The 144,179-nt window shown below is 39.9% G+C and overlaps 1 protein-coding gene across 1 annotated transcript; it reads left to right on the top strand.

The window, feature by feature from the left end:
* The first annotated feature begins 319 nt into the window (after positions 1–319).
* On the top strand, positions 320–83,139 carry LOC131834572 (fatty acid synthase-like). The gene is made up of 4 exons (XM_059179274.1): positions 320–583; positions 2,345–2,524; positions 4,578–5,078; positions 81,545–83,139. The coding sequence occupies exons 1-4, from the start codon at positions 320–322 to the stop codon at positions 82,802–82,804; spliced, it is 2,205 nt and encodes a 734-aa protein (XP_059035257.1). The 3' UTR covers positions 82,805–83,139.
* The last annotated feature ends 61,040 nt before the right edge of the window (positions 83,140–144,179 follow it).

The following is a 144,179-nucleotide window of genomic DNA, read 5'->3' on the forward strand; positions in this document are numbered from 1 at the left end:
CTCCACCCGCACTAGGGCTCGAAAACCCTCCCCTGAGTTAGTCTGCCCCCTAAGGGAGGTTGCTGGAGCTGAGGGAGTTGTTCGAGTTCATGCGCCCTTCTCTCTACAGGACCTTTCCCAAATTGAGAAGCGTTTGGGCTCCTTTTCGGCCAGTCCTGATAACTATATTAAAGAATTCCAATATCTGGCCCAAGCCTATGACCTCACCTGGCATGATTTACATGTGGTCCAGACCACCACCCTCACCACAGAGGAGAGGGAACGCATCCAGGCTGCTGCCCGGGAGCACGCAGACCAGGTCCATCTCACTGATGCTGCCATGCCAGTTGGGGCCCAGGCAGTCCCAGCCGTAGAACCAGGTTGGGATTATCAGGATGGCCAAGATGGCCGCAGGCGCCACGACCGCATGGTCCAATGTCTCATAGCTGGCATGCGGGCAGCTTCTAATAAGGCCGTTAATTATGACAAGATCAGGGAGATTGTCCAGGCCCCTGACGAAAACCCCGCTATGTTTCTTAACCGATTGACTGAGGCCTTAACCCAGTACACTCGCTTGGATCCTGCCTCCCCTGCGGGGGCCACGGTACTGGCTACTCATTTTATTTCTCAATCGGCGCCGGATATACGGAAAAAGTTAAAGAAGGCTGAGGAGGGCCCTCAGACCCCCATTTCTGACTTGGTGAAAATGGCATTTAAGGTTTTTAATTCCCGTGAGGAGGCGGCTGAGCTTAAACGACAAGCCAGACTCCAGCAAAAGGTTCAGTTGCAGACCCAAGCCTTGGTAGCAGCCCTGCGGCCGGCCGGCTCTGGGAGCCAGCAGAGAGGGGCAACCAACCGCACCCCCCCGGGGGCCTGTTTCAAATGCGGGGCTGAGGGACACTGGGCTCGCCAGTGCCCCAATCCAAAGCCGCCAACTCGGCCTTGCCCTCAATGCCATTTGATGGGCCTGGAAATCCGACTGCCCTAACCTCGGGGTATCTTCGGCGTCTCAACGTGGGGGACCCCCCGAGACAGTAAGTCCGGCCTTTCAACCGCTTGGATTGGAGGATGACTGACGAAGCCCAGACTCGGCCACCCCTCTCACCCAGGCCGAGCCCAGGGTTACGCTCCAGGTAGCGGGTAAGTCCATCTCTTTTTTGCTGGACACGGGGGCTACCTACTCTGTTCTGCCTTCCTACTCGGGACTTACTCGAACCTCACCAATTACTGTTATGGGGATCGATGGGACCTCCTCCAACCCTAGGGTGACCCTTCCCCTTACCTGTAGCCTGGATGGGTTCCCTTTCTCCCACTCGTTCCTAGTCATTCCTTCCTGCCCGGTCCCTCTACTGGGTAGGGACATTCTCCGGAAACTGAGGGCAACTATCTGTCTCTCACCTTCTTCTCCTCCCTCCACCTCAACCCGTCTCATCTTACACCTCTCCACTCCCTCGACCCCCGCTCCAGATGACCTACCTACTGTAGACCCTCAGGTGTGGGACATCTCTGAGCCCATCATCGCTTCCCACCTTACCCCGGTTAAAGTACAGCTTAAGGATAACTCTAAGTTTCCCTCTAGAGCTCAGTTTCCTATTTCCTTAGCCCACCGCCGGGGCCTGAAACCTATCATAGAACGGCTTAAACGTCAGGGACTCCTGATCCCCATCATTTCCCCCTGTAACACCCCATCCTCCCAGTACGCAAGCCCTCAGGGGCTTATCGACTGGTGCAAGACCTTAGGCTTATTAATGAGGCCGTGGTCCCCCTCCACCCAGTTGTTCCTAACCCCTACACCCTATTGTCTCGCGTTCCTCCAAACACCTCTCACTTCACTGTACTGGACCTAAAAGATGCCTTTTTCACTATCCCCCTGCACCCTGATTCTTACTTTCTCTTTGCCTTCACCTGGGAGGATCCCGACACACACGTTTCTGGACAACTAACTTGGACTGTCCTACCCCAGGGGTTCAGGGATAGCCCCCACATTTTCGGCCAGGCCTTGACTACAGATTTACAGCAGTGCGCCCTTAAGGCCAGCACTCTACTACAGTATGTGGATGACCTCCTCCTCTGTAGCCCCTCCCTCTCGGTCTCCCAAGACGACACTTCCACCCTACTTAATTTCCTGGGGGCCAAGGGATATCGAGTCACCCCCTCTAAAGCCCAATTGTGTGCCCCTTCGGTTACCTATCTGGGCATACTCCTGACTCCCACTTCTAAGTCCCTTACTGGGGACCGCATAAGACTCCTCCAAGAACTCCAACCTCCCCAAACGGCGGATGAGATACTATCTTTTCTTGGGTTGGTCAGGTTCTTTAGACATTGGATTCCAAATTTCTCTATCCTGGCCCGTCCTCTGTACCAGGCAGCTAAAGAGACCCCCCAGGGTCCCCTGACTGATCCCACTTCAATCCGTCAGTCATTCCTTAAGCTGAGAGACCGCCTTACCACCAGGCCAGTTTTAGCCCTACCTGATATCTCTAAACCGTTCCATCTCTACACCGATGAGCGCTCCGGCTCTGCCACCGGCCTCCTAACACAACAGGTGGGACCTACGCATAGGGCTATAGCCTACCTATCCAAGCAACTGGATGCCACCGCCCGGGGATGGCAACCTTGCCTCAGAGCCCTAGCGGCAGCCGCTTCTCTTACAAAGGAGGCCCTTAAACTTACCTTAGGGCAGCCTATCACGGTCTACTCTCCCCACCGACTCACAGACCTCCTTAGCCACCGATCTCTGGCCCATCTGACTCCTTCCCGTCTTCAACTATTCCATCTGCTATTTCTAGAAAACTCTTATATCTCTCTCTCTACCTCCCCCCGCTTAAACCCCGCGACTTTACTACCTATACCCTCACCCACCCCGGAACCTGTTCACTCCTGCCTACAACTTATAGAAGACCTCACTCCTCCCCATCCCGGTCTCTCTGATCAACCACTATCCAACCCTGACCGCGTGCTCTTCGTAGATGGCAGCTCCCTCCTGGCCTCAGATGGCCAGAGGCACGCTGCTTATGCTGTAGTCACTATGGATGCGGTATTAGAGACAGCTCCCCTCCCAATCGGAACCACTTCCCAGAAGGCTGAACTCGTAGCTCTCACCAGGGCATTACACCTGTCGAAGGGACAACGAGTCACCATTTACACTGACTCTAAATATGCCTACCTCATAACTCACACACACTCTGCTCTTTGGCAAGAACGGGGGTTCCTAACTACCAAGGGCACCCCTATAGCTAATGGACCCCTCATTGCCAAGTTGCTTGAGGCCCTTAGTCTGCCCACTGAGGTAGCAATTGTCCACTGCCGAGGCCACCAAACAACCAGGGATCTGGTCTCCCTAGGCAACAACAGGGCAGACTCAGTGGCCAGACAAACGGCCCTAAGTACCCCTGTGTCTCCTATCCTCTTTCTTAACACCCCTCACCAGCCTTCCTACTCTACAGAGGAAACACAAGCCCTCCAGGCACGGGGAGGAAAAATTGGAGATAAAGGGTGGATCTACATTCAGGACAGGATTGCCCTGCCAGGCAATCTGGCGCACACCCTAATTACTGACATCCACCGATCCCTCCATATTGGCCCAAAGGCTCTCCACCAATTTCTTCAGCCATTGTTCTATCATCCTTCCTTATCTAAAGTAATTGAAGTTGTCCACAGGGCTTGCAAAACCTGTTCCGCTGTGAATTCACAAGGAGGAATCCGCAGACCCGGGCCTAACCATCAGCTCCGAGGGCATCAGCCCGGGGAAGACTGGCAACTGGACTTCACTCATATGCCTCGCCATAAAACCTTTCGCTACCTATTAACCTTGGTTGATACGTTCACAGGTTGGATCGAAGCATACCCTACGGCTCGAGAAACAGCAGACGTAGTGGCTACAATACTCATCGAGCACATCATCCCGAGGTTTGGATTGCCTCGGACCCTCCAGTCAGACAACGGACCTGCCTTCATCTCCAGTGTAACCCAGCAGGTAGCTGAGAGCCTCAACATAACCTGGAAACTTCACATCCCATACCACCCACAGTCATCGGGTAAGGTAGAAAAGGCCAACGGGCTGCTGAAAGCCCAACTCACCAAACTTACCCTAGAGACCCGTCTTTCCTGGCCCACACTTCTGCCCCTGGCTCTTACCAGACTCCGAGCTACGCCCCGCGGGCCTTCGGGCTTAAGCCCATTCGAATTACTATACGGCCGGCCCTTTCTTATAAATCATAGCCTTCCGGCCATCTCCCCACCTCTTTTATCCTATTTACCTTATCTTACTCTCCTCCAAGCTCTCTTAAGGGCTCACGCTGACACTGTCATTCCAGCCCCTAGCGACCATGCTTCTGAAGGGGGTATACGAGATCTATCCCCTGGGGACCAGGTCCTCCTCAAAAGCTTGCGGCCAGACTCCTTACAAACTCCGTGGACTGGGCCTTATACAGTTGTCCTTACCACCCCAACTGCTGCAAAACTGTTGGGGCACTCTGCATGGGTACATATCAACAATCTCAAGCGGGCACCCACAGAGACTAATTGGACCTCCCAGATGGCAGGCCCCACCAAACTCCGCTTGGTTAGGGCCCCTTCTCATATTCCTTCTAATCCAGACAAGCCAGGCGGAATCATGTGAGTCCAGCTGCATGAGGGGTTCAGGTACTTCTCGCCATTTTTCAGCCTTTACTTATATGCCTGCAACCTGCTACCGGGGAAAGGAACCGACAACCTGTACGTATGACCAGAAAACCTATTGGGTCTCCGACCTTGTGACAGCCAAACGAGGTATTGCCCCCTGCAACATCTACCCCAGGTCTGGAAAAGTGTGCTGGACCTATCTGGGTCAGGTCGGCCTCTCCGATGGGGGCGGGGTCCAGGACCAGGCTAGCCGTGAGCACATTAAAACAGCAGTCAGGGACATGACTAAACGACTCCAACCCCCCAACGACCTGGTCTATAAGGGCATTAATCTCGGTAGCATCCAAAAATCCCCTACCACTGAACAACTGACAGTGGCCCTCCTGAACTCTAGTTACAGCCTATGGCGAAATGTGTCGAAAAACGGTGACAGTGACTGCTGGATCTGTTTCCCTTTTTCAACACGTTCTAACATTGTAGGGATACCCCTCCCTATGGATTGGCCACTCCCCAACTCCACGACCACAAATAGCACGGTTCATATTGGCCCCATTGGGGAAAACATACCTATTATTAATGTGTCCTCCCCCCTCACCACTGCAGCTGCCAACATCACTAACTCCTCCCTCCCGTATTGTACTCCCTCGGGAATATTTCTCTCGTGCCCTCAGGGAATCTATCGCTGTCTGACCACTAACGACTCCCTGGGCTGTATATTCATCCTATTATCTCCTTCTACCACCATTTACTCTGAATCCCAGCTGCTATCCATCCTATTCCCCCAACACCGTGAAGAAAGGGCCGTCTTCCTCCCATTCATAATAGGGGCAGGGGTAGCCATAGGGGTGACAACTGGGACAGCAGGGATAGGAACCTCCATAGACTTTTATTACAAACTCTCCCAAGCTCTGAATGATGATATGGAACGGGTTGCTGACTCCCTCACAGCCCTACAGATCCAGGTCACCAGCCTGGCAGCCTTAGCTCTACAGAACCGACGGGCCTTAGACCTTCTGACCGCCGAAAAAGGGGGGACCTGCCTATTCTTAAATGAAGAATGTTGTTACTTTGTTAACCAATCAGGTATAGTTACTTCCAAGATCAAAGAACTCAGGGATCGGATCCAAGCACGGCGGCGAGACACGTCCTCTTGGGGCCTGGACCCCTACAACTGGGTAACCTGGCTGCTCCCTCTGGCGGGACCTGTATGCATAATCCTCCTTCTAATCTCAGTTGCTCCCTGTCTTTTCCGGTACTTGCAGGGTCACCTACAAGAACTTGCCCCAGTATCCGTCAATCAACTCCTCCTCCAGCCCTACTCTCGCCTGCCCACTTCCGACTACCCTTATGACGACGCCCCCTGTCAGCAGGAAGTAGCCAGAACCGAGTCGACGCCCCTGACACCATTATATTAAGCAAAAGGTCGGAATGTTGGGCTGGCAGGAAGGGCTACCAAAGATGGCGAAAATTCCCGCCACAAGACCTGAACTCGGACAGGAGAACAAAGGACCAAGATGGCGAAAGTTCCCGCCACACCACCTGAGCTTGGACAGGAGAACAAAGGCCCAAGTAGGAACCTGAGACCCCCGCCCTGGGCTCCTGTGGACCAATGGGATCCCGATGAGCAGGAGGGATATCCAAATAAGGGAAACTTGCCAAAAGACCCCTGAGCTTTCCCCAAGACCCCTTAAAAGCCCCCTCCTCCCTGCCTTGGGCGCGACTTCCCCCACTCTGCTTTCCAGAGTTGCGGAACCTCGCCCGAGGGTGCCCACCTCCTCCCGGTGCAACTTTCTCGGCTCCCCTTCACCTGGGCCCTGAAACTTCACCGGAGAGAACCTTTAATAAACCTTGCCTTACACTCACTTTGCCTGGTGTTGTGTTTATCTCGTCGGAAAAACCTTACAGTTACCAGGCCACTTGCTGGGTACAGCTCTGAACCTTATGGAATATTTCTGAACTGCCATTCAAGGTGGAAGAAATCTACAGTCAGAGCAGGATGATTCTAAGTACATGTTCCCAGTGTAAATTCCCTTTTCAAATTTAACCTGGAGTCATCTTTCAGCTCAAAGGGATTTCAGCACTCCCCTCTCTTCTCTGTTCCTCCACATGAAAGATGGGGGTATATGAACCCTGATACTACATAGTTTTTATAGTGCTCTGAAATTCTTGTATGAAAGCATTTAGGCAAAGTATGAGCACATTTATATGTGAGTGCTATAAGCTTTTATCTCCAAGCCTTCACAGTTTGGAGTTTCAGTTGGGAAATAAAAATCACCTCAGGAATGGAGAACTGTCAGCTCCCAGCACAGTTAAGAATAAGGCAAGTTTGACTTTCAGTGTCCCTCACCTTCTTCTGGTACTGAGCCTTACTCCAGGGGCCTAGAGGCTCAGGGAGCCCAGCACTTGCCTTTCTCATCGATACCATGGGCACCAGGGTCCCTGCAGGCTGATGGTTGGTGAAGTTTACCCGAGGAAATGTTGCAGCTGTGTGCACAGAAAGAATCCTCCGGGTACACTGGGCAAATTCTTGGGAGACATTATCATTCAGCTGTTTGTTTTCTTAAAATGATTCAATATTTTTATAGTATGTTTTCCCCCCTCTTTTTAAATATCATGGTTTCTCTCACCTTCACTTGAGAATGTCAAACAGCACAGACAAGAGTGAATGGCAGAGTCATGGAGAGTTCATGTCCAAGGATTGGAAGCTTTTGTTTCCAGTTGGGTCTGTATACTTCATTAAGTTTATGGGAATCTCCCTCCCCATTTCTTCCTGAGATGAATCACTCAGCAATAAAGTTACCTCTGGGAGAAAAGCTGACTATGTTTCTGAGACAGGCCAATGAGCTGGGTAAATCTGAATGACCATCACATGTGCACAGTCTTCTCTCCTGCTGCCCTGGCTAGGCAGGATGCTCTCTCTCAGCAATGTCTCCTGCCCAGTTGGTATTCCACATAGAGTTTCCTGACTCTCTCATGAGCTGCTGCTGCTTCAGCATGAGATGTACTATCTCATGGTTCTAGCCAAGCCCAGTATCTTGTGATCTCTTTCACCTAATGAAAACTTGTTCACAGCTAACTGTGGCATTACAAATTAATGTATGGATTTGTGATAATTTTAGTCAGAATTCCAACAGAAATATATATATTAAATATACAAATATAGAATAAATATAAATATATATGAAATGTACAAACATATAAAAATTATATTTTTGGCAGGAGGAGTGAATATAGTGCTTTTTAAGAGTTTATGTCACAGAATAAACATGGGGAAATTATCAAGCAAATTTTGAAAATGAAGAACAAGGTGAACTTGTCCTAACAAATATTAAACAAATTATATAGTGATTGAAATAAAACCAGAATTGTACTAGTATATAATTATAGACAAGTAGGTCACTGAAATAGAATAGAGAACAGAGAAACAGATCCAAGTGTACTTAAGAAATTTGATCGAAAGGAGGCATTTCATTTCATTGGGAAGATAATGGACTATTCCATAAGTGGACTGGAACTGGCTATGCATTTGAATAAAAGGATTTTATATTTATCCAGATGTTTACCACTTATGACATTCTTCATTCCTTTGTGTAGATCCAAATTTCCATCTGGCATCCTTTTTCTCCTGCCAGAGGAACTTCCTCTAACATGTTTGTTAAAGATCTGTTAGTGAGTGCTCTCAGCTTTTCTGCGTGACAAAGACTTTTTTATCTTCCTTTTTGCAGAGTAGGATGGTAATCCCTGACAGATGGGAACCAAACCAGGTGAAAGTTAAAATTGCAGCAGCTTATCGCCGAGAGCACAGGGAGAGGCTGGAAATGTCCCTGAGTCGAGGTCCATGGAGACCAAAGTGGCTGAGTGCAGGGAATAAAGCCCGAGATGGAGGAGAGCTGCAGAGAGAGAGAACTCTAGAGATAGATAACTGGAGGCCCCTTAGTCTTTAGCAGAGTACTGCTGGGCACAAACAGATGAGAAAATAATCAAAGACCTGAGATAAAGCACCCAGAAGGACCAGGGGAATGGTGGCCATCACTCCCACTGTGCCTGTTCCTTCAAACCATATTGGCAAACCTCATAATTCACGGGATAGAGGACTCAAAGGGGTCTTGCTGCAGCTGTGAGAATTGATTAGATCTAGATGGACCTCTGCTCTAGACCTGCTTAACAAGTCTGGAAAGAAAGAGTCAAAACAACCAGTTTCCCCTGGTATCACTTATATGAAACAAACAAAGCAAACCCAAAACACAAAAACCAAGAAACAAAAAGTTGAACTCATAGAAACGGTGCAAAGGTGACTGGGTGGGGATGGGAAGAGGTTGTTAAAGCACACAAATATTCAGTTTTTGACCCGTGAGGTGGATAAGGTCTGGGACCCAATGTAAAACATGGTAACTGTAGCTGATTATACCATATTGTATAATTGAAATTTGCTAAGAAAGGACAACTTCAATATTTTCACCAAGGAAACAAAGGAGGGGTTGTTAAATATGTGTAGTGAAGTATGTGTTAATTAAGTTGATGGGGGAATCCTTTCACAGTATATGTGTTTACGAAATTATCACATTGTAAGCTTTAAATATCTACATTTTTATTTGTTAATTACACCTCAAAAAAGCTGGGGGTGGGTGGGAAGGATCAGTTTCCAAGGGCATTTTAGAACAAAGCTACCCAAGAATATTTATAGGAATAAAAAAAAAATATCCAGCACCCAACAAGGTACAACTCATAATCTCTGGTGCCCAGTATAAGATTACTAGGCGTGCCAAAAAGATTCAGGAAAACACAACCCATAATTAAGAGAAAAAAAAAAAAAAACAGCCAAGCAAAACCAAGAACTGATGCAGATGTTAAATTTAGCACATGAGGAAATTAAAATACTTGTAACTGTAATCCAGATGTTCAAAACATCAAGTAGAGTCACGGGAGATATAAAAGAGACCCATGGAGATGAAAACTATAGTATTTGAGTTAAACTCATGGAGATGAAACTCATGGAGATGAAAACTATAGTATTTGAGATGAAAAATACTCTGGGTGGAATTAATGTTAGATCAGACATTGCAGAAGAAAATATTAGTGAACTTGCAAACATAGTAATAGAAACAGCTTGAAATGAACCACAGAGAAAAAAGGATTAAAAAACATTAGAAGATATTAAACAACCTAATACATATGGAATTAAAGCCCTGAAAGAGGGAGGAGAAAAGAAAAATAATTTGAATAGTAATGGCTGAAAAATTTCCAAATTTGTGAAGCCCATTGCTCTAAGAAGGTCAGAAAGCTCCAAGAAGAGAAACACAAGGAAAACGAATCTAACCAAGGCACACAGTATTCTAATTGCTCAAATCCAGTGATAGAAACATTTAAAAGCAGCCAGAAAAGAAGACATGCCGTAAACAAAGGAACAAAAAGTTGAGGATGACAGGAGTTTTCTTACACACACACACACACACACACACACACACACAAAAGACAAAAGAACAACATTTTTAAAGAACTGTAAGAACAAAATTCTATCAACGTAGAATTCTAAACTCATACAAATAACCCATAAACAAATGAAATGTATGCTTAATTTCAAGAACAGTTGGGAGAACATTTAAAACTACAACTAAATGCCATTTTTTGCCCTCTCACTCTCTTGGGAATCAGTTGAAAAATGAGACACAGGAGATAGAGGAAGATCAAGATTGAGATTTATCACTGAGAGATTGATCTGAAAATTAGAGAATGGCTTAGATTATTAATCAAATTGGGTTAAATATTGGGGCCCGTGGATGGCTGAGTTGTTATGTTTCTGCCTTTGGGTCAGGTCATGATCTGGGGTTCCTGGGATCCAGTCCCACATCAGGCTCCCTGTTCAGTTTGAAGCCTGCTTCTCCCTCTGCTATTCCCCCTGCTTGTGTTCCTTCTCTTGCTGTGTCTCTCTCTGTCAAATAAATAAAATCTTTAAAAAAAAAATAGGTTAAATACTAATTCTTAATCTAGGAATGAGGCACATGCTTATGCTGGCCTGGAAAGCGCCGCAGGGCTGGATAGACCAGAAGGCGCCCTCTCAGAGGGCAGGCAGATCCGGGCTGGGAAGGACCCACCATGCTCCATTCCTCTCCTTGAACTCACCAGCCAGATGACTTGCTCCTCCCATGTAGGGGTGTGAGCGGGTAGGTAGTAAGAATGTGGGGATGTTTTGACCATCCTTCCCCTTACGGGGGAATAAATGTTCTCCCCAACAATAATCTGGAAAAACATAAATTTTAAAAAGAATGTTGACGTATAAATTTGCAGTCATGACCTTGGGAGTCTTCATTTTGGGGCTGCGCAGAAGCAGACTGTGCACTAAGGATTTGAATGGAAGTGGTTTCCATCATGTTCTAATTCATTCGGATTGCTGTGACAAAAGCACCGTCAACTATGTAGCCTATAAACAGCAGACAGTTATTTCTCACAGGCTGGAAAGTCTAAGTCTTGCTGTGTCCCACATGGCAGAAAGAGCTAGGGAGCACTCTGGGGGCTTTTTCACAAGGGCAGTAATCCCACTCATGGGGCTCCTCCCTCATGATGTAATTATCTCCCAAAGACCCCACCTCCAAACACCATTACACTGGGGATTAGGTTTCTACATAAAAGTTTTTTGGGGGTGGATACAAACTTTAGCATATGACAGTAACATTAGCATATAGAGCATATAGGAAGTGACGTCAGGAAATACTAGTAAGTCACTGGGGAAATGAGACGGAGAAAGGAAGGAAGTCGTCATGAGGATTTTGTCAAGAAATTTACCACTGTGGGCAACTGACACCTAATTCCACTGGCAGGTAAACAGTATAAAACCATATAAATCACATGTCTTATCCCACCCTAGAGACAGGGGAGCTGGGGTCTTTATCCACCAGTCATAGCTTGAAGGTTGCTCTTGGGGTAGAGGTGGGGAGGCATTAATTTTCTGGAAGTTAAAGCCTGTGCCTCGTGTGGGCAGAGCTTACCGCAGCGGCATGGAGAGATCTTAGGCATAGTCTTGGAGATTTGGGCATTTGGAAACTGGACTAGGAAGCATGGGTGCTAAAGATACAATGGTGGAGACTTGGTAGCACTGATGGTATTCAAAGAATGTTACGCTATTTCATTTTCTTTAAATGAGATGTAACCCAATTCCAAACCCCCATCTAGCTAGCTGTCAGAACATACAAGGTTATCCATTAATGGAGTTCTTCCTGGCTCTTTTCAGGTTGGGCAGTTTCCAGAAAACTCATATAAAGCAAACTATGTGGGAAGCCCTGGTTTTCACTCTACCTTTGTTTAGATCAGAATGGTTTCTATATACGTCTGGAAGCTTTGTTGCTCCCTTGGGCTTGGAAAGCTTTGCTAAGATTAGGAGCTCCGGTACTGGGCTGGGGATTTGCCTCCTCCGGTACATTTTGTTTTTCCCTCGACCCCAAGTTCACCTGAGGACACTGCAAGGCAGTCAATTATGGATCTTCATTCTTTGTTGGAACCTGGAAGTTTCCAACGGCATCCTCTCCTCTGATGCTGCCATCCCTCAAAGGAATTCTAACAGCTCTCTGTCTACCCTTGGTTCTGAGCAGCAGCCTCTCACTAAGGTCAGGCCACAGCAAACCAATGTAAGGAAGGCTGGCGGACGGCAGGCCACTTCTGTGGTCTCCGTCTCCAACCTCCTCTGAGGCAGCAGCAAACAAAAGTCAGTCCATCTGCTCAGATTGGAGGCAAGAGAGAAAAATATGGAAAGAAGAAGACATAAGTAATAAATCACCATTATTCTGCTATAGTTCAATAGAATGAGCCAGAAAATTGCAGCTCTTTAATATGTCTTTTTATCATGATGTTGGTGGTTCTCTAGTGCATGAGTACGATGTTACCCTTCTGCCAAGGAATCTTTCTCTGACCAGTGCAGAATTCCATGATCCCTGGTGGCAAGGTGGGAGGGATGTTCTAGCATTTAACTAGAATCTTACCAGCAACCAAGGAAACCCTATGCTGTTACAACCTGAATCAAGTCATCCAACAATCAACGGCAGAATAAATGTCATTGCCTGGGCATGAGTTATAAAATTTCAGTGTCTCTTTGTCTCAATCTATTTTTCATTTCTTTTTTTGTCATTATATTAAAAATTAATATACAGCAGAATTAACTTTTTAGGGGGAAATGTTCTATAAGTTTAAACGTTCATACACTCTTGTGAAAGCAATAATGTATATACAAAACAGTTCCATCACCCCTAAACAATCCCTCATGCTGCCCCTTGATGGTGACACCCTCCCCTTGCCTATCCGCTCGCAAACATCTCCATCCCTGTAGCTTTGCCTTTTCCAGAGTTTTAATGTACATGGGATCATATGTCAGCTTTTGAGACCAAGTTCTTCATTCGGTATAGGGCCTTAGAGATTCATTCATGCTGTATTGGTAGTCCTTTCCTTTTCATTGCTGGGTAATCTTATTGCACACACGTAACATATTTTTTCAAGTTCATTTACCCACTGAAGGACATTTGAGTTGTTTCTTTGGTGATTGCGAATAGAGCTACCATACACAACTGTGTACAACATTTGTGTGAGTATCCCTTTTCATTTGTCTAAGGGAAATAGCAAAGGGTAGGGGGACGTATGATAAATGTGTATTTGTCTTCATAACCAACTGGAAAACTGCTTTTCAGAGTCACTGTGCCGTTTTATATTCCACCAGCAATACAAGTCCCAGTTTCCTCTCATCCTCACTGGCACTCAATATAGTCAGATTATTCTTTAGTCATTATAATAAGTGTTTATTATATGTCATAATAACCCATATCTCATGTGGTTTTCATTTGTTCCTTAGTCAGCAATGTGTTTTTTCCCTCTGGCTGCCTGTAAGATTTTTTTTGTCTTTGATTTCCAGATGTTTTGGTATGATAAGCATAGCTGAGTGTGAGTGGTGTGTGTCTGTGTGTGTGTTTAATCTGCTGTGTGCTTTCTGAGTTTTTTTGATCTGTGATTAGTATATGCCATTACTTTTAGAAAATTCTCCACCATTGTTTATTCAAGTATTTCTTCTGCCCTATTCTTTCTATTTTCTAACTTTGGGATTCCAATTTTACATGTAACAAACAATTTGATATAGCTTAGTTCCTGGATGCTCTATTGAAGGGACATTCTTTGTCTCTATTACTATGGTCTTTTTTTTTGTTGTTGTTGTTACTATGGTCTTGATCTGATCTTTTTATTCTTCTGCATGGTTTCTCTCTCTCTGCTGAAATTACCTATCTTGCACATTGTCTACGTTTTCCATTAGCACCTTTAACAGATGGGTCATTGTTGTTTTAAATTTCCTGGCTGATTTCCATTATCTGTATCATATATGAGTCTGTTTCTATTGATTATTTTATCTTTTCAGATTCAGTCTTCCTTACCTTTTAATACGCCTCTTCCTTCCTTCCCTCCTCCTTCCCTCTCTCTCTCTTTCTTTTCTTCTTCCTTTTTCTTTCTTTCTTCCTTTTTTTTTTTTTTAAAGATTTTATTTATTTATTTGACAGATCACAAGTAGGCAGAGAGGCAGGCAGAGAGAGAGAGAGAAGGGAGGAAGCAGGTTCCCTGCTGAGCAGAGAGCCCGATGTGGGACTCGATCCCAGGACCCTGAGATCATGACCTGAGCCGAAGGCAGCGGCTTAACCCACTGAGCCACCCAGGCGCCCCTCTTTTTTTCTTTCTTTCTCTTTCCCTCCCTCCCTCCCTCCCTTCCTCCCTTCCTTTTTTTTTTTTTTTTTTTTTAAGATTTTATTTATTTATTTGACAGAGAGAAATTACAAGTACAGTGAGAGGCAGGCAGAGAGAGAGAGAGAAGGAAGCAGGCTCCCTGCTGAGCAGAGAGCCCGATGTGGGACTCGATCCCAGGACCCTGAGATCATGACCTGAGCCGAAGGCAGCGGCTTAACCCACTGAGCCACCCAGGCGCCCCCCCTCCCTTCCTTTTTTTCGTGGAGAACTGTCCATGTTTTGTAGGATAGAAAATACCAGAAGATATACAAGTAAGTATTTATTATGCTTGGAGATGAACACATCTATTTTTCTTCAATGTCTTTACTGTGGAAGTTTGTGTTAATCCAGTCAGTATTCAGGCAGACTTTGAAGATTCTTTTTGTGTTGGGTTCCCCTTAGTATACCACAGGCTTCAAATTTCTGTAGCCACACCTTGTTTTTAGAGTGTGGGCCACTTTGCCAGAGGGGTTTTCTCAGTGTCTGCTAACCAGAGGGAATATGTTACTTAGACTTCTTTTAACTGTAACCTACAGTTACAGTTGGTAACTACTTTCTTGGTGTCTTTTACTGTGGTCAGGGGAAGGGGCTTGTACTCTGACGTTCTGACTCATCCTCAGTCTTCTGCAGGCACAGTGACCCAAGTCTCAGCAGGAGGCCCTCATGAGCGTCCCCGCCCTTCTAGCTGAGTGCTATCTTAGCACCTGATACTGTTATTCTCCAATGGGTAGAGCTTTAAAAAAAATCTGTTCCCTTCTACAGCTGCAGGAGGCTCTACTGACTACTGCTCCAAAGTGTTGGATTTTGTTGCTGTTGCCCTGTAGATTAAAGCTTTTGTTCCACAGGGAAGTTGGGAACTGTTGAGTCTGGGTGGAGTCTTAGCAGTGATTGCTATCTCCCCAGCGCTGTGGCCACAAGTTTTCCCTGAAAGTATCTCCGGGAGGATTGTGGAGAAAATCCTGCAAGAGATTATGAGCTCCCCTAGGTCTGTGGCTCCCAGGGACTACACCTGCTTACTCACCCACCCTTAGCCTTTAGTGATTCTGTAAAATTTCACTAAATCTTCTTATCAGCTTATTTGGAAGTTGGCAGTGTTTGCTCTAGGTAAACAAATACTTGGCTTGGTCTCTCCCTGCAGATGCCTATCTCTTCCCAGACTTGAGATTTGAGGTCGAATGTTGGTTCTGTGACCTCAATTCTTTCATGGGTTCAAGTAAAGTTGTCAGGTTTTTTTGTTGTTGTTGTTATTGTTGTTGTTTTGTTTTGGTGCCAGTATTTCTCATTTTAAGTGTGGCCTCAATGCTCTTTCCAGCTCTTTCTACTTCCAAGGTGAAACTGGAAGTGCCAACTGCTTTTTGAGAGTTGTTAGATTTCCGAAGCATGACTTTAGGACAAGAAATCAAGAAGAGGGAATTCTGTCCTCCCTTCTCCTTCTCTTTTCTCCTCCCCCTCAACACAAGGGCATCTTGAGGTCAGCTTCTTCTGTTTTCAGTCACTTTAGTAATTCCACTATCTCTTTCATTTTTTCCCCCTTTCTTTGTTTGGATGTATAGTTTCTGTTGGCTTGGTTGGTTGAATGTGTGTGTGCATGTCCCTACCAGTCATTTTCATTACATCTTTATTTTGTCTTGTTATGGATAGTTGTTAACTAGGCACTGTGCCCCCCCTTCTCCGGGAAGGTTCCTGGCATTCACCAAGAGGAGCCCCGCTTCTCCTTTGCTACATGGCTGTGATTTGGAGAGGAGGTGTTAACTGCTTCTTCTGCCCAAGCAGGGGAGTGGAGATGAAGCATTCACACTTCAGGGTCTTACAGATGGAAGGCGAAAGCGCTCATGGCTCTGATATCCCTGAGCTCTTCAAGTGCACGCATTGTGAGAAGGGTAAATGCACGCACACATGCCCAAACACCCCCGTCTCTTCACAAACTGAGATTCAGAATGATCCTCTCACTTTTCCTTGGCAAAGTAAGGAGCAAAACCAAGCTTATTCTTTTTTTTTTAAATTAGAAAATATCTTTATTGATTTGTTTTAACTCCAAAAGTAATATAGAATCCCTTTAGCATCACTGTTTACATTTTGGTGTACATTCTTTCTGGGTTTTCTTTTTTTTTTTTTTTTCTGTTTATAGGCAAAAGAATATGTATTTTAATTTGTAAAAGCTCAGGTGAAGGCTACCCTAATTAATGAGCAGTTTTGAAGAAATGGATTAGTGGGGCTAACTTTCTTTGGTCTTGGCTGCTCAAGGCTTTACTGCTGTGAGCAGGGAAGCAAGAAACAGGGAGCCACAAAGCAGCTAGGGCTGAGATGTTAGAGTAAGCGTGTGCAGGGAAGGCAAGAGATAAACAAATAAAATGGAAGTGAAAGGGATGCAGGGACATGGGCGCCCTTCCTCCATCTGATGGTGTGGGAGCTTCCACGGCCATCCCTCTCAGCAAAGGGATCCGGGGCCAGCCTGGAGTCAGCGGTGACAGGCACATTCACTGGAGAGTGCCCCTCATCTCCCCCCGTGGGCCCTGTCCTCATAGCCCTGTGTCCCCTGGACCTCTTCACAGCCTCGTCAGGCCTCCTCCAGGAGAACGGCGGCTCTTTTGTCAGTGCTTTCCCTTTGATCCCTAAACACGAGGCTCCTTGGGGACACTCGTGTCAGTAGCAAATATGTACTCGTGTTCTACCTGTCTGGACAAGGAGGGTGCAAGTAGGGTTATCAAATGTCAACTCTCTGAGTTCAGCATTCCTGCTCACAACTGGAGGTTACGGTGGGGGGTAGGGGGAGCCGGCTCCCCAGCACGCGCACGCGTGAAACCAGTCCTTCATAATTTATGGCCTTCCGATGCTTCAAAGATGTCGGGAATTCACACTAATACAAAATTTAAGACTCAATACAAGGAGAGATGTGTCTTAAATCCAGTCTGTGGTTTGAGTCTATCACAATGACATGGCCCTGGGAATGAGCTTGACCAGAAATGCCAATTTTGGACAATGCCTGAAGGGATCCAAGGTCTCTGAAGAAGTCAAGATATCGCTATACTGGATTATCTCTGATTCACCTAAGAAGAGAAAAATAGCTTTAATGCCAGGTAAGAGCTATGCATTCTTTCCCCCATTAGTTATCCTCACGCTGATTGCCATAGCAGGCCTCTCTACTCAATGACTTTGATTCTTTAATGTGACTAATAATTACAGTGTTGATTCTATGTTAGGCACTGCCTGGACCTCCAGCCTTCCGTCTGGTGAGATTCACTCTGGGAGCCCCTGCTGGCTCCACTGCAAAAGAAAGAAGTATCACCAATGGAGATTAATCCTCCCATCAGCCTGGAGAGAAAGGGCCCGCAGACCGCATGTGGATCTGCTCAGCACGCTACTGCCTTTATTAAACAGCCAACAGGACAAAGGGAAACAAGGCCTTTCCTCTTCCAAAGGAGCTCTGCCAAAAATGTATTATCCGGCCAAGGGCCACACGTTCAGGTCCTAATGCACTTTCTTCCCCAGATGTGCTCTTATAGCCTGTGGTAATAAGATTAGGCGTAGGCAGTTTGGAGTAGATAAGGCGTCTTTAGTCAGGCCTGGGGAAGGAAGGATAAGTCAGGCTTCTGGAAGGAGGTGGAACTCGTAGGACTCATTCCCTTTTCACAGCTTATTGACCATTTAACAAATATTGTGGAAGGCTAATTTCATCGTATGTGGGCTGAATGATGGCCCTTCATTCCATATGCTAATCCCTTCATGTCCATATGCTAATCCCTGGAACCTGTGAATATTACCTTCTAAGGCAAAAGATGTTGTTAAGTTAAGGATCGAGAGAGGAGTTTATCCTAGAATATCTCGGTGAGCCCTAAACACAATCATGTGTATCCTTAGGAGAAGAAGAGGTGACAAGGACGAGGAGGCAGGGACTGGAATAATGCATCCAGAAACCAGAGAATGCTGGAGGCTCAGCCTGGGGCATGGGGCAGGCTTGCCCCCAGAGGCCGGGAGGGGGCATAGCCCTGCTCACACTGTGTCTCCGCGGGATGTTGACCTTCCCTCCTGGAGTCTGTGATCTAGTGCAGGTCTAGGACCACAAATGTGTGGCTTATGATCAGAACGATGAGATTGCAGGCCCCCACAGAAGCCATGGGTGAGACTGGTGAGCCCAGAGATGGCTGAGGCAGAAGCTAGAAGCAAATTGTGCCTGTAGTGCAGAAGAACCGTTTTGTTTTGAATGCCCATATGCCCCGAGATGTTTTACTGATATCAATGCAACAAATTTAGTTTTTTAAATAATGTTAATATTATTTTCTGATTATAAAAGGAATACATATACGTTGAAGGAAGCTAGAAAAAATTCAGAATGATATAAAGAGCAGAAATTAAATTTGTCCATAATCCTACTGTCCAGAGATGATACTGTGAATATTTCCAGTTATTAATGCATGTACACACAATAAGCATTTTGCTCAGATGTTACTTCTGCATTGTTGTGACTGTCAGCACATTTATGGGTGGGTGGCTTAGACTTCTAGGTATAAGGAAGGTAACTCCTCCCTGTCTAGAGTAGGAAAAAGGGTTTGGGTTTTAGGATGCACTAGATGGGATGAGCTAGGTTATGCCGTGGTACCCAAATAATGTGAAATCCTGAAGGTTTATTGCTGTACACACAACAAATCCATTGTAAACTGAGGGTCAGGGTGGTCATCAGGGGACTCTGCTGGCAGTTGTCACTTGGAGTCTCTGGTTGAAGACATGCTGCCATCTGGAATGTTGGAATGGCACTGGTCCGTGAAGCAAGGAGAGAGAGAAAGGAGTACCACTCACGGGTTTTTTATGGTCTCCTCCCCCAAGTGACTCACAGCATCTTTCCCGCACAGCTCACCGGCACAGCTGAAGACATGGCCATGCCCCACTAGAAATGGCTGGGAACTGTAGAGGAGTCCAATAGTGTACTGGGTGCATCTGACTCTATTACAGTACAGAGCTGCTGACTTTGTCACAGACAATGAAATATAACTGCCCTGGACTCCACTGGACATGGACAGCTATCAGGCCTTGAGGCAGCTAGAGGGACAGTGGCTATCTCAGGTTGTCTTGCGTGCTTTTCCGGATAGCTTGTCAAGTTAGGACAGCCGTGTAGGAGCCGAAATACGCTTCCCTGGAATTGTCCATCCTTCCACAAAAGGTGGGTACAGCCAAAAGTCTCCCAAATGGCAGCCCTGGAAGAATTTGGACCCTATTTTTTCATCTCAGACTTCAACTTGGTGGGAGGCTCTCGATCTGATAGGGTGCTGAAGAAAAATCTTTCTTGGAGTCAAAGAAGCAGAGGAAAGATAATTAGTAGAAGTCAATATTCATCTTTACCTTATATATGAGTTTTATTGATCTCATGTTCTAATACATGCATGTGTATTTGATCTTAGCACAATTTATTAAAATAAGAAAACTGTAATCTCTTCACTAGCCCCTGCCCTATATTACCGGAACTACTTCTGCATGGAAATTTTCTTATGAGTACACACAATAAGCATTTCTTATCAGTAATGGTAAGAAATCCAGGCATGGTGAATTGGACTTTAATTTTAGGAACACATCACTGGAATGTTCTCTGTGGCAAAGGAGGCCCCAGTGTGTTCCAGAATCAGGAAATTTCAAAACTAGGAGATATCCTTGGATGTTCATGCACCAAGAGGGGAGGCTGGGCAATGGAGTGAGGGGACCTTAAATAATTTCCAGAAGGGATTAAATGGCTTTCAGAGCTTAGTGAAATTGCCACCTGTCCTTGCCTTTGGCAGGGGAATACAGAAAAGATTCAGGATTAAGCTTCTGCATTGTATCCAGGAGAGCCATCTCTGCAAAAGGAACTTTTGTTCCAATTCTATTCAGAGCTCCAGTTTGATCAGGCTGGGCTTATGTGCCTGCCTAGAGAGAAGGTGTGTGGTTACTCTGGAGGTTTTATGTTCTTCCGAGCCCACATGCAGGGTACTGTACATGAAAGGAACTTCTGGAATTCTTAAATTTCTAAAGCCTCCATTTAAACCTGGAGGGTTCATATGTATCTCTAATTGGGCCCCTACTCTTGGTGCTTGGGTAATGTATTGCTCATACCTTGGGTATTGTCATTAACAGATGAGGAAGCTGAGGGTGACAGATGCCAAGTAGTGTTCCAAGGTCATGAAGTTAGTAAGGGATGGAGCTGCTCTGGAAATCCAAACACGTCAAAGTCCTGCCCCAGGCTCTGTGTCTGCCAGGCCAAAGCAAGCTTTGCTGTAAGTGTCTTCAAAAGCTAGGATCAGAATGGGAACAGAGATCAAGGGGAACAGAGTTCAGCTAACAATTCAGTAAAAGAGAATGCATGATATTTTCAGAGAGAGGACAGACGTGGGGGAGAAAACAAAGCTTTGGGACATAAGGTCTTTGTGCATTTGATGAAAATGCAGTTGAAAAGTGGATAATGTAGTCTCCTGGGCGTTTGCTGCCATTTTGATAAAATTATTTGTCCATGTAAATACAATTTCGATTTTTCTTCCCCTTGTGATATAGAGCTACATGTTGACATCATCTTAAATTTATCCTTGGCAGTACCTGGCTTTACCTGCATTCTTGGTCTAACCTCACTGGAGGCCAAGGTGTAAAGGACCTCCTGATACGTCTACATTTTTCTTTTGAGTTTCTGGTGCCAATTAACTGTGCTGCATAGTGAGAGGCCTGACTGTAGAATGTAGGGTTGAATTCAAAGACTCTACTATCTCTACTTAGCAATTGGGTTTCTAGTTTCTCTTTAAAAGTACTGGGGCGCCTGGGTAGCTCAGTGGGTTGAGCCTCTGCCTTCAGCTCGGGTCGTGATCCCAAGGTCCTGGGATCGAGCCCCGCTTCAGGCTCTCTGCTCGGCGGGGAGCCTGCTCCCCCCCCCCCTCTCTGACTGCCTCTCTGCCTGCTTGTGATCTCTGTCTGTCAGATAAATAAAATATTGAAACAAACAAACAAACAAAAAAAGTACTAATACATTTGCATTCATGGTATCCTGGCAGAATGCCAGCTTTTCTGGGACTCTCTCACAAGTTCACAGTGTAGGGGAGGGGGATGGAGGTAGACTCAGAGCTTGTTAGATTGGATAAGCCTGTTCCCACCTTGTGCAGCAAGTTGTAGATTCCCTGATTTCATATCAAAGTTACGTGGATGACAGTGGGAGCAGAGCCACTGGGGTAGTTTGGGATGTGTGATCTGATAGCAGATCTTGTCTGTTTTGCAAGGCAGTGGGAGACCTGAGGGAGGGCCTATATTCCTGTGAAGTTAACGGGTCTGGCTTACACAATTACCAGGTGGATCCACTCTATACCAGCTACTGATAGAGACAAGCATATGCACCAGCATTAGAAAAAGCAGTAGGCATTTGAAGAGAATCAGGACTTAGCATAGAAAGAGATTTACCTGGACAATTGGAGTAATTGTTCCCAGGACAGAGGATTAATGGTGGACATTAAGAGGCTGAAAAGAAGTCGAAGCAGCATCCTCATTGAGTACTGAGGCTATAAAAAAAAGAACAGGTTACCAGGCAGTAAGAGAAATATGAACAAGAAGGAGTCTCAGACATTAAAAAAATTCAGAAATTAAAAGTTAAAACTCATTAAAATAATTTTATTTCTTCTTTATGCCTTTATTCAATGGTCCTGCTTTTCATAATGGAAGTGTACTATTTTTTATTCATTTCAAAGATTACTAAAAGATTTAAAGCCTTGAGTTTCATTTCTTTTTCATTTTATTTTTTAAAATTTATTTTTTATTTTACATACGGTTTTAATATTTCTGTAACTTAGTTTTTGATCATCAAACTTTTACCAACTAGTCAAAGTTATTTTAATCATCTATTTCATTTTTAGTCATGGGGAAAACACTGTAGGCTACCTACAATGCAAAAAACATGCTAAAAATAAAAACAATGTGTATCAGCATCTTTTTCTGATTCCAAATTCACTTGCCCTTTATATATCTTTAGCTGAGTTAAGAGTGTTCTGGAACTACATCCTGCAAATATTAAGAAATCTTCAGGGCCAGGAAATATTATGGGTATTCCATAATTCAATATATAGGGTGAAATAACACTCTTGATATATTTGCTATTTTTGAAGGGAAGGGAAGGAATTTCATTCCGACCAAGAAGCTGCTGACCAAAGAATTATGGTTTGAGTAGCAGGTGCATTTTTCACTTTGGGGAATAAGATAAGCTAAAGAAATAAAAGAGACTTGAGCTCCCATTTTACACAATTTCACTTTCAACCTAAAAACAGCCATTCTTAATAGTTTTTCTTTTCCAATTTTAAAGCAAGTAGAATGAAACCTAAGAGGAAAACTGCAGGGTAACAGGAAAGACAGGGAAACAAAGATCTTGTTCGGAATTGGAGGTAGTACAAGAATGACAGGGAAGAACGGTACAGACGTTGAACGAGAATCAGTGTGACTCTGGTACTGTAATGGGGAACAGGTACTGAGTGAGGATAAAGAGAAGCATAAAGCATGGAAACCGAGGGTACTTTTTTTTCATTCTATATGCCACGCTTTAAAACACTGTTCTCATTGCTATAGTGGGATACCAAGTCCTTTGCAGAAGGGTGGGGCTCTAAAAAGACCAAGGGAAACAAGTTTAGAAAATGACTCTGAAAGTACATGAAAGAATTTAATGCTTCGAAACTCAAGTAGAATCAGGTGAGGGTTAAGAAATCAAGATCAAACAAGCCCCAAACCAGCAAAACACTGAAAATTTTTAAAATTTATTAAATATGAAAAAAGAAGCAAGGTTAATTTATTAACTATTTGCAAACATGGGGGAGGGCCTATAGCTGCATGGAGTAGGCTGTTTTCCCTCCACCATGAGAAGAACTGCAGGATAGGAACTGAATTGTAGTAGGGGAAGAGTCAGGTGCAGAAAAGTCATTTCCTTGAGTGATGCTATGTTATTAGATACTGATATTTTCAGATGGCGATTATAGAATTGTCTAAAGAGTTGGAGGGGGCGAGGCGAAGAGAGAAATATTCATGTCTGTATTTGTCGGGGATTTTTTTTTCCCCAAAAAACCAAACTCCCAAACAAAGAACTCTGCTAATTGTTAGTAAAGAACCCAGACACACAGGTCTAGCGTCTTTGGAAGCTGGCTCTTTGGGAGAGGTTTAGAGACAGAGGAAGGTGAGTTCTGGGTGTGTGGTCCTATGAGCACGGATCTGAGTGCTGCAATTCAGACTAGACACATTTCAAACTTTCAACAGCCCACATGTGGTTAGTGCTACTGTCTGGACAGTGCAACGCTGTGGTCTGCCTGTATTTATATTTTAGTTTTTATGACATGTTGGCTCAAAAGTCAAATTTTGTTCTTTCTAAAATGAGCTAGCTAACTCAGTCTTTCCTTAAATAAAATGACTGTCTCTAGTTCTCTACTTTGCTCTTTGAAAGTTCTTAATAGTTGTTTTATATATAAACGAGTAGTTTTATAAATCATCAATTATTGTGACATTCCAGTCTTAGAAGAATAAATACACAGTCGTACTTCAACTGATTGAATTTCAAGGGAATAGTATAAGGTCCAAAGAAAGTCTCCTTTCTGAGCCTGAAAGGGCCGTAGGTCCTGCATCGTTTAACCTAATCAATGAGTTTTGCTCCTTGCTTGTGTCTATCACGACAGTTCCAATTTGCTAAAACAGTGTCCTAGCCCATAATAATAGTCATGATGACGATGATTAACATTTGTTAAGCTAAGTTTTAAGCACATAATCCTATGTTCTCTGAACATTATTGCATTAACTCTCACATAACAAAAGATAGGTTTTACTTCTGTCCGGTTTTGGTGATTAGAAAGGCTTGGAGTCACTTCAGATTATATAGGTGGTAAGAAACAAAGCAGAGATGCAAAACCAGAGCTGATCTAGCACCAAGGTCTGCCTGCCTAACTCCAACAGACACTGTCTGCCTCCTGTCATGCCCCTTGGCTCCCCATCTCGTGTCATCCTTAACTCCACTAGAACTTTCCCAGTTAGCCTCCTTCTCTCAACCTGTGAGATCACACTCATAGTCAGTGCCTTGTAGATTATGCTACTTTTGCAGTTTCTGTGAAGGAGTAACTCTCACAATTCCTATAACCCTCGAGTTCTAACTGGAATGTAGTGGCCCCACGGTCTCACTAACCTGCCTCGCTCTGGAAGACACCGTCTACAGATCCAAGCCTATTTTCCACAGTGACGCTTTCCGAGGAATGGTGGCCAGTGTTCAACCAAGGCACACCCTTGGCCAGAAAACTAAAGCACTTCCAACACTTCATTTCTCTCATTTCTCTCATCCTATGATTTCAACAATGAGGCAATTCCCTGATAATTCTCCCTTAGTTGCTGTGGCCAGCTCTTAAATGTCCCACAGATCCCTGTCTCCCATTATACATGCCCTTGTGTAATCCTCTCCCCTTGAATGTGAGCTAGATTTGCTGACTTGTCTCTGATGAGTAGAATTCAGCAGAAGCTATGTAATGCCGCTTCCAAGATCTGGTTACAAAAAGGCTGTGGGTTCTATTTTGGGCATCTCTCTCTCTCTCTCCTTCTTTCTGACTCTTTCTCAGGGCTCTCACTCCGGGGAAAGCCAACTGCCTTGTTTTGAGTAGCCCCATGGAGCCCACCAGGCAAGGAACAGTTGTCTCTGGCCAGCATCCAGCAAAGACCTCAGGCCTTCAGTCCCTGGAGGATAACCATGGGAACTGAATTCTGTCAACAGTTACAAGAATGAGTTTGGAAGTGGATGTTCCCCACCACTGAACACTACAGTGACTGCTAGTCTAGCCAAAGCTTGATTGAAGGCCCCTCGCTGAGCTGAGCCTGGATTCCTGACCCACAGAAACTGTGAGATAATAAATGTTGCTGAAGCTGCTAAGTGTTGGGGTGATTTGTTATTCGGTAATAGATAACACGGTTACTGACTTCCCCCAAGTCTAACTCAGATGCCTCACATGAGAAACAGAATTGCCAACTAGGGAGAGAACCTTGGAGATCATGGATCTAACTCCATTGTGCGGATACAAAGCCTCAGGTTCAGAGGAGTATGAGCCGACCACGGTGCACATCGAGGAGTGACAGAATCAAGGTGACCAGTTTGGGACACTATGGACACCCAGGGCTCTGTTCACTACTCAGCAGCTATTTCAGCTGAGAAATTGGTCTTTGCACCCAAAGCATAATGTGATGACTGTCACCTTAGTGATATATAGTGATTATATATCAGCCACAGTTTAATTGTCTACATGTTGGGAACAACATATCAAATTCCATTTCTGAAAAATGGAATGATATTTAATGTATTAATGTATATTTAATGTATATTCAAACACTTTAGGTTATAAAATATATCATAATCATTATATATTATATACCATGAGTTATAAAATGTTATGATATGAATGTTAATAATAATCAATTATATGTTTATAATCCTTACTTTTAAAAATCTTTCACATATGCTCTTTGAAACAATTCCACAAGATGGGCAATTATTTCTGTTTTACAGATAAGAAAACTGAGGCATAGGCATGTGAAATTGCTTGCCTGCATTCACAACCAGGACCTGAACCCTCAGGTCTCTGATGCCAGGCCCCAGGGACTCTTGCCCAATAGTTACACCCTTTTAGAACCCTCTTCTATGGGTTGGTACCATGCCAAGCCCATGCCCTTGACATGCTTGCTGTTCTTTTTGGCTGGGCAGTTGTTCCACTTCCATTCTGGTGGCATCTCTGTCATTCCTATAAGATTATGTTGTGTGAGATAAAGAATATTTTTAAGATTGTGTGTGTGTGTGTGTGTGTCCAGATCTTAAAGACAGCAACCAGTAATAATACAAGGGAGTAGAGTAGGAAAGAAAAAGAAAGCAAACATAGTAAAATAGCATTCCCACTGTGACTTCCACCCTGACTTTTGAAAAGCAGAGTCATCTGTTTTCTCAAAATCAGCAGGAAGCCTCCCTGTCTCCTGTACTCTTTGCTGAAATCCTTTCAACCAGAGGAAGCACCACGTGGAGGCTTTAAAAGGTAGCATTTGAAACAGACTCTAGTTAGTCTACTTTGTACAACTCTGCTCCAGGATGTGACAGCAGACTTCTGCACCAAGGCTATAATATGCACCCCAGGACACCCTTTTCTAGCAACAGACTTCTGATGGCCATCCAACTCCAGCCCTCAGTCAGGGGCTGTGCTGTGAGGACAGCCACTTTTGGGAAATGCCAGCTCCCCAGAAGACACAACACAACACAGTACACTGTACAGAATTAACAGTGACCTCTAACTTTACAACAAACTGAAAAATAAACAAATCACCTGAGGGACGTTTCCATAAAGAAGCCTGAGATTTTTATCAGGACCTCTGAATACAGCATAATCTCTTCCTTCTTCCTCTGTCCTTGCTTTTTTCTCCTGTGACCCAGTGACCCATAGGCACATCTGCACCTGTGCCCTTCTTCATCTACATGTGTAACATGCACATGTACCCACATCCTGCACACACATGCATTTGCACACCTGTATCCCACATTACTCCCACTCCCTGTTCATTTTAGATCTGAATTTATTAACCGCTTCCTTTTTTTCCTTATGTAATTTTCTGTAAGACATTTCATCATTTCAGATAGTCTGTCAATTCCATTTTGTTTTTCCTGAAGACCCCCCCCCCCCCGGCCCCATTCCCAGAACCATTGGTGCCCCACCCTGGACTTGCTGATCTCTAGGCTTCCTGCACAGCCATCTACAGGAGCTTCTGTTCAACATTCTCTCAGGAATTTCATTCACAACTTTCTTGTTGAATTCTCACATATGTCTTCCACTATTTTGATATATATATATATTTTTATTTCTATGGAAAGAATCCTTCAGTTGTATCTTAAGAAAAGGTGCATGAGAGGTTAGTTTTTGAGACTCACTCTTTTGAAATGATCTTCCATTTACTCTGACTCTTGATTGATAGTTTGGCTGGGTATACAATTCAAGGTTTTAAAGAATTTTCCTTCAGAACATTTAAGATACTGCTCTATTGATTTCTGGTGTCCATTGTAGGTATTAAAAAAATGCATTCTGTTCTATTTTCAATTCCTTTGTGTGTAGCATTGTTTTTAATCTTTGAAAGCCTTAAAAATTATTATTTATTATCTGGTTATCTCTGGCATTCTGGAATTTCATAATAATAGGTCTTTTATTTTGGGGGGGGCAGGGAAGTGGGGAGAGGGAGAGAGAGAATCCCAAGCAGACTCCACGCTGAGCATGGATCCCTATGTGGGACTCTATTCCACAATGGTGAGATCATGACCTGAGCCACCTAGGTGCCCCAATAATATGTCCAAATATGAGTCTGTTTGCACTTTGCTGAGTGGCCCTTTCTATCTACATATTCATACAATTTTCACAAAAACCTTTGGTAATTTTCTTCCTTCCATGCTGGTTGTTTTCTTCCTCTAGAACTTATAAGTACTTCTTAGGTTGAAACATTAATATCCTTTTTTCTACTATTTTTGCTTTATTTTCTGAGAGAATTCCTTGATTATCTCTAATTTTTAATTTTCAAGAGCACCTTCTGATTCTTAACTATTCCTTTTTGAATTCCTTTTTTGTGAATGCAACCCATTCTCTTATCACTGTAAGTGTATTTCTTTTTTTTTGGAGAAAAATTTCTTCCATTTCTTGCACTGTTTCATTCCTCTGGGGTCCTTTCTACTTTTTGTTTTTTCTCTCCCTCTCATGTTCAAGTTTTCCTAAAATGACAGTAACTCTTGGCTGTCCATTTCTAAGTGGGGCAGGAAAGCAATGAAGAATTTCTTGGAATCTCTGTATGCATAGGTGAGATTTGTCAGCTGGGAGACTTCTCAGCATCAGGCAGTGAAGTGGCCATTTAATTTTGAGGGCACTCTTTGGAATTTAGTTATCTGAAGGTTTCAGTTGCTGGGGGAAGAGTCCTCCATGTTCTGTGAGCCATAACCTAGTTGCCAATGTCACCAAAGTGAGCAAAGTTAGGACCACCCACCATTCGGTTTTCTGTTTTTCATTTATTCTTCATTTTATGTCCTCCACCAGATCTGGGATCTCTGAGTTCAGAGCTGAGTTCAACTTCTTCCTTGAGTTCTCATGAAATTAAACCTCCCTTCTTTGGCTTGGGGGCAGAGCTGAAATAGGGAGATATTGCTTAATCATTTGATAGAATAATGTGAGGGGGGGGACCCTTGGGACCTAACCACTCCATCCATGCAGATTTTCAATCAATCCCTTTTCCAACTGTATGCCGCAATGCTGCTTCTTGCAGTGTTTAACTGGTGGTCTGGTGATACCAAGGATTCTATGGATAAAATGATTTCTCATCTCTAAGGCTGTTTCAAATATGGCTTCCTCTGGTAAATCAATTACTGCAACTCTCTTTGCCTTCAGTCTTCCAAAATGACATCGAAACTTCTTGTCTGCCAATATCTTATCCTTCTCTCTTTATCTTGTGGATAAATATATAATATCTATCTCTATCTCATTTCTTTTATGTTATCAGGATTTTGAGAGTGAGAGGAAGCGTATTTATATGATCAATTTGCTATGCTTAATCTGAAGTCTTAAGTGGGCTTATTGATACTGATCACAAAACCAATGAAGAAACCTAGCATATTCCCTTGGGGGCTAGGAGTCAGAGGAAAGCAGAAATAGGATATTAGATGCCACACCACAGTTAAAAATCTAGTGGGTGAAAGGGGTACATCTAATTTAACCCAGTAATACCATTCGGGAGGCCCAGGCTTAAGAGAATTCATGAAACTTTAAAAAACCCCGTGTTTGAAAGTGTTACAGCTGTGTGAAATAGAATAGAGAATCTTGAAAATCTTAAAACTCCAAACTGGAACTATTCAAAATGTCCCATAATAGGTAAGTAGTGGACTATGAAAAGAAGGGGTTTGGGAGAAATTGACTGGAAGAGGTCAGGAGAGAACTTTCCCGAGTAATAAGGATGTTTTATATCTTGTTTGCTGTGGTGGTTACGTGGTCGTATCCATTTATTAAAACTCATCCAATAGTACATTCACAGTGTATACAATTGATTGTACATAAATTATGCTTTAAGGTTGATTTAACAATAAAATCTTTTATGGATACCCATTACTTTTAAGAAAAAGCACAGACGGGTAGTCAAGGTGCTCTATAGATGCTCCTCAAATCACTTCCCTGATGGTTCTCCCGCACTCCAGTGAAATCTTCCCGCAGCCTGAGGAGTGGTCCATTTTCTCCCAAAGTGCTATGTTTTGCTTAACTCTGCCTATGAACCCGGGCCTTGTCCGTGCTCAGACTGCCTTTTGTAAAATGGTTCACATATTCTCTGCTTTCTTTCAAAAAAGCCTTTTCTGAGCACTAAAAGATGATTGCTTCTTCTAGTCTCTTATTTTTTTTGTCTATACCAGTTATTTGGCATTTCCAAATGTCCCGCTTTGAGATATCTCTTTTATTAGCTTGCATTATTCTCACTTCTGTATTGATATTTCACTTTTCATGTGTGCATGCCTATTGTCTGAAAAAGATGAATTTTCTAGACAGTATGCATTATACATCTTTACATCTTTCCTAGCGCCTTGCATAATGCCTTACACATCGTTGGCAGTCAATAAATATTTGCTGAACAGAAGATAAGATAATAAATCATGTAGACAGTTTTAAAGAGAAGAAACTGGGGATTTTGAAGCTGGAGAGAGAAGGATTTGCTATACCAGTAAGAATTGGTAGGACAGAATCTTTCAAGGAATATACTGAATTAGCAGGATGTCCAAGTCATTTATAACCTGCATTTTGCAAAGGCTGTATGTTATAATGAAACCAACATAATATGTAAAATTAATCCACAGAACCTATGGGATATGGCACTGCTGAGAACGGTTTATAATTAGGATATGGCAATTTAAAACTCTAGTGATTCCTGAATTTATTCCCATGGATTTATTGCTAGGAATCCTGACACGGTCCCAGGAGGGAATATCTTGGGCTATATATGGCATTTTTCTTGTCATCTTTTCTCCTTGCCTCAGTGTCATCAAGATAACAAACACTTCTGCAATTCTAGGTAGGATGTATATGCTGCAAACAGTAGGAATGAATTCAGCCGTAACATATGCTACACATTTATTATGCACAGCTTGTTAGATTCTGATTTCTGATCTAGCATTTTTCCCCAAGGAATATAGACTTCCAGTGTGGCAAAAAATAATATGGCTATTTTATTTTAAAGGGCAGACTATTTATATAAAACAGGGCCACAAATGAACTCATCCATAAGTCATCTATGAGCTTTCTTCCACTCACTCATTAGATGTATTTATTTATGATAAGTAAGTCTTTGTGGTATAGTATTTATTTTGTCACACAGAGAAAGAGTACATACCCAGAAATTGGACGCCACACATACCCACTCAACTTGTGGTAATGAGGGCTGTTCTCGACGATTTACTTTGCTGCCTGACAGACAAGAAGGCTGTTCGTTTTATCATTGTTGCCCACACCTATCAACCCTCCCTCAAATTTGATGACTACCCAGCAATATATATAGCAAATCTCCTCAGGGACTATAATTATTCATCTTTCAGAAGGCCCAGGATCTATAATGGATGAGTGCTGTAGACAAGAGACCGGTTTATAGGTTTAGCTCCTAAGTGAAAGACTGATCTGTCTTTATTGGAGGAAGAGTCCATTACCATCTAATAAATGAATTGTAAGTATTGGAAAGGATTGTGTAAATGTATCTGTGACTCAGGAACATAAACACTGTTCTGATATTGCTACGGAGAAAACAAAAGCTGATGCACGCAGTCCATCAGACGCTACCATGATATGGAAAATCCAGGGGCCTGTCATGAAGCCTCAGCTTGTTGTCTTGAGTTATGAATTACTCTTAAATTAATATCCCTACTGCTGCTATTGGGAGGGCCTGATTTCATAGCATTTTTGAGCCTGGTAGTCGATCAAGGCACTCAAGATGTTATTTCCATCAGAGATGAGGGCTTAAAATGTCCCCGGTGGCATGTCTCTTGGTTTCCCAGTGAATCTCAAGTTGAACGTGCAATCCATTTCACCCTGTCCTGGTTACATACCGTGGTAGGCAGCAGTGCATTTTTCACCATTTGCTTTGCAGTATTCTGTTGATTTTCACTAATAGAGCTTGTTTACCCACTGAAGCATTTGAATGTTATTTATACCAAGTAATAAAATGGTTCTGCTCAACTGTGCTCTGATTTGTCTTAGTCCAGCCTCCTTAGAATCTAAAGAAAACAAATCCACTTAAGGTAGCCCAAGTTAAGAAGGAGCTCTGATGTAGAGACACAGGTCACTTAATGACTATGTATCGACTCAGGTCCTGAAGTAAGGAACCAACGCTTTCCTAATATCTCAGGGCCATGCAATTTCTCTTCTCTCTGGCTCTCTCTGCTTTCCTTTCATCTGTCTACTCTTGCTCTTCTGGTCAGTTTCTTCTCTTACTCCTTTTGTCCATGACCTAGTTAGACCATGGCTCCAATGCTGTTACCATGGCCTCTGCGTCACTACAGTCCGGCCTCCATCGCCAAATTCAAACTCTTCTCCTGAGAAACTGATTAGCCTGTTTTATCCATGGGGAGGTCACCTTTGAAATGGTCCTTCCAAGGCAAATGGATAGGGCATGTTCTCTAGAAGGGGCCCTAAGAAGCCCGAGCCATAAAGCCCTGATAAGGTTCCATCATGCCTGACTTTCTTTACCATCTTGCAGTTAACTTCTTCAAGCTGCATGGGTGATAGGAGCAATTTATCCCATGCCTGTACTCTTGAATAGACATAGAGTGGCATTTGAGTTACAGCTTTTCCATTCCGCAGCACTATAAAATTGAAACAATTTCTGGAAGTTTCCAAATCAAGGGTTATCAATCTAAATGTTCTTCCTGTCAAAACACCAGTATCTGAGTTCTCCTTCTTGGCTGCATTTGCTGAGCCCAACCATCAATGACTGTGCAGTGTAGGTAGTAGCCTCAAGGAGGGCTTGGTCCTGGCAAACCTACCACCAATAGGACGGTACATCCCTGATGTAAATTTAGTAAAGCCTCCTACCCAAGTGTTAGGTGATTAAGATGATTTCTTTTGTTTTCAGCAGATGCAACCTGAGTCAAATTAAACCCACAGTCCCTGCATGGGAGAATATAGGTCAGATACAAAGACTGGAAACTGGCCCCTTAACGAGCGTAGTGAAGAGATGGGAGAGATCATTGTGCTGTGGCAAACTCACAAAGGGATTTAGTTGCCAATGGACTTGCTTCTGTTTTGCTATACCTAGCCTGTGTATAAACCTGTCTTCCTCAAAATATCTTCAGAGCCTTGAGGGTATGAATGATGCCCTGGTTGTCTGTGGTTCCAGAATCCAGCGTAGAATCTGGACATATACTAGGTACTTAATAAAGTCTGCTAATAGAACGAATGGATGGACTGTATAAGGAAACTTCTTTGCTGACATCAACATGGGCAACCTCTGGAAGAAGCCTGCTTTTCTTTTTGGTACCTTCCTCTGTGTGTGTGGAATATTGAGCCGATTAATCATCCTAATTAAAATTTAAATGTATTTTCTAATCTTAGGCGATTTCAGGAAGGGTTTTTTTTTTTTTTTTTTTTTTTTTTATTGTCAGCCTTCAAAAGAACTGCTTTCATTTTACATCTTCTAGTTCTAGCATTTTATTCTGAGTTAAAGGAATACATCCCCCTAAGTTCTTAGACCTATAACATTTAGAAACCATTCTCTGCCATGTTTGCCTACTTGAATTTTTCCACAGCATTTACTCCCATGAGTCATTTTATCATTTTTTTCTGCTCCTTCTGACCAAAGGTGACTGTCCACTCTGGAATCTTCAGCAAAGCTCTGACCTTCTGAAGTTTCTGTGTAGACCTCCTGCTTGCCCAGTACCCAAAATGCTGGATATCTTTGTCTTAAAGAAACTTATCGCCACTTTTTTTTTAAAAAAAAAAAAACAAAAAAACAAAATAAGATAGACTTATTTGATAAATGTTAAGGCAAAAAGATAAGCAAAAATAAAATAACTAATAAGTCATAGTCCCCATCACTCAGAGATAATCAGCCTTTTTTTTTCTATGTCCATAAGATTATTTTAAACAAAAGCAGGATGGCATTTATTTTTATTTTAAGATTTTATTTATTTACTTGGCAGAGTGAGAGGGACAGAGAGAGAGAGAATGCACAAGAAGCGGGAGTGGCAGACAGAAGGAGAGGGAGAAGCAGCCTTCCCACTGAGCAGAGAGCCCAGTGTGGGGCTGGAACCCAGGACCCTGGGACCATGACCTGAGCAGAAGGCAGACACTTAACAACTGAGCCACCCAGGCGCCTCAGGATAACATTTCTTTATAGCTCTCCCTATTCTGACTCTTCATAGCAGTCCCCTGTAGAATTTGGTGGACAGCTTGCCCCAGGAAGCACATAACCCTCCTTGACTGCTGGTTACGTGATTCACCTTCATTGTACTTGTATAATTTGTCACATTTTGCCACATTAAAACATTATGGCATTTTTAAAAAAGATTTTATTTATTTATTTGTAAGAGAGAGAGAGTGAGAGCGAGCACAGGCAGACAGAGTGGAAGGCAGAGTCAGAGGGAGAAGCAGGCTCCCTGCGGAGCAAGGAGCCCGATGTGGGACTCGATCCCAGGACGCTGGGATCATGACCTGAGCCGAAGGCAGCTGCTCAACCAACTGAGCCACCCAGGTGTCCCAAACATTATGGCATTTTTAACCTGTTTGCTTTATTTTCTGGATTCATTTAGCATGAATTGAAAAGCTAACTGACAGCCCTCTGACTCCCTGGGTTTGGACAACAGTAAAGATGTTTAAAAAAAGGAGTGGCGATTTCTTTTTCCAACAGTGTAGGCCGAGGAGATGCCCTGAACAGCCCTCTTGATGGACACAAATCAAATACTAAATAATTAAAAAGAATTTATCTCAACACATTGCAGAGTTGGCTTGAAAGTATATCCTTCTCAGAGGTGCAAATGGAAGTAAATGCCAGCATGGATGCACAGGAGTGCTGGGGCTGGTTTCCCAACAGGGTCTCCTCCTTCTGCTTTGGTAGAGGTGTGGATGGAGGGCTGCCTGAGAGCCATGGCCGGGGAAATTTTAGAGGTGATCTCCAAAGAAGCTGGGACTTTGACAAGCTGCACCTTCAGTGCAGTGGAAAATGAGAAATGGAAGCTTACCTATAGAAGACAGCAGCAAGGCAATTTGCCTGACTCGAATTTGGTGTTAAGAATGAGAGAAACAATGTCTGGCGTCTTCCTCGATAATTTATAACCACGCAGCAGCCCACGTTTGGGCTTGGTGGCAAGAAAAATGCGGGGAGGGAGAACAGAGAATAGGGATACAATGGAAAAAGGAATAAGATTGTAAAAGTAGATTAAAATACAAGCCTATATTGCATAATTTTCCTCAGCTAATATCTTTTCAGTAGGATGCCTCTTGATTTTTAATAACCAAGTATCAGAGAACTTACTTATCTGTGAATACATCTTTTTTTAATCAGTCATTGGTTATATAGGAGCAGTGTCTAGTTATATTCCAAATATTCGATGCATTTTTAGCAAAATGATGAGCTGAAGAGGTATCAGGTTACAATGGATAAATCATCGGAATCAAAAGAAGTTTTTTTTTTTTTTTTAAGATTTTATTTATTTCTCTGACAGAATGAAAGATCACAAGTAGGCAGAGAGACAGGCAGAGAGAGAGGGGGAAGCAGGCTCCCCTCTGAGCAGAGAGCCCGATGCAGGGCTAGATCCCAGAATCCTGAGATCGTGACCTGAGCTAAAGGCAGAGGCTTAACCCATTGAGCCACCCAGGCACCCCTCACATAAAGATTTTTTGAAAAGCACATAGAGTTCTGACAAAGGGGCTACTGGCCCTGAGCAAAACATCGCACTCAGTGGGACCCACCCTTTGCCACTGTGTGCTTGTCCTGAGCACATTTCCAAAGGGCCTTTCATATTTAGCCCTCATTTTTGACTAGTAATGAAGAGGTCTCTCCCCACTACCCCCCACAATCTAAGAATCTTTGAAGGAAAATGTGGAGAAGAGAAAACAAATGTAAATAATGGGAATTTAAACAAAGCTCCATCTTACAGATGTTTTCATGGTTACATGTTGGTGGCCTCCTTTGAAAATGTCTCACAGCTTCATTGTTCAGGAGCCTCTTCAGCGGCGCCAGATGATAGAGAATTTCTATCAGCTTCTGAGCTGGATAGTTTGCTTGAAATTGCCTGTTATCAACTCACTCACGCATCAGCACTTTCTACAACCAGGGACGATTACTGTTTGGTCTTGTTCCCTTCTCCGTTCTCTTCAAATACCAAGTTTTCTCCTCACTTGGTGAGTTACAGTTTATTGCAAGTAACTGTCTTGCCTTTATTAAAAAATTTTCACTGCATTTTTTTCCCTCACAGATTTATTGATTGCTTGTATTTGCTCTGGAATATTGTCAACAGAATATTCATGATATGTGCACGGACTTTAACGTTCCATGGCCATTAAATGTGTTTTAAGCATTTTACATCCTAATATGATAGTCTGCTGTTTATATTTAAGTATTTTACTTATGAAAATTAGTGGGGAGGTAAGGTTAAAGTATAACACACTTATACAGTCTTCTCTTTAAAATTACAAGAAATAGGGGCGCCTGGGTGGCTCAATGGGTTAAAGCCTCTGCCTTTGGCTCAGGTCATGATCCCAGGGTCCTAGATTGAACCCCACATTGGGCTCTCTGCTCTGCAGGGAGCTTGCCGCCCCCCTCTACCTGTCTCTCTGCCTATTTGTGATCTCTGTCAAATAAATAAATAAAATCTTAAAAAACAAAAACAAAAACAAGAAATAAACTCTGTGTTTTCATGCAAAATATCTGATGTTTTAGGAATGTATTATTGATTTTAGAAGGTGTGATAGTTAATTTTATGTGTCAACTTGACCTGATCATAGGGTCCTAGGGATTTGGCTAAACATAATTTCTCAGTGTGTCTGTGAGTGTTGCTGCATGGGATTAACATTTGAATTGGTAGGCTGAGTAAAGCAGATTGCCCTCTCTTATGAAGGTGGCCTTTACAAAATCAGTGGAAGGTCTGAATAGAACCACAAGCTGGAGAAAGACAGATTTTGCCTTTTGAGCCTGACTATTGGAGCTGGCCATTGTCTTCTGCCATCGGGCTGAGACTTACTCTGGTTTTCAGGCCTTTGGATTTAGACTGAATTACACCACCTGCTTTATTGGGTCTCCAGCTCGCAGACAGTAGATTGTGGGATTTCTCAGACTCCATAATTGTGTGAGCCAATTCCTCATAATAAATTTCTTTAGATAGATAGATGATAGATTCTTTACATTATCAATCACAATAAATGTAAGTGGACTGAACACTCTAAGTAAAATATAATATAAAAAAATCCAGCCATATACTATTTAAAATAAACCATACACATCACAAAAATGCCTACACATTAGAACCAAAGGATGGAAAAATGACATACTAGAAAAATAATCAAAGGAAACCTGGGGCAGTTATCTTAATATTAGATAAAAGCAACTATAAGAGAATAAGAGGTAAAGAGAGCCATAAGATAACATTAAGAAATTCAGTTCACCCTATAGATATACCAAATCTAAGCCTTATGCATAAAATAAGAGTTCCAAAATATATAAATCAAAAGTTGACAGAATTCAAACAGAGAGAATCAATTATCATATGGTTTCACTTACTTGGGGAGCATAAGGAATAACATGCAGGACATTGGGTGAAGAAGAGGAGAAGTGAGTTGGGGGAAATCAGAGGGAGAGACGAACCATGAGAGACTGTGGACTCTGAGAAACAAACTGAGGGTTTTGGAGGGGAGGAGGGTGGGGGGTTGGAGGACTGGGTGTGATGCATAAACAATGAATTCTGGAACACTGAAAAGAAATAAAATAAAATTAAAAAAAAAAGTTGACAGAACTATAAAGAAAAATCGACAAATCTCCTACTATAGTATTCCCTAAAACATGAATAATCTTTGGGCAGAGACAAACATGAGTAAAAATATTGACCATATTAACTGAATAATTAAGCTTGATCTAATGGACATTTAAAAACAGAACATTTAATATACATTTGAAAATACATATTCTACATACTAATATATAGCCCATATCAAACATTTTTCTAAAAGATTTTATTTATTTATGACAGAGAGATAGAGAGTACAAGTAGGCAGAGCAGCAGGCAGAGGAAGAGGAAGCCTGACACAGGGCTCGATCCCAGGACCCTGGGATCATTACCTGAGCTGCAGGCAGACACTTTGCTGACTGAGTCACCCACGCACCCCCCCCATCAAACATTTATAAAAACTGAATTCTTGCTAGGGTAAAAGCCAGCCCAACTCATTTGTAATCATTCTTTGATCATGGTGTATTGAGTTACTTAAAGAAAAAGCTAAAACCACAGGGGAAAATTGGTGAATGTTGGCTATTTTCATATTAAGGTTGGCTGTTCACAGATATATACCAAAAAGTGAAGAAGCAGGTAGAAAACTAGAAGATATTTGCAAGATGTATGACTCAAAGGATTATACAAAGAACGCCTAGAAATCAACAGGAGAAAGAGTGAGCAGCCTAATACAAAAGTGAGAAGAGTTACTCTCAGGAGAGCCATTCCAGCTGTCCCACCAAGGCATGAACAAATGCGCAAACTCAGTAATCGGGAAAGGTAAATTGAAACCGCAATAAGGTATAATTTCGCACCCATCAGAAGGGTAAAAATCTAAAAGTTGCTCAGTACCAGTGCCAGATGTATGTCAAGCAGGATCCATCTACCCGCGGCCGCTACAGTTCAGGATCCTGTCTGGGAACGCCTAGAGTGGTGGGAACACTCTGAAGAAGGCACAGGAATGAGTAACCCAAAATTCAAGGTGGCCCTTATCCCCGAGGGAAAGCAAAAGGAAGATGGGGATAATTACATAATAAACTATACGTGTGTGTTTTATACATTTTTTGTAGGGCTGCCACCTTTCACAATTTAAAAAGATTTTAATGAAGTTAAAGGCTGGGATCAGCCAATACTAAAAGTTATTTCAATTCTCGGTAGGTATTATGTTGTGGTTAACAGGAAGGCCCTATGCTGTTAATTTTTCTTTCATCTTGTTTTCTCGTGCTTTTTCTAGCGGTTTCCAGTATATTAATTTCAAGATGTGTTGCATATTTATCACACATCCAAAGTACCTTCTTGACTGCAGACCTTTCTAAGAGGGCCCATGAACAAGGAAAAAAGGAAATGTTTAAGATTTTTTAAATTAACGTTCCTAATGCTGAATAGTCAGGTCTAAAATTATTTAAATCTCTCAAATGTTTACTTTAGTCAGGTTGTGATTTTTTTTTTTTAAAGCTTTTTACTTTTATCTGGCTTGATTTTTTTTTCCTATAAAATCATGCTGTTAAGGTATTTTGTATTTATGAACTGTTTAAATTATTATCAAGTATTGGTTTTACATTTCTTTTAAGATGATTTCAAGGTTTTTGGAAGCCTTCAGGAAAATGAAGATCAAACTAGTGCTTTTTTTCTTGTGATGATTACCAAACTTGTTAAATCCATAGCTAGTCAAACCTAAGGTTCTGTGAAGATCCTGTAGTAATTCATTAAGTCAACAACCAAAGGCTTCCTCTACTTGGCTCTAATGAATCACCTAAAATATCTATCTATGCTTACAGATTTCTAGGACCATCTGTCTCCTATTCAAGTTGAATTTATACTGTCTGACTTTTTTATATTTTAGGGGGTTAGCTATATAGAAGCAAGCACTGAGAGCAGGCACCAATGGCTATAAGGTTTATTTTTCTATCTTTCCCCAGGGTCTCTGGAGGCAAAAAGGAGTTTCATCCTTTTCCATAATCTAATATCTTGAATTCTGTCTTTGATTTTATTTTATTTTTTTCTTCTTCTGGAAGGGATTTTTCTTCTACAATGATTCCCATTTCATGATGATTACCATGGGGGGTGGGTGGGGAGATGGGTAAAACAGGTGATGGGATTAAAGAGTACACTTAGCGTGATGGGTGCAGAGCAATGTATGGGACTATTAAATTACTATGTCATACACCTGAAACTAATACAACGCTGTATGTGAACTGTACTGGAATTAAAATAAAAAACAATATAATTTTTTTAAAATTCTGATTTCATAACTCCCTCTATGTCTTCCTCTTCTCCTTCCCACAAATGTTTATATGTCGTTTTTTAAAAACAAACAGTAAGAATTTCCTGTGACGCCAATGAGACAATGTCAGTTCCTTTCATCCCTCTCTTCTTTTACTAGCAAGTTCTTTGAATTACTGTAAACTTCATATGTCTCCCTTCTTGATCCTCAATGCCACAGCCAACCCGGCCACCTCTCAGAGCTTATCTCTGTCTTTTCTCAAATTGTGTTGCAAGCCCAGTGGCCCCATTACCGCTCTTCAAAGTTAAGTGCCCTCCCATTTCAGACCTTAGCATTTTCTTTTCCCTCTGCCCCGTGCTGTTCTCCCATATAGTCACAGGACTTTCTTCACGTCGCTGCTCAGATGACTTCTTCATCACTCTATTTTAAAAAACCAAAATGGCAAAATACCCCCACCCCAGCCTCTTTGATTATTTATTTTCCTTCACAGTACTTACCCCTAGCTGGCAAATATTTATTGGTTATTTGCAAACACAGGTAAAAGAAAAACTTTAGAACAATGCCTGGTGTGTAGTTAGAGCTTAAGAAATACCTACGGATTGAATCAATTAATGAAGAGTCAAAGTGCTTCATCTCAGAACTGCAATGATTCTTCTATTTCCTTGATGTCCTGTTCATCTGTGTGCAGCATTTGGTTCTTTTAACACATCCCTTCTCTCAGTTTCTGAGATGTTATACCTTTATTTAACCTCTCTCTGCTCTTCTGTCTTCTTCAAGAGTCCTTTCAAATTATTGCTTCCTCAAAGGTTTAGTTCTGGACCCTAAATATTTCTTTTTCAGTGCTCACATCCTCAGAGATTTCTTCCATTCTTCCTCTTCTTTTTATTGTGATTAAAAAAACCCCCACATAACATAGATTTATTATTTTACTCATTTTTAAAAGCATGGTTTGGTTATATTAACTATATGTACCTTTTTGTGTAACAGATCTTTAGTACTTTTTCTTCTTGCAAAACTGACACTCTATATTCATTGAAAAATGACTTCCCTTTACTCCATTCCCCAGCTTCTGGTAACCACTATTGTACTTTCTGTTTCTATGAGTTTGAATGCTTTAGATACCTCATAGAAGTGGGGTCATGCAATATTTGTCTTTTTGTAACTGGCTTATTTCACTTAGCATAATACCTTGAGGTTTCAGCCATGCTGTAGCATGTGAAAGGATTTCCTTCTTTTTTAAGGCTAAATAGTTTTCCATTGTGCATATGCACTGCATTTTCTTTATCCATTCATCTTCCAATGAACATTTAAGTTGCTTCCACCTCCTGGCCATTGTGGATAATTCTGTAATGAACGTTTGTGTGTAAATATCTCTTTGAGGTCCTGTTTTCAATTCTTTTGGATATATACCCACAAGTGTGTTTGCTAGATCATATGGTAAATTTTCAAGGCATGTCCATACTGTTTTCCATGCAGCTGCATTATTTTATATTCCCACCAACAATGCACAGGGGTTCCAATTTCTCCACATCCTCATCAAATACTTGTTATTTGTTTGTTTGTGTTTCTAATGGTGGTCATCCTGGGGTGGCTTGGTGGCTCAGTCAGTTAAGCATCTGACTTTAGCTCAGGTCAGACTCACCATCCTGAGGGAAAAAACCCTGTTAGGCTCCCCACTCAGTTGGGTGTCTGCTTATCCTTCTTCCTCCCCTTCTATGTCTCCCCCTGCTTGTTCTCTCTCTGTCTCTCTCTCATATTAAAACAAAACAAAACAAAACAAAAAAACAGTGGCCATCCTAATTAGCGTAAGGTGATATCTTATTGTGGTTCTAATTTACATTTTCCTGGTGGTTAGTGATGCTGAGCATCTTCTGATATGCTTATTGGTCATTGGTATGTCTTCTTTGAAGAAATATCTATTCAAGTCTTTTGCCCATTTTAAAATAGATTTATTTGTGTTTTTGTTATTACTGAGTCATAAGAGTTCTTTATATATTCTGGGTATTAATCTCTTATCAAATATGTGGCTTACAAATATTTTCTCCCTTTCTGTAGAATGCCTGTTCATTCTGTTGGCTGTTTCTCTTGCTACCCAGAGATTTCTTCTATTTAAGACTTCTTCCTACTTCACTTTGCTCCTGATTTATATCTGTGCTCCCCACTCTTGCTTGCACATCTCTTTGTCCTTAAGCCTTACCTTGCCATGTCTTTCCCTTTGTCTTTGCCTTCTATACAATCTAGCATAGGATTAAAAAGTGGAAACTCAGTAATTGAGATGCCAAATTGAATGACTTAAGTGCCCAGGCCATGTCTCCAAATGTTTTCTGAATATCTCAAAACTCTCACATTGCCAGCATTTAAGGCCGTACAGTTACCTTCCTTCCACTTTCTTCCTATATAAGCAATTGTTAAGTCCTCTCTATTTCTTTTGGACAATGAGTCTTAAGTTGAAAACTTCTTTTCCACTTCCAGAGTCATTGTGAACCAATCTTAATGAACACAGCCCTTCTCCATGTGATCTCCCATTCTGCTCTCAGCTGTGTTTTTGAACAACGAAAAGGCCAGGCCATTGTTATCTTATTAGGATCCTGTGGTGACGTCCAGTCACTCCTAGAGTAAAACTATAAGTTTTCCTTGGCTTTCATTGTTGCCCTATGAAGGTAAGAAATACATTTTATACTCACAATTAACAGAATGGTCCTTCCACTTTGGCCAAATGATGTCCTTACTTTGTCTCTGAAATACCTTCTTTATCCCTGCTTCGGTATGTTCCCTGTCTCCTAGAAGACTTTCCCACCTGACTAAAATAATTCAAGTCCTACTCTTTTCTCGAATCCTAACCCTCCAGTATGCCCTTCTGTCTCCCCTGACAACTAACTAAAATAATCTTTAGTCTAACTTTGAATGTCCTAAGCATCTCTCTATGTTTTAACACACCAGGTTAATGCTTTCGTTAATATTATAGATTTTTTTTTTTGGAATATCCCTACTTTGTACTATTCTTTGAGCAGTGGGGACCAACAAAATTACAGTAATTTTCTTAATTCTGAGTTACAGATTTTGGGAAAGTCAAGACAGTGATTTTCTTGTTCCACCATAGCTGTTCCAGAGAAACCCCCTAAACAAACAAACAAATCTTCCCCCTTCAAACAAAACAAAACAAAGCAAAATGTCCAAACAATTAACTTTGTAATAACCTTTGGCCAGTTACCCATAGATCTAAAACACAAATCTAAAAGCTATGGACTGGTGTTCTTTGAATTTTTTCCAAGCAGTTAATACTCCAAATAGTCATGACCCAAGAACAAGTGGACTCTAGGACCCGTAAACAATGTGCTAGGTGAGGAAGCAAAGGCTCATTATGGACACTTGTTAATGAGTCTGTCTGTGATCATGGGTGGTTCACTTAACTTCCTGATATTTACCTCTCTATTTGCAAATAGGGATAAGATTGGGGTGCAAGAGGTACTGCTTTTAAAAGCTTTTAGCCCATGAAAGGTGAGATATGAATTATGACATTAGACTAGACAAATTTTCTTTTTTTCTCTCTCTTAGTAAATAGGAGATTATCTGTTATTTATAGATAATCCATCTTATTCTGATAAAAGGGTTTTAGATCAGTTTTCAAAATAAATACTATGAGACTTTAGTTTTTTAAGTAAAAAATGCCAGGGTAAATGGACAATAAGTAGTAGGAAAAATAAGAGAAGAATGGAAAAAATGAGACCATGAAAAATAAGAGTGGAATCAATAAATAGAAAGTGTGTCTTGAGATGCAATCCACCTGCTACAGATGGACTGCAAATCTGACTATGAGATTTCTAGCAGCCAACTCGGATAGAAGACCATGATGAGTTCAATGGTTCATGAAGTCCATACGTCAAAACAAACCAACTGCTCAAAGGCATAATCATTCCTGGTACTAAGATCAGAGGGAAATTTCCCGTTCTAAACAATGACATTCAAGAAATGAAGAGTTGCACAACAAACTTAAAAATTTGTGTTTTAGATGTATGGGGAACTGGCTTTTAGATTTGTGTTTTAGATCTATGGGGAACTGGCCAAAGGTTATTACAAAGTTGAATTAGTGATGTAAAAATTCTCCCTTTTGATGTTCTTTAGGTTTTTCTTTTTAAAGCATTTCTTTCTCCGTGTTATTTTTCAATAACAAGAAATTGATAGTAAGGCAATATTGATAAAAAACTTGGGTAGGTGAAAAATAATTTTTAGGGGGAATTTGAAAGGAACAACTAGGGAGTGGCAAATTCACATCTAAGAACAGGCCAAGAGTACAGAAATGACAAGTTTTTAGGTCAAACCAAGGGCAAAATAGGAAGTTAGAAGCCATCTGGACAGATTAAGTGTGGTGCCAAAGCCCTGAAGTAGCAGAGTCTTAATTTTAAGCAAAAGATAAAGAAAATGAACTTGCAGTTGGGACAAGGTCATAATATAATTATAATGAATAAAATTATTTTAACATTTAAATGGCCCTCTTCTGTGATTTCATTTCATTTATACTATTTCTAGAAAAAGTGATATATTTAATTATGCTGAATTGTCCTGAAAGGACTTCTACATTTAAGCTATGATTAGCTTTGACCATTAGTGCGCTATGAAGGAAGTAAAGGCAACAGAAAAAGTGATCAAATGGCATGAACAGGCAATTCAAAAAAGAAGAAATTTGTATTCTTTTGGTCACCTGTATAGTCAATCTGCATTAAGTATTTTCAGTTTTACTAATAAATAAATATTATAAATCACAAATACACATTAAAACATCAGTGATGGGGCACCTGAGTGGCTCACTGGATTAAGCCTCTGCCTTCAGTTCAGGTCATGTTCTTAGGGTCCTGGGATGAAGCCCTGCATCGGATTCTCTGCTCAGCAGGGAGCCTGCTTTCCCCCTCTCTCTCTGCTTGCCTCTCTGCCTACTTGTGATCTCTCTGTCTGTGTCAAATAAATAAATACAACTTCTTAAAAAATAAAACATCAGTGATATACTAGCATTGTCTATCAATTAAAATTACACATCAATTTTTTAGTTTAAGTGATAATACGTAACATTGGCTCTCTTCTACCCTACTGGTAGAAGCTGCAAATGGACACAGCCTTATAGGGTAGTTGGTGATACATATGAAAATCCCTAAAAATCAACACATGCTTAAATCGAGGAAGTCCACTTCTAGGAATTTATTCTTAGGAAATAATTTAGAACAAGACTAAAAATGTTCACTGAAGAAACTTTAAGTGATTCTTGAAAATATAAATACTAAAAAAAAAAAAATTCCAACAATAGGTAATTTGTTTAATAAATTATAATTCACCCGCAGAATAGAATACTATGCATTCATAAAAGCTGAAGGTGTCATAGTAAAATTCTTGTCCTGCGAAGATGTTCATGACCTATTTTTTTGTGTTAAAAGCAGGTTACAGTATGAGGTATTATCATGCTACAGTAATCAAGAGAGTGTGGTTGTGGTATAAATTTAGATAAATAGACTGGTGGAATGAAATAGAGAGACCAGAAATAGGGGCAAAAATGTGCACAGTCAATTGATTTTCAACAAAGGCACAACACATTTGAAAGGGAAAAGAAAAACTTTGCAACAAATAATGTTAGAAGAACTAGATGTCCATGTGAAAAAAGAAATGTACCTCTTCTCCCTCCCTCACACCACACACCAAAAAACAAACCAAAAGAAAAAATGAGACGGGCTTCTAGAAGAAAACATAGGTAAATCCTTTGCAGTTTCTGGAGGGGTCAAGATTACTTAGTTAACTCTCAGAAAGCACTAACCATACAACATAAAATCGATAAATTGGCTTTATCAAAATGCCGTCATAAAAATACAACATTAAGACAATAAAAAAATGCACCACAGAGTGGGATTAAATATATACAATCCATATAACTGATAAAATACTTATATCTGGAGTCATAAATGATGCCAATAAGTCAATATTAAAAAAATTTTTTTTAAAAATGAGCAAAAGCTTTGAGCAGATACTTCACAAAAGACATATAAATGGCCAATAAATCCATGGAAAGGTGCTCAATAACATTAGACATACAATTTAAACCACAATGTAAATTGATGCAAATTAAATGCAAATTAAAACTGCAATGATATACGACTCCATACCAACCATATTGCTAAAATTTAAAAACAGAAAGTTAAATGTTGGTGAGTATATGTAGCAACTGGAACTCTCATAAGTTGTTGATGGAAGTGTAAAATGGTACTATCACTTTGGAAAATTGTTTGGCAATTTTGAAAATAAAATTAAACATTTATCTACCTTGTGACCCTGCAATTAAACTCCTCAGTTTTTACCCAAGAGAAATGAAAGCAGATGTCCACAAAAAGACTTGCATAATATTTGTATTAACTCCAAACTGGAGACAACCCAATGTCAGTTAACAGGTAAAGGAATGAGCTATTTGTGGTCTCATACCCACCTGGTTTCATACCCATGAACTACTTTTAACATTAAAAACCTTGATGAATCCAGGAGCTACTACTGAGTGAAAGAAGCCAGACAGAAAAGAGTACATACTGTTTGATTCCATTTCTATGAACGAACAAAACAATTCTATGATGAAAAAAAAAATCAAAACAGTGGTTGCTTTTGGTGAAATAAGTAGGGCTTGGCTGGAAAGGAGCATGAGAAAACTAGACAGAAATATTTCTTGATCAGTAGCTATTACATAAATATGTCATTTTGTCAAAACTCACCAAATGTGTGCTTAAAATCTGTGCATTTTATTTGTGGAAGTCATTTTCTAAGAAGACACCTGATAATCCCCATATCTTAGCACTCATACATCATCACATGGTAACTGGGGTGGTCTGTGTGACCCTTAGAATACAGTGGAAGTGATACACATCACTTCTCGTACTGGGTTATAAAACACACTATAAAAAGATGCTTCAATTTTGATCTTGCTTTCGTCCTTTTTCTCTTTTGGATCATTTGCTCGAAGGAAGCCAGCTGCCATGTTTTGAGGATACTCAGGTGTCCGTGTGAAGAGGACCAGCAACCCCCAGTTCAATAACCAACTTCCTAGCCAGAGCCCACCAATATCCAGAGAGGGAGTTGGAAAAGGTTGGTCTGGTGTTCAGATGGCTGTAGCTTGCCTGGCATGTTCATGGCAACCTCATGGGAGACCCTGAGTCAGAATCACCCACCTAAGCCACTCTCTGATTCTTGACCCATAGGAACTGTGAGAATAACGGATGTTTATTATTATTTTTTTAGGCTGCTAAAATTTGAGGGTACTCTTTTTATTTTTTTAATTTTTTAAAAAGATTTTATTTATTTATTTGACAGACAGAGGTCACAAGAAGGCGGAGAAGCAGGTAGAGAGAGGGGGGGAAGCAGGCTCCCCACTGAGCAGAGTCTGATGTGGGGCTTGATCCTAGGACCTTGGGATCATGACCGGAGCCAAAGACAGAGGCTTTTTTTTTATTCATTTGAGAGAGAAAGAGGACAAGCAGTGGAAAGGGTCAGAGGGAGAAGCAGACTCCCCAGTGAGAAGGGAGCCCAATGGAAACTTGATTCTTAGACTCCAGGATCACAACCTGAGCTGAAGGTAGACGCTTAATTGACTGAGCCACCCAGGCACCCCTTAAGGGTACTTTTTAATGCAACGGTAAAAACAACTGATACGCTTTGCATACAAATTATACCTTAACTTTCAAATATTAGGAAAATATAGCATTTAACATAACAGAGTAGTAGTTTATTTCTTTCTAAAATAGTATCGTACATCAAAATGTTGACAATAGCTATCTGGGTGGTTGGGATTATGAGTGGTTTTCTTCTTTATGTTTATCAGTATTTTTATTTCTTCCAAGTATTACTATTATTTTTTAAGATTTTACTTATTCATTAGAGAGAGAGAGAGAGAGCACAAGCAAGGAGAGCTGCAGGAGAGGGAGAAGGAGGCTCCCCACTGAGCAAGGAGCCCTACATGGGGCTGGACCCTAGGACCCTGAAATCATGATCTGTGCCAAAGACAGACACTTAACTGACTGAGCCACCCAGGTGCCCTCCAAGTATTATAAAAATATCATAGCTTGTGAAATAAAAAGTTTTAATACAAGCAGAAGATGGGAGTATGTCTTTTTTTCCCTTGTGTTCACTCATCCATAGATCAAGGATTGCTGGGGGGTCCTAATGAAATCCACCCTCTTCAAGTGATTACAGGAAAGGGAGCCATGGATCTGGCATCCTGAGTTTTTTTCTTACTCTTTCATTAGTATGGGAGAATCTACTTTCATCTTACTTTTTTTTAAAATTAATTTAAAAAAAATTTTTAATAAACATATAATGTATTATTAGCCCCAGGGGTACAGGCCTGTGAATCTCCAGGTTTACACACTTCACAGCTCTCACCATAGCACATATCCTCCCCAATGTCTATAACCCCACGCCCCTCTCCCTAAACACCCCGCCCCCCCCCAGCCACCCTCAGTTTGTTTCATGACATTAAGAGTCTCTTTTGGTTTGTCTCCCTCCCGATCCCATCTTGTTTCATTTATTCTTTTCCTACCCCTCTAGCCACCACCCCCCGTTGGATCTCCACTTCCTCATATCAGGGAGATCATATGATAGTTGTCTTTCTCTGATTGACTTATTTCACTAAGCGTAATACCCTCTAGTTCCTAGTCATCGCAAATGGCAAGATTTCATTTCTTTTGATGGCTGCATAGTATTCCATTGTGTATATATGCCACATCTTCTTGATCCATTCATCTGTTGATGGACATCTAGGTTCTTTCCATAGTTTGACCATTGTGGACATTGCTGCTATAAACATTCGGGTGCACTTCCTCTTTGGATCACTACGTTTGTATCTTTCAGCTAAATACCCAGTAGTGCAATTGCTAGGTCGTAAGGTAGCTCTATTTTCAACTTTTTGAGGAACCTCCATGCTGTTTTCGAGAGTGGTTGCACCAGCTTGCATTCCCACCAACAGTGTAGGAGGGTTCCCCTTTCTTTGCATCCTTGCCAGCATCTGTCATTCCCTGACTTGTTAATTTTAGCCATTCTGACTGGTGTGAGGTTGTATCTCATTGTGGTTTTCTTGTATTTCCCTGATGCTGAGTGATGTAAAGCACCTTTTCATGTGTCTGTTGGCCATCTGGATGTCTTCTTTGCAGAAATGTCTGTTCATGTCCTCTGCACATTTCTTGATTGGATCAATTGTACTTTGGGTGTTGAGTTTGCTAAGCTCTTTATAGATTTTGGATACTAGGCCTTTATCTGATATGTTGTTTGCAAATATCTTCTCCCATTCTGTCAGTGTCTTTGTTAACTGTTTTGTTAACTGTTTCGTTTGCTGTGCAAAAGCTTTTGATCTTGATGAAATTCCAATAGTTCATTTTTGCCCTTGCTTCCCTTGCCTTTGGCGTTGTTCCTAGGAAGAAGTTGCTGTGGCTGAGGTCGAAGAGGTTGCTGCCTGTGTTCTCCTCAAGGATTTTGATGGATTCCTGTCTCACATTGAGGTCCTTCATCCATTTTGAGTCTATTTTCATGTGTGGTGTGAGGAAATGGTCCAATTTCATTTTTCTGCATGTGGCTATCCAATTTTCCCAACACCATTTGTTGAAGAGGCTGTCTTTTTTCTGTTGGACATTCCTTCCTGCTTTGTCGAAGATTAGTTGACCATAGAGTTGAGGGTCTATTTCTGGGCTCTCTATTCTGTTCCATTGATCTATGTGTCTGTCTTTGTGCCAGTATCATACTGTCTTGATGATAACAAGCTTTGTAATAGAGCTTGAAGTTTGAAATTGTGATGCCACCAACTTTGGCTTTCTTTTTCAATATTCCTTTGGCTATTCGAGGTCTTTGCTGATTCCATATAAATTGTAGGATTATTTGTTCCATTTCTTAGAAAAAATGGATGGGATTTTGATAAGGATTACATTAAATGTGTAGATTGCTTTAAGTAGCATAGACATTTTCACAATATTTGTTCTTCCAATCCATAAGCATGGAACATTTTTCCATTTCTTTGTGTCTTCCTCAGTTTCTTTCATGAGTACTTTATAGTTTTCTGAGTATAGTTTCTTTGCCTCTTTGGTTAGGTTTATTCCTAGGTATCTTATGGTTTTGGGTGCAACTGTAAACGGGATTGACTCCTTAATTTCTCTTTCTTCTGTCTTGTTGTTGGTGTAGAGAAATGCCACTGATTTCTGTGCATTGATTTTATATCCTGACACTTTACTGAATTCCTGTACAAGTTCTAGCAGATTTGGAGTGGAGTCTTTTGGGTTTTCCACATTAGTATCATCTCATCTGCAAAGAGTGAGAGTTTGACTTCTGCTTTGCTGATTTGGATGCCTTTAATTTCCTTTGTTGTCTAATTGCTGAAGCTAGGACTTCTAGTACTATGTTGAATAGCAGTGGTGATAATGGACATCCCTGACCTTAGCGGAAAAGCTTTCAGTTTTTCTCCATTGAGAATGATATTTGCGGTGAGTTTTTCATAGATGGCTTTGATAATATTGAGGTATGTGCCCTCTACCCCTACACTTTAAAGAGTTTTGATTAGGAAGGGATGCTGTACTTTGTCAAATGCTTTTTAAGCATCTACTGAGAATATGATATTGTTCTTGTTCTTTCGTTTATTAATGTATTGTATCCCATTGACTGGTTTGAAGATGTTGAACCAATCTTGCAGCCCTGGAATAAATCCACTTGGTCGTGGTGAATAATCCTTTTAACGTACTGTTGAATCCTATTGGCTAGTATTTTGGTGAGAATTTTCGCATCTGTGTTCATCAAGGATATTGGTCTGTAGCTCTCTTTTTTGATGGGATCCTTGTCTGGTTTTGGGATCAAGGTGATGCTGGCCTCATAAAATGAGTTTGGAAGTTTTCCTTCCATTTCTATTTTTTGGAACAGTTTCAGGAGAATAGGAATGAATAGAAATTAATTCTTCTTTAAATGTTTGGTAGAATTCCTGTGGGAAACCATCTGGCCCTAGGCTTTTGTTTGGAGATTTTTGGTGACTGTTTCAATCTCCTTACTGGTTATGGGTCTGTTCAGGTTTTCTATTTCTTCCTGGTTCAGTTTTGGCAGTATATATATCTCTAGGAATGCATCCATTTCTTCTAGATTGTCAAATTTGTTGGTGTAGAGTTGCTCATAATATGTTCCTATAATTGTTTGTATTTTTTTGGTGTTGGTTGTAATCTCTCCTCTTTCATTCATGATTTTATTTATTTGGGTCCTTTATCTTTTCTTTTTGATAAGTCTGGCCAGGGGTTTATCAATCTTATTAATTCTTTCAAAGAACCAGCTCCTAGTTTCATTGATTTGTTCTATTGTTGTTTTTTTTTTTTTCTATTTCATTGATTTCTGCTCTGATCTTTATGATTTCTCTTCTCCTGCTGGGCTTAGGCTTTCTTTGTTTTTCTTTCTCCAACTCCTTGAGGTGTAGGGTTAGGTTGTGTACTTGAGACCTTTCTTGTTTCTTGAGAAAGGCTTGTACTACTATATATTTTCCTCTCAGGACTGCTTTTGTTGTGATTTTGAACCATTGTGTTTTCGTTATCATTTATTTCCATGAATTTTTTCAATTCTTTTAATTTCCTGGTTGACCTATTCATTCTTTAGAAGGATGCTGTTTAGTCACCATGTATTTGGGTTCTTTCCAAATTTTCTCTTGTGATTGAGTTCTAGCTTCAGAGAATTGTGGTCTGAAAATATGCAGGGAATGATCCCAATCTTTGATATTGGTTGAGACCTGATTTAGGACCCAGGATGTGATCTATTCTGGAGAATGTTCCATGTGCACTAGAGCAGAATGTGTATTCTGTTGCTTTGGGATGGAATGTTCTGAATATATCTGTGATGTCCATCTGGTCCAGTGTGTCATTTAAGGCCTCTATTTCCTTGTTGGTATTTTGCTTGGATGATCTGTCCATTTCAGTGAGGGGAGTGTTAAAGTCCCCTACCATTATTGTATTATTGTTGATGTGTTTCTTTGATTTTATTTTAATTGGTTTCTATAGTTGGCTGCTTCCATGTTAGGGGCATAGATATTTAAAATTGTTAGATCTTCTTGTTGGACAGATCCTTTGAGTATGATATAGTGTCCTTCCTCATCTCTTATTATGGTCTTTGGCTTAAAATCTAATTGATTGTAGATATAAGGATTGCCACCCCAGCTTTCTTCTGATGTCCATTAGCACAGTAAATTGTTTTCCACCCCCTCACTTTAAATCTGGAGGTGTCTTTGGGTCTGAAATGAGTTTCTTATGGGCAGCATATTGATAGGTTTTGTTTTTTTATCCATTTTGAAACCCTGTGCCTTTTGATTGGGGCATTTAGACCATTTACATTCAGAATAACTATTGAAAGATATGAATTTAGTGCCATTGTATTGCCTATAAGGTGATTGTTACTGTATATTGTCTCTGTTCCTTTCTGATCTACTACTTTTAGGATCTCTTTTTGCTTAGAGGACCCCTTTCATTATTTCCTGTAGAACTGGTTTGCTGTTTGCAAATTCATTCAGTTTTTGTTTGTCCTGGAAGCTTTTTATCTCTCCTTCTATTTTCAATGATAACCTAGCTGGATATAGTATTCTTGGCTGCATATTTTTCTCATTTAGTGCTCTGAATATATCATGCCAGTTCTTTCTGTCCTGCCAGGTCTCTGTGTATAAGTCCACTGCCAATCTAATATTTTTATCATTGTATGTTACAGACTTTTTTTCCTGGCCTGCTTTCAGGATTTTCTCTTTGTCATTAAGACATGTAAATTTTACTATTAGATGATGGGGTGTGGACCTGTTCTTATTGATTTTGAGGGGGGTTCTCTGCACCTCCTGGATTTTGAAGCTTGTTCCCTTTGCCATATTAGGGAAATTCTCTACAATAATTCTCTCCAATATACCTTCTGCTCCCCTCTCTCTTCTTCTGGAATCCCAATTATTGTAATGTTGCTTCATCTTATAGTATCACTTATCTCTGGAATTCTCCACCCATGGTCCAGTAGTTATTTGTCTCTTTTGCTCAGCTTCTATATTCTCTGTCATTTGGTTTTCTATATCACTAATTCTTTCTTCTGCCTCATTTATCCTAGCAGTGAGAGCCTCCATTTTTTATTGCACTTCATTAATAGCTTTTTAAAATTTCAACTTGGTTAGATTTTGGTTCTTTTATTTCTCCAGAAAGAGCTTTTATATTTCTGAGAGGGTTTCTCTAATATCTTCCATGCCTTTTTTGAGCCTGGCTAGAACCTTGAAAATCATCATTCTGGACTCTAGATCTGACATATTACCAATGTGTGTATTGATTAGGTCCCTAGCCTTCGGTACTGCCTCTTGTTTTTTTTTTTTTTTTTTTTTTTTTTTTTTGGTGTGGTGAGTTTTTCCTGCCTTGTCATTTTGTCTAGATAAGAATACATGAAGGAGGAAATGAAATACTAAAAGGGTGGCAAAGACCCCAGGAAAATGTTCTTTAACCAAATCAGAAGAGGCCCCAAATCGTTGGGGTGGGGGGAAGGGGGTAAAAAGAAGTTCAGAAAAAAAAATTTAAAAACGAAAACAAATAAAGAAAAAATACAAAAAAGGAAAAATATATATTTATTAGACTGGTGACTAGAACAGGGTCACCCACTTGATTTTGGGAGTGTTTGGTCTCCTAGAAGAAACTACCTCCCCAAATTTTAAAGAATGAAAAACATATATAAGGGTAAACAAAATGAAGGTTTGGAATATGACTATAAAAATGAAAAAAAAGTTTTTTTTAAAAAAAATTCTAACAAAGGAGTGATAAGGTAAGTTGGTTGGGAGAATAAAGAAAAAGAAAGTGGAGAGAATTTGCTCAGGCTGGAGACTTGATCAAGCCTGGTGCTAGATTTAGGGTGTATTTTGATCTATTAGAAGTAGTTGTACCCCAAATTTTTAAGAAGAAAAAACCCTATGTGTATACAAAAAATAAAGTTAGATACAATAAAGGATAAAATATGACTATAATAATGAAGGTTCAAAAAAGATTTTTTAAAAATAAAAGGTATTAAGAAAAACTAGTTAAAAAGCATTAAAAGAGGAAAAGGTGAAAGTTTTAAAAAATTAGCAGAAGAAAAAATTTTTTTTTAAATTAATTAACTTTGTAAGACTAAAGATTCATGGGGGAGAAAGCCATGAATTCCATGCTTTGCTTTCTCCTCCTCTGGAATTCCCCCGTTCTTCTTGGTAAGTGAACTTGGTCTTGGCTGGATTTCTTATTGATCTTCTGGGGGAGGGGCCTGTTGTAGTGATTCTCAAGTGTCTTTGCCCCAGGCAAAATTGCACTGCCCTCACCAGGGGCTGGGCTAAGTAATCCACTCGGGTTCGCTTTCAGGAGCTTTTGTTCACTGAACGCTTTCCATAGAGTTCCGGAGGACGGGAAAGAAAATGGTGGCCTCCCAATCTCCAGCCCAGAGGAGCCAAGAACTTGGGGCCCCATTCTTCAGTGCATCCTCAGAGAAAAGCACTCAATCACTCCCGTCTCCCTGGCCTCTGGCTGTGCTCTGAGCTCATCCAGCCTGTGACCAAGTGTCTCTTTCTCTGGCACACAGCTTTGCCTGGAGTCTCCAAGCCCTACAGATCCCTGAGCTCTTCCAGGTCGGGTTTTCCCTGGATCTTGTGGGAACCCCACAAAGCACTGGCCTGTGCCACAGATTACAGTTCAAGGTAAGCCCGAGTTGAGAGCTCACTCCTTGGGTCTGTCTCTGTAGTCAGCTTTCCCTCTCCTATACCTGCGAGCTCTGTGACACTCAGACACCCCCAGTCCTTCTGTGACCCTGCAGGACCTGAGGCCACGCTGTCCCCACGTGGGCTTCACCCCGGTTTAGCCTCTGGAGCGATGTCCCTCAGTGGAGCAGACTTTGAAAAGTCCTGATTTTGTGCTCTGTTGCTCCACCGCTTGCCAGAAGCCAGCCTCCCCCCACGGTCTATCTTCCCTTCGCTTTGGATTCACTTCTCTGCCAGTCCTACCTTTCAGAAAGTGGTTGATTTTCTGTTTCTAGAATTGTTGCTCTTCTTCTATTTGATCTCTTGTTGGATTTGTAGATGTTCGGAATGGTTTGTTAAGCTATCTAGCTGATCTCCTGCTACCTGATGTCATCTCATCCTGCTACTTCTCCACCATCTTGACTCCTCCCTTCATCTTACTTTTAAGGAAAAGCTATTTACAAAGCCAAAAGCAGGCCAAGAAATATAAACAGTGCCCCCTTTTCCTTGCTTACCTACTGAATATTTGAAATAGTGAAAATCTATGTTATAACATTCCATAGTAAGGAGAAAAGGGGAAAGGCAATAATAACCTTGATTTTTTTTTTTTTTAAAGATTTTATTTATTCATTTGACAGAGAGAGATCACAAGTAGGCAGAGAGGCAGGCAGAGAGAGAGAGAAGAGGAAGCAGGCTCCCTGCTGAGCAGAGAGCCCAATGCGGGACTCGATCCCAGGACCCTGAGATCATGACCTGAGCCGAAGGCAGCAGCTTAACCCACTGAGCCACCCAGGCACCCGATTTTTTTTTTTTAACAATAACACCTGACTCAGGTTTAAAGAGGTCAGTAGCCACTGGGCCTTTTGCTTCCTACTTTAAAATGTCTTCCATTTCTGTCCATCCAGGAAGTCTGGCTTTATATGGGGAGCCAGAGCAGAGGAAAGATTTGGGTGGGGGCCAAAAGCCAGTTTCAGGTCCTGATAATGACACAAACTAGGGTTAAAATAGATACCAAGTATAAGATGATGGGAATTTGGCAGGCATCCTTGTGAGTATCTCTGTTTCCAAGGAGTTCTTCTAGCCCTGTTTGGGCTCCTTTTTCTGACTACTGTAAGTCAAAAAATAAATAAATAATTTTTTAAAAAGTCAATGACCTTTTGATAATTCCTAAAGTAAATTCCCTTCAATGAAATATATTTAGGTATTATTTGACTTGGACTGAGTTCTCTTTAGAAAACAACAGTTTTTAAAAAGTGGCAATGAAGTTGAAAGAATGAGCCAAAATTGTTTTCATGGCAACATTTAGAATTTCTTATAAGAAACACCTTTTTTTTTCAAACATGTAAGTATGCTTGGAAATTTTAATCAAATAGTATCAACTTGAAATTTGTCCCCAAATTACTGGTGCCCTTGGGAGTGGTCATCCAATTCTAGAGAACATTCTCAAGGGCTGTGCGGTCCAGAACAGTAGTCATTAGCCAAGTGGGGCTACCAACCACTTGATAGGTCACTCATCTGAGTGTTTGAGATGTAGCACATTAAAATACACTTATACCAAAAACAAAAACAAAAACAAACCAATGTAAAGTAGGTTGTTAATAAGTGTTTTATATTGGGTACATGCTGAAATAGTAATATTTGGCTATATTGGGTTAAATAATGGCTGATGATTTGTTAAACAAAACAGCATTACAATTAGTTTTACCTGTTTCTTTTTACTTTTTAAAAGTGTGGCCACTAGAAAATGTAAACTCATGCATGGTTTACATTGTATTTCAAGTAGCCCTAAAAATGAGATTACCCTTTAAAAATTTCATAGAGGACTCAGATGGTCAGAACAACACCTGTGTGGAGAACCTGAAACCCATACTCTCCTAGGCTAGGGATCTTACCTCGCCCCCTGACAGGGACTTTAGAAATGCCAGACTAGCATGAAAATGTGCTTGTAGTCTTGTGTTTTCCATGACTCTGTGTCTTAAGATAAAGGTACGTTCTTGTAGAAAGAATCTGCTGTCACTTGAGAAATTGAGTTCAAGCATTTCTAAGAGTTGGGTAGTGACCTCACAAACAGTAAGTTCTTGACCCCAAGAAAGATGAGGTAAGAATGGCAATTGAAGAAGGTTTGGTGCTTCAATGGGGGGAAATAAGCACTGGTGGCAAGAGCACAGAGAGACCGGGCTTGTGAAGGCGAGTCCAGTAGAGGGGCAAGAGGTGGGCTTGAGAGGAGAGAAAGACGGCCCAGTGTGAAGGCAAGGGAAGAACAACAACTGAGTTTGACTCTGACGACTGGGGGCAGTGGAGTGGCAGACGAGACAAGGAAGCCTTCAATGATTGAGTTGTCTTCATTTTCATCCTTTCTTGGAGGTTCACTTGTTTTCCACTTATTTTGGCTTCTTGTGGGCCCTTTAGCCTGTTAGCGCCTTGTTTCACACTAATCACAAGTGGCTGCTATTGCCAAAATGTGACATATCCAATTTAGGATTCTGCCTATTAGTTCTCTCAAGCTCTGCTGGATGATTTGCTGTTAAACTCCACCCCCCACCTTTTCTGTCTTATTAGTGTGTCATTTTACAGAGCATTGCTCAAGCTGCAGGGTTCCATGCAGTCTTCAGGCTCTGCAAAGATCAGTGTTTGTGTAAAAAGTTTGTCTGCTTGAGGTTAATTAGTTTGGTGTGTGTGCATGTGCAGAGAGAAAGAGAGGGAGAGAGAGAATGAACAGGAAGAGGGGGAGGGGCAGAAGGAGAGGGACAAACTGACTCCCTGCTGAGTCAGGAGCCTGATGAGGGGCTCCATGGGGAGCCCGATCCCAGGATCCTGGGATCATGACCTGAGCCAAAGTCAGACACTTAACTAACAGAGCCACCCAGGAGCCCCAGACCAATTCACTAGTGAGAAAGATCAAGTGACCTGTGGGAACACAGTTGACACTGCCTTTGGGCATTAACTTCACCTATTGTTGTCAGCAGATAAAATGTAAGGGAGTCCCAGTTCCCAGAGGTGGAAATCACAGAGAATGTTGGCATAGAGTTGCCTTAAGAGAGATCCTTCACAGGGAGTGACCTGCCCGGGGTCAGCTTTCCATAGTCATGGGATATACCAGTGGGAGCAGAGGCTGAGAGGAGACGGGACTGGCCAATGAAGAGGGCCTCCCTTTACCTGGGGAGTCATGGTCTGAATGCCCAACAGGGGAGTCTCTGAAGAACCCTTGAAGGTACTGATGGGTGAGCACTCCCTGCCAAATGCCTGCCAGGCATACAGAACCTGAGGGCACCCTAATGCTATAGCAATCAAATAAAAATGGCCTATCCTCTTCCTGTCCTGGTTTCTTCCTCACTATGTAGCTCCAGCCCACCCTACCCCCCAACTCTGACTCTCAGGGAGGATGAGATCAGTTGAGCAATCCAGAAGAAGAAAAACTCCATGATGAAGTGCTACTTATCCTTAGATGAAAATTGAAGTATAGATGAGTATATTAGACTAGACATCTTTTGTATACATGGGAGCATGTGTTTTGTTTTTAACTTTTTATTTTGAATGGTTTAGACTCCCAGGAAGGTGTGAAGATAGTACATAGTATCTCTTATACCTTTAGCCAGATGCTTGGAGTGGTGATATTGTATACAACTAGCACAATATAAGAAACCAGGAAATTGACACTGGCATCGTACTGTTAACTAGACTATAGACTGTATCTGAATTCAGTTTTCACTGGGGTTTACATATGCTTGTGTGTGTGTGTATGTGTGTGTGTCATTCTGTGCAATCTGATTTCAAGTATAAATTTGTGTAACTACCATCACAATCAGAATACATCAGAATACAGAACTGTTCTAACACCATGAGAAACCCTTGTGTGTATACCTTTGTAGTCAAACCCAATCTCCATCCCATATTTGTTCCCTGGAAATCACTAATCTGTTCTTCATCTCTGTGGCTTTATCATTTCAAGGATTTTATATAAATGACATCATACAGTTATTTTCAAAACTGCCTTTCCCCCTTACTCAGCATAATGTCCTTAAGAGCCACCCAAATTTTTGGATATATTAATGGCTTGTTCCTTTTTAATACTGAGTCATTTTCCATTCTATGATTGTTCTAGGGATTGTTTAACCACTCACCTATTGAAAATATTTGGGTTGTTTCCAGCATTGGGCTATTATAAATAAAGATCTGTGTGTGCAATAAACATTGTATACATGTTGTTGTATGAATAGAAGTTTCTATTTCTCTGGGATAAATGCCCAAAAGTTGTTGGCTGTACGGTAAGTGAATATTTAGTGGGTTTGTTTTTTTCTTTAATTTATTTATGAGAGAGAGAGAGAGTGCGGGTGTGCATGCAAACAAGTGGGAGGGGTCAGAAGGAGAGGAAGAATCAGACTCCACATAGAGTGGGGACTCTAACTTGAGCTGGATCCTAGGACCCCGGGATCATGACCTGAGCCAAAGGCAGACACTTAACCAACTGAGCCACCCAGGTGCTCTGTGAATGTTTAGTTTTATAAGAAAGTTCCAAACTGTTCCTAGAGTGACTGTACCACTTCATATTCCTACCAGCTTTGTATAGGAGATCCAATTTCTCTGAACGTTGTCAGCATTTGGTGTTAATGCTTTTTGGTTTAGCTATTCTATGTGGTGCTTAGTGCTATTTTGTTGTGCTTTTACTTTGCGTTCCCTTAATGGCATTAAAATGAGTTGGAATCTCTTTTTGTGTGCTTCTTTGTCATCAGTAACTCCTTGGTGAAATGTCTGTTCATGATTTTTGTCCATATTCTAATTAGATTGTTTTTGTACTGTTGAGTTTTGAGACACCTTTATTTACTCCAGATGCAAGTTTCATTAAATAAATAGTTTGCAAATACTTCCTTCCAGCCTGTAATTTGTCTTTATATCCCTTTAAAAAGATATTTCACAAAGCAAAAATCTTAATTTATATGAAGTCCAACTTATCTTTTTTTTTCCCCCCTTGGAAACTATGTTTTTGGATTCATATCTAATGCTCTTAATCTAGCTCTATGTCCAGAAGATTTTCCTCTTAAGGTAGGATACTTAAATATTTATTTAATACAAAAGTCAGCAAAGGAAGGGCAAAGGAACAAAACAGCCCAGACAAATAGAAAGGAAATGGCAAGATTTCCTACTTGATCCAATGATATCAACAATTATATAAATATGGATAAACTAAACACTCTACTCAAAAGGCAGAGATTGTCAGGCTACAAAAAAGTGAGATCTGACTATGTGTTTTATAAGAGACATACCTGGATTCGAAGGCACACATAGTTTGGAGGTTAAAAGATGGAAAATAATAGATATACCATAAACGGTGAGTATAAGAGGACTGGAGTGGCCATTATAATACCAAACAAAATAGACTTTAAGGTAAGAAATATGGGGAAAAAGGGATGTCTCATAATAATAAAAGGATCAATATATCAAGAAGATATAACAATTACAAATACATGTAAAACCTCACAACAGTGCCTCAAAATACATGATGTAAGAATTGACAGGATTGAAAGAAGAAAGAGACCATTTAATAGTAATAGTTGGCGATTTCAGTGTGCCACTTTCAATAAATGATAGAACAACTAGACAGAAAATCAACAAGGATATATAAGTACCCAACACTATCAACCAACTTGATCTAATTGACATTTATGGGACACACTTTCGAAAGACTTCAGAATACAAATTCTTTTCAAGTGCACATGCAACAATTTCTAGGTTAGATTATATGCTGATTCAGAACAGGGATCGGGAGGGAGACAAACCATAAGAGACTTTGAATCTCACAAAACAAACTGAGGGTTGCCGGGAGAGGGGGGTAGGGAGAGGGTGGTTGGGTTATGGACATTGGGGAGGGTATGTGCTATGGTGAGTGCTGTGAAGTGTGCAAACCTAGCGATTCACAGACCTATACCTGGGGCTAATAATACATTATATGTTAATAAATAATAACAACAAAAGAATTAAATTAGAGGTTTTCAACATAAAGATATCTGGTAAAATCCAATTTCTTTGGAAAGTAAATAACACACTTCTGGATAATCTATGGATCAAAGAAGAAATTAAAAGGAAAAGTAAAGATATTTTGAATTCAATGAAACAAAAACACAACCTATAAATATGTAGGGGAAGAATCTAAAATAGTGCTGAGCAGAAAACTGATAACTTTAAATTCTACCTTAAAAAAACAGAAAAAGAACAATCTAAACTAAAAGCAAGCAAAAGGAAGCAGTAACAGAGTGTAGTAGAAATTACTGAAACAGAAAACAAACAAAATAAAAAAATAGTGGAAAAAATGAATGAAACCAAAAACTGAGTTCCTTAAAAAGATAAACAAAATTGACAAATCCTTAGCTAGAATGACAAGGGAAAATAAGAGAGAAGATAAAGATTACCAGAATCAAGAATGAGAGAGGAGACATCAGTACTGGTGCTATGTAAATTAAAACCATTTTAGGAAAATATTATGAAATATTTATGCCAATAAACAAGTTAGATGGAATGGACAAGTCTCTAGAAAGACACAAATTACCAAAACTGTTGCAAGAAGTGAAAGGTCTGAATGGACCTATGACAAGTGAAGAAACTTGAATTAGTAATAAAAAATCTTCCCATGTGGAAAACTATAAAATATTGTTAAGATAAATTTATAAGGACAGAAATAAATAGAAAGACATTTCATGTTTTAGTTTGGTAGACTCAAAATTTTTGAGATGGATACCCTTTCCCAATTGATCTATAGAGTGAGCACAATCGCTTTCAAAATCACAGTAGGCTTTTATTGTAGAAATTGACAACCTGATTGTAATTTTTTTTGATGTGTCAGTTCTGCTAATCTGTAGTCTCCAGCTACTCAAGAAAACACCAACTTAGGTGTTGCTGTGAAGTAAGTTTACAGATGCCATTAATGTCTTACTCATTTGACTTTTGGGGAGAAAGATTATGGTAGATAATCTTTATGGGCTTCAGTCAATGGGTTGAAAGACCTTCAAATCAGGGCTGAGGCTTCCCTGAGGAAAAATGTCTCTCTGCAGACATTAGATTTTCCCATGCCTTTGAGTTCTAGGCTGATCTTCCTGCCTGTCTGCATATGGGTTTCAGATATGTTTAGTCAACCCTTTTGATACCCTAAGTCAATTTCTTATAATAAATTTCATAATATATACCTCTTCTACTGGTTCTGCTTCTCTGCTTGAACTCTGACTGGCACACTTAATAATTTACATGGATATGAAAAAGGTCTAGATTAGATAAAAAAATGTTTGCACCAAACACAGCTGAAGGACTTAACATTACTCAACTTCAAAATAATGTATAGCTACAGTAACCATGAAAGTTTGGTATTGATTTAAGGATATATATATCCTGATATATATAGATCAGTGATAACATAATTGAGAGTCCCCAAACTAACCTTTATATTTATGGTCAATTGGTGAAAATCTATTATACACAAAGACTTGGACATGAATACTCATAATGTCATTATTCATAATAGGTCCAAATGGAAACAACCTAAATGTCCATTGGTGGGTGAATGGCATAACCATAGAATAGAATATTATTTAGTCATAAGAAGGCATGGAATATGAACACACGCTACAACCAGGATGAAGTTCACAAGCATTGTGGTAAGTGGAACAAGCCAGACACGAAAGATAATAGATTGTATGATTCAATTATCATCAAGTGTCCAAAAAAAGCAAATTTAGAGACAGAAAGTAGATCAGTGATTCCTGGGGCTGGGAGGAAGCGGAGATTCACTTCAGATGGGCTTGTAGGAATTTGGGGGTAGTTGTAGAACTGTTCTCAAACTGGATTGTCATGATGGATGTACAACTCACTAAAACTTATTAACAATATCATTGAACTGTACATTCACAATGGGTCTTTTTATGGTGTGTAAATTATACTTTAATAAAGTTGTAAAAATAAGTAAACAGAAAAATCACAGGGCCTGTTTCATGGTCACCAAGGGAAAAGGAAAGGAAAATTGGCTATAGAGCAAATCTGAAATGACAGTGGAGGGCAAAAATAAAGTTGCTTTTGCAAATACACTCCAGGAGTCCACCACTTTTCACACACAAGTTACAGAGGTCAATATGGTGGGAACTAGATAGTGGGCACATCTCTGAAAGCTCCATCCTTTTTCATGACACAAATATATTTTCTCTCAATACCATGAGAACATATGAAGATATGTTAAAACTTTGATTCAGCCATAGTTACCTTACCTTAAAATATACTTTTATAATTTTCAGCTTAATGAGCCTTTAATCATGTTCTATGGGATTCCAACTATAATGGGGAAAACAAGGAAAAGAATGACAAGTCGGAAGACAACCGTAGAAATCCATGGACTCAGAGCCGATGTTCAGTTCCCACAGCAGCCACCTCAGTTTCCTTGAAGGGGAAATGGCTCCCAAGTCAAACTCCACCTCCTGACTCTAGACAATCACCTAAAAAATGTGGGCCTTTGGTACCGGTTCACTCAGAAAAATAATGGGGTGACTCAGAATACTTAAACCTTCAAGGGAGATGAGGAATAGCACGATTCACAAATTGTATTAACTAGAGAAAGCAAGGACAAAAAGGATAGGAAAATCCAAGGCACAATGTCACACTATTTACCTATGACAAATTATATATTTAATGAGTAAGTGGGGAGTTTGTTAAGAAGTAAGAGCATTTGGCAGGAAGCCAGGTTTTGTTTTTCATCAGTACCAGGTGATCAACAAGGCTTGAAAGGACTGAATCTAGGCTAAATGTTTGGACAGGAAAGTAGAGGTTCTGCAAACATCTGCTCTTCCCTTTCCTCTCTAGAGAAAGGGCACGGATTTCCGGTCACACATTAATATTTGGAGGCACTTTACAGACTGTAGTAATCATTGTACTTACCACCTGTCTTTGTTAAGTTTCCAAAAGAATTTGGCCATTACCCTGTTTTTGTTTCTGACTTTTAACCCAGGGTTTCCAAGGCAGGTCCCATTTTAAGGGACATGCTTAGTCTTTCTTCTACTCTACAAATCTCTCGGTCATACCAGCAAATAATGGCGAGCTGTCCCTTGAAGAGAATCAGAAGTAGATGCTGGCAGCTTTTTGGATTCAGGGTCCCACTTGCCGTGATCACTATGGAAATGGGACCGAGTGCCCTGCACTTGATAGACTTTAAGCTAGCATGGAGATATTAGATATTCTGGAAGCAGAAGCATTTTCTCATTCCAAATTGTATAGGGAAAATTTGGCCCTGACTGATACTGAGATTATTGCCTTCAATGGAGTGTAAAAGAGTCCCTCAGATTCAGATTTCTTAACTCCTCTTTTGAAATGGAGCGGATGAAACTTGCTTATCATTGTACTTAGTGAATTTCATTACAGGACTGTTATATCTGTCAACGGGTGGCCACATTCCACAGCTGACTTCCGCAGTTATCAGAGCTGTCCAGCTGGATGTGCCATCTTTCCTCTCGGCCCTACAGGCATTATCACTGCTTGGACAGAGCAGGGCCCCATGACCTACTGCAGACCTGCTACTCAGGTTCATTTGACACCCTTGACATTAAACTTGCTAGGCAGTACCTTCCCTCTCCTGTCCTACCTGTCATCCCCCCGACAGTGTCTTCCAAGAACATCATTTCTAAAAAGGCAGGTGTCACTCAAGTTTTGTAGGCAGCTAAGAGACCCATGTAAGGAGCAGAGGCCGGTGTCATTAGGGACGGTAATTCTAGTCATTGGATACGAACTCTGTGCAGGTTCATCTCTAGCACCTGTTCTATAGCCCCGCTGCAAAAATGTTGCTGGTCCAGAGACTCGGAGAGAATATAGTCTCATTTTTCAGTTTTCACTAGGACAGTTAGAGGATTGAATTTAAATCTCATTAGCTAAAAGAACATAATCAGAAAGGCAGATTTAAAAAAAGAATGGATAAAGAAAATAGAGAAAAAGTTATTTAATTTTTCAAATAGTAGGTATGACTCCTGTTCCCATTTCCAAAATTCTGAAAGCTAATCTTTTCAATTCAATTTTACTATTTTAAAAAGAGTCTGGGATTTTAATTTTGATATCCTCATTGACCTAATACTTATTTAGGACAGAGTTTGAAACAAATATTCAAGTTGTTTGAGAATTTTGGCTTAAGCCTTTGCTACTGGCTGTTGACATATTGCCCTGTCTGACTTTCCAAGTATGTGGGTCACAGAATGCCTACTTTTAATTCAAAAGTTGTATTTATAATCAATTTTTACAAATGATCCACAGGGAATTCAAAAAAAGGTATAGGGAACAAATACTATAGGAACAAATACTATGAAGTATATTAATTCAGGGTTAGTATCAAAATTATTTGAAGCTTCATGTCCTTATTATTTACTTGAACCTGTCAGAGCCTGAGAGCACTGATTAAACCTTTCACTATGATTGCCTTTCTGACAATCTCTTTTTTTCAAAATGTTCTTATATATTTCTTCATTCATTTTATGTGTTTTTTTAATTGCTGTATATTCATTATGGAGACACTTCATTATAAAATAATTCTCTTTTATCATAGTCAATGTCTTTGGTTTGAAATCTCCTTTGTCTGATATTAATATTTTTTCACATGCCTTTTCTTTCTTTTTGCCTGATCCAAACCCACTTAAAAAAAAAATTTAAGGGTGCCTGCATGGCTCAATGGGTTAAGCCTCTGCCTTCGGCTCAGGTCAGGTCCTGGGACTAAGCCCTGCATAGGGCTCTCTGCTCAGCGGGGAGCCTGCTTCCCGCCCCCCCACTCTGCCTGCCTCTCTGCCTACTTGTGATCTCTGTCTGTCAAATAAATAAGTAAAATCTTTAAGAAAAAAGAATTTTTTTTAGGTGTGCCTGGGTGGCTCAGTCGGCTGAGTCTCCAACTCTTGAATTTGGATCAGATCATGATCTCAGGGTCATGAGATTGAGCCCCAAGTCAGGCCCCATGCCGGGCATGGAGCCTCCTCAAGACTCTCTCTCTTCATCTCCCTCTGCCCCCACCTCAAACCCCTCCCTCTCTCGCACACTCTCTTTCTCAGTCAGATAAACAAATAGACCTTAAAAATTTTTTTTAAAAAAGTTTCGGGGCGCCTGAGTGGCTCAGTGGGTTAAAGCCTCTGCCTTCGAGCCCCTCACTGGGCTCTCTGCTCAGCGGGGAGTCTGCTTCCTCCTCTCTCTCTGCCTGCCTCTCTGTTTACTTGTGATCTCTGAGTGTCAAATAAATAAATAAAATCTTAAAAAAAAGTTTCGCATTATTTTGTGTGTTTTTTGGTAAGAATCATGCAGTTACAATTTATTTGCTAATCCAATCATATAGTTTTTGTGTTTTCATTTAAATTCAAGTTGTTTCCATTGATCTTAATGAGCCACTAGTTCTTATGCCTGCCATTTTTTTTATGTTTACTTGTTGTGCCTTTTGCATTTGCTTTCCTCTCTATCTTTTATTCTTTTTTTTAAGATTTTATTCATTTATTTGATAGGCAGAGATCACAAGTAGGCAGAGAGGCAGGCAGTGAGAGAGAGAGAGAGGAGGAGGAGGAGGAAGCAGGCTCCCTGCTAAGCAGAGAGCCCGATGCGGGGCTCGATCCCAGGACCCTGAGATCATGACCTGAGCCATAGGCAGAGGCTTTAATCTAGTGAGCCACCCAGGCACCCCTCTAGGTTGCTATTATTTTCACTCAAATAGTCACTCACAAAGTTCTAGGTTTTGGCATGTTGCTTTATCTCTCTAGCACTCAGTATTTACTCATAAAATGATGATAATAGCTCTTGTCCCAGTTACCTCGCAGAATTTGTGAGGCTAAAATCAGAAAATGGAGAGCAAAGTACACTGAAACCGTAAGGGACCACTGATGTTATCATTTCTCACTGAGTTTAACATGAAGCGCAGTGCTTTATATTTGTCTTGGACGGATTCATCTTTCGTTTACTCATCAATCACTCCTGCTCAGCTCAGCAATCTCTTTAAAAAGGATCTTCTTTTCCGGATTTCTCTGTAACTATGGCCTTCCCGGTCAAGCCATCTGATGGATCATGCCTGAAGAGGCTTTCTTGTGTGTCTAAAATACTGTTTATTGTTTTTTGTTTTTTTTTTTTAAATAGAAAGGTGATTCTTGGTTACTGAGAAAAATTGAAAATAGAGGATAACACATACAAAAAAAGAGAAAAAAACCCAGTAATATTCAAATTAATTCTAAAGCAATTAATTCTGAGGTATTTTAATTCTGAAGTATTTCTAATACATGGGAATAACCACATTTTGACTTTTTTTCTTAGACACACATCACCCTTTTTTCCTTAAAACTGAAATCATATGAGGGGCACCTGGGTGGCTCAGTCAGTTAAGCAGCCAACTCTTGATGTCAGCTCAGGTCATAATCTCAGGGTCTTGAGATCAATCCTTGCCACGGGCTCTGTGCTGGGCATGGAACCTGCCTAAGATTTTCTCTTTCTCCCTCTCAATCTGCACCCCATCCTGCCCACCCCAGCTGTGTGCATTCACTCTCTTAAAAAAAAAAAAATTGACATCATTTATGTTATATAAGTTGATCTAAATAACTTTTAATTGATGTATGTAGCAACATAAACCAATTGTAAGTATACAATTTGATTAATTTTTCATGAGGCGAACCCATCTGGGTAACCACCTTTCAGAGCAGAAAGATTTTTCCCAGCCCTCTGGAGACCTCCCAGGTAGCTTCTCCCTGAACTACCAGTTCTCTCCCCTAATTAACCACCATTCTGACTTCTCTACTACCCATTAGTTTTGACTACTGTTGAACTTTATGTGAATGAACCATGCACTATGCTTTCTTCGTGTCAGCTTCCTTAATGCAGTATTGTTTGTGGGGTTGTCTATCTTGTTGTTTACAGTTCACTCATTTTTATTATTGTACACAGTACACAATACACAATATTGTATATTGTATTCCATTATATGACTGGACCACTGTTTATTTTTCTTTTCTGCTATTAATGAACATTTGGTTTATTTCCAGTTGAGGCTTACAAATAATGTTGCCGTGAATATTTTTGTACATGTCTTTGAAGTCAATAATACTCATTTTGGTTGGTTATATACCAGGTAGTGGGAATGCTGGGTCATAGGGTTGGCATATATTCAGCTTTAGGAGATAATACCTGGAAATTTCTCCCTACCCTGAAACAGTGTATGAAATTTTCAGTTGCTCCATATACTTGTCAACACTTGGTAATTTTAACCATTATATTGGATGTGTATCAGTATCTCATGGTGATTATTGGTATTTTCATGAAATTGAAAAGGCAGAGCACTTACATTTTTTACATATTTATGACTATTTCAATATTTTCTTTTGTGATTCTTGTTCAAGAATTTTGCTCATTTTTCTACTGAGTCATATTTTTTAAAGTTATTGTTAGGAATTTTTATATATTTTAGGTAGGAGTTCCTTGCCAGATATATGCACATTAATATTTTCCTCCATGCCTTGGCTTGCTTTCTATTCTTTTGTGCTATCACTGGATGAACAGAAGTCCTTAATTTTAATATACACAATTATCATTTTCTTTATTGTTATGGCTTTTTGTGTCATTATAAAAAGCTTTGCCTATTCCAAGTCATAAAGTTATACTCCAGTATAATAAGCTGAAGGCTTTATTTAAGTTTCACATTTAGACCCAACTTTTATCTAGGGTTAATATTTAATTGATTTTTAAGTATGGTGTAAGATCATGATTCATTTATTTTTTTCTATATTGAAAAGGGCATTCTTTTATGCACTATCACTTTTCTCATAAATGAAATGACCGTATAATTGTGGGTCTGTTTCTGTAGTCTTTATTCGGTTTCTCAGCTACCATTTATCCTTGTGTCATGACTCAGCTTTATAATAAACCTGGATATGTGATATATGCTAAGTCCTCCAGACTAGTTCTTTGAGCATGCATTTACTATTCTTGGATCTTTAAGTGTCCATGTACTGTTTAGAATTATTTTATCAATTAGAAACAGTAATAACAACAACAAAAGCCTGGTTGGGATTTTTATTTGTATTGAACTGAATCTGTAGTTTAATTTTGAGAAAAACCATAGCTTTACTAGAATCTTCCAATCTATGGACATTATGTAACTATTTATTTAGATTTTTTCATTTTGTATCAATAAAGTTTTTTGGTTTTCTGATAGAGATCTTGCATAACTGTTGCAAAATATATTATTAGTTACTTAATTTTTTATTTGATGTTATTATAACATGTTATTATTCTCCAAATATCATTATTAAATTTATATGTTGATATATATAAATAAAACTGTTTCATATAATGACTTTGTATCTAGCAATCTTGCTGAATTTACTTTTAATTCACCCAATGTATCTGTTGGTGACTGGATTTTTTTTTTTTTAAGTAGGCATAGAGGTGGGCAGAGAGAGAGAGAGGAGGAAGCAGGCTCCCTGCCGAGCAGAGAGTCCGACGCGGAACTCGATCCCAGGACCCTGAGATCATGACCTGAGCCGAAGGCAGTGGCTTAACCCACTGAGCCACCCAGGTGCCCGGCGACTGGATTTTTATCTACAAATTTATATTGTCTGTAAATATTGTTAATTTTATATTTTATTTTTCAATTTTTAAAACTTTTGTCTGGTTTTACAGTACAGTGTTGACTAGCAGTGCTGGTTGTGGGCATCATTGTCTACTATTTGATCTCAGGAGATAGTTTTCAATTTTCACCATTAAATTTGACATTTGAGGCTTTTTTAGATACTTTTAATCAGATTAGAGAAGTTCACTTTTTACCCTAGCTTTTTACCCTAAAAGTTTTTGTTATGAAATAACATAAGTTTTTGTAATTGCAGATTCCATTTCTTTAGTAGAGTCATAACAAATTAATCTATTTCTTTTCTTGAATTTGCAAAGTTGTGTTTTTCTAAAAAATGTCTTTTACATCTGAATATTTGAATGTTTTGCATAAAGTTGTCCATAATATTCTCTGCACATATGTGTATGTGTGTGTGTATATGCATTTAGCTCTACTAATTGATGTGTAATTTATGTGTAATTAAATTCACCAATTTTATGTATATTATTTGATGAGTTTGACTTTATCCCTCTTTCCATTCTCAAGTCTTGATTTTGGTTGGCATACCTTAAGATTTTTGCCCATTTTATTATTATTATTATTATTGTTATTATTATTATTATTAACATAGTTAGATTAATATTGTTAAATTAACATTGTTTATATCTTAAGTGTTTAAAAAATTACTTGTGATATTTGCACTTGCTTAACATATTTACAACAGTTATTTGGAACTTCATGGTTTGCTTCACAATTCTTTTAAGTTCTATTTCCTTCCCTTTTTTTGAAAAATTTCAATTGCCTATTATAACTTTTTGACCATTGCATAATGGACCTTTGATAATGCCTCTCTGTTTTCTTTATACAATCCTCATTTCTATTTGGATATAGATTTGTGTATAGAATTCTGGGCCACAACTTTTCAAAATATGCTTCATTTTATGTGACAGAAAAGAAATTTGAAAAAAAGGACTTATTTTTTCTTCTTTGTTGTTCTTTCTGTTGTTGTTCCTTCCTCTGTGTTAGTGATGCTAGTGTCATAGGGACTGGCACATTGCATCGAGTTTTCAATTTTGTCTCAGTCTCCTTTCCAGATACTCAGGTAGTACTACTCAATATTGTTGACTCAAATTGTTGAAGTGGGTTTCAAAGAATTGGCATCTCTCTCTTCTTTTTCACTTGGTTTTAGCTAAAATCTCATTACAGCATTTTGAGGGGTGGGAAGATTTTCAGATGTCTCTTCTTTTTTTCATTCAATTTGGTATTGCTTTTTCAGGAAGGTACCTTAATATCTTTCAGAATTTCTATATGCAATATGTCTAACTAAAATTCTTTGGAGTTTGTTTCTCATAGATGGTCTGATTTCCTTTTTCCATGGCTGAGGTGAAGTTTTTCTCAACTTTCTATATCCTACATTCCACTTATTCCATTTTGACTATGGTGATGATTTGAGGAGAGATTTAATGCCTGGGCTCAAAATTACCTTCTTACCTGGTGAGTGCAGGAGGAATTCTTTTCTTTCTTACTCCTCCTTCCTCTTTTTGGAACTAACTTTACCTTAATTGTTTTTATTTTACCCCTATTGCCTTTGTAGATTTTCTGAGCAAGTATTTTATTGACTTGTGGTTCAATCTTTTCAGGAGCCATATACATTTGATACATTCAGTAGCTTGAATTAACATTCCAAATAGTTAACTCAGACTAATTATAGGTCCAACATAAACACTTTTCTTTATATAATCCATAAAAATTATATCAGCAATGCTGAGATTCAGAGAAGGGATAGAGTGATACAAGATGCTCAAGAATGCCTTTATGCTAAATGGTCTTAGAAACACAGAATTATAAAATTCTAAATCTTGAAGCATCCTTAAAACAATTCAACTCAACTTTCTAATTTTATAGATGATGATCCTGGGGCCAAGGAAGGCCAAGTGACTTACCCAATATGTGAAAATACTACTTTGAACAGAGGCAGAACTAAACCTAGATCTAAGAGGACACTCATTTTTGGTCTACCCACTACATTTTTCTTCTGGAAAAAACGCCATCTTTTTAGGAAATTCTTTTAGGGAATTCTTCTCATCTTCTCCAACTGGGTAGCCTTAAATAAGGCTGTAAGCAATATTGATCTGATCCTATGGGCATAACAATAGGTGTGTGACCTCAGGTGACCTAGTATTCTTACAGAGACTTTAAAAATTTGACCTGAGGAAAGACAGCTGTTATTCTCCCTTTGCAAAGCTAGGGAAAGTTGAGCTGCTTAAGACCATGAATGACGATGAACTCTTTAAGGTTTCAGAGAGGAAAAATGGAGCTAGCAGGTCTTGACACTTGGGAACCTGGTTCCAGACATCTTGTGACCCCATAGATTCTACTCTGCCCAAGAAAGCTTGGGTATCTGAGTTCAAGAAAAAAAAAATGACCTTTGGCCTCAGCTGGGGTGAGTCTTATTTTAGTTACTTATAGTCAAAAGATTCCTAGCCAATTTGTGTGCCTTTAAGAAAAGGCGGAAATTAAACAGATGGAGAAGAGTGGGGAGGGAATTCTAGGTTTGGAGGCCAAAATGCCATGCCAGCTTGGGAGAATTAACACCTCAGCAGGTCAAGGATGATAGGGAGGGGAAAGCATAAAGAGCACACAGAATTGGTTCCCTGGGGTGGGAACATCTGGGTATTTCACTAGGAGGAGCTCTGAATAGGATGGTTAAGAGGGTACTACACAACGTTACCTCACAGTTTTGTCAGGAATATTTCCTGACATACACGCACTTTCTTTAGTAATGGCAAACACTAGTAGCAAACTAGAGCTGACAAATATTGCATATTTTTCTTATCTAGTTCAACCATAAATTTCCTACTGAATGTTAAAAGGAAGAGAAAGCATTGACTCATCCACAGAGGGATGTAAGGCAAAAAAGAAAGAATTCATTGTAATTAAGAGTGCAAAATTGCTTCACTATCATCTCATCTTTGGCAGCTTTGAGTATTTTCTGATCTATTGTCCTTTTAGGACTGGGAAAATGAATCAGTGGGCTTTAAACTGTGTTTGTCTTCTAAACACAGCCCTTTTTAAATTCTCATTTCTTTGTGGTATTTCAGTTCCTTATCTTGAGATCTTCTAGCTTATCAGTTATATTTTCAATCTTCTCTTTGGAGCTTATCACATTTGTATTTTATTGTTCACTTTACCGTATACAATTTAGTAGACTTCGGAGTGAGGTCCCTGTCAAGAAGGGAGGAAATTACTGATCCATGTAAGCCAATCAAAACTGGAACCCTGGTGTTAGAAACTGTGAGAGAGTGAAAGCTCATCTTACTCTAGCTGTCAGGGCCCAGTGTTTTCTTTAAAATTATTCAGCAGCATGGAGTTTGCCGTGAGACCGTGGAAGGGATGGGCGGGCAAGCGAAGGAACGTACGATGTGTTAGAATCATATCATTCTCTTTTCAATTCTGTCACTGACACATTTGTCTCATGCCTGCCTTAGAGAAGACATTATATATATATAGATATATATAAAACACACATATATATTTATTTATTTTTATAAAATTGGTTTCTCTCTCTCTTTTTAAAAAAGATTTTATTTATTTATTAGAGAGAGAGTGTGTGTGCAGCACAAGCAGGGAGAGCAGCTGCCAGAGGGAGAAGGAGACTCCCCACTGAGCAGGAAGCCCATTTGAGGCTCCATCCCAGGACCCAGGGATCATGATTTGGGCTGAAGGTAGACACTCAACCAACTGAGCCACCCAGATGCCCCTAAAGCAGGCATTTTAGTCAGAGACTTATTTTTCTCCTCTGCCACATCATGAAATGGTTCAGACTGATTCCCATGGATTTTAGGAGAATGACTGAGAAAAATGTTTTCTCAAATGAGAGTCATTTAAGCATGTGTAATGGAAGGGAACCAGGAAGTCGTTATGAACCATAGGCTGTCCTGAGCCTTCTCTCTGGCCATACTTCTAGGGGGAAATACAGGTCCTTGGGAAATGATCAGCTTTGTGGGAGTTGCCTGATGTCTTCTTCTTTTTAAATCCTGCTTCTGGGCAAGGCTTTTTCTTAGATTAGTTGTCAGTGCAGTAGGCCTATAATCTCCTTTTCAGCCATGCCCCCTAGTGCCCTAACTATACCATTTATATCGAACTCATAAGAGCAAAGGAACACGAAACTGGCTACATGTTGATGGATAGTAGGAAGCAGTGCTCCTCAAGCTTCCAGAGCCACTCACAAACTCGACCCAAAGTGCGTCAGGTGCTTGTTTTAACACATAGGTACAATTGAGCCATAAATAATCGGCAGACAGCCTATTCACAGATGGACATTTCAGGAAGACAAAGCCTAGACCATGGCTGGGGAAGAGTGGAGGAGCCTTTGAGGGGTAAGAGATACCCAAGAAGAGGTTGAACATGACCTGCTAGATGATAAGTTTTGTTTTGTACCCTGAAGGCTTTGTCGTCGTCATCTTCTTTTTCTTTTTTTCTGAGAGGAGAATCTCGCAAAATGGCTAGCATGTTTTAGGTGCTCAGTAAGGTTTCCCTTTTTAATGAAAGAATAAAGGGAAGAAAAAAATGAATAAATATGTTTATTCCAACAGCAGCAACAAGAAAAACACAATGAACTATACAGAAAAAGAGATGTTAATATTTGAAAAGTGCTCTTTGCTAAGTTCCCAAGGAAGTGAGAGAAATCTCACCACATTACATGCAAAAGCTGGTGGAAAGGCCCAAGCAAGATTTCTACTTCCTGAGCCATTATGAGTGAATTAAGGAGACAGAGCTAGAAGAATGGGATTTATGTGAGTGTTAGGTCAAGTCCTCTGGGAAGCAGACACCAAGGTGGAGCTGGAAGCACAACAGGTTTTTTGGAGTAAGGCCTGTGAAGGATAAAGAGAGAAAGGGTGGGAGGAGATAGGAAAAGGCTTCAGACTACATTGTAGTCGACACCGGGGAAGGAAGAGAATAAAGGAAAGACGCTTGCATAGTACAGCCTAAGACACCAGCACATTCTGAGAGAGTCTAGGTCAGTAGAAGATTCCCTGTAGGAGAATCCATTTTGAGCAGGAATGGCCAGGAGGATCTGGTACTCCCCCACATTCAGTCACTGGCTAGGACCACATGTGTCCTTGATTCACGTACTACAGTAGGTCCTGAAGACACAGTTCCATGGCTGCCCCGTAGGAAACCTCAACTTCCTAAGGCAAGTTGCTGTTTTAAAATTTACTATATTTATTTTGGAAGCTATTTCATAATACATTTGGGGTTAACAATGTGCCGAAAGAGATACATAAAGCTTTATCTTATACTACGGACATCTATAAGTGTGGGGGTTGGCATGGGAAGTAAGGCAGGCTGTTCTATAACAAAAATATTTCGTGAAACAGAGAACTTTAGGTTCCTGTTATGGTGGTGGTTTATAAAAGCCTGATGGTTCCATTAACGGCAGCTAGAAAAGCGGGAAAAGGGGGAAAACAGTTGTTTGAAAGGATTAGGGGCTCCGATAGCAGCCAAGACTGAAGGGACCAAGACCTTAGAGAGAAGACAAGTTTGCTATAGTGAGAGGAATATGCCTCATGCTGCTTTTCTCCTGGAGCATTTTCCCAATCTTGGACGAGAGACGGAGGCAGAGCTGTTAAGCGAGCAACAAGAAGCTCACAAAGCTGGGGAGCAAAGTGGAGTATGGGCCTGCGGAAGCTGCCAGGTATCCAAGGACCAAGATCCCAGAGGAAAGTAGGTCAGGAGAAGTTGGTTCTCACTCCGCACAAGGCTGCCCCTTGAGGCTTTCCATGATTCTTAAACTGAGCAGGTCAGAAGCTATGAACATGAACAGAAAGCAGACAAAAAGCTAAGTGAAGGGGCTTTTTGTTGTTATTTGTTGTTAGCAACTTCATGGTGCTAAGGAGATAGAAATGGGAGTCTAAGTCCTCCCAAAATGTGAGTGCTCATCAATACCCTAAGCCCTTAGCCCTTAGACTCAAGGATTGAGTCTACAGAGCATCAAGAGAGGGCAGAAAGGATCTGCTTACTCTGTGGCCAAGGACAGCATAAATTCACTATGTGGGAGGATGACATTGTCCCTCTGCAATATTTCAGGCCCAGTTTGTGGCATTCAGTAAGAAATGGCCACTCTCATAAAGAAACAGAACAAGGAGAGAAACAGACATTAGGTTCATGTTGATGGATGCCCAGTTCTTACATTCATCAGTCATATACTTCTTTCTTAATAATTGTGATTGATATGTTTAAGTAAACATTACAAGACTGAAAGTTTTACCAGATTATTGCAATCTATCAAAAAAGGGGATGAAGTAGAATTCTGAGAGCTGAAAAGTATAATAACTATAATAAAACATCTAATATCAAGTGGGTACAGTTGAGAGGATGAGTGAACTTGAAGGAGAGACAGTAAAAAATATGTAGACAAAGGCAGAGGGAGAAAAGGGATGGAAAATGCGAGAAGAGCATAATGACACAATTCTTTGATACCTGGTAGAAAAAAGCAGAAAAATAAGTAAGCATATAAAACACTTGAAACACATAATTACAAACTTGATGTGATTGAAATGTACAGAACACAGCCATATGACAGAACTCATTTTCTTTTTAAGTACCTTAACCAAAATTGGCTATATTCTGGGACATAAAGCAAGATACAGCGATTTTAAAAGATTGAGACACTTTAAAGTATGTGTACTGACTACAGTGGAATTAAACTAGACATAAATTGAGCAACAATAAAACAAACAGAAAATGACCCCCAATTTTGAAATGAAGCAGTTTATCTCTAGACAATCCAAAGTGGAAATCATTGAATTGGATGATAATAAAATGTAACACATCAGAGTTTCTGGTATGAAGGAAGTCTTGTTGGAGGGAAATTTATGGGCTGATACACAAATAAGAAAAGTCTTAAAATCAATGATCTAAGTATCCAGTTTAGAAAGTTAACAAAAGGGCAGTAAATTAAATCCAGAGAAAGTAGAAGAAAGTAGATAATAAAGATAAGATTGAAAATTACTAAAATAGAAAACAACTGTGTAATAGTTATCTAAGTCTTGCATCAAGTCCTTTTCTTGCATGAATTGACATAAAAATATTACTAAAATTTGGAACCTGTGAGATATCCAACATTAGTATGAGCAGAAAGCTTAATTTAATGAGGTAATAGATGTGAATACGAGATTTTATAATAGGCAAATAACCATTGTAGAGTAAATTTACTGAAGTGGAAATGTAAAGAAAGCAGTTAATACCTTAGGTTTTAGAATCTTCTCTGGGACACACTTCATGGTGTTCCCATAAGCTTGGCTATTTAATTTTTATATTTTAAAGTTTCTCTTGTTCTGCATTTTTCTTTGTGATTACTGAGCTTATAGTTTAATGCTTACTGTAGTTTATGAAAATTTTTTTTTGAAGAAAGACAAGAATTGACACCTTGAAAAAAATTGACATAATTGATAACTTCCTATCCAGAAAGAAAAAGAACAGGCAGAAATAACAATATAAGAAATAAAAAAGAGATGTTGTTACAGATCTTACATGTATTAAAAGGATAAAAATATATTATAAACAACTTTATATTAACAAATTTGAAAATTCAGATGAAATTGTTAAATTTCTAAAATTGCACATCTTACAAAGTCATCAGAATGATCCTATGCTTATTAGTCAATCTGAAATTAAAAACCTACTTACAGAGAAAATTCCAGTCAGTGAAGGTTTCACTTGTGAATTTGTCCAAGCATTTAAGGAAGAAATAACTTCAATCTTACAAAATCTTTCAGGGAAGAGAGAAAGAAAAAGCATTTCCCAGCTTATTTGATAAGGCTCATAGAACCTTGATTTCAAGACCCAATAACCACTTACTCCATTTCTCTCATAAACTTAGATTCAAAAATCTAAAGCAAAATATTAGGAATACTTACCCATCGTTAAAAAAAAGGCAAAAAATTTTTTAACTAATTTGGGTTTACTTCAGGAATATAAGATGGTTTAACATTTGAAAATCAATCAATGTCACTAGTGAGAGCAACCAAATAAAAGAGGAAAGGATGTTACCTTAAGAGGTGTTGTGACTGGCCGTGAGCATGAGGTTGGAGACTTCCAAGATGCGGGTAATATCTTTTTATTGACCTGGTGGTGAGAACAGGGATGTCTTCCTCTGAAAATGCATTGAGTTGCATACTTATAATTTGTTTCCATTTCCATAAGTATGTTATGCTTCAATAAATTCTTACTTTAAAATATTCCCTGAAACTGATTTCTTATGGAATTTGTGGACTGTGCAATTGACATTTGATCCCGCAGCCTATTCATCTGTATTTCAGAGTTTGAAGGAATCTTACAGTTCAGTCCAAAATCCATCCACACACACCAAGCAGTTACATTGGAAACTCGTGTTCCTCTATGAATATTTAAACTTCTTCCTTCAGAATTTTATTTATGATTAGTCTAAGGTGTGTGCCAGGACATATGTTTTTTAAAAAATTCAAAATGACATATTCTATCTTTATCTTTGTCTTACTTCATTAGACGTTAAGTGCCTTCACTTTTTTCCTCAAAGAATGAATATATTCCATCATAAGGATATTTAATAATATTATCTTTAGAAAAAGCATGAATACTCCAAGGATTGTCTTTGAAGGAGCTGCTGTATTGAGACTCATGTATCCAACTGCCTTTCATAGTCCGTGTGCTTGCTATATACAAGGGACATTCAGTTTTGGTAATACTTCATTGCCAAACATTTTTCTGTCATTAGCACAAACCTAAATTTTACTTAAGTCTCTGGACTGCCTTGGAGAAGGCAGTGGCAGGTAGTAATGAACACTTTAGTTTTCTGGATACAAGGGTGGCCAACGTTTCAAGAACCAAAGGATGGCAAATATAGACATGAATAAAGCTCAGCAGTTCTCAAAGTGCAGGGCAATCTCTGGATGGGAAACTTCTGCACCACTGGGTACTTACAGATACAAAATCTAGGTCCCAGTGCAAACCTACTGAGAAAGAAGTCTAGGGTGGGGCACAGAAATCTGTGTTTTAACATGCCCTATAGGTAATTCTGATATATGCTAAGTTTGAGAACCCCTGGCATAGGGAAGTATCGTGGTGGAAAAAATGGAGTCTCTGGAGTTTGACTTGGTCCTAGCTTTGCCACTTCTTATTTGGGTAATCTTGCGCAAGTCCATTGATTTTGAATATATGGAGTTTTCTCAACAATAAATGGGATGAATAATCCCTTCAGATCATCAAGTACAAAAAGGAAATTTTCGGTGCATAGGACTGATAATATTACTGTCGCTAGTATTGCGAATACTACTGATAATTTTTTATTAATTATTTTATATATAAAAGAAGATCTAGAAATCTAGTTTCTACTGGAATGAAAAGAGGTGCATGATTTTGCTTGGTTCCTGTGATATCACAGAACAGTATCGATTCTGTTTATTTAGTTATAAAGCACATTCGGAAATATTCCTGGTTTTGTCAATTCACGGGAGCCTGCCTTGTTGATTTAAGCATCACCATGTGGCAGCCTAGGCTGAATGCGATTCTGCCCAGTGCAGGACAAATAGCAGATCCCGGGACTTTGAAGATGACACCGCTGAATAGAGAGCAAGTGCATTTCTTTGAAGAAAATTGCTAAGCATGCATCAAAAACACTTTTTTTGCCCCCCACCCCCACTTTTTTTTTGCCTTCTTTCATGCTTTAGCAGATGGAAGACTCAAAGGGTTACCAAATCTCTCCACTGCTCAATTAGAAGCCACTCTCTTTTCCGGTAAATGGTTCTGCACTTGAAGGGCACCCCACCTGGGAACAAAGAAGCAGAGGAAATCCCTGGCTCTTTCTTTCTTCCTTTTTATTCCCTGAAGTAAGCATATTTGGCTCCGGTCTCTCTACCACACCATAGAACCCACACTACCAAATATGGCAGAAAGAAGACATTTTGTGGTTCATTTTGTTTCCATTTATTGTCTCTGGTTTCGTGTTAATGATTTGGGAAGGAAAGTCTAAATAGGCCACTTACACAGACAACTTAATTCAGTAATTAAGTGAAGACGCCATGAAATGTTGGCCAGATCTTAGGTCTTTAACAAACATATTGGATCAGGACATTTTTCTTCATGTGCTTCTTTTTTTGCATGGGCTCTCGGCCTGAAAACTGTCCTTTAGCTTGCGTAGACATAGCACTGACAGACAGACACCTCTCCCACACTTAGTCTTAGTGCTGTGATCTATGCTGGCAGGATTCTATCATTGTGTTACTTTTCCTTGAGACTTACTCCAGGAGCAAGAGTATGATGTAACATGCACTCAGTGTATTTTACTGAATTCATCAGATGGCTACGCTTCCATACAAGTTAATTCTTGGTACTGTGCAAATTAAAGAGCTTGTTAAAAAAAAATGAAGGCTTTCAAATTAGTCTGAGAGATAGCTATTATTCATTGAGTATGGGAACCAATCATCGCATACTTCAGTTACATCTTTCATATATTTACCATCATCTGAGGTGTCTACAAACCCCATATTGTGTGTCACTCCCAACATATGGGTACCTTACAACTCACACATGGAAACCTTCGCATTTCTAGAATCTCACTTTTAAACACACTGCCATATTGGTTAGCTCTGAATGATATTAAACATTTCTGCAAACAGAAATGGCGTCATGAATTCCATATATGGATGCCCACCTACAGACAGACATGAAGTCAGATATGTGTCATAACATGGTGTTCATGCACGTTCATAGGTATGGCCATCTTGGCAGTTGAAAAATAGTACATTTCAGGTGATACATGAGATGAGTGGGGGCCCCGGAGATAGCGCTTCTGAGTGGTCGGAGCAGATGGAAGTCCTGAGAAGAGCAGAATAGTCAGGAAGGATGGCCACAGTGAAGCATTCTACCTTTTTCAAAGTTACATTAATTGGGTGGCTTTCCAATTGTACTTACAGCTAAGCCATTTAATCTATATTTGTGTGAAAGCTAAAGTGGTAGAAGACTACCCACTTGCTAACATACAGATCCACATACTAGTCATAGTGCCTCACATGCGGTATGAGGATGACTGCCTTCCCAGGGGGATATTTGGAACTATATAGGGACATTTCCAATTGCCCCATTGTCTTAAGGATGGGAGGTTCCAACATTTAGTGTTTAGCATTGAGAGATGTTGAAAATTCAGGAACACCCTGAATAGTATTGCACAAATATGAATTGTCATGCCTAAAAAGTAAATTGTCCCACCTTTGAGAAGCAGCTGGGTGTTTTTAGGGGGGGGATCATATCCATGGATTATTCCCATCTTGGAAATTTTGGGTTTCTAATAGTTACCATGAGTTGTAGGAATCTGTAAACTACATTGATATTTCAAATCTCAAGCTCATCCAGACTTCTCTCCTGACTTCTAGAACATTATCCAACTGCCTACTGTACATCTCCATCTGGATGTCCCAGAAGACCTAATTCATTATATCCAAAATCAAACTCATTTTCTTCTTCTTTAAGCCTTCTCCATCTCCTCTCAAATATCCCCTGTGTTGGTGAATGCTATTGCCACAGAGGTTAAGCTAAAAAGCTGACAATGGTCCTAGGTGCCTGCTTCTCCTCACCCTCACATTTAATCAATCTCTAAATCCTGGGTTTCCATTTCCTTGGTTTCTTCCACTTTTTTCACGATTTTCTTCATTCCTGCTGCTACTACCTCAGTTCAGCCTATTTTCATCTCCGCTGTGGACTATTTCATTCATCTTCTAACTTATCATTTTGCCTCACTGCATTAATTAGGAATCTTTCAGTTGAAAGGGACAGAAAACTTGGCTAAATGGGCTTTTATAACTAAGCAAGCAGAAGATTCAGGAACAGTTAGACTGGGGTCTAAAATGACAGAATTAGAGCTCTGACTCACTTCAATGGTATCCTCCACTTTCCTCTGTGTGGGTCCATCTCAGGCAGGCGCTCTGGGTGTGGATCCCACCACAACTCAGTTCCAAGCCTGTTCTTCCTGCCGTCTTGGTGGGAAGAGACAACCTCTTCCTTAGTTGCTTCAGCCTAGTCCCAGGCTCAGCTCTGCTTGGTTCTCATCTTTTTGTTTGCCCAACTAAGCCAGAGGTAGAGCCAAATCATCCCAAACAGACCCCATTGAATGGGCCTCGTGAGCAGTTGGTTTCTAAAGGAAAACACAGTTGTGTCACTAGAAGAAAAAGGAGATTATGTACTTGGGAGGAAATATCCATTAAAACTCTCTCTGACCTAAGCTCTATCTGGTGACCAGAGTGATCTTTTCCTGCATATTAAATCACATCTTTTCCCTGATAAAATCCTTCCTTCTGTACTTTCCCATTGCCTTCATGGTAAAGTTGAGGAAAGTATGAACTGCACTCCAAGATCTGGCCTCTGCTAACCTCCCCTGTCCTGCTTCTCTTCTCACTGAGCTCCTCACTCTGCTCTGTTTAGAGCCTTTGAGATTCCGTGCATTTGCTCCAAAAATCCTGTCCCTGTTCTCTACCTAGAAAACACCTGTGCCTTACTGTCAGAGGCGGTGAGTTAGGCTCTAACAGGATGCCTGGAGGTCAGCAAAGAGGAAGTCATGCTCAGTTTAGGATAGTCAGAGGCCTGTGAGGGTAGCACTCCAAAACAAAGCCACATGAAGCTAAATCTAACCAGACAAGCCCAAGATGGCTTACAAGTGAGGTCAGAAAACTTGCTCTCCTGGAGATACGCCCGCTTCTCGGCGGACCCCACGGTGGTGAAGACAGCTTTGTGCTGGCTGAGAAGAAGGCTGCCACCCAGGGAGATAGCAGCGCCCAGCAGGACCTCATGAAGGCCGTGGCCCACATCCTGGGCATCCGAGACTTGGCCACCATCAACTTGGACTGCACGCTGGCAGACCTGGGCCTGGACTCGCTCATGGGCGTCGAGGTGCGGCAGATGCTGGAGCGTGAGCACGACCTGCTGCTGTCCATGCGGGACATCCGGCAGCTCTCGCTCCGCAAGCTGCAGGAGCTTTCTTCAAAGGGCGGCCCGGCGAAAGAGCTGGAGAACGCCATGCCCAAGAACAGCAGCCTGGCCCATCAGCAGGCCCAGCCGAACCTGAGCACCCTGCTGGTGAACCCGGAGGGCCCCACCTTGACGCGGCTCAACTCGGTGCAGAGCTCTGAGCGACCGCTGTTCCTGGTGCACCCCATCGAGGGCTCCGTCACCGTGTTCCACAGCCTGGCTGCCAGGCTCAGCATCCCCACCTACGGCCTGCAGTGCACCCGAGCCGCGCCCCTGGACAGCATCCAGAGTCTGGCCGCCTACTACATCGAGTGCATCCGCCAGGTGCAGGCCGAGGGGCCCTACCGCATCGCCGGCTACTCGTATGGGGCCTGCGTGGCCTTCGAGATGTGCTCACAGCTGCAGGCTGCGCAGCCCGGCCCTGCCCCCGCACACAACAGCCTCTTCCTGTTCGACGGCTCGCACTCCTACGTGCTGGCCTACACGCAGAGCTACCGCGCCAAGATGACCCTGGGCTGCGAGGCGGAGGCCGAGGCCGAAGCCATGTGCTTCTTTGTGCAGCAGTTCGTGGACATGGAGCACGACAGGGTGCTCGAGGCGCTGCTGCCCCTCCGGGGCCTGGAGGAGCGCGTGGCAGCCACCGTGGACCTGATTGTGCGCAGCCATGCCGGCCTGGACCGCCGGCAGCTGAGCTTTGCCGCCCACTCCTTCTACCACAAGCTGCGTGCGGCGGAGCAGTACGCGCCGCGGGCCACCTACCACGGCAACGTGACGCTGCTGCGCGCCAAGACCAGCAGCCTGTACGGCGAGGGCCTGGGCGCCGACTACAACCTGTCCCAGGTGTGCGACGGCAAGGTGTCCGTGCACGTGGTCGAGGGTGACCACCGCACGCTGCTGGAGGGCAGCGGCCTGGAGTCCATCCTCAGCATCATCCACAGCACCCTGGCCGAGCCCCGCGTCAGTGTGCGGGAGGGCTAGCCGCCCCCACGCCCCGGGGGACTGGGGTCCTGCCGGTGGGACCCCGCCCGCATCCCGGGCCGCCGGGGCCGCCGACTCGGAGACCTGCCGGGTCTGTGAAGGGTCGGCCGGCGGGCGGTGCGCCGTGTGGGGCCCGCGGGGGTCCGGCCCCCGCTCGTCCCTCCAGTTCTCCTATTTATTGCGTCGCTGGGGAAGGCGGGGGGTGCAGGAGCCCCAGCCCTGGGGCCCCCATGATGCAGGGGCCTGTGGAAAGGAGCAGCCCAGGGCACGCGGGCCCCCGGTCTGTGTTTGTCTGTATTCGTTTTTCAAGAAACATGATCCATGTTAAAAAAAAAAAAAAAAAAAAAAAAAAAAACTTGCTCTCCAAAAATCTCTACCCCAAGTAATTCTCCTCCCTAGTTAACAGCTGTCAATAAAAGATAGAAACTCAAACTGCAGGCCACACAACTCCTTCTCTCTCTCTCAAATTTCAAGAGCGTGTTTTCATTTTAACAAACTTTCCCACTCTCCACTGTGTTGTGTGTGTCCTCGAATTCTTTCTCCTGATGAGGTCGAGAGCCTTCAGCAACATCTTTGGGACAGGCTGGGGGGAGGTCTCATTGATGAGGGAGCAGGAGGCTGGCTGAGGACAAAGCAAAAGCTGGCGCCTTGCACCCCCTCTTCACCCGCTCCCCTCCATATGTGTAGCATTCCTCAGGCACCCCTGACTGCCATAAAACGATAAATAGTTAACTTGCAGGGATCGCAATCCTGCAGAACAGTAATCTCCCTTGCCCTACAAGATGTCCTAGAGACCTAAACAGGGAGGTTACCTTATCAATAGCACAAATTTCCAGAGGCAAATAACTCTTGGTTCCTGAAGCCCTAATGTCCCCCTCCCACCATAAACTGGAGGAGACTGGGGTAGAAGGGAATGTAAATGATAGCCAGATCATAATACCCCACCAAGAATCCCCCATTATCTTGATGTTAGTGCCTGACCTAAAGACGACATTGATCAAGCCATAAGGGCAAAGACCCCCCCTCCCCCAGGCACCTTGTAGGCCCTCCCTAGCATGTGAGAACTCTGTCGAAATCTCCCATTCCTTCACCACCTCCCCCCAACCATGGGGTATATAACATGCCCACCTTCACAACCCAGCTCAGCAGCTCTTCCTGCCCACGGGTCCTGTTTCCGTGCTTTAATAAACCACCATTTTGCACCAATGACGTCTTAAGAATTCTTTCTTTAGTCATCGGCTCCGAACCTCCTCACCCCACCGAACCTGACTTAGGTTCTGGGACTTCATCATCATGACCAGGCATCTCCCCGGTTCACCCGACAACATTACCTCCTCTCCTAACTGTCCTCTCCTGCCTTTGCACCCCCATCGGACATGCACAGATTTCTATCAGAGCACCTATGAACCAGTGTATCCTGACTGGTTTGTCTTCTAATCAGTTCCTTAAGATCAGGGATTGAAGTTTCTCTTCAGATTCCGAATACCTAACAAGGTGAATGATGGGTCAGTTGGCACTGACAAAATATTTACTGAATGATTGAATCAGTAAATATAATAAAAATAAAATGTGATCATTGATAAAATCAAACAGGATACAAATACAGATTTTTTTTTGATGGTTGAAACATTTAAATTCATAAGGATCAAAGATGGTTTTAGTGCCGAAGGGGGAATGATGACTTTGAGAGGAACACTCTATTACACTTTTATTTAGTGAAGCATTGTGCTAATTCTGTTAAGTGATCGTTATTTTGAGGGGATGATTTGGTAACTAATTTGGTTAGAGCCATACTTGAGATCTATTTTTATGTAATCATTGTGGTCTGAGAAAGTAAACCTTAGCCAGTGAGTCGATTGCAGTGGATGGAAGGTCAGAGAAACTATTGGCATTGACTGCTTTGTCTCCCAAATCTAAAATCTTCCTAGTGTGCTATTCAGATGGAAACAGCCACCAAGCACTCAAGCTAATGGCCAAGGTCATTTTTCCAGCTAGGCAGCCATGCAGCTGTGTCCAGTGCCCTAGGCAGGACTTGAAAGAACCCTGTTTGTCTCCCCATGGCCAGTACCAGGGAGTGCCCCTCCCCCACATCCCCAGTCTCCTTTGAAAGGTGCTCCAAAGGAAGCTCCCCCTTGCCCAGTGAATGCTAAACAACTCCTTTAACTCAAAGCACATTTTTCATCAGGACTTTTCCAAGAATTTAGGGAGAGCAAAATTTGGGTTTTACCAGAACAATGAAAACTCCAGATAATGGGTATCATGGCTGTATTTATATATAATTTTGTCCTGAATTATGGTCTCTAGAGTTCAAAATCTCTGGGAAGTGCCAACCTTTGGTTTCACAGTGCTGAGCTATCATCTGAGCTAAGAATGGAACTCAGGTCGCTTAACTTCCCAGCCATCTATTAGAACACTGTGCCTCTCAATTGTGTCTTAAATTAGGCACATAAATGAATTCACTCGCACTCTTCCTGCCTACCAAGTTTCTGCAGAGGCACTTATCAGCACTACAATGCTGCAGTTGGGAGAATTTCCTCAGCTCTAGAGTTAGACTCCTACAGCCTGCGCGAGTGGGAGAAGCTCAGATTGAAAATCTCAAGTCTTCTTTAATCTCCCAAGAGCTGCAGTGCCCTCCACCCCCCATCAACAGTCAGCATGAAACAAAGGAAATCCATCTTGTCCCGGGCCAAACTTCATCAGGGAAATGACACGTTTAGGACGAGAAACCCCCAGTCCAGCAAGATTCTACAAGTGTGGAGAGGAACATGCATTGAACACTGCTGTGGGCTGCCCTTTGCCATCTGTGGAATCTTAAATGGGGGCTCAGCTTCCTTCACCAGGCCCGTCCCCCCACTGCCTCCATCTGTAGGAGTGAAGAGCGGGGGCCTAATGAATTAGAGCAAACTGCTTGGCACGGTTCTAACCTGAGAGCTGAAAGGGGCTCGGGGGCAAAATGCCTTTTATTTTTAATGGGTCCTTGCCTATCTTTTAAATGGTTTTCTTCTTTTTGGTGGCTTGAAGCTCTAGTGCCTGTGGAGTGGGGGAGGGGAGTGGGGGGAACACACAAAAACCCAAAAGGAGAATATAAATAAATATCATTTGGAATCTTGCATAATATCAGCCAATGGCAACAGCAGGTTTTTGACAGGCCTGCGAACTTCCCCAAAACAACATCCCGCCAGCCTGGCTGTGATTCAGGCATGAGTCAATGCTGTGAGATGGGCGGCTGCCAGCCTGCTTCCCCAGCCCAGAACGACTCCCCCCAGGCCCCGCGCTCTATTAACATTTTGAATCCAGGCTGGACTGTGTTATTAGCGGCGCTGGTCCCCCTCAAGGTAACAACATGAGGACATCTTTTCTTCTGGTGCTGGGAATCAATCTAAAATGAAGAAAGGGAGATGCCTCTTCATCACGAAATGATCTTTGATAAAAAGGGGGTCGGTACACAGTTTTAACAGCTGACAGGATTCTTAAAGACTGGAGCAAAGCCCTTTTCCCCACCCCCTGGAGTCTTGTTATAATGAGGCCTGGGGACCTGACATCTCTTTTTTTTTGTAATCCAAAGGAGGGGTGGAGCTCGAACTGGGGTGGGGGGGAGATGCCACAAGAACCATCAGAGCCCCAAATGCTGTGCAAATAATTTCCTACTGATATTAGGAGACTACCTACCACAGAAGCTTCTCTCAAAGGCTGCCTTTAGCTTGGAAACCAGGGCTGCTCTTCAAAGAGCTGTTCTCACTCGGTGCGCACGAAGTAGCAATCCTAGGCTCCCCCCGCCCCCCAAAACCACCACCTTGCTAATTAGGGATGCTGGCCTCCTTCTCTATGCCCATGGTGCCTTCTGAACTGGGAAAGCACAGCACAGTCGTGATTCTGCAGACGTTGACTCAGAGTAGAGCTATAAAACATGAAATTTTCTCCAAGTAAATATGGAGCCAGGAGTGAGACATAATGGAGAGAAAACAATATTCTTTGCAGTTTCCCTCCCGCTTCATTCTTTTGCGCTGGAGCTAAGGTGCGATTTATACAACCTGAATCAGGGAGACTTCTTTTTCCTTAAGGGCAAGTTCCTCACTCCTTTTCTTTAACCTTTGGACCAGTTAATGAACTGTGTTACCCACAGTGCTTTTTTAAAATTATTCTTCCACTGCCGAAAATATGAAATCACTTTCCATAGTCTCACACCCATTTGAGAATCTCGAGGGGATGGTTTATGTTGCACGAATCCTGGCTTGGCACCAGAGTTTTTGCATCTTGGGTGATGATTTATACCTGCTTTTTGATCCATCCATAGTAGGGGGTAAAATCTCCAAAAGCGATTCACTGAGCAATTTCTTTAAAGGGAGCATTCGAACAACCTTCAGACATGGCAAGCATGCAAATGGCGAGTTTCAATAAAGAGGATGTTTTGGAAATAGGGTTCTTGCAAATCAGATTCTGATTTTTTTTTTTTTAACAGCTTCCCTTGGCTTTCACCTTGCATGTCACTTGTCTTGTGGGAACACTTGTCCGTTGCAGTAAAGCAATGACTGGGGTGTTAAGAAAGTTCTTGGAAACATGGCGCCCCTGCACCCCCAAGCAGGGGGAGCGGAGTTGCAGGATTGCGCGGGGCGGATCGTGACGGCTGTCAGTGGGCTCTCGCTTCGGAAGCAACTTCCCTGCAAGTTATGCCCACATCTCCTGTGCCAGCCAGAGTGTGGGTGTGAATGGGCTTGCTCACAAATGCTGGCCCTAGTTTTTTTGTTTTTGAAAATTTCGCCTTTGCTGTTTACTCTAGCTTCAGACACCGTATTTTTTAAAACCCCACTCGGAGTCTGCAGCATCTTTTCTCTCCTTAACCAAAATTCTGCCCGAACTTTGGCCCTGCAAGTTGACCCGGTTTCTCAGCCGTTGATCAGCTGTGGAGACGGCAGGGGCGCCCTGGCTAGCAAATTCTGGCCCGCACAGGGTCATCGCTATTGGTGCGTTTCTTTTGCGAACGGACTCCATGGATTCCGGCCTCGTGTGTTAGCAGCTGCCTCCGCTCCTCGCCCTCTCGGGGGCCGCAGATCGCTGCTTCTCATCCATTTCCAGGCTGGCTTTGCGTGCCTCTTTGTGTGCCAGGCTCGGAGGGGTTTCCACGGCACGCGCGGCCTTGTCAGCGACTGGTGGAGAAGCTGCCTCGCCCACTCGGGTCGTTCTGGACCTCCTTTGTCTGGTTCCCTTTCCGATGGCCTCATTTCCTACACACTCGGAGGAAGGACTCTTTTCAAAATAAGCCGGTATGGGCGTGCTATTGTTCCAGACGGTGGCTGTCCGATTATTTTTTAAATGTATTCGCTGCGTGGGCTTATCATGTAAACTCCTATTGAAAACCATTGCCCCCAGGGAAGGATTTGAGCATTTGGGTAATTTCCTTTGAAATTCTCAAGTGTACGTGTTTGGAGTTTCTTTTTCCTCCCTTCCAAATGGATGCAGCCGTGTCAGAGCGATCCATAAACAATATTGATTGCACAGAAGCACGAACTGCCAATCTGGAGGGTCGCTGCTCCGTCCCCTGCTGCAGACCCTAGTCTCCGAGAAGCCCTCCGTTTTTCACAGGATGGGAAAGAAATACACCAATTGGATTCCCACTTACGGGATGGAAGCTTCAGTGATCGTCTCCCAATTTTCTTGGTGTCAGCATCATGTCAGTTTTCGGCTAACAGCTGGAAAATTATTCTACCTATAAAACATGGCTTCTCTTCCTAAGCCAGTAGAGACACGCATGAATGCAACAATGTCTGTATATTCTGAGCCCCAAACATGCACTGTGCTGCCTTCCACCTGATTGGATAATCTAATACAATTAAGGCCATTAATAAGTGAAGTTGTCTGGGAGCTTGGTTCATTGCCTAAAATCTGTGCAAGGCAATGCCACTTAAAGATCTTTTTTCCTTTCCTTTTAGACTTTATCCTTGGAATAAATAATTCAACTTAATCACCTCTGTGATCTGTGAGGTTAATTGTCACCCGAAGAAACTTTTCTACTGGTTTAATGGAACTGATCTTTGAATACGTTTCATGGATTTATCCGCTACTTCTTGATTTTCCTTCTTGGCCTCTTATTTTCCAATAGATGGATTATGTTCCAAAAGCCACAACCACACATCAGTGTGGCTCACGGCTTGCTGATGTCCTGGGAACACAGGGGTCAAGGTTATTATCCAAAGTTCATCTTAAAAAACAACATTTGCCACGGTCCTACCCAACCTTTCTTTCACATAAATTTGCATTCTTACACAGCAGCTAACCTCTAGCAAAAGTCCAGCATCTGAAGTAATTGAACATTAATGTGGGCAGCAATAAAAATTCTGTAGTTTAACCCCAAGATTGGTTGGATTCCAGGAGCGGTATTTTAATGAAGGGCCCTCTGAATTTAGGACAGCTGCCGGGTGTTATGCTAGGCTGGTAGCTGAGTCTTGGATCAAACACAACTTTGCAATGACTCATACATTTTACTAATTTATAAGTGTAGCCTTCCTTGAAATCCCAATGTAAAGACCAGCATCCTGATCCATGAAAGTGAATATAACCTTGAAGTCAGTGAAAATGACGGCATTGTTCATTGAATAGAGAGTCTGTAAGCTTATCACACTTCCCCTCCCACATCTTCTAGCTTTTTATTTTCTTTGAGTTTCACATGAGGGACTATGGGATGCCAGAAGCATAAATCTGACTTCTGGAGGTTTGTGTAGCAATAAACAATAAAACCTTATCTGAACAGCCAACAGAAAAAGGTTGGATGGCAAATTCATTTAGAAACAGCAGCCGGCTACCCAAGTGGGCATGTGGGACTGTGCTCCGAGCCTGGCTAGGAAAGAACCATGTGTGATGGACAGTGGGGGAAGTATTCTCTCATCCCCCCTGCTCGCTTTAGAAGGTTCTAGTCTTCGAATGTTCCTTGTGGCCCATCTTTATCCATCTCCTCACCACCCCACACCCCACCTGCCTCCATGTGTTGGCCATGTCTTGCAGGACCTATCTGGCCACTGCCAGAGGCTCCTAGTCCAACAAACTTCCTCTTTCGTGTAACTTTCCTACCACTAACTTCTCATTTTCAACTCTTGCATGTGAAAATGAGCTCAGCCTAAAGTTATATGATAAAACAGGATGCAAAATTGTACATTTGAAAAAAATCTCAAATATATAAAACATTACTTTATTGGAAGAAAAATACATGAACATGTATACTCATTATGAGTATTTGATCTTTATACTTTTTTTTTAAAGATTCTATTTATTTATTTATTTGTCAGAGAGAGAGAGAGAGAGAGAGAGCGAGCACAAGCAGAGAGGCAGGCAGAGACAGAGAGAGAAGTAGGCTCCCTGCCAAGCAAGACACCCCATGTGGGATTCGATCCCAGGACTCTGGGATCATGACTTGAGCCAAAGTCAGTGGGTTAACTGACTGAGCCACCCAGGCATCCCAATCTTTATACTTTTCTACAGTTGCTTTTTTTTTTTTAAACCATAAATATACTTCTGTAACAAGAATGTGTATAGTTTGTAAGATATAATTTGAAATATATCCAAATCAAATTAGGGAAGTAGACTTACTTAGAACACAAATGGATAACCACAAATTATAATCTTTTGCCTGCACTTGACAGGGCAATGAGATAACCGAGGGAAGAAGTGGAACTTTTAAGGGACTGTTAGCCATTTAACATTCTCAGTTGGTGTCAATTGTGGATTTCACTCAATAAGGTGAAAATGAGTTGCCCCAGAGAGGCTGGCCATTGTCACTGGTTTCCTCTAACAAAGCAAGTGTAGATATGTAGGTCTTCGGTAGAATCCTCCATGTGTTGTTGTAAAGAAGGATCTTAGTGGTCACGCTGGGATTCTCTGATGAGCACATTCACTAATTAGGAACAGAAAGGGGACCTGCTGGGCAGGAGGAAAGAGAACAGAGTGGGAAGAACTGGTGCCCCAGATTCCAGCTCTGCTGCTCTTCAGGAAATAGGGAAGCTGGCTGTGCTGGCTGTGTGGGGTCCAAGACGCCTGCCTAATGTCACTGACGATCCTCACCCTGGCCTGAGCTGCCTGACTCTGAACTGGGATGGGGAGTGATGGAGCGCCGCTCATAGGGGTCACACTTTATAGAAGTCTCTGTGTTAGCATTATATGTACATATGTATCATATCATCCATGTATATGCACATGACTGTCATCTAATTTGATATTTATACTACCTGGTACAGTAACTAGTTCCTTCCACTTGCTGATAAGCAATCCAACCCTTGGAGATGTCCACACTGCTAAGGAGGCTTGTGCGTGTGCTAGAAACAAACTCTCTTGACCAAGTCCAGGGCACTGTTCTCTAACTCACAGCCAAATTTATTAAGGAATCATCACATTCCAGTTATAAAATTAATGTATGTTTATGGTTTTTAAAAAAGTGAAAAACTAAAGAAAAATAGAGCAAATACTCAAAAGAATGATAGCTCAGTAATGTTCCTTGGGTTGGATTTCTCTCCTCTGTTTTCTCTTCCAAGTTATCCAGCTGGGCTCTAGTTCAAATATCTTCTTTGGGACAGATGAAAGATCATATTGATGCTGCTGCTGCTTTGGGGGATGATTATATGGAGAAGTTTCCTTCCAAATGCAGTATCAAAGTAATTCTTGATCTGTTTACTGGAATTCATAGGTTTTCTATCTCTCTTCATATGCATTATTTCATTGGGAGCTTTCCATCAACTTTTCACTACTTCTTCTCCCCATTTCTGCTCCTAACACCTTGAGTAATTCATCCATTTATCTTGGCCTGTGTTGTTGCCTCATAACTGGCCTCCTTGCTTTGCCTTTACTCCTGTTTGAAACCACATCCCTTTCTCAAAACATTCCATTCTCAAAAAAGCAGCCAGAGTGATTCTGTTTAAATAAAAATTGGACCAGATCACTATTCTACTCAAAAACACTCTATAGGTCTCCATCTCACTTAGAATGAAAGTTCTTATGAGGCCTAGAAGGCCTCACTCTGTTACCTCTCTGACTTTATCTCCTCCAACTTTTACATTTGCTTGGTCCTCTTCAGCTGCACTGGCCTCCTCTTCATTCTTCAAATGAGCTAAGAATTCTCCTGCCCCAGGGCCTTTGCACCCATGGCTCCATCTGCACGGAATGAATTATCTTCTCCATCAATCCACATAGCTAGCTTTTTTCCTTCTTCAGATCTCTCTTGAGTTTTACTTTCTCAAAAGGGCCTTTCCTGATCACTCTGTTCCAAATTGAAATCCTTCTGCACTTCCCCAGCATGTACAGTCCCTCTCCCTGATTTATTTCCTACCCATAGTCACACCATGTAAACTATATTCACTTAGGTATATTGTTTATGACCAATTTATCCTGCCTGATAAAAACGCCATGAGGCCAGGGATGTTTGTTTTGTTTGCTTCTATTTCCAGTTTTCTGAACAGAGCCTCATGTTGTATACTCGGTAAATATTTGAACGAATGTCAGAATGAATGAATAAGGTTTGTTGGTTTAGTCCTATCCCTATTTTGCAAATGACAGCATAGAGATTCAGAAAGATGAAGGGACTCCACCAAGTTCATACAAATGGCACCTATAAGTCTTGAGCTAGTTTCCCTATGCCCAGTAATGCTCATGTAAGAAGAATGGAAATCATCCTTGAATTTAGCAATTCACACTTAAACTGGATTAATCAGGATACAAAAACTATCTAGGGAAGAGCTGTTCAGTAACGTAAGCAAGTATGTTTGAACCATACATGCTTTCACGTATGTGATGACTACAAGACAGCTCAGAACATAATCTGTGACCCCGTGACCCTGTCTCCAGAATGTGACAACATGCATACCGGCTTTCATAACTGCTTCTTCCGGGCTTATTTTTTTTCTTTTAACCTTAGTTCCTTAAGTACTTGTTTTTTACTTTGTTATATTCTATGAATTTTGGTAAGGCATCTCCAGTCCTCTTTTGGAGTGTGACAGGGGAAAAACAGAAAGAAACAAAAACCATTTTGTGGTATTAACCTACTGTGAAGGACTGGCACGGTCTGACTTCAAGAAAGATTGAGGTGGGCTCTGGCCTGAATATAAGTGGGGCTCATAGGGCAGGACGGAGATAGCCTGGTCTCTTCATGATGACAATTCAAAGAAATAATCTTTTCAAAAATATCACTTAAAAAAATCCAGATTTGTTGCTTTAGTCTTTTAAGAAGTGGACAAATGAGTGGGGCACCTGGGTGTCTCCGTCATTTAAGCGACCGATTTGATTTGGGTTCAGGTCACGATCTCAGGGAAGGGAGATCAAAGCTGTCGTGGAGCTCTGTGCTAAACATGGAGCCTGCTTGGGATTCTCTGATTCCCTCTCCCTCTCTCTCTGCACCTCTATCCCCACCCCTGCTTCTGCTCTCTCTCCCTCTAAGGAAAAAAAATGAGAACGAAGCTGACAAGTGAACGGACAGATGTCAGTGCCAAGCACTATGACAGATCTGGGATTTAACCTCCTTATAGGCTAACTGGTTAGCGGGTGGGAGTTTGATGGATGCCAGGAGACAATGTGCGATTTCTGGGTCAGAGGCAAAGAGCAGCTGATTTGCTCATGGCAATAGTGGCAGCCAGTGGATGGACATTTTCGCTCCAGTGCTCCAGGTTTCAGTTCCCACACGGCGACACAAAGAAAGCCAAATGACACCTACACACACGGTGGGTTGCATTACTGGATAGGACGCCTGAGCTGAGGGAGCCCGAGTGTGTTATAGTGGGGTAAGCATGCGTCCTCATTGCTCTGGAGGGAGCCACTGTCTCTATCTTCTAAAGCAATTTACTAGACAAACATCTTTGAAAACATAGCCTGGAACATCTGCAAGAAATGCAGAAATATAAAGAGCCATCTGAAATAGTCTCTCAATGTATATATTTCCTAAGTGCAGAAGGAAACAGCTTCAAAGCCATCTTCTCTCCACCCCTTTCGTTCTTAATATCTTCCACTGGCAGGTGGCTACTCCCTTAATGCTCCTTCTTAGTCTCAAGCCCCCAGACCATGCTCTCTGTCAGAGCCACCAATGGACTTTGGTCTTCCTTCCTTTACTTTCTGACTTTATTCTTTATTCTTGCCCAAGGATAAATCTCAACGCTAAGTACAGCCCAACTTTCCCTTCATTTCCCCCCTTCTGTCTTTATCTACTTAGTCTCCATTCAGCATCACGAAATCTTAGGGACTGAGGCTGGGAAGACCAGGTTTCCTTTAAGGAGCAGGACAGAAAAGCCAAGAACATTCAACCTGAAGGACTTTGTCCCTGACCAAGAGAGACTTCTGTACCTCCAAGTTCTTTTCTGTTCTCTTTTCATTCCCTTCTTCCTCTCTCCAGGGTTCAGGGCTCTAATATTGCTCCCAGATGGTTTTTAGTTGAGAAAAAAATGGGAATCCAGAAGAAGTCTCTAGATGAGCGGGGATTGGATTTAATGACCCTTTTTGAGGCCTTGTGATTTGGTCTGACTGTGGTTTAATATGAGCAGCTGTGCACCATGGCTTACAGGTCTACATAACCAGGCTTTTGACATTTCTAGGCAATTTTAAGGAACTTTTGTATCACCCTCCATAGCTTTAATATCTTTTCCACTTTCTTCAAAATTCCTGTCCCTCTGAACTCCTGTATGTCACCAGCATCTCCTGTTCCAGTAAACTTGACTGCTTTTCTCCCTTTCCACCCACAAATAGACTTGGCCTCATTCTCCAGAGAAGATGGAGGTTCTTATATTCCTGCCAACAAATTGCCAATCCTTCCTGCATTTATTCCATTTATTCATCCTCTTACTCAAAGTTCATCTCTCCAGTTACGCTCTCAATCCCTCCTATGCCTCCTGCCCCCCCACCCGCTCTTCAGCCATGTCTAATTCTGTTTCAGTCCTCACCATTTCCTAGAATGGGCTTCCTGCACACTACCCACTCTCCCCTGATTGCAGAACCGAGAGGAGGCTTTTCAGTCTTCCCATCTAGATATCTCTGCAGTACTAAACTCACCCACCATCTCATTCTTGAGCCACTTTATCTTTCAGATTCTGGAAGATCATGAATTCCAGGTGTCCTTCTGCTCCCCTGGCTACTCCTTGTCAATCCCTTTAGGTGGTCCCCCATTTCTTACCCAGGCTCTAAGCAAGTCCCTTAGACTTGGTCCTGATAGGGGCTAAAGGATTTAGAAACCAGAATTCAGAATGGAACTTCACTCCCCATATCTGTCCCTTATTTGTATTTTTAGTGTCTTGGCTTCATTTTTCTAGGAAGGGTAGACTTTATCTACACTAGAGGGAACTTGGATGCCCACAACCTAGACACATATCCTAACAGTCTTCACTTGAGAATAAATAAGGATTTCCTTTTTTGAGGTAAAGTTTTTAAAATCTCAGGGAAGAGCTCTAACGAGTCATGTGCCATCCCCTCAAACTGGTCCTATGACTGGAGAAGAAGTCCAGTCATAAGAAACACAGATTTTGGCACCAAGAAGTAGCTATTGCTGTAATAAATACCAAAAATTTGTACGTGGTTTTGGAACTGAATTGCAGGCACTGGCTGAAAGAATTTTGAGGTGCATGACAGCAAAAAAAGTAAATTGCTTTGAACAAAACACTGATGGGAACATACACGCTGAAGGCACTTCTGGTGAAGACTCATCATGTCATTGGAAACTGATGTAAAGGTGCTCTTTGTTACATACTGGTAGAAACTTAGCTAACTCGTGTCCTACAGTTGTGTGGAAAGCAGATCCTATAAATGATGAACTTAGATATTTAGCTACGGGGATTTCCAAGCAAGTTGGGTCTTAAATGCCATCATATGTGTTCTTATCAGAGAGATAAAGAGGGAGATTTGTCTCACTCACAGAAGATTAGGAGGTAATGGGACCACAGAGGCAGGGGTGGGAATGAAGCAGATACAACCCCCAAAATGCCAGCAGCCACCAAAAGCTGAAAGAGGCAAGGGATAGATATTCTCTTAGAAACTCTAGAGGGAGGGAGTCTTGCTGGAATCTTGACTCCAGACTTCTAGCCTCCAGAATTGTAAAGGATCAATTTGTGTTGTTTTAAGCCACCCAGCTGTTGGTCATTTGTTACAGCGCCCACAGTAGGTGAGCAGCGCAGCCTAGATCCCCTGCCATCCCAGCTGCCAGCAAGCCCGAGATGTGATGACAACTTACCACTGAAATCATGTGTACCATTGAAAAAAAAAAACAAAAAAAACCCAACCAAACAAAACCCAACAAAATAAAGCAGAACCATTTTCTTCTCTTCTTGTATATCCTCTGTGTCTGACAGAAGCAGTATTTACCAAGATGAGCAGTAACTACTGCTGGCCATCTTTATCCTTATGTCACTTTCCCCTCAGCAGAGGAATGCTGCCAGATGCTCCCTGCTTTTTCAACACTCTCTTTCTTTGGTTTCTTTGCTTTCTATGGCCCTGCACCCTCTGGCTTCCCCTGTGCTTTTCTGGCCATTCCTTTCTTTTTGGTGTCTTCTGTGTTTCTTCCTTTGCTAGCCCTGCCATCCATGTGGGGATCCCTCAGGGGTCTGCCCCAGGTCTTCTGTATTTTTCTTCGCTTTCCATTCTATAGACTTTTCCTGGAATTTCCATTTGCTTCCATAGGCTCAGTAAGGATCCATGGGCTCCCCAATTTACACTGTCAACTCAGGCTTCTTTTTTGAGCTCCAGAACTATATTTAGAACTGCTTACTTTATATTTTCACCTGGATGTCTCATGTTCCTCACACATAACATGTCCCCTCCCTACCCTCATTCTCAATGGCTCATCATCCGGTATTTCTTATCTTGGTAAACAGTACTTCTGTTCACTCAGTTGTTCATGCTAGCATCACGGGAGTCATGTCTAACCCATCCCTCTCCTCACAGACGACTTCAATCTGTTTCCCAAAGTTAACCCTTTTACCCTTGAAATAGATCTCACATGTGGTCCACTGCCATCCTTCTAACCCAGACCATAACCACTTCTCATCTGGGCTTCTGTAGCAACTTCCCAACAGTTTCCCTGCTTCCACCCTTTCTCTGCCTCATTTTTTTACACACTAACAAGAGTGAGCTGTTAAAAACACAAAGCCAATCATGTCACTCTCCTTATATAAACTCTTCAATGGTTTTCATTTGCATTTAAGATAAAATCCTACTCCAAGTCTAAAAAGTCCTGAAGGAGGTGTGTAGTGCATTCCTGGAATATTCATCAGGAATGAAGGATTTATTCTCTCAGCTGTTGGGAGTACGGTCATCTGACAGCCCTTAGCTGGCAGCTCCCTTTGGGGATTGCCTCAGCTGAACAGAGCTGTCTTTCCCAAGGAGATGGCCTCCTTTCTGGGGTGACTTTCATCCAATAACCAAATGATGGCAGAGGAAATGGTATAAAAGCCCAACCTTCTCGCCCCAGCTTGGTCAGCAGACTTGGCCAGCTCAAAAGAACCACCCCATGGGGTCAACTAATCCCTCTGTTGATACGGTGGCTCAGCTTCTGCTCCATAATGTTTCCTTCCTCTTCCTCTCATGAGTATTGATCTCAAGACCACTCCAAACAAAACTCCCCAACAAGAATCCCCTCTTTATAGTCTGCTTCCTGGAAACCCAGCCTATAGCAATCTGTAAAGTCAATGCTGAGATCAAGGGAGGTAATAATCCTTCTGTCCTCCTTAGTGCTCAGATTTTGTCTAAAACACAGTCATACCTACAGTATATGCTTATTCTTTGGGGTTAAGACTAAGAAGGACATTGATAAAGTAGAACATGACCAAGGAAGACAACTAAGATATTGTAGCACTGAAAATCTTGTCATAGGACAAAGGGCCAAGAGGTGAAGCTAGTTAGTCTGAATAGCACCAACTTAATAGGAACAAGATCATCATCCTTAGATTTCTGAAGGGCTACCAAATGGAAAAAAAAAATTCACCATGAGTTGCTCCAGGGACTTGGTTGGGTAGCAGTGGATGAAATTTCCTGGGGCACAAGTTTAGGCTCAATATAAAGAAGTTTCTAGTAGCAATGTAATGGCATCCTTGTGAGACAGAGTTTACTTTTACTGGGTTTGTGTGACTACATCTTGAGAATGATGTAACAGATTCCAGAGCACAGAGAAAGTGTTGATCAGATGACTAAATTCTCCAGGACAGCATTCTATGACTTTCTGTTTTAGGACGCTGTTTTAAAAGTACCCAAAGAGATTGAAAGCTATGATCTGACAAAAGGATTCCATCACCAAGTAAATTTGAGAAAAAAGCTAAATAATGTCAGGCAAGACATTTTTACTGCAAGATTTCTTCAAGAATGCATGGAGAGGGCGCCTTGGTGGTTCAGTTGGTTGAGTGACGGCCTTCAGCTCAGATCATGATCCTGAGTCCTAGTATCAAGTCCCACGTCAGTCTCCCTGCTCAGTGAAGAGTCTGTTTCTACCTCTGACCTTCCCCCCTCATGCTTGCTGTCTCTCATTCTCTCTCTCTCAAATAAATCAATAAAGTCTTAAAAAAATAAATGCATGGTTAAAGTCCACCAGGACTCAGCATTCTCAGAACTCTTCTTGGCCAATGGCTAGTCAAAACAATGGTGTTAGTGTTCCGTGGAAGCTACTTCAAGAAATTCTGCTTTAGAACATATGTTTCTCTGAGCTGTTAGGAGAAATTCTCAACCAGAATCATGAAAGTTCAAATTGCTAAATATTAGTTATTAAGGCTCCTACAAGTGGGGATCCCAGCTAAAAAGTTATCAATTCTCCCAGCTTTGCAGAGAAGGTATATGTGTTCACATTTGTACTTTTAGCACATAAACATGCCTGCTAACCCCATCCTTGGTAGTATTAGAATGGATAATGGATAAAAGCTAAAGGATTATCATTTTTTTTTTTTTTTTTTAAAGAAAGGCAGACTGCCATATGCAACACCTCATTTGGACGAGTCTGGAGTCTTGGAAGCTTAACTGCCCTTGACTGGAGCTTGAGAGCTTGTCTGGAGGTTCTAGCAGGGGAGCACAGCAACTTGTATACCCTTGACCAAAGAACAGTCCTCTCCTCTATCAAGGAAGGTTGTCCTCTTCGACCGAGCGCACAGCTTTGGAGGGACGCACACGGAGCGGTGAGGGAGGAAGGGGGCACCAGTCTAGACAGCCGAATCAATGCTGGTGATCAATGGGGTGACAGATGTTGCCGCCAGATCACTCTCACATCCGAGGATTATCGTTTTTGTTTATATTCTTCTTTAAGTGCCACGCTGACCCTTTTTCAAATTTACCAACCATTTATATTTTAAAGTGGGCATAAGGTCCGTGGATAAAGAATCCCTTCAAATACATTTATATCTAGAACACACAATTTGGGAACACACTTGACTGTGGAAGTCAATATTCAGATCTTCAGAGACAGAGAGACAGAAAACCCCAGAAAATTGTACCAGTTTTACATTAGCTAGGCTCCTTTCTATCTTGTGCTATACAGACACGATAGTGAGTCCCAATTATCCAGCTGCCTAATCAACACCCATAATTAAATTCTCCACATTTGCCCCCTTTTATTTAGCACTCCCAGTGACAATGTACCCACTCTAGAAGAAAGAAAATAACAGCGCAGCCAGCTCTTGCTTATCCTGTCTTAATTCTGTGAACTCTTTTATCAAATGCCCATTCTAAAGGTCTAGTCATTGGCTTGATGCTTTGCAGTAGAGTGTAAAATGCTCAAAAAGCACTCAGCCACCAAGTGTCAGGTTGGTCCTATGAAAATGAAAGATGCGTAGCAGCTCCTACTGGTTCCAGACCATGATGCTTTTGACTGATAGGTGAATAGCTGCCCTAACTTGTAGCTTTAAGTTAGACTGAGGAGGCAAAGAAGAAGATGGCAGGAATTGTAGGGTTAACTCATGTTTTTCCGGAATCTTTTCAGTTTCTATTACCAAAATTTATCAAGTAGGGTCTTTAAAAGACCCCTTGCTACAGAATTATTTTTAATAATAATAAAAAAATTTTAAATAGCTAAGTTTGCTATAGAGACATTTTCCGAGGGCAAAACGTTACCAGTTCAAAGTAGGTGGGTAGTCTATTAAAGTAAACTGGGCTATTCAAATGAATACCTCAAAGTCCTTCAAAATTCTAAGGAGGTAAATCAAATAATGGCAGACTAAATTTTTAATTAATTAATATTAGAGCTGATAAATTATCTCTAAGATGAATAATGTTGGGCTGTTCTGAAAGCACATTAGTTTTATCCACTTTAGGTGCTACCCATATACTGGGCTCCTTTTTGGTCAAGAATACTGCTAATCTACACCCCCACACCCTGTACCCCCGCCCCCCAACATAGACTTACAAGGCTCCTGCCGAACCCCAGAGATCGTGTTCCTATGGCAACTATAGTCCATTTTGTTGCAGTTATCTTTCCACAACATCAGTTTTAGAAATCCACTGTGATGAAAAGGGATATTTGTTCACACCTGTCCAAGTTAAGCTTCCTATACTACATGTGATAGCATGTCCTTGCTATTGGCTAGGACTATATTATACGTCAGGAATCATACAGATTTCTTGTTTGATTAATCAACAGTGCATTTTACATGAATCGAAGTCCTCAAACACAAGGGGTCACAAAGACAATTACCTTAAATCACTCTATGCCCAACTGTGCCATCTACAGGCTGAAGAAACTCTCTTAAGTGTGGTCAAACGTGTCTCTGATACCGTAGGGAGCTTTAGGGGACTCCTAGTGGGTATCTTGCTCTTCTATGTACCTGAGTACATTTCTTGCCTCCCTGTGTTCCATAAAAGAAATTCCACTTTCTCCCCAAGGCCGTAGATCTCAGGGACACAAGAAGACTGTTGGAAATGTTACTGAGTATATTACCGTATTTGGTAGAGTAACTGTGGGGCTGCAGTCTGACTCTGCTGTCGATTGGCTTTGTGACCAGAGAGAGTTAACTTAACCTCCTCGGGTCTCAGTTTCTTCATCTGTAAAATGAAGGTTTAGGTGAGGTGACCTGCAAAGTCTCATTTTGGCTTAAAACATCTGTGACATTATGTTAAATGGAATCAAGGAACTTGAATGAGTGATCGCAAAGGAGAGTGGAGAATGAAACAAAACAAAGTGAGCTCTAAAAAATACAAACATATGTGTCTATAATTTGTTACTTTTGTTTACTAAAAGGAAATGGAAACTTCCATCAACTGAGACAAAGCTATGAGATTCTGTTTTATGCTTTGGAGCTCCTGGCAGGACGGATGTTTATTGTGGCTTTGCCTCCATGACCTTGTCCCCTGGTGGAGAATACGCATGGTGAGTTTCTAATGGGAAAACAACAGGGCAGAAAGAGCTAGATGGACCCAGATATACCAGTATAGAATCCCAATAACAAGGTCAGTGTTCTCTCACCCAATCTGGGAAGTAATGGGAAACGGGGGAAAAAAGTTACTCTTTAAGTAGTACTACACTCTCTCTAAAGGATCTAAAAATGGCTTTAGATATTTTGAAATTCCTCCTTCTTCAAAAGCACAAAGTCATGCCTTCTCCCCAGATGCTACCACGCTTCCTGACATATTAAGAGTTATGGATATTTCCCTCATGATCTCAGGCTATTACTGCCTCTGTTAATCAATTCTGTCCTCCTTGTTGTCCTTGCTACACGGTGTTGGCAGAGCAGAGTTATAATATCTCAGCTGCTGCTTCAGCGTTTGCTTTATGGTGACAGAGGCCATATTTTCCCAACCAAAATCTAGGAAAACATGGTGTGACAAGTCTGAGTGTTCTCACGAGGAGAGTAGGACAGAGTATTAGAAATTAAGGCTATCCTGGAATACACTTGATATAACCAATCGGTTGGAAGCTTGCCATTCTTTGGTAGAAGGAGAGGACCAATGAATCTTCCAGTTGAATGATACAATTTCTTCATAGTCATCATGGTTCTTTAGACCACCATGCCTTGAGTCTTGTTCTTGCCCTCCACATGTCTGCAGATATTTAAGCTTTGGGATCAGGTCTGAAGCCAAAATATTCTGGAGGCTTTCAGCTCCCTCAAACACTTAGGGAAAGATCATACTTAGACATAAAGCATCAATTCCTCTCATGTTTTATAATGCCTGCCATCCACACTTTCCTGGGCAGACTCAATCCTCAAGTGCCTATCCCATAAGGGCAAGAAATGTCTATTTTACTCACTTCTGCATATACAACATGTAGAACTAGAATCAGTCCATAGAAGGTGCTCAATAAACATTTAGAGGATGAATGGATGATATGATTTTATTAAAGACTGGGCTATACCAATTCTTTTTGTAAATTTATTCTAATATTAGAAACAAGGACATTTTGACAAGAGACATCTGTGATAGGAAGAAAAAAAGACAACTTCTATCCTTATTTGATTTCAGTCTTGGGTGGATCCTTCTTTATATACTTAGCAATATTCTGCTGTATTTCTTTGTGAATGACAGACCTCTCAGATGCTTCTTGTTTATTTTTTTTGACCTAAATTGCAGTACATACAAAGGCCAAGAGCCCTTGAGGTTCAATGTCAAATATAACTGGCATATGAAACCTGTTTCAATCTGATCTGCAGTCATTGTTTCCTCGTTTGGGGCCTTTTATGAGAAATGTCTATACAATTCTATCTAAAAAATAAAATAAGATTGCCAATTCTCCCTTAAAGTCATTTCTGTCCTATTTTATCTTCCATTTTTAAAAAAATCTAATTCAGTTTCAAGTAATAATGACAAGGTTCCATTTATTTCAGATCACCAAAACGCCAATGTTATTTCAGTAATGTTATTCTCAGAAAAGTCTTACCACTCCAGAACAACAATTTTATGGCTTTATAAATGAAAAAAAAAAAAAAAAGTAAAATGGCAACAAAACTTATCTATTTGGAATTTCTAATAATTTGGACAAGAAACTGGGCTAAGATTTGTTTTTACAATGCCTTAGAGTAAAAGATTTGTTAAGCTACTTACTATGGCAAAAATTTAAATGATGTAGAAAAGCCACCAGGAAGGAAAGGACATTAACATAAATAAATATGCAAATAATACATTCTTTTCTGTAAGATAAAGTAGTTTCTGAAAAAACTCCACTAGGCCACATTATTTATCAGGTTTAAAGTACTATAAGAAAGCCTAACATGTGTGTATACTACTGTTTTGTACAATTTACTGAACAACTGTCTATAATGCATTTAATTATCACAGCAGCCCTGTGAACTAGGCATTATTCCCATTTTATAGACAGGAAAACAGTAACTTGAAGGGGTTACTAGACTAGCTCAAGGACAGATGACTCTAAGTGGCAAAGCTGGGACTTAATTAAATATAAGTCTTCAGATGCATGATCCAAACTTCACTTCACTGCAACACAGATGCCTGTAACAGTTTTAATATGTTCTGTAATTTAGACTTTTCATTAATCCTGACAGACCAATTAGCCAAAATGAATGTGTTTTCCCCTAGCCAGTGGATAGAGTCAAGAAGAGCTTTGGAAAAAGATAGGAAGGAACACTTTTCATGATCATTAACCAGTGATGATAATAAATACATCTCATACCCAGAGGAGGTTCAGAATGTTCTCATCTGTATCTTTATAATAAGTTTAGAAGAAGCCTCACAGATCATCAGTTGCTTCCATCTCAAGGGAGAAAACATGAGTGTCTTGCCTTGTGACCTGGAGGAGAATGGTGAGTGTGGATGTGAACGCATGTTTGTTTATTTGTTCTTCCCCTCAACAGGTGGAGGATTGCCAAGGAGAAGGAAATAGCCTAGCTTCATATTTTTGCACAACTCTAGAAAACACTAGAACTTTCAAGGTCAAAAAGAAAATTATTTTCAACTTAGAGTTCTATACTCAGCCAAACTATCAATCAAAGGAAAGGGCAAAATTGAGAGCAAAAGTTTTACTCTCATACTTTTTCAAGAGGCTATTGGAGAATGTGCTGTACCAAAAGGAGAAAACATATCTAGATGGAGAATAATGCAATGCGGGAAACAAAACATACACACAGAGGGGAGAGGCAGATGGGTATTAGTCAAGAGGGAACCCTGGCAGAGAGGGCAACTAATCTAGACTGAAGAGTTTCAAACGGTTGTGGCCAAGGACAGCACAGGGCTCCATTTTCATGGCCACCCTTCCCAGTACACATAATGGAAGTAGGTGGGTTGATGTGAGCTACAATCATTAGATAATAAAGTATATTTCTAATATGAAAGTTTACACTGAACCTTGGTGCCTCTCTTGTTTCTCCCTGTTGACTGTGACTCAAGAAAATACAAATCACTGAAAAACAAGTGTGTGTGTGTGTTTGCATTAGAATATTTCTGGAAGGACTTATAAGGCAGTAACTGACTATTTCTAGGGAGAGGAAGTGGGCAGCTATGGGCGGGAAGGAGACTTTTCACTACACACTGTGTATACTGTTGATCTTTTTGAGTTGCTTACTATACACAAAAAATAACATGAAATATCTACTCCCCCTCTAAAAACGCCCCAGTTCAACAAACATGCAGATAAGTGCTCAGTCTGATTGGTCATGGATAATCTGGGGACCACTGAAAGACATGCTTTTCACTTCCTATGTGTTTTCCTTTCCTCTAGTTAGCTCAGAGGCCATCTGGAATGCTAACTCAAAGATATAATTTCAATATGTATTTCAGATTATTTCCTGAAGAGTAGTTCCAGCTTATGCAACCACCAGCAAAGAATTGAGAGAATCCATTAATCTGTACTGCTTAGACTTACCTTTTTATTTTTTACATTATCACAGTATTTGAAGATGAAATTACCAAGTAATCCTCAGAAATGTGCTGGTTTGGTTTGGAGTTCTGGTGTTAATTTATCTGGATGCAGATTAGTTTTTTTTTTTTTTAGAAGCTGGTGACACATTGACGTCTCTGCACGAAATCCCTGCTCATGGCCATGCTCCACACACCTGCTCAGTACACCTTAGGATTCTGTTGTCCTAGGACCAGTGGATTGCTAATTGTCCCCACGTAGTATTTGTAATGAAGAGCTGAATTACTCTGCGCGGTAGAAAACAGCTTGAAGGCAGCTTCATAAGCATGGCATGAATTTGTCATCTGCTGTATTGCTTAAAACATTCGGTATTGCACAAAAATTTCTGCTGGTGCCTTTTGGCCACAGAGAAAACCCATCAGTGTCCACTCAATGATTCAGTCCTAGCAGCAGGCAGGATGCGATTGTTAAAGCTCTCAGGGAGTCAGTTCTTTGCTGGCCTGTGTTACCAGGTAGTGTAGATTCTACTGCAGTGTGGGTTAGTGGAGACATCGTGGGTTTTAGAATCAGACCCATCTGGTTCCTACTTCAGTTCCACCTCTAACTGCCCGTAGAACTGTGGGGATGTGCTGTCCCTGAATCTCAGTTTCCTCATCTCTAAAATGGTCATTGTAATAGATATTGTACAGGGCTACGGGCTCATGGTAGGGATTAGATGAGATATGAGACATATATGCAAAGCAGCTGGCGTATGGTAAGAACTTAGTTTACATTTAAATACAATGAGTTAATCATATTAGCAATATTAATGTTTTTAAAGCACTGAGAACAGTGCCTGGATCATTGTAAACCTTCGGTGAATGCCCATAATAATTCTTAGTTTTTTTATACTGTAGTGGATAGTTTCACTGAATTGAAGATATTCTTTAATGAGTCAGTCAACTTCTTCTACCGGTTCAGACCGGGAGGATACCAAAAACAGCCATTTCTTCCTCAGGTATATGTAATCCAGTGAAGGAGACAAGAATAGACATGGAATTCATTCTCTAACTATAAAGAACATGTTATCTGAAGCAGGAAGGGAATAAAAGAGATCATAGAAGCTATAGCTATAGAGATTCCAAAGGAGAGGAAAAGAGGAGAGAAAGAGAAAGGGAATGGGGAGAGGAATGATTTTGTAGGTTGAATTATGTCTTTCCCCATCCCAACCAAAATTCATTATTTTGAAATCCTAACTCCCAAAGTGGCTGTATTTGGAGATGGGGCCTATGAGAAAGTGATAAGGCTTAAATGAGGGCTTAAGGGGAAGATCCTGCTCTCATAGGTCTGATGCACTTATAGGAAGAGAAGGAGAAACTCTGTCATGTGAGGACACAGCAAGAAGGCAGTTGTCTGCACAACCAGGAAGACAGTCCCCATTAGAAATCAATGATCTTGGACTTCTAGCTTCCAGAACTGTGAAAAATAAATCTATGCTGTTTAAGCCACCCAGTCTATGTTGTTTTTATAGTGGCAGCCCGAGGAGACTAAGACAGAGGGAGAGAAAGAGAGGGAGAACATATCTTGGTAAGGCCAGAACAGGGAATTTGCACTGTCATTTGAAACGCCCTGAAGGGAAGAGCTAAGGGATGGAGAAGAGGATGGTGCCTCATGGAAAGACGAGTGAGAGGACATGTTCTGGAGCCTTGAGTGAACAGCTTGGTAAGTGAATACAGCTGTATAATCTAAGACCAGCTCAGGAAGGACTTTGAATTCCTTAGCAAGATGACACCAAGGGTGGCAACATTTCAGGCAAAATAAAATTCAGCCCAAGATATTTTTCCTCAACCAGCTGGCTGTCCTTTAGGAGTTTCAGGGGAAAGTCTGATAAATCATTCCATGTGATTCTTCACAGATAATGAGAATCAGGACAGCTGGGAACAAATGAGATAAGGAATTGTAGGCCTAACCCTGACCAGTGAACTCTGAATTACACTGAAATTACGAAGCACGTAATCATCATTTGCTCACACAGCATTCATTCTATACAGACTGTCACAGGGGCAAAAGTTCCTATATTCAACTGTTTTTCAAAGACTCTTAGACTGAAATAAGAAAACTTAGACACCATTTAGTCAACTCTCACCCAGTGGAAGGCTTTCCTTTTCAATTTCTAAGAGGAAGTGCCATTAATTCAGGCCCTATCTAGATACTTCTTTAAAGCAATTTTTAGAACAGTATTCTCTCTTTTCAGATTTGAGATGTTTTGAATTTCTTGAAGAGCATTAACTATACTGTTATTTACTGAATGCTCATTACTAGATACCAGTCACTGTTCTCAGTGTTTTTCTTGCTTATCTTTTTTTTAACTACTCATTTGCATGTAAAGACACTTTTGTTTTTCTCCCATTTTACAAGTGTGCGAAGTGAGGTTTAGAGAGGTCATGTGACTTGCCTCAGATCACACACTTAGGAAATGGTAGAGTCAAAATTCAAACCCAGGTAGTCAGTCTACCCTCACAGTGGGAGTGTCAGAACAGATGTCCTTTTGCATTGACCTACATCAGAGGTGCTCAGTCATTTCTCCATCCTCCATTTCTCCATCCAGAGAGAACCTCAGTGGGGTTAGAGTAAATGTGGGGATGTAGCTCGAAAAGGCCATCCTAATTTTCAGGTCCCCTTTCTTTGAGGTCCCCTTTCTTTTCTGGGACCCTCAAGTGATTACCACCAATCTAGATATATTAGGCAACATCTGGGAAGAAAGTTCTAATGTTTTAAAATGTTAACCAATATGATTCAAGTATATAATTCTTTTTCCAATGAAAAATACTCTGTGAAAACAAAACTCTGTATATGACTGACATGGATTTCACAAAATAACCTGGCATCTTGATATTTTAGGGTATGAAATCAATAGTAACATTGCTTGTTCTTTCGTCTTGTTCTTAGAAGTCTGCACTTTTGGAAATCAGAGTTGCATGAGATCCATTCCTTCATTTTCAAGAAGGCTACTTCCAAAATCCAACCATGCCCCCCCCAAAAAAAGTTACCATTCTGTCTCCTTTCTTTAATTGCAATAATAACTCATGCTGCATCAAAGGTTTCTCCAGCTACAGTTTTAAAGACTGTCCCTGCTGTGTAAGTCATGACCTAATGTAGAATTAAAAACAGTTGGACAACATTTATTTAGCAGCTGAGATACACTGTTGAGATTGTCATCAGGACAGTCCATGGCTTTCTTGTGTCCAGTTCCATAAACCCAATTCCTTCAGGGTTTCCATGATTCAAATAATCTAGTTCAAGCTCTGGGAGACATGCATGCAGTTGACCCTGGTAAGACCAGTTAGCCTCCATCTGTTCTCCACTACTGACCTTCACCTTTACCTCATCAGTCAGCTAATAAAAACATGACATAGGCCAAAAGACCCCAAATAGGCCAACAAAGCACAAAGTTCAAAACCTTCTCATAGAAGGATAATAGAATCATCTTCATTAGATAAAAGACAGTGTGTGGTCATTTTAATTATTCCTTGAAACTTTGCTCCAGGTATTATGTACATCTTCATTTACAGAGTTACAGATTAAAACACTCTTTGAGATTAGTTATGTATTTCAGTTTTTATTAAATATGGCACATAATAGAGAATTAGATTTATAACACTGCTTTGTAAACAATAATTATAAGGGTTTGACTAAGACATAAAATATAATTTAAGGCTGTGTCACATATTCTATATCCTTAATTTTGTACCTTTCTACCATTTTCTTCTTAAAAACAATGAATCATAGTAACCTTAGGTCAACTATTAATCTTATATTTTTTCCTTGATAAATCTCAGGTACATTATATCTGATATTTCTCTGCCTAATTATTTTTCCCAAAGAGGCTTGCATTATCCTCATTGACAATCTGTGCATTGACTTCTAATTCTTCCATATTGTGGGATTTTATCCTATGCTTTGAATAATAAGTCATCTATTTTGTAAGCTTAATGAATATAATTTCAATGACATAGAAGCCACTTACAAATATGTTAAACATCTGTGGGTACTGGCATAAATTCTGCACAATTTCACTCATTACTAAAAGGTACTTAAACATGGAGATATCCCACCATCCTATCAGATTAATGCATGGCTTTCTTACCTTTCTATTCTCCAAAGTCCAGGAATCAAGAGCAGATGCTTTTGCTTCTAGAAGCAAAATATCTGATATCTTCTGGTTATTTAATAATTTCTGGCACTACCTACTCATTATTCCATCATATCTCAGTTACATGCGTTAAATTGCTTATAATCCAGAGACATTAATCAGTCTTGGTTTTTATCAAGCCTGGGATTTATAATTTTCACAGTTATTCAGCATCAGGATGGCTTTTGTTTCTCCTGCGTTAACAAAGTCTGGCTTTTGTGGTGCATAGCCGTGAGTTCCCAACTTCACTCTTTGTCCTCCAACCCAACATGGACAAATATCCTTTCTGTGGCAGTGGGAAGACATTCTATTACATTATTTCTGTGGAGATATTGGAAAAAGAATCTGTTTCTCACTGAATTACTTCCTAAGATGAAATTCAAAGCCTCTCCTGTGCAATACACTGACAGTGTCATTGCAAAATAAGCCTGCCAGTTCATACAGTGCTATGAAGGAATCAAAGACTTTGAGACCCAAAGCCTTTCTTTCAAGATCCCAGAACACTCCTCTGTTGTTTCATCTCCCAGTTGAAGCCCTGATGAAAGAAAAACAATCTGAATTTGACCAATAGTCACAGAAAGCATTAAAAGGCATTCTTAAATTATAGCTAGGACATGTCACATTATGTTGTTGGCTCAAAAATAATTAAATGAAAACCAGTACATATTTTAAACAATAATACTTTTGTTTCCCAAAAAAGGAAAGTCATTATCCGAAAGATCAGCAAAGGTGTGGTGCTAGTCACATGAGAAATGTTTTCAAAAATAAATGGTCCTCTTTTCTCAGTCTTTGGACTCTATTCATCTTTCTTTTCTTTTTCCTTCTCCTCAGTACAAATATTAAAAGCAAAATTACAAATAAAACAAATTTCAAACAATGAAACATTTTATAGACAACAAATTTTGGATCTAACATTAATTTAAAAGATATTTTAAATGCTAATGTTGAAACAACTTAAAAGTACTCCCAATCCTTTTCATTTTCACATTGTTGTTTATATCACTGATATAGTCTAGTCCCTATCATATGGATATAGAGATTTTAGACATAGAAGTCTTTTTGCATTTGTAGAATTATATTTCTGAAAAATTTTCTAGTTGGCAGAACTTCTGCTGGCAATATCGTCATCTCATAGGAGACCATCAGGACCTGGGAGAGGTCAATAAAATTCTATTAAATACAACTTCTTAAGAACCATGTCCAATAAAATTTCTATGTTTCTAGATGTTTTTGTATTACCTATTGCAGCATAACAAATTACTCGAAAACTTACTGGTGTAAAGTCACAAACATGTATTATTTCATAATTCCTGTAGGTCACAAACTCAGGAGCATCTTAGCCGGAAGGAGTCTAGCTCAGGGCTTCTTGTGGGGTTGCTATTAAGATGTCATCTGGGACTGCAGTCATCTGAAGGCTCTACTGAGTCTGGAGATTTGCTTTTCAGCTCACTGGCTGTGGGTGGGAGCTCTCAACTCCTCCTCAGTGAGCCTCTCCCTAAGACTGCTTGAGTGTCCTCAAAAAAAATGGGAGTTGTGTTCCCTAGAGCAGAAGATTTAAAGGGGGAGCAAGGAGGATGGCACTTGCCTTTTATGTCCTAACTTTGAAAGTAACTCAACTTCACTTCTGCCTACCTCTTTCTGTGCATTAGAAGTGAGTTAATAAGTACAGCCCACACTTAAAGGGAGGGGAATTAGGCTCCACCTTTTGAAAGGAGGGATATCAAAGAATTTGTGGACATCTTTAAACTACCACAGTTTCCAACACAAACTAGATTTGTTGCTTTTAAGAACATGATCTGGTGGGGTGGTGCCTGGGTGACTCAGCTGGTTAAGCGGCCAACTCTTCATTTTAGCTCAGGTCATGATCACAAGCGTTGTGAGATGGAGTCCCACATCCAGCTCAGTGCTGGACATGGAGCCTGCTTCAGATTCTCTCTCTTCCTCTCCCTTTGCCCCTCCACACTACCTGCATGCACATGCACACATGTGCTCTCTCTCTTTTTCTTTCTCTCTCTCTCAAGAAAACATGATCTGGTGGTTAACCCTTTTCCTGATTCGCCACATTTCATCAGGAAGTATCTGTGAGCATTATAATACTGTAAGGTAGATTTTCCCTCAACTTATAAGTCAAGTAAACTATATCTTTTCAGCAATTGGTTTAAAAATTAGCCATGTACTGGAAATGCGAATTAAAACCACAGTAAGATATTACCTTACACCTGTCAGAATGGCTAGAATCAAAAACACAAGGAGTAACCAACGTTGGTGAGAATGTGGAGGAAAAGGAACACTTGTGCACTGTCGGTAGAATGCAGACTGGAGCAGCCACTGTAGAAAACAGTATGGAGTTTCCTCAAAAAGCTCACAGTAGAAATACCATATGATCTGGCAATCGCACTACTAGGTATTTACCTAAACAAAATAAAAGCACTAATTCAAAAGGATATATGCACCCCTATTTATTGCAGTATTATTTATCACAGCCAAGACATTGAAGCAGCCCAAGTGTCCATAGGTAGGTGAGTAAATAAAGAAGATATGGTAAACATATACTATGAAATATTACCCAGCCTTAAAAAAGAATGAAATTTTGCCATTTGTAGCAATACGGATGACCTAGAAGGTATTGTGCTAAGTGAAATAAGTCAGCCAGAGAAACAGATACTGTATGATTTCACTCATATGTGGAATTAAGAAACAAAACAAATGTAAAACAAAGAAAAAAGAGAAAAACAAAAAACACCCCCCGCCCCGGACTCTTAAATATAGAGAACAAACTGGTGGTTGCCAAAGGAGAGGTTGGTGGGGGGTTGGGTGAAATAGATAAAGGGGATGAAGAGTGTACTTATCTCCATGAGCACTGAGAAATGGGTAGAATTGTTGATGCATTATATTGTACACTGGAAACTAATAAAGCACTGTATGTTAATTACACTTACATATGAAAAAAAATAAGTCCTTTACTAATTTAAAATTTCATGTCCTATGCACTTGCATTTTTCCTTTTCTTAATTGTTAAATGCTTTAGTAAAATACTTGTGGAACTGCCAGGAATTTTAACACATTATCAGGGTGTTTAAGGGTATGACTATTTGAGGGGTGGGGTGTGGGTGCTGCCAACATGTACCTCGCACCAAGGGGTCGGGTAAAGGAGAGCCCTTTGCCTACCTTACTGCCTGGGTCTGCCGGTGCGGTCTAGAAGAAGCTGAAGCATTGCCATTACCATTATTCTTTTATTTATGGCAACTGAAATTATGGTTAGATTGCTTAATGGTAATGAACTAAAATTTTGCTATAGAAATATAAAATCACAGTATTCCAAGACTATGGCTGGCTAAATCACAGTTGAAGGATTGTTTTGTTTTTTTCTGTCTAACATCATTTTGTAGAAAACTTTTTGTATATCTTCAGCCTCACGTTTATCACTTTAATGGCTCCGTAATGGTCCCCTGAGATGATATACCATAGATTATATAACCGTTCCCTAATCGCTAGCTATTTGTATTCCTTGATTTTTCCTTCTACTTTCACAAATAATGTCGCCATAAACATCTCTGTACAAATAGTTTTCTTTTTCCATCATTTCAAGCTCTTCCTTGGGGCAAAGTTCCGCAAACTGGATTATTTAGTCAAAAGATATGCACCATTTTTAAAAAAAATCTTTTTATTATGGAAAATTCCAAACATATACCAAAGTGTGAAAAATAATATAATCATCTTAGGTGCCTTAAGTACCTACCTTGCTTCAATTAAAGCTACTTGCTTCAATAATTATCAACTCATGGCCATTCTTATTTTTCTATACCCCCATAATTCTCCTACATTATCCACCAAACTGGATTATTTTGAAGCAATTTCCAGACATCTATCATTTCAGCTATGACAACTTTTTGTTGTTGTTTTCAATATTGATTGTCTTACTGCCCTTCAGAAATTCAAATGAAGTTCAACGCTAAAATCCAAATATGACATGACAGCAAAAGAATGAAACATAAAAGGAAAAAAAATGGGCTTTATCAAAACTAAAAATCTTGCTCTGTGAAAGGTCTTATTAAGAGGATGAAAAGATAAAAATACCTACGAGGAGAAAATATTTATATGCTACATGTGTGACAGAAGATATATATAAATATCTTATTTTATATACACATATTATATATGAGAAATATATGTAATGGTATGTAATATATAATAAATATATAACAAATAACTCTCAAAACTCAACAGTAAATAAACCCCTACTAATTCAATTAAAAAATGAGCAAAAGACATAAAGTGACATTTTACTGAAGAGGACATACAGATGACAAATAAGCACATGAAAAGATGTTCACCATCATTGGTCATCAGGGCAATGCAAATTAAAACTGCAATGATCTATCACTACACATCTACTAGGACAACGAACATAAAAGAATAGTGACAATAACAAATGCCTTTGAGGATGTGGAGAAACTTCTTCTCTCACACCCTACTGTCGGGAATGTAAAATGGTATACAGCCGTTCTGACAAATAGTTTCCCGGTTTCTTAAGAAAATTAAATACAGGCTTACCACCCAACTCACCAGTCACACTCCTGGGCATTTATGTTAGAGAACTAAAAACTTATGTCCACACAAAAATCTGTGCATCAGTGTTCACAGCAGCTTTATTCATAAAAGCTAACAGACTGGAAACACCCCAGATGTCCTTCACTGGATGGATAATTATGGTAGACCCACTCCGGGAAATGCTATGCAGCAATAAGAAAAAATAAACTACTGATATCTGCAACAATTGGGATGACTCTCAGGGCCATTATGCTAAGGGGAAAAAGCCAGTCTCAAAAGGTCATAAGTGTCCGTCGACTGATGAGTAGATAAGGAAGATGCGGTATACATACAACAGAATATTACTCAGCCATAAGAAAGCATGAAATCTTGCCATCTTTAACAACAATGCGGGTGGAGCTTGAGAGTATTATGTGAAATAAACAAAAGTTAGTCAAAGAAAGACAAATACCATGTGATTTCACTCATATGTGGAATTTAAGAAACAAAACAAATGAACAAAGGGGGAAAAAAGAGAGAGAGAGACAAACCAAGAAATAGACTCTTAACTAGAGGGGATAAATTGCTGGTTACCAGAGAGGAGATGAGTCGGGGGATGGGTGAACTAGGTGATAGGGATTAAGGAGGGCACCTGCGATGAGCACCAGGTGTTGTAGGCAGGTGCTGAGTCACTACATTGTATACCCAAAACCAGTATTTCACTGTGCGTTAACTAACTGAAATTTAAATAAGAACTTAAGAAAAAATTACACACTGTATGATTTTATTTATAAACCATTTTTGAAATAATAAAAAGGGTAGCATGAGGGATGTTTTTGTGGTGGAATAGTTCTGTATCTTGATCGCCATGGTGGCTGCAGTGTCATCATGTTTCCACTTGTGGCAAAACCCCCAGAGACCTCTACACACAATTTTAGCAGTGTCAACTTCATGGCTTAGTTATGGAGGATGTAACCATTGGGAAAAACCAGGAGAAAGTCCAGACCTCTCTGTACTATTTTTGCTATTTATAGTGCTTCTGTAATTATTTAAAAAGTTAGACATTCAAATATGGATTTTCTGTTCGCATTTTTGCGTTTGTAGGAGTGAAATTGAAGTGTAGAGGCCTGCGGAGCCGAGATTCTGCTTTTACCATGGAGAAATCTATACAACAATCATCCCTTTAGAATTTCTTAAAACTTTTAAAAACAAATCCTGTGGTAGAAGTTGGAAGACATCACTTTGTATTGAACGGACTCAAGGAACATTTGGCAGGTCTGTCAGACCTTCCTACCAAGACAGTATTCTCCCAGGCCATTTTCTGAGTAGATACGACTGAAATTATAAAAAGTGGTTCTTGCCACTTTGCCAAAAGTTGTTTTCTTTAGAAAGAAGAACGCTGAGGCACGTACTTTTACTCATCCGTATTTATTACAGCTGAAACCTTGAAAGACACTGCCAATCTTGACATTGATTCTCCTAAAATTTGTCATTCAACACATGGATACTTAGACTATCTAATCAAGAATAAGGAAATGAGAAACCTATGGAAACATGAGTAGAAGAGATACACAAAAGAAGAAATATTTAGGCAGGCTTATGAAGACAGCAACTTAGTTAAGAGGAAATATATGTATACATGCACACACACACACACACACACGCACACAACTATACATGCACATGACTACATATTCTGGGAAATCAAATGCAGTTTGCATCCCACTGAAATTGCCCTGACAGAGATTAAAATAACAACAAATCCATAAACTTCAAAGACAATAGGCTTCTCTCGGGTTTCACGTACTTTTTACGGTATTTGATACTGATAATCCTTTAGAGATTCTACTGTCTCTTTGACTTTTGGTGATACTGCTCTTTCTTGCTTCAATCTCTAGCTCCTTGATAAATAGTTCTTGCCCTTGTTTTTCAGACTTCCCTTTCTCCACCATCACTTATCTGTTGGCATCTCCAGTGTTTGGTCCTCTTCTCTTCTATGCTAATGTGGTCTTTCTCCAAAATCTTATTGGTGGCTTCCATGTCCGCTGATAGGCTGATAACCTCCAAATCTGTACTTATGTCCTCACCTCTTCTTTATATTCAAAAGTCATACATCTAATGATTTACTGCATATTTTCTCCAGAATGTTTTATCAGCATCTTAAAACTTCCTATGTTCAACCTAAAACTCACTATTTATCTTCCCACATCTGCTCTTCCTCCAATCGCCAATTTCTGGACATACTTTGAAGCACCTGGGTCAGTAATATTGGTACCCAACTTTTACTTTCATTGACACTCTACTCAATTGACCCCAACTTCTTTCTCATGCTCTCCTCTTAATGTTTCTTGAATCTGTATTTCTATGCCCATTGTCACTGCTCATGATTCAAGATATTTTCATTCCTTGCCTGGTCTGTTTCAATGATCTCCTTACTATTCTTCCCACATCCAATCTCACTCATACCCTCAGTTTATCTCCCATGCTTTCCTTCATGAGTTTTCTAAAGCACACATCTGTTTATAATACCCTCCTGTTGAAAGAAATTCAGTGGTTTCTAATTGCTGACAGGACAAAGTCTCTCATGAATTAATCAGTCTCTGGCCTCCTTTCCTTCTTCTCACCAACCAGTACTTATCAATAAGCAGTTCCTTCAGATTGGGCTTTCCATGATTCTGAGCCTGTTCTTGCTACTTTGAGTCCCTCTGCGTGGGAACCCCCACTCCCACCTTCTTCCCCCACCACACACCCACAGAATATTTTCTTATCCTTCAAGACTCAGATTGTCATCTCTGGGATGGAGCATTTTTGACCCCTTAATACACTAGGCTAGTCCCTTCTTTATCCTTCCTGTGCATCTCATGGAACTTTCTACTGTCTTGTCTCCATGACTTTAGTTTACACATGTGTCTCCCTCTACAGTTGTGAGTTTCCTGAGAAGAAAACGAATTTAAACTCATCTTTGAATCTCAGCACTTGGCACAGTGTCAAGGACATTGTAAGAACCTAATAGTCACAACGAACAATTTTTTAGGAATTACTGCATGCCAGGTATTATTCTAAGCCCCGTGCACATGCTCTTACGTCATTCTCTCTGCTCTGTGAGAAGGTTCTACTTCCCCCCCCGCTTTACAGATGAAGACATGTTGCTTACATTATAATTAAATGCACCGAAAATGCACTTGACGAATATTTATTGAATGAAAGATAAGAAATGGACGAATGCCCAACTACTCAGTCTTCTCCCTGGGAATAAGACCCTGAAATATCCCTCTGAATTTAGTTCCCTGCAGGAAGGCCGCCAGCCCCATATGTTATCCTGGCATAAACTGTTGAGTTTTATGATCTGGAGAAGGTTTGCAACTTGTTTCCATTACCACAGTCCATCCCCTGATTCCAAAGCACACGCCAAGACATATGCCTGTAATACGCCACTAAACATTTTTAACATAAAGGACCCTGATGGTGTAGCCTGCTTGGCCGGTTATTTATTGATTTTCTGAGGTAGAGAGTCGTGATTGCTGAATTCAAAAGCCAGAGCTAAATTCATAGGGCCTATATAAAAATCAGCTTGCTTCTTCTCTATATAGACCCTTCATAAATAATTCTTCAGGAGAGCCCATCACTTGTAAGTGCACTCTTGTAGTTCAATACTTGGCACACGTTTTGGTTTTGAAAGAAGGAGCTCTAAAGGGTGCAAAGCCAGGGACTTGGAATCAGAAACCTGAGTTTTGAATTGCAGATAACTTTGGATGAAGTGTAGAATTGCTTGGCCTCAGTTTCTCCAGCAGATGAACAACTATCTGTCAAGCGTCCTCATCAGCTAGCACGACATGGGGAGGTTTACGTCCGCAGAAAAGGGCTGCTAAGGGGGTTCGGTACAGACAGGCCCTCTGAAACATACATACGCTCAGCAAGCTCAAGATTTTGGTGTTTTTCTTTCCTATGTGGCAACAACTAAAAATGACTATTTCCTAACAGAGAACTCAAATTCCACCCAAGTCAATTCTTAGTTTGCTAATTTAAAGGGATTATAAGATGGTGAGAATACTCCAAAAACGGTACCTGCCTTCCCGGAAAAATCATGCAGATTGAACTTTTGTTAACAGTTTGGATTCCATTTGGCTGGGAGCTGTGAAAGTGCAGTATCACAAGTTAGTCTCAGAACAAATAAACAAGAAGCCAACTATGATATTGGTTTTGTATGTATTTACATAGTGTTTTCTAAGTGAGAAACATGGAACTGTAAGAAAAAAAGGGGGGAGTGGTGAATTGCATAATAATACAAGGAACATCCAAGGAGAATTTAGGGCACTTTCAAGCATTCCTATTGTCCACGATGCTGGCCCCATGGCTGAGTGCTCCCACAAGTCCCTCTGCCTAGAATTTTTAGCTGCTAGTTGTTTTGTTAGCTTGTTTCACGGTAGCTGTTTTATGTTGCTTTGTCTTCTCTCACTTGGAGAAGACAGCGTGCTCGTCTTCAACACGTGTCTTCACTGCATGTTTCTACAAGAAAATATATATTTTTAAAGCCTGGGGAATTTTCCAATATTAATAACTGTTAATTAGTTTTAAATGTCTCATGCCTCCAAGGAGGTTCCTAAGTTTACCTATACAAACAGTCACTGCATAACTTGATTACTTACCGCTTTCAACCAGAGCAAGAAAATTAAGAGTTTGTGATTTTCTTTTAGTTCAGTGCTGGACCTTTTGCTTCCTCTTCTCCACACACACACATGCACAGCCCCATTTTCCAAACCCAAGAAAATGGAGTTAATGTCACCATCCTCTGCTGTTACACAGAAAACTCTTTTATCCTTTATTTTTCTTAATGAATTAGATAAAAATGCCTTCACATCATTCCTCTGGTTCTATTTCACTTATAGAAGTAGGTGTTAATTGCACACTTAAAAAAAAAGATGCTACTAATGTTATTCTTCATTGCCTGTGCAATATTATAGAGTATAAATTTAAAACTGCCACACTTTGACTTCCTTAAGCTGCTTGCTAAAGCGTCCTATTAATTCTTATCCCACTAATACCCCTGTATCACATAAAAAAAAAAAAAGCACATTTTCTAAAATGCTCTGATAATGAAGGCATGATAGCAGGAATATAATACTCTTAACCTGGCAATTCATCACCCAAAAGACAATTTTCTCAGATGATCTATTGCCAAGATTCATGCTGCCGGATGTGCATAAAGAAGAGACCGTTATTGTTCTGCAACCACAATCTAGTATTATTTAACAATAAAAAGACAGATGTACAAACAGCCTTTGGGTTGAGTATAATTATTTAAATTATTTGAAATATCCTTAAATAGCTTCTCTCAAAACTTATTTCCATTTAAGAACTCACAATGTTGCTGTCCTTTCTTGAATTCTTTATGTATCATTTCTTGTCAGAGATTAATTTGAATTAATTCTAGTTTTCAGCTTTACATTAATTGCATTCCAATTAGCCCACAGAAAGCCCCCTCAGTACTGCTTAAAGTTGTAAACCAGAACTCTTCCACAGCCCTGAATTCCACCCTTTACTTTAAAATGCTACAGAAAAGCAGAATTCCAGAACCATCTCGGTCAAATGGAAGATGATGGTGTTTAGCAACCACTTATAACCCAGACTGCATGGAGGCAGAAGGCTAGTCATAGCTCCCTGAATAATGGCTGGGTTTTCATATGTAGGATTAGGTAACGTTCTTCAGTGAAATAAATTTATGTTGGATATTTTTTTCATCCCCCCTAAACATAAAAGCTGTAAACAGCTACAACCCTTTGAAAATGGAATGGCCTTCTGTGACCCTCAGGCTGAGATTTAAGAGTTTTCTGTAGCTGATTCATTCCCATTCCCATGGAAACAGTCACCAAGAATGATTCTGCTGTCATTATTTTTGAGCACTTATCCTGGTCCCAATGATCTGGTGCTGTGTCCATGGAAGTCAGAAAGGAAATGAGCATCAGTATTATGAAATGAACTCAAATAACTGTCAACTGATAGGTTGAAAGTCAGATACTATCCAAGAAATTGGTCTTTTAAAATAACGTGTTTAAGTGTTTTTCTAATGATAGAAGGCATTTATTGCATACAAACTCTGCAAGGCTGCATAGGAAACTACAAGTAGTAGGACTGGGAACTGGACAGATGGGAGAGTAGAATGGAAACTTTGTAGTTTCTTTTGTAGCTTTTTTCTTACAGAAGTTTTCAAATCTAGGAAAAGCAGAGAAAATAGTCTAGTGAATCCCCATGTACCCATTTCCCAACTTTATCATTTACCAATTCATGGCCAGTCTTGTTTTATCTATACTCCTAACCCCCACTGGATTGTTTTCAAGCAAATTCCAGAATTGTATGATTTTATCCACAAAATATTTAGTACTTATCTTTAAAGTATAAAACCATATTTAAAAATAAAAATACTATTATTACATATTAACATGTTCACAAGAATTTCAGATACAACAAAAGGGTCAAATAAAATAAAAGTAAAATGTCCTCATTTTTCATAAAAAATTTTTTATAGTTGATTTATGTCATGGTCCAGGCAAGTTCTGGGATGACATTTGATTACTAAATTTCTTGTCTCTTTTAATCTATAACTTCCCCTCCCTTTCTTTTTAAAAATTTCTCTTGAAATATATTTTTTAAGAGATCAGTAGAGTTTCCCAGATTCCAGGTTTTGCTGATGGCTTCTGTGGTGTCATTTCACATGTTTCACTGTCCCCAGTGTCTCTGTAAACTGGAAGTTCTATCTAGAGGCTTGAGTAGAGGCAAGTTTGATGTTCTGACAAGAAAACTTCCTATGTTGCACTCAATTCTTCCATCAGGAGATAGAAAATATCTCCTTGTCTTTTTTCGTGAGGTTAACAGAGGTTGCAGAACATTGTATAAACCATGATTTTACTGGAGGTCTGAACCAAGTGAATGAATCACTATTTAAAAATTAATGAAGCAAAATTTTTAAAAACCAGGGGGAAAAAAGCAATTCAGTAAGACCCGACTATAATATCATAGGTGGGCTCTAAGAAAATCAAACGTGCAAAATAGCCTGAACAAGCCTGTGTAAATGACCCATGTGGTATTCTCGAAGTCCAACCAGGTTGTCCAAGTCCCTTCTGGTCCCAGGTGTGGTTTGGTGTCACCTGGTTGTACATGCTTTCTCTGTCCGTCTCCATCTCCATCTCCGTCTCCGTCTCCTTTTCCTTCTCCTTCTTCTTCTTCTTCTTCTTAGATTTTATTTATTTATTTGTCAGAGAAAGAGAGAGAGCGAGCACAGGCAGACAGAGTGGCAGGCAGAGGCAGAGGCAGAAGCAGGCTCCCAGCCGAGCAAGGATCCCGATACAGCACTCGATCTCAGGATGCTAGGATCATGACCTGAGCCGAACCACTTAACCAACTAAGCCACCCAGGCATCCCAAGCTTTCTGTTTCTTAAGAAGGGGTTGTCTGCTATTACCTTTGTAGGTTCTCTCTCCCTTCGATTTTCATATTACTCCCCAACTCCCAGCATGTAAGAATTTTAGCAAAATGGGGACTTTGCTGAGGAGTATAGTTAATTGCTAATGGCATTGTAGCCAAATTCATACTGCTGCACAACGACTTTATTGTATACACATGAAATGTGAAGAAAATAAAAATCACACATAAACTTGTCCCTCATAGATAACACTGCCACCATTTTGAAGTATCCTATTCCAAATATTCCTCTAATATTCTTACATATACATCCACACATGTAAAACAAGGCCAACTCAGTTTTAGACCCTATTGGTTATGGTCTTATAAGATTCAAGAGTCTCAGTTGCTGAAGACCTCAGGGCATTCTTTGCTTCATTCCTGAAGTTGTGTTTTTTTTTTTTTTCAATTATTATTATTTTAAGATTTTATTTATTTATTTGACACAGAGAGATCACAAATAGCCAGAGAGGCAGGCAGAGAGAAGAGGAAACAAGCTCCCTGCTGAGCAGACAGCCTGATGCAGAGCTTGATCCCAGGATCCTGAGATCATGACTTGAACCAAAGGCAGAGGCTTAACCCACTGAGCCACCCAGGCACCCCCATTCCTGAAGCTTCTTATTCAGCTTTTGTTTTGGTTCTGTCAGATAGCTCAGTTTCCTTCCAATATGGAAGAAAACATAGTAGCAGATTCTGCTGTTTGACCTTAAACTATTTCAACTGATACACCAGTATATTACCACGTTTCTCAAAAATGTAAATTTTGATGGATATATGTTAGATGTCCCATATATAGTCCTTCCATTATAACCAGTCATGATTGCTAACAATTTTCAATAATAAAAATAATGCTGTAATAATATACATAAATAATGTGTAAACTGCTTCTACATTTTAAATTATTTCCCTAGAAGTTGTTCAAACTTCTAGGATATACATTATTAAACTTCATTTTAAGAGAAGTGATACCAAATTACAAAAGCAGTATAATTTTGTAATGTAATGTTAGTTTTGCCTTATTTTCATCACAAGTGATTACTATAATTTATGAAAGTCTTTGTCAATTCAATATGGGGAAAAATTATGTCAAAGCTATTTTAATTAGGGCCTTTCATTGTTAAGGATGCTGAATATTTTGGATATTTGTATATTTATTCTGCCAACTTATAGTCTTTGTCCATTTCTTATAGGATTATTCATCTTTTTTTGATTGGATAATACTCTTTCCTGTGATAAATATTAAAAATAATTCTTCTTATTTGTTTCTTTCCTTTATATTTGTTTTTGTTTTCTAAATGTATGGATACTTTTAATTTTTAGGTATTACGTTTTCAACATTTTCTTTCATATAGTTCTACTTAGCTTAGAAAATTTCTATACTTCAATTTTATACAACTATTCTTATAATACTTTTCTTTTTAAATATTCAGTCTTTGAGGTTTTTTTGATTTCATGGTGTGGAAAAGATCTTTTTTTTTCTTAAATGAGGAGCTAGATATTTCAACAATATTTATTGAATAAATAATCTATCATTTCCTAATGGTTTTTGAAGTAAGAAATTTTATCACATACTAATTTTTATGAGTGTTCTATAACAGTTAAAAAAACTTGTACCTACTTCTATGCCAGTTCTACTATAATTTATTTTTTATTCTATAATGTATTTTAAAGTTCAACGGGAAATCCCATTCCTCATTTTTATTTTTCAAAAATATTTAGGTGTTCTCATTAGTTATTTTTTATTTTAGATAAGTTTAAAAACACATTTGCTCTTGTCAATACATTTAATGAGAGATTTTGTTTAGAAAGAAGTTCATATGTTGATATTTTTAAAGATTTCAAGTACGTGATATATCCCTACATTAATTAAAATTTTCTGTCATGTCTTACAGTTAAATTGTTGGTAGTTTTAAAAAAATACATAGGTCTAGTACATTACTTGATAAGTTTATTCTTAGATATTCTATATACTGGATTCCACTGGTAAATCATAAAGGTATTGGTTCCACTCTGTTTATGAAAACTAACTCAGTTACCTCCCATTGATCTTACAGAAAGACAATCCTATCACTTATACGTAAAAGAGATTTTAATCTCCTCTTCTCCAGCACTTATGTCTTCATTCTCTTTTGGCCTTGTTACAATGTTCTTTGATGTTAGAGGAGACAATGGTCATTCTTGTCTTGGTTTTTATATTATGGAATTATATGATATTGTCTCCAGACCAAGATTTTATTATGAATAAAGCATAACAATGATCAAATACCTCTCAAATAGTGATTGACACAATACACTTCTCCTTTATTCAATTGGAGAGAATAAATTTATTAATTCAGTTCCCAAAGTTGAAACATTTTGCTTTCTCTTTCTAAATCCTACCAGGCCAGAAGTGTATTATTCTCATTAAAGGAAGAGATCTTATTTTCTACAACTTTATTAAAGAATTTTAACTTCCTTACAATAAGTAAGATTGGTTTATCATATTGTGCTATCATTGTCAAGTTTTTGTGTCAATCTTACCTCCCTGTTGGGATTTTTGACTGGACTTGTGTTACAACTCACAAATTATTTTAGAAAGATTTTCATCTATTTAGTAATCAGGATCTAATCCTGAAACTTACTATCTTTCCATGTATAGAAGTCTTGATGTTGGATCACTTTATATAAAGAAGTGTCGTATGACTTGAGAGCTAAAGAATGAATAAGAGTGAACTAGATGAAAGCCACGGGCAGTGGAGGGCATTCCAGGAAGAAGTTTTAAAGAGAGAAATTACATTGTCAAATTTGCCTATTGAATAGATCTTCCTGGTGACAGATATAAATGACTCCTCCAGATTTTTTTTAAAGATATTTATTTATTTATTTAAGACAGAAAGAGAGCTCAAAAGAGAAAGCAAGAGAGAGAGCACGAGCAGAGAGGAGGGGCAGAGGGAGAAGCAGTTCGCCACTGGGCAGGAGGCCGAGGTGGGGCTCCATCCCAGAACCCTGGGATCATGACTTGAGCCGAAGGCAGACGCTTAAGGGACTGAGCCACTCGGGTGCCCCAACTCCTCCAGATTTTAAAAGAAGACTATCAAAGGGAAAGGAAAATGAAACTGGGGAAGAAGGAGCAGGGAGTATGGAAAGATAGGAGAGATTTATCATATTTAAATGGTAATAGACTAGAAACAGTAGCCACAGAAGGAAGGAGAGTTACTGATACATAGGAAGAAAGATAGTTCATAATGAAAGGTTTCTGAGAAGGTGGGAAAAGATGGCAAGTAAGGACAGACAGAAGGGGGCCTTTGATAGGGGAAAGGGTGAGACCTCTAGCATTTTTTGGGAAAGAGGAGGGTGGGTTCAGATATGGGTAGGTGTGTAGGATGAAGGGCAGAAAGTAAAGAGGACTCCCATCTGATGGGGCAGGGGAAGTTATCTGCTAAGGCACACAAGGGTTAGGTGGGTGGAGATGGCCCAAAGAACTGTTGCAGGATTCCTCAGGAGTGTGGAGGACCCAGATGAGAATGAAGATTATGACTTTATTGTGGTTCTAATGAATAAATATTTTCCCATTATATTTTCTGACTGGTGAGTGTGCACATATGGGATAAGCAATAATATTAAAATCTAATTTTTTCCTATCCTAACTTACTGAGCAATCTTAGTGATTCCAAGTGGTTTTATTTTATTTTATTTTTTTTCAAGTTTTTATTCAAATTAGAGTTAATTAGCATGTAGTGTAACATTAGTTTCAGAAGTAGAACTCAGTGATTCATCACTTACAAACAGCACCTGATGCTCATCTCTACAAATGTCCTCCTTAATTCCCATCATCCATTTAACCCAACACCCCTCCCGCCTCCCCTCTGGTAACCCTCAGTGTGTTCTCTATAGTTAAGGGTCAGCTTCATGGTTTGCCTCTCTTCTCTTGCCCCCCTCCCATGATTCATCTGTTTTGTCTCTTAAATTCCACATATGTGTGAAATCATATGGTATTTGTCTTCCTCTGATGAACTAAATTCACTTAGCATAATACACTCTGGCTCCATCCATATCACTGCAAATGACAAGATTTCACTCATTTTTCTGGCTGAGCAATATTCCACTATATATGTATACCAAGAGATAACATTTTAAACATGATATTCTTTCATTTTTGACCTATAATCATGCCATTGATAGGCAATAATAGTCTCATCTCCTATATTTCCAGGGTTCTTTAAATTTTATGTTTTGTGCCATTTTGTTTTATTAGCATGAACTCAACGTACAGTTTTGTACAATAACATTTACAGCAGGCATTTTTGTTTTGCTCCTGATTTTAATGGAGATGTCTCTAATATCTTATCCTGAAATGTGATGTTGGGTTCCTTCTTTGGTAACTAAATAATGTTCAGAAAGTCTTGAACTTCTAGTTTTCTTTTTCTTTCTTTCTTTCTTTCTTTCTTTCTTTCTTTCTTCCTTTCTTTCTTTTTTTTTTTTTTAAGATTTTATTTATTTATTTAACAGAGTGAGAGAGAGAGATCACGAGTAGGCAGAGAGGCAGGCAGAGAGAGATGGGGAAGCAGGCTCCCCGCTGAGCAGAGAGCCCGATGTGGGGCTTGATCCCAGGACCCTGGGATCATGATCTGAACTGAAGGCAGAGGCTTAACCCACTGAGCCACTCAGGTGCCCCAACTTCTAGTTTTCTAATCTTAAAAAAAAAAAAGAGAAGAAGAATGGATTGTATCAAAAGCTCTCTCAGCATGTATCTATTATCTATCCCATAATACTTTTTCTTACTGAATCTGTTTAATCTGTGACTTCTGGGAATAAATCTCTCTTGGTTGATTTTTAACATAGCCTTGAACTTAGTTTGCTAGCAATTCATTTCAGGTTTTTGAGTAAATCAAAAAGAAATGGGCTTTTCTTTTTGTTTGCACATCTGAGCTATGTTGGGTTTATAAAATAAATTGTGTAGCTATCTATATCTTTCTGTTCTTTGGAACAATTTATGTAGCATTAACTGTTCTTTGAACATTGGAAAAAATTCCTCTGTTTTCAGAGCCAGTACTTCTTCTGCATCTTTTCCATGTTGTCTGTGGCTATGTGTCTATTTGATTTTGACTCCTTCTGTATTAATTTTAGCAACTTAGTTTTTTCTTTTTTTATATTTTATTTAAAGATTTTTATTTATTTATTTGACAGAGATCACAAGTAGGCAGAGAGGCAGGCAGAGAAAGAGAGAGAAGAAGCAGGCTCCCTTCTGAGCAGCGAGCCCAATGCGGGGCTTGATCCCAGGACCCTGAGGCCATGACCCTAGCCGAAGGCAAAGGCTCAACCCACTGAGCCACCCAGGCACCTCAGTAACTTAGTTTTTTAAGAGAAGTTTATATTTTTCAGTAAAATTTTCTAATATTAACAGGGAGTAATAGAATACGTTTTCCTATTGTTTTTAAGATGTTTCTGTTGGGTGCCCGGGTGGCTCAGTGTGTTAAGCATCTGCCTGCAGCTCAGGCCATGATCCCAGCATCCTGGGATTGAGCCCCACCTAGGGCTCGTTGCTTATCAGGGCTCCTGCTTCTTTTTCTCCCGCTTCCCCTGCTTGTGCTCTTAAATAAATAAATAAATAAATAAATTAAATAAAATAAATAAAATAAATAAATAAAATGAATAAATAAAATAAAATCTTAAATAAATAAATAAATAAAATCTTAAATAAATAAATAAATAAATAGCTTCTGTTGTTACAACCTCTGTATCATTCTTACATTTATTTGCTTGTTTTTTGGGTTGTTGCACTTTTTCTCCTGATTTGAGTTTGCTAAAGGTCTATCAACTTCACTCTGTATCCTTTCTTGTTTGTTGGCTTAAAATGTACCCTATTGACTTCAATTCTTTCTTTACATTTTTGGGTATTCGTCCCTAAAATGTTGAGTTGAATGATTTATTTATTTTCCATCTGTTTCCTTTACATTGAAACTATCGTTTTAACTTTGTGGTTTAAAAAATATTCTGTATTTAATTTTGTTTTGATCAGATGAATTTTAATGGGCGTCATTCCGGGAAAGATTTTTATGTCTTTGTTGCTTTAAAAAAGTTTATTTTCATTGTTGTTTACGCTTTCATTATTAATATGTTATTTTAATACATAGTTGATAGCTGTTTCCAGTTTAATTTCTTTTTTTTGGAAACTAGTGACGTTGTTGGTAGTAATATACATGACAATTTTCATAAAATTTGCATAACATTTGAGAAGAAATTTAAAGAGTACAAGATTTGTTTTTAGTTCAAAAATATTGGTTTTTGTCATTTTTCTCTGAATACCTATAGTTTTTAGAATTCATAATAGTGCCATATTATATAGGCTTTACAGATTCATATACATAATCTCTTTGTTATGAATTTTACCTTTTGTTAACATAAAAGGATCCTTTTTCACTTGCTCAATGCTTTTGTCTTGAATTCTTTGGCATAATCTTTTTGATCCCTGCTTGGTTATTTGTTTGCCCCAAAATATATGCTCAACCTGCATTTTTCTCCTTTCAGTCTTTGTAGTACATTATTTCTGACCTTTCTGACCTTGGTAAGTAGACAGAATTGATTGCTTTTCCTCCATCCTTCACCTAAGCAGATGGGGTTTGTTATGCTTAAACGGGACATTTTAAACCGATTAATGTTTATTCTAGTTGATGGGATTGGCCTTTTTTTAGACTTCTCTGTTCTTGCATCTTAAGTTTGTATTATCTAGTACACAACTGAGACTGTCAGTTTTTTCTTTTTCTTTTTTTTTTTTTTTGGTTTTAGGGATATATTTCTTCAGAGGTATGTTCTTACTTTTGTTTTTATTAAAATCTCTTCCCAGATTAGGCAATGATTTTTGGCTTTTTCCTCCTTAACCTCCACCAGAGGTACTCCATCCAGACCCAGACTCTGACAACAGACACTTGTTTCCTGCCTTGGGCCCTGCTCCCTGGCTCCATTGGTCTTCTTGGATCTATGGCTGGCGGTCGTCTTGTCATACTCAGTCCTAGTTCCATCTTCAGACTCTGCCACGTACTCTTCTCACCTATCTCTGACAGAATGAGTTAGGATTATCTTCTAGCCCTGTTGTCTGTTTTTCTGACATTTGAATAATTGGAGTTCCCCAAGCCTATGTCCCTTGCCATCTTTTGTCTCACTGTCCTCCTCTCATTGTTTCTGATTCAGCATTTGACTTGCTTGAACTACACTTAGTAGGGCACCAGGTATCGTGTCAGTCCCACAACCAGTCTATTTATTGTTTTCTAGGATTCGAGGTACTGATATTTTGGCTTGGACAACAGTATTTTGACCTCTTCACAAATGGTGGACTGGTAGGTTGTTAGTTGGCATAGACACTAATTCTGAGCCAGAAGCAATTAGTTGGGAGCAGACAATGGATTTTTGCTTTCTTTTTAGCCATCAGATTTCTTCTGTTTCTGGCAACATGACACGTATTGAACATTGATTGATTGTTTACTGCGTAGGCCTTATATTTAATTGGTATATTCTCTCGTTACTTGTAATAGATTAGATGTCAATTTTAGTTCTTAGTATTATAAGATATTTTTGTTCCAATGAAGAGATGCCATGGTAGACCAGAAGCCACGAACATTTTTTTTTCCAAAATATTTTTTGAAGCATAGTTACATCCATGTTATATTAGTTTCAAGTATACAACATAGTGATTCAACAATCATACACATTACTCAGTGTTCATGATGATAATTATAGTCACCATACAATATTATTACAATATCATTACAACAATTCATTATGTTGTAATTTTTATCTCCATGACTTATTTATAACTAGAAGTTTATACTTCTTAATCCCCTTAACCTATTTTGCCCATCCCCCACCCACTTCCCCTCTGGCAACCACCAATTTGTTCTCTCTATTGAAGAGTCTGTTTTTATTTGCTCATTTGTTTTGTTCTTTGGATTCCACAGATAAGTGAACTCATATGGCATTTGTCTTTCTCTGTCTGACTTAACCTAATATAATACCCTTAATATAATACACTTAATATAATGCCCCATAGGTCCATCCATATTGTCACAAATTGCAAGATTTCTTCTCTTTTATGGCTGAGTATTATTCCATTGTATATATACATACCACATCTTCAGTATCCATTCATTCATTGATGGATATGTAGGTTACTTCTACATCTTGGTTATTGAAATATAGCTGCAAAAAATGTATGGGTACATATATTTTTTTTAGTTAGTAATTTTGTTTTTTTAGGTAAATACTCAGTAGTAGTATTACTGGATCATACACTATTTCTATTTTTAATTTTTTGAGGAAACTCCATACTGTTTTCCACAGTGGCTATGCAAATTTACATTTGTACCAATTGTGCACAGGGGTTGTCTTTTCTCCACATCTTCACCAACACTTGTCATTTCACACAAGCAACATTTAAAAGAAAGAAAAACAACTATGGTTATGTTAGTGATAGCCATTTGTTGAATATTAGGCTATATTCTAGGCATGGTGCCTTAATGGTAAATGTCAATCCTGTTTGGAATACTTTTTTCTTAATTTAAGAGACCAGTGGATATATTTTTCCCTGTTATCATCTAAACAAATTGATTTGCCTTATTTTATGCACACTGAATTGATATATAATTAAGCTTCCCTTTTTGTTCTGTGAGTCTACTTATAGCAAGTTTATCAGGCTGATGGTATTCCATTTTGTATTAACCTTAATAATGACTTCAAATAATGCCATTATTTTTATTTATAAGGCATTTCTGATTGATGCTATTTACAGTTTATTAAATCTGCCTTTAATACTCCCTGTAACAAAGTAGAATAATAATAAATGAGTTCTTGTTTTTAAACCTGCCTTCAAAAAGAATATCAGATCTGTAAGATGTGTAATTGCATTTTATAATGGGCTACACTAAACCTCGTGATTGCTAAAGCATTGAAAGTCACATGGTTTAAATTCTTGCTTTTAGCTGATTAAAAATATTTCTTTAGAAGCTAGACATCTTGGATAGTAGTCATGGGCAGAGATGACACTAAGCATTGTAAACTGGTTATCTCTAGGAGCTTTCACTTCCCTTTTCTTCCTTCTTCCCACCTGGGCCATCAAGGACAAAAATGGAAAGAATGCATGGGGTGATGGGCCCAGGCTGCCACACCCCTACCCAGCTCTGTGACTCGCCCAAACCTCAAGATTAGGCCTCTTCCTGAGTTTTGTTTAGCCCCCTTCTATCACTCTAACTAGTAAGTAATCATGCACATATACCAGAGAGGTGGCAATGTGTGAATCTGAATAAATACAAAAATTATGTAGATTTCCTGAAACACACTAGGTTCCCAATAAGAGGTAGATATTGTTACTACTTAGTTATGCTCTGTCCTCTTCAATGCCTGCCTAAGAGGTTTTCTGGGGTGTTCATTTGGACCTGCTTTCCATTTGGACCTGCTTCTTATACTCTGTCTCCTCCCTTTTTCAAAATATTCATATTTTCCTACATTCCCTTAGGGCCTTAGTTTCTGCTAAATTAACATGATAATCTACTAAACCTGAATAGGTTATCATTTAAGATAAGATTTTTCTTTTAACAGGAAATTCTAGTGAAAATCATCTTAGACAAAGGAATAAATAAGCATATTTGGAATTTCAGATCAACAGGGACAATATTTTTGGTTGGATAGCACTTTTCAAATCACAGTATCATTAGAGACTTTTTGTGAATTTGAAGTTGTAAGCCTGGGGGATAGGTAGGTACTTTTAACCCTTTCTACAACATTGCTAAACCAAGGTTGATAGATCCAAGAAGCTCACCACGTTAAGAGACAGCTCTCTAGGTCCTTGATGAAAATGACACAGGTTAAAAATACGAAAAAGCAAATGGAATTGTAGCTATGGACACACAAATGAAAAATACCTTTTATCATTGATAACATGATACATCAAAGATCCCAGACAAATAAAAGATTCAAAGCTTTGCTAATTCAAACCCAATAGTATAGGTTTTGAGGTGTGGGCAATCTTATTTTATAGATAAAATCCTTTAAATTTCTGGCCCAGTTTGGTTGAGACCATCTCACAGGAGGTACAGGGAGAGGCTGACTGTGAGTCACGCTGAGGTTGACAAAGCAGAGAAAGCTGCCAACATAGGTGCCAAAAAGTGACAAGAATAGAGCTGGACTAGGGCGCCTGGGTGGCTCAGTCCTTAAGCGTCTGCCTTCAGCTCAGATCATGATCCCAGGGTCCTTGAATTGAGCCCCACATTTGGTTTCCAGCTCAGCGAAATGCCTGCTTCTCTCTCTCTGTCTCCCTCTCCCCCTGCTTATGTTCTTTCTCTTGCTGTGTCTCTCTCCATCAAGTAAATAAATAAAATCTTAAAAAAAAGAAAAAAAAAAGTAGAGCTGGACTAATTTGAACTCCCCACCAAGCCTCAAGAAGGTAAATGAAGAGCAAAGAGATTCTCTGGTCACCGAGTCAGTAATAGCACAAAGAATCTACATCCACCCCCCCACCTCCTTTATTTTAAAGATTTTAATTATTTGAGAGAGAGAGATGTGTGTGTGTGTGTGTGAGAGAGAGAGAGAGAGAGAGAGAGCACGCACAAGCAAGGCTGGTTCAGAGGGAGAGGGAGAAGCAGCCTTCCTGGTGACCAGGCAGCCCCGATGCAGAGCTTGATCCCAGGACCCTGAGATCAGGACCTGAGCCAAAGGCAGACGCTTAATCGACTGAGCCACCCAAGCACCCTACATGCCCCATTTAAAAGCTGAGATTCATAGCTCTTGGGACTTTCCCAGAAAAATAAATGTACATACAGCATTAAATACCTGAAAGAGGGGCGCCTGGTGGCTCAGTGGGTTAAAGCCTCTGCCTTTGGCTCAGGTCATGATCCTAGGGTCCTGGGATCGAGCCCCGCATCGGGCTCTCTGCTCAGCAGGGAGCCTGCTTCCTCCTCTCTCTCTCTCTCTGCCTGCCTCTCTGCCTACTTGTGATCTCTGTCAAATGAATAAATAAAAATCTTTAAATACTTGAAAAAAAAAACCTAGGTATTTCAGCAGTTAACTTCTAAAAATTCCATTTTGTAAAATTCTTCAGGAAAATTTTACTATGAATATAGGATATATTTCATGAGTATAAGGAATCCTAGAACAGCATCTACAGGGAGAAATTCTTTCTGTTTAACCACAAATCTAAATCCTTACATTTTGGTTTGAATAGAATGGCATACCCATGTTTTGTCTTTTAAAATTACCTACTACTCTTATATTTTGATTATCACATATCTTGAAAGTATATAAAAGAAGACTATGAAGGAAAAAATTTTGAGCTATATCATGAGGCTAGAGAAAAGGACTTCTAGTGTGTAAACCTGGCGATTCACAGGCCTGTACCCCTGGGGATAAAAATATATTATATGTTTATAAAAAATAAAAAATTATGTAAAAAAAGAAAAGAAAAGAAAAGGACTTCTAACTGATTCCTCTTGGAACGCTATCTGTGACATGGTCTAGAGTCCCAGTACAATACCATCTATGTGCAAAAGATATGCTTACATTCTTTTCCCAAAATGATAACTGGCCCTGTTGGTAGGGTGCATGAAAAGAGACATTGTTCAACTGCTGATAGTGGAAATTTTGGCCCAATCTTTCTGATGACTCATCGGCACATGACTCAAGGCCCTAAAAAAATCTCCTTTTACCTATTAATTCATCTACCCTATGAAAATAACATTAGCTGTGCCTGAGAATGTATTATTAGGAAAATCAAACAGCACCACTTATAAACATGAAAAATTAGAAACCATCCCATTAGAGGATTGCTAAAATTAAAGATAATTCCTTTCTGGTAAGATTATATGTTTTTGATAGAAACAAGATGGAAACTGAAGAGATGGAAACTGCAGAACACCAGCAGACATAGACCTCCTTAAAAGCTTCTACTCCCCATAGGATGCAGCATCCATCAATATCCAGTGACATCTATTTCATCCCTACTGACCCTGCCCCTGGCCCAAGGTATGAGTCTATACTTACCTCAGCGGTCCTGAGCCCTAGATAGTCTCATCTAGTGACCTTGGGAGGTGAGCTTGGCAAGCCTGACTGGGCCTCAGCTGATCTACTGCAAGCCTTTAGGTGGCCAGCACAAGGGCCACAGGAAGGATGAGCTGATCCCGTTTATTGAGTATATTGCATTTCCTAGGGCAGAAGTTAAGGGACAATCTCTTATTCCATTTGGGATCCAAGAACAGATTTTCTCTGTTTTTAGGAAAAAAATAAATGTAAGCAATCTGGAGAAGAAGTGAACTTTTTTCAACAAAGAGAGATTTTAAGCATGGGTTTTATAGGTATTCACTTACTTCATGGCACCTCTGTGGGCTATCTCTAGGAAGTATTACATAGTCTGTGGCACACCTACCTGAAGAATTATAGAAATCATCTGTTTGTTCATCCTACATACTTCTCAGAAATAGAAGTTAAAAAAAAAAAAGAGAAGAAATAGAAAAAGAAATAGATACATAACAGCAGAGGGAATTTTCAAAGAAATCTATCATGATAAAACTCAATAGTCAACAAGTGATTAATTAAATATGGTATAGCATATATACAATATGTTATAAGATATTTATTATGCAAAATCATGCAATAGAAGAAACTGTCATTATATAAGAAAGGGCTTACACATGACGAAAAGATTGTAAGCCAACATATACAACACAACCTTAATCCTGTCCAGAAGAATTTGAGAAAAAACACTGGACATATTTATACCACAATATAAACACCTCTGGCTGGTGGCATTACCACTGTTAGTTATTTTTTTTTCTTGTTGCTATGCTGTAGTTTTAAAAACTCCCATCCATCCATCGTGTACCATTTTTGTATTCAGAGAACAAATGGTTAAGAAAAAAAATTACTCATTTACTCAGTAATTAGTTATCGAGTACCTATCACGTGCCAAATATTATGCTAATGCCGAGAGTACAATATCACCACAAGACAATTTCTTTACACTAGAGCGTATTTCTAGTTGGGTGAGGGCACAGAAAACAAACCGAGAAGTAAACTAAATATGCAGTATGTCAGATGAGGGTACCTGTTATGGGGGAAAAAAGAAAGAAAGAAACCCAGGGAAAGGAGATAGGCTAGCTGGAGTATGACTTCCAATAAGGGAAAGGGGGCTCATGGGTGGCTCAGTTGGTTGAGCCCTAACCCTGGGTTTCAGTTCAGGTCTTGATCTCAGGCTCCTGAGATACAGCCTTGTGTCAGGCTCGGCACTCAGTGGGGAGTCTGCTTGAGAGTACCTCCCCCTTCCTCTGCCCCTCCCCCTGGCTCATGCTTGTGCTGTCTCTCTTTTGCTCTCTCTCCAAAATAAATAAATAATTAAATCTTTTAAAAGAAAGAAAGAGAGAGAGAGTAAGGGAGGGAGGGTGGGAGAGAGGAAGAAAAAGGAAAAAGAAAGAAAGAAGACAGGGGAAGGCAGGTGGGCAGGCAGGTAGGCCAGCAGGCTCTGTGCTAGTAAATGTGTAAATTTCAGCTAAGTGCCTTTGAATTTAAAATCCTAGCTGGTATTGAGGGCACGTATTGCATGGAGTGAGGTGCATAAACAATAAGTTTTGGAACACTGAAAAAAATAAAATTAAATAAAATTAAAAAAAATAAAATCCTTTCTGGTAGCCACAGGTGGTTCCAAGAAGTATATCATTAATAAGCACAGACTATTCAAGCTCAAATACAGATTATTTTGTGCTAATCTGTGGAACTGCATATTTAGAAACTGACCAGTGAAAAATAATTTGCTTGGCTTGAAGAATTTTAGTAAACAATTTAGAATTGTCTGCTCCATCTATAACTTCTAGGAATGATTTTAAAATTGTGTTTAAGTCTGAGGTACTCACGGCTTCTAGCCCAGATACGGTGTGCCTGGAATCAAATAGGTACTTGATAAATGATAGCTGTGATTGTGAGAATGACATGATGGCGACGATTAGAAGGATTTTGACAAACCAGTTCTTGTTAACATATAACAATACTGTAGCAATATTTTGCCTTTGCCGGAAGAATTTGTGTTTAAAAGAAGGACTGCAGGCGTGCCTGGGTGGCTCGGTCTGTTAAGCGTCCCACTTTTGATTTGGCTCAGGTCGTGATCTCAGGGTCGTGGGATAGAACCCTGCACTGAGCTCTGTGTGGAGTCTGCTTGAGATTCTCTCTCCCTCTCTCCCTCCCCCACCCCGCTCATACTCTCCCTTAAAAAAAAAAAAAAAAAAGAAAAAAAAAAGAGGACTACATAGAGAAGATATGAAGAGCCTAGAATAAATATTGAATGGTGTAATTTGAGGCTCAAGATGAACACAAGTCCGCCAAACTTGCCCCATGGTCATCTACAAACTCTGATGCCATACAAACCCAGCACAGATTTCATCATCTTGGTATCAGCTAAAGTAGTCATTCTTGTTTTTCATCCCTAGGACATAAACTCTGGAAAGAACCTCTCTCCAACTCTCCCATGGGTGGTGGCTTTATCCTTCTCCAGGGCATGTAGCACAGAAAACTAGCTCTCCTCTTCAAGTCAGTGCTGCCTCACTTCTGCCTACAGACCAGGAAGGGGGGGTAGAGGGTATAGTGATGGGATAATTAAATCCCATGTCTTTTAAGGGACATCAAGACTATTGAATCCAAGCCTTTGGGTTGATACTCCAATGGCTTTTACGACACATTAAAGATGAAAGGAAAATGGATTCAGCACCCGTCCACATTAATTATCTTTGGCCCTTTGGCTCCCTGCACTGTGTCAGAAGTCTTGAGATCTTCAAACTATCTTCTGCTGGATATAAAAAGAGAAATATAGAAAAATATAGCAAGTGGGATAATAACATTTGTCAGTTTCATTTACAGTTCGTTTAGCTTGGCTGAATTAATGAGTACCTATTAGGCGCTCTTGCAAGGATCCCTTTACGCGTTCTTGAAGAATACCATACAATTAAATATCACTGAGGTAGAATCATAATTAGCAGAAACAGAAAAAAATCCTTCAAGTTCCTCAGACAGGCATTTTTATAGAGCCACTACTTTTTGCCCATCCAGAACATTCGTGGTATCAGGCAAAGAACAGGCATTTAAGGGACACCTCTTAGGTGCCTATGATCACATGGAGCACACAAGGCTCCTGCCCTCGGAGATGGTGTATGTCCTCTCCTTCCATTTGCCAAACTCTCCCAGCACTTTGTTGGTGACTTTTGGGGGCCACCTCCTATTTACTGTCCTTGCCCATAGTATTTTGCCCATTGTTTTATCCCTCCTTTGGATTATAGGCTTGTGCAGGCAGATACTATATATCACAGTTTCATATTCCCCATGATACTTTGTTTAGTCTCTCATTTATGGTAAGGTGCTCAATAAACAGTTTTTTAAAAAGATTTTATTTACTTATTTGATATATATATAGAGAGAGCACAAGCAGGGGGAGCAGCAGAGGGAGAGGGAGAAGCAGGCCCTCTGCTAAGCAAGGACCCCAATGTGGGACTCCATCTCAGAATCCTGGGATCATGACCTGAGCCAAAGGCAGATGTCTTATAAGGGCCTATTTAGCCAGAGCAATTCCATCCAGTTAAACTACGACTTTGAATGACTTTGTTGTTTATACAGCAAAACTTATCCAATCAGTAGGGGTACATACTGTCTCCCTACCTACCAAGGAGTATGAGCCCCGCCTTTTGGGTGCCAATTCTGACCAAGGTGATAGGCTAGTTCAAATATCTACTATATGGTAAATTGTAATTCAATTGATTCAATTGGTCACTTATATGTGACCTAGCATGATTGTGCAGCTTTCTCTGTGTGTTACAATCTCATTGGCCACCTGTGCATGGCCAGACCCAACCACATGGCCTTTGCCCTTAAAAGCTAGTCTGTAAGTCAAAGAGAGGTTGCCTCTTTGCAAGAGACAGCCCTGGCCAGTCAGTTTGATTCTCAATGCTTGGCGTGAAATAAAGCTTTGCTTGACCTTCATTTTGTATTAGTCTTGCTCCTTTGATTATGGACCCAATAGTCTAATAAACAGTTTTGAATTAATAGATACCAAAAAAGGAAAAGAAAAATTGTTGCTTCTCTAAGCCTATGATAGCTAATAGCTAATAATGATAAAAAAAAAAATAGCTTAAGAAAAAAAACACTTTCTGTTTGCCTGGCCTGCCACTGTGCTTCAAACATTAAATACATTACCTTATTTAATCATATCCCCATCTAGAGAGGACAAATGTGAGCCTTACAGAGGTTAAGTCAATAGTAGCTTAATATTACCCAGAGAGACTCAGGATTTCGTCATGAGTATGACTCTAAATTCTATGGTGTTAACCTTTATATCATGCATTCTTGCTATCTTAAACTTTGTGCCATGCATTCCTATGATTTTTAATGGTTGTTAATATGTTAGTCCTCTTACTTTGTCATCATACTATGATATCCCATATTCCAGAATTCATTGTTAAAATTGATGACTGCTATAGAGCAAAAGGTCAAACACAGGCACTGAAATAGTGGGAAAAAAGCAGTATTGGCCTTGAATTTCCTATTATGGCCTGAAAAACATGAGCGTCATTACGGTTCTTCAAGACAGATTCAGATGAAGTGCAATAGTGGTCTTTCTTCTTTTTCCTGGATACCATGGTACTTAGGAAAGGGAGAAAACTTTATCGTGTAAGATTACCAATCACAAAAAGGATCTATAGCTTTTCTGAATAACTGGTGATGGTCATATACTATTTAATAGAGAACATTTTTGAGGCATTATTACACTTGAACTTTACTATTATGCATATTTATTGAGTATCTACGAAGGTTTAGAAGTATGTTTAAGCACTTGGAATGTAAGGTTGAATAGAATATGGTGCTCGACTTCAAGGAATACCTAGGTAAACAATTACAATGACGTTTGTTGCATCTTATAATAGAGTCTCACAGAAAATGCTGTAGTTTCCAGGTGTAGAACAATTCTGCCTAGTCATCAGGAAAAGATTTACACAGAGAGTAAAGACCAGGTTTTCAGGGTATGTTAGTACTAAGGTTAAGGTATTAACCCAAAGAGCAGCTGATGGAAGGCTTAATTGTAGGAGCTAGTTGCTCCTATCTGATTAGATGGAGCTCCTAGAAGAAGATAGAAGGTGAATGTAGAGGGCACAGGTTATCCTGTGTCAGGAAGATGTCCTGGCAGGTGTGGTGAACACAGCAAGAAGGAGGTTTGATGGTGGGTGAAGAACAGCTGGGCAGTTGGCATTGAGAAGCTCTAGCAAGGGCAATGGAGCCAGGTGAAAACACCAGCGTTCAGGGTCAAGGCTTTGGGTTTCAGAGCTAAGAGTCTAAGGAGGTAGGTCATATTCTTACCCTCTAAAGCCATGGAATTTTGTCAGGTAGTTAAAGCTGGGCCTTAAGTTTGTTGTAAGGAGTAAGATCAAAGCAAGAATATAGTCTTAAGCTTACTTAACCACAAACTTTCACTGCTTCTGGGGAGGGGTTTCTTAAATCTATCTTAAAACTGAGCAGGAATTGGGTTGGCTTCAGAGTGTGAATGTGTGTGAGGGGGTGGGGGTTGGTAAGAAGAGGAAGAGACTGTAGGAGAATATAACAAGCCCCAGCTATGGAGAGCAAAGAGAGCAAATGAACTTCCCTAAGTCATGATAAGTAATTCCCTAGGTTCTTCTTTTTCAGCCTAGAACATTAACAGCTAAAGGTTTACTTAGCATTTTATTTTGAGTTATGACATTAGTGGAATAATGATATCACTAGTAAGTCATTTGGCAGCCCCGTCTGTTACTATTAAAATGTTTGTAAGACTTTTCATATTTTTAGAAAAATCTCTGTGGTTTCTAATTATGGCAGCTTATTATAGCACCTGAAAAAAATTATCACTGCAATATTTAATTAATTCATAATTTAAGATAATTTGAAAAGGGATACTCTAAATTTTATCTTTGATTGACTTGCATTATCTATCATTTACCAGATAATTCAGTTGGGCAAGATTACAAGGAAAATTCTTAAACATTTTGAAAATAGTTTTCTAGCACTCTTAAATGTGTTAAAAGCTACCATATATATTAATACTTAGTGGATAATTATTATAATAATAATCATTACCTATTCATGAAAGTAGTTTCTCTAGTGATATTTACTTGGCACTGTAGAAAGAACCCTCTTTGAATCACTATGGATATTTATGATACTTAGGACTCTTTTGGTTTTAAATGACAGAAACTCAATTTGAACAAATTTAGGCTAAAAAGGATGATTTTGTCTTTTAATTGCAGGAAGAGCAAGAGTTCAGCTGGGCTTTTAAAATAACTAGAACCAAGAACATAATAAATGGCTTCAGAGCTCCGTCTCCTGCCTTTGGAGGCCCCTCCGATATGGGACAGTGCCATGACTGCCCTGAGGCAGCGCTCCACATTTCACTCCATCTACCGGCTCAGAGAAAATACAACAATTTTTCTGTTTCTGAATTTTAAATTCTCATAAAGCCTATAGTCATCACAATTTGGGTCAGATGCCATTCCGGACAAATCAGTTATGGCTAAGGGAGTCAGAGTATTAAGGTTGGTTCAAATTGAGCCACTCATGTGTAGATTAATTCTATAACATTTGGATAGACTAAGTTTTAAAATTTTTTTATTTAAAATTTTTTAAAAGATTATATTTACTTATTTGAGAAAGAGAAAGCGCAGAGCACAAGAGAGCACAAGTGGTGGGAAGGGGCAGAAGGAGAGAAGAAGAAGGCTTCCTACTGAGCAAGGACCTGGGTGGGCTCAATCCCAGGACCCTGGGATCATGACTCAAACTAAAGGCAGATGTTTAACTGACTGAGCCACCCAGACACCCCTAGACTGAGTATTTTTAAAAAGAGAACTTAAAATATGTAAGTAAATGGAAAGGCATACCATGTTGCTCTATGGGAACCTTAAGTAATACAAATTGCTCATTCACTCAACAAATATTTACAAGGGATATCTTATGTGCCAAGCATGGTAATCCCCCCACATACTTAAATTTTTTTGAAATTTCAATCAAAAGCCCAGATAACTGTTTTAAGGACATTGACAAGTGGATTATAAAGTTCATAAGGAAATGAACGTGGATAAGAATGGTTTAAACTTTTGTTTAAAGAGGTAATTCTCAGTCTATGTAGATGTTATATTTGATACAGCTAAAAAAATAAAAGGGGGAAGGACCTATATGGTGGCAAGTTTTTTACATTTCTTTTGAAGTGGTAAAGTGCTGATTCTAAGTCAGTTATGAAAAGCTAAGTTCAATCACTAAAAAAACTGTACCAAGAAATATAGCAAAAGCACAATGGAAAAATTAAAATGGAATAGAAAGATGTTCAAGTAACCCAAAGAACAGTAGGAAAGACAAAACAGATGAATGGAAAACTGAGGAAAAAACAGAAAACAAACTATAATGGCACACCTATATATGAAGATGTAAATAACTACTTTAAAAGCAAATGATAAAAATATACCAATTAAAAAACAGAGATTGTTAGATAGGTTTTTTAAAAATGTGACCCAAATATATGCTGGCTATGAGAAACACACTTTCAATATAATGATATAGGTGGATAAGAAACACCTTTTTTAAAAAATTTTTTAAAAAGATTTTATTTATTTTATTTATTTGACAGAGAGAGAGAGATCACAAATAGGCAGAGAGGCAGGCAGAGAGAAAGGGGGAAGCAGGCTCCCCGCATGCTGAGCAGAGAGCCCAATGCAGCGGGGCTCCATCCCAGGACCCTGAGACTATGACCTGAGCCAAAGGCAGAGGCCTAACCCACTGAGCCACCCACGTACCTCAAGAAACACCTTTTGAATAAAATCATATACAAGGATAAAATAATACATGGCCAAAAGATTTCAAAAATATGTCATGCAAACACTAGTCAGAAGAAAAGTGATGTGAATATATTAATATTCACATGATCTGCAAAAAATGGTCAATTCAATAGTAGGACACAATAGTCCTAAATATGTGTGCATCTGGCATCAGTGCTTCAAAACAGATAAACAAAAAACTGACAAAATTGAAAGGAAAAAGAAATAAATCCATAATTATATTGGAAAATTCTAATAGTCCTGTCTCAGTAATCAGTAGAACTAACAGATATAGAAAATTAGTGCCAATACAGTGATACAGAACAACATCATCGAATAACTGAAGTTCATTGATGTTTATAGGATGTTGCACCCAACAACAGCAGCATAAACATGTTTTTCAAGTTCACACGGAACATTCATCAAGATAGACCTCAAACAAATTCTAACACATTAAAAATATTCAACATTAAACAAAATATGTTAGCTGAGCATAATGGAATCAAACTAAAAACCAGTAATATAAAGATAAAAGGAACTCTCTAAATACTTAGATATCAAATAAAACACATCTCAATAACCCACAGGTCAAAGAAGAATTAAGGAAAATTAGAAAAGCTTTTGAACTAAACAAAAAAGAAAATTAAAAAATATCAAAATGTGTGAGATTCAGCTAAGGGAAATTTATAACATTCCATGCTTATAACATTTTTTTCTCTTTTTTTCTTTTTTTTTTAACTTTATTTAATTTTTTCAGTGTTCCAAGATTCATTGTTTATGCATCACACCCAGTGCTCCATGCAATACGTGCCCTCCTTAATACCCACCACCAGGCTCACCCAATCCTTCAACCCCCCCCTGCCTTCCAAAACCCTCAGTTTGTTTCTCAGAGTCCACAGTCTCTCACGGTTTATCTCCCCAACCAATTTTAACAGAAAACTGGTCTCAAATCAATAATATTAAGCTTTCTCCTTTATAAACTAGAAAAATAGGAACAAAGCAAACCCAAAGCAAGCAGAAGGAAGAAAATAACAAGGACAAGAGTAGACATCAATAAATAAAGAACAGTAAGCACTATTGAGAAATAGAGAAAATTGAAACCAAAAGCTAGTTCTGTGAAAAAAATGAATACAAGTGATAAATTTCTAGCAAAAATGACAAAGGGTAAAAGAGAGAAAATAAAAATTACCAATAGCACAAATGAAAGAAGGGATAGCACTATGTCCTACAGATATTAAAAGGATAATAATTGAATAAGTGAACAACTCTATGCTCATACATTTGAGAATGGAAATAAAATGGATCAATTTCTCAAAAACCACAAACTGCCAAACTTACCTGAGATGAGATAGATAGCCTCAGTAGTCCTTTACCTACTAAATAAACTGAATGTGTGATTAAAAATTTCAGGAAAAGATGGGGCGCCTGGGTGGCTCAGTGGGTTAAGCCGCTGCCTTCGGCTCAGGTCATGATCTCAGGGTCCTGGGATCGAGTCCCACATTGGGTTCTCTGCTCAGCAGGGAGCCTGCTTCCTCCTCTCTCTCTCTCTCTGCCTGCCTCTCTGCCTCCTTGTGATCTCTGCCTCTCAAATAAATAAATTAATTAAAAAAAATTTTTTTCAGGAAAAGAGATTTCCAGGACCAGATGATTTCACTTTCAAATTCTATCAAACATTTAAAGAATAACATCAATTCTACACATTTTACTCCAGAAAATAGAAAACATTTCCTAACTCATTTTATGAGGCCAACATTACACTGACACCAAAATGACAAACATTTAAAAAAAAGAGAAAACCTCATACTAGATGCCTTATAAACATAGACACAGAATCCCCAATAAAATATTAGTTAAATCCAGAAAAATATAGGACAAAAAAATACACCATGACCAAGGGGGTTTATCTCCAAATGTAAGTCTAGTTCAAAAACTTGGAAATCTGTCAATATAATCTGTATTTTAACAGTCAGTGGTGGAAGATTAAATATATTTTTTCAATCTTTTGAAAACAACAAAAAAACAAATACTTAGGTATCAGTTTAACCCAACAGGCATAGGATTCATACAATGAAATCTACAAAATGCTGATGAAAGACCTTTTTTAAAAAGGTCTCATTAAGTGGTAAAATGCCCTATATTTATGGATTAGAAGACTCAACATAGTAAAGATGTTAATACTCCTCCCACTTATCTATAGTAGAAAGTCTTGAAGATACAGACAAATTGGCTCCAAAATTCATACATAAAACCAAAGGAATTCCAACAGTCAAAACAATTTTAAAAGAAGTTAAAAGAGTCACACTACCTGATTTTAAGATTTACTATTAACCTTATATTAATCAAGACAGTATGATATTGCTGAAGAGATAAACACATAAATTAATAAAATAGGATAAAGAGTTCAGAAAAAGATCCATATAATTATGGCTAAATGATTTTGATAAATGCTCAAAAGCAATTAAATGGAGAAGAACACGCTTTTCAACTAAAAGTATTAGAAAAATTGGAGAGTTACATACAGAAAAATGAATCTCAACCTAAACCTCACAACTTAGAGCAAAGTTAACTGCAAGTGATTCATAGATTTAAATGTAAGTGGGGGTATCTGGCTGGCTCAGTTAGGAAAGTGTGTGACCTCTGATAGCAGGGCTGTGAGTTCAAGCCCCAAGTTGGGTGTAGAGATAACTAAAAATAAATAAATAAACTTAAAAAAAAGAAATGTAAATGTAGAAGTGTAAGCCTTTTAGAAGAAAACATAGAAGAAAATCTTTGTGGGCAGGGTTAAACAAAGAATTGTTAGCTATGATGACAAAAACACAGTCCATAATAGAATAAATTGATAGCAAACTTAAATTTTCTTATAAAAATTTGAAACTTCTGCCTATATTCACACAAAAAATTACATATATAAAAATATGAATATTTATGATACATCTATTTAAAACTACCAAAGACTGGAAACAACCTAAATGATCTTCAGTAAATAAATAGGTAAACCATGGCTACATCCATACAGAGGAAAACCACCCAGTAATGAAAAAGAAAGAACTATTGATACCTTCAATGCCTAAAGTGAATTTCAAAGGCATTATGCTCCGTGAAATAAGAAAAAGGTTATTTCTCAAAAGCTTGCACACTCTATGAGTCTGTTTATATGATATTCTGGGAAAGACAAGACTGCAGTGATGAAGAACAGATCAGAAGTTGCCAGGGATTATAGTAAGGGGAAAGCATAACTAAAATGGGATAACACCGGAACATTTTGGGGTGATGGAGCTATTCTTAATTCCCTTTGTGGTGGTGGTTACACAAATCTATACATGTGTTAAAATTATGCTAATTAAAAAAATACCCAGAGTAAAGAGACTTTAATTCACCGCTTTAAATATATATTTTTTTCTTACATTCATGGGTTAAAAACCTAAAAAAACAACAGATTTGACTTTACAAAATTAGTAATTTCTTTAGGCTAGGAAATAACAAATAATATTAAGAGATAAGTGACACACTGGGAGAAAATATTTTCAATGTATGTAGTAGGCAAAAGGCTAACATACAGTACATATGAAAAGCTCCTTTATATAAAAAGGAAAGATACAAATCAGTAGGAGAAAATGCACAAAAGATCTTAAGAGGGAATTCCTAGATGAAAAAACCTAAACGGCAATAA

This window comes from Mustela lutreola, chromosome 6 (genome assembly GCF_030435805.1).
Source record: "Mustela lutreola isolate mMusLut2 chromosome 6, mMusLut2.pri, whole genome shotgun sequence".
Lineage (NCBI taxonomy): Eukaryota > Metazoa > Chordata > Mammalia > Carnivora > Mustelidae > Mustela > Mustela lutreola.

Bases quoted from the DNA above. Each gene is read 5' to 3' on its own strand.
- LOC131834572 (XM_059179274.1), top strand. From the start codon at position 320: ATGCCAGTTGGGGCCCAGGCAGTCCCAGCCGTAGAACCAGGTTGGGAT. The intron at 584-2,344 runs GTACTGGCTACT...CCTCTGTACCAG, and splicing joins CCTCCCCTGCGGGGGCCACG to GCAGCTAAAGAGACCCCCCA. The intron at 2,525-4,577 runs GTGGGACCTACG...CTTCTAATCCAG, and splicing joins CCGGCCTCCTAACACAACAG to ACAAGCCAGGCGGAATCATG.